The sequence below is a fragment of the Centropristis striata genome, chromosome 13 (genome assembly GCF_030273125.1).
Source record: "Centropristis striata isolate RG_2023a ecotype Rhode Island chromosome 13, C.striata_1.0, whole genome shotgun sequence".
Lineage (NCBI taxonomy): Eukaryota > Metazoa > Chordata > Actinopteri > Perciformes > Serranidae > Centropristis > Centropristis striata.
In genome coordinates, this window is record NC_081529.1 from 26,227,022 (window position 1) to 26,371,200 (window position 144,179).

At 38.2% G+C, this 144,179-nt stretch overlaps 1 protein-coding gene across 1 annotated transcript; it reads right to left on the minus strand.

The window, feature by feature from the left end:
- Nucleotides 1-8,806: 8,806 nt before the first annotated feature.
- On the minus strand, nucleotides 8,807-99,956 carry hs3st4 (heparan sulfate (glucosamine) 3-O-sulfotransferase 4). Its single transcript, XM_059348655.1, has 2 exons — nucleotides 98,492-99,956; nucleotides 8,807-9,596 (listed from the first exon to the last, which is right to left on the minus strand). The coding sequence occupies exons 1-2, from the start codon at nucleotides 99,085-99,087 to the stop codon at nucleotides 8,942-8,944; spliced, it is 1,251 nt and encodes a 416-aa protein (XP_059204638.1). The 5' UTR covers nucleotides 99,088-99,956; the 3' UTR covers nucleotides 8,807-8,941.
- Nucleotides 99,957-144,179: the final 44,223 nt, after the last annotated feature.

Here is a 144,179-nt window from a genome sequence, read left to right on the forward strand (position 1 = left end):
TCACTGCTTTCTATTCTGCAGTTTGAGGGCCTTCAATTCAAGGTGACAGAGGACCACCTTAGAAGAGCGTTTCTGCCAGTGGAGTGCTGGGCTTCATGACAAGCCCCTATTTTGGCCCGTAGCCAAAAACACTCAATCCCGCTCCTTCGAGGGCTTGTGTCCTCCAGGTTTTTGATCCTCCTTCTGATCCTCCTTGATAGGTAAATGTACCCCACTTGGGGCCAAGTACAGTAGATGCAGAGCAGGTGTGGCTTGTTAACTGTCAAGGTGGATCACACATTTGCAGGACACTGGCCCCTGGAGGACCACATTAAAGTCCAGAGCTGAAGAAAATGTTTTATCTCTCCCTGCAGAGTGTGCAGGGGATTAAACATCTTTTGGCAGTCTTACCAGATCACTGTTGTTTGCATGTCCAAGTCACATGCAGCTACATGCAAAGGCGTCAGTACCTCAAGGCTTCTTCAGGGGAAAAGACATGTAAATGTAATCTTCTTCCCATAGAGACGTCCAGCATTTCATTTCTGTGCAAAAAACAAGGTTGAATCCTAATCCATAGATTTAATAATGCGAGTCACACAATAGAATTACACATGTTGCTTCTTTCTCTGCACTGCACACTCAATCGCATTTGTTCTCTGCGTCTTTATTTTTCCTTACAAGTGTTAAACAAATAATGAGAAAACACTGGAGGACTGATCATCTCATCTTAACCTCCTGTGACCCTGCGTCCTCATATGTGGACATCTCATTTTAGGTTTTATGGACCTTATACTTAATTCTGCTTTACTGTAACATGTTGTCCTCAGTAGTACACTCTTGAAAAAGCACAATACATCAATTAGTGTCAAAACCAGATGGCAGCACCTTGCTAAAGTCAATCAACAGCTTATCCCTAGACAAAAGTGGACAAGGTACAAAATCTGATCACATTTATGGTTAAAACTTGTTCATTTGTGCTTAATAATGTTTGTAGTTTGATGTTCTGTGCAAGTTTGACTATTTTTAGCAATAGCAACAAGCTACGACTCTGCTAATCAGGAAGTACTCATTTGAGAACAAATAGACTTTTACTGTCGTTCTTCCAAAGAGAGGGAGTAAATGTAAGGAAATAAAAGTTTAATACACTGGTGAATTAATAATGTTATACAGTAAAATTAACCGATTTGGGTTTTTTTCAAAAACTACTTCCTGTTCAAAGACATTGCTTAGTTTTTGTACTTATCATGTCCTACAAATCCAATATATCAAATATCTAGGAGAAACTAACAATACATACCAAACAAAAGCTTGGCTCTCAGGAGGTTAAATAGTTTTAAAAAACATCATTTAGTGTGGCAGCACAGTTGGCAGAAAAATGTTTTGGCCTTGTACGTTTCTTTTTTTTTTTTGGCATTTCTGCTTTTTTCTTATTGAAAGTGACAGATAGAAAGGGGGAGACAGAGGGGAGGACATGCAGTAAAGGGACCTCAGGCCGGATGCGAACCCGGGTCCGCCGCAGGAAGGACTCAGCCTTAATGGTACAGTGTGAGCCACCGGGACGCCCTGCATTGTACGTTTCTGAAAGATACGTTGATATGAAATGTTTTTAAGCACCTGGTTAACAAGTGTCCGAGGCAGGAAGCAGCTGGGGGGTTAAACAGGTCAAACAAACACTGAACATTGACTCACGAGGCTGGTGTTTGTGTGTTTGCCTTTTCAATTCCTGTGTAAAGCCAAAAGTCAGTTTTTAGTTACTTCACTCTAACGTTACCTACGTAACAATCGACAAGCTTTAAATTTTGAGGGACATCTAGCCTGCAATGAACTTGCTGAGTAACTTGCTATTCTCTGTTAATATTGTGTCTATATATATATATATATATATATATATATGTATACATATGTATATATATATGTGTATATATATGTATATGTGTATATATATATATGTATATGTATATATATGTGTGTATATATATATGTATATGTATATATGTATGTATATATATATATATATATATATATATATATATATATATATATATATATATATATATATATATATATATATACGTATATATATATATGTATATGTATGTATATATATATATGTATATATATATATATATATATATATATATATACACACACACTACTGGTGTAAAATTGGGGTGTTCTAAAACTTTTGACCGGTAGTATATATATATAAATGTGATATTAACATATTATAGTGTAAGTATAGCAAATTATGGTATAGTGAAGCATATAACACAAAGTATATTGTGTTATATAGTAAAGAATTACGATATTTATAGGTACATATACTTATGTACCAAATGATCACAATATAATGGAGTATATAGTAGATAGAGTATAGAGTTTGAATACAATATATACATATATATATATATATATATATATATATATATATATATATATATATATATTTTACCTCTTTCCATGAAATGAATGTGACAATGATTTATTCTTGACAGATAAAGTGTATATTTTCTTAAAACTTTATTATTCAATCACTTGATTGTGATTATTGATACATTTTAATGTATGGGCATTAAACTTTATGGGCAACAGTGTATATCTTAATGATATAGCATTGATATAGATATAGTATTACTTAGTGTAAATTATGACAAAATATGTAGAATATTACAGGAATATAACTTAAATTATGGTATAACTTAGTGTAATATATAACAAAATATTCAGAAGATTACAGTAATATAAATTAAATTACGTTATATCTTAGTGAAATAAATAATGTGTATATTACAATGTGTATATACAATTAGACGTATATGTATTATTTTTTTTTTTTTGCATTTTTCATTGGTGTCAGATAAGTTATGACATAATGTTGATGAAGCCTGGTTAAATAGCCCCCTGTGGAATTGTATACTCTAGAATCACCATTATATACAACATTGACATATATATGGTTAAAAAAATCATTTAACACATCTGTGGACTGCAGAAACCTACAATGGCAACATTTATTCTGGTGACTGGGTTCAGTGTTGGGGGGCCTTTCAAGGAAAATGTTAAACCTTGATTTGCTTTTAAAGTATAAATGATTTCAATACATTTCACCTCTGGTCATGTGGAAGAGTTTAATAACATTTACGTATAACTGACTTTTTTCCCACCACTACCACTTTACACTCAAAAAAAGCAAACTGGTTGTCTGCTACCTTCTCCTTAGTCTAACATGTAGCTTCTACTAAGTAAAATTATGTTTTGTGGTTGAACAGTTTTAAAACATGCAGTTTTAGCATAAAATGCAACACTTTAACATTTAGTAGAATACTTATGTTAAAACAACCTAATTAAATTGCTGAATATAATACTCTGTCTAAAAATTCTTTATTTTCTGAATAATTACTATTATGTTCATTTTCATATGATAAAGGTAATCTTTTAGGCTAAACCACTTCAATCTAACTTTGTTTTGTTGGCTCAGCACAATTAATTCATGTCCTGCACTATTTTAAAAAGTAGTTGTAACAACCCTATTAAATAAAGTAACTCTTAATTATGTCATACACGTTTAAATGGCCCAAGAAAATTATGTTAGTATCTTACAATTACCCTTACAAATCTAGTTAGACTGACCTCTGGTAATTAATTAACAGTAACGCAAATACATCATGTTGACCCGACATATTTACATTTTGTTCACTCAACAAAATTGTTTCTCGCTAAATTAAAGCATTTTATTTAGGTGGAAATTATTTCCATAATTTTATTTTGTTCTGGGAAAGTTATTTTTTTGAGTGTAGTCATGATGATATCATGATGAAACGATGCCAAAATGGGACTGAACATGCCAGCTTTAGCTAGTCATGCATAAGAGTTGTCTTAAGAAGTGAACTCGAAGCTGTGTCTGCGTGTTTATGTGTGTTGTTGTTGTTATTGTGAGTATTAATAAAGGAGCAGGGGTGGGTGGGGGGACTACTGGGTTAATATTATTCAGTTGCAACTGGATTACTGCACATTATCATAGCACAGTTTGAGGAGCCAATGCGATTTTCTGCCTATTTCATTAAACATACATTCATTATGTATGCCTAATTTATTGGTCTACATTATCAACAGGTTTATCTTTCAGTGATTAGTGTTTAATTGGTGATTAGATGATAACTGTGACGCTGCGTGGCATTCTTTTTTTTTTTTTTTTGCTTCTGAAATCATCTTTGCTCAAGCGGACCTTTTTAAACATCTCACTACACTCCCCGTCCTGCACTGAACGCACAGCATCTCCCTAATTAACAAAGTAAAGAAAACTGAATTGATTGTAAACAACACAAGAAGGTAAAAATAGCTCGGTAGCAAAAACACTAAGTGAACTGGGCTTTTCTGCAGCCTGGATTTGTGCAAAAGTGCTGGTAATTAAATAGGTTTTCATAATTTTTTTCTCCTTATTTCCATCTTTCATCAGCATCTGTGGTTGTAATGATTCAAACGCAAAAGATGGCTCAAATTGTAGACGTTGTAAAGACTAAAGGCAGGCCTGTCTGTATACAGTGGGGGCAGAGAGGCTGGAAAATCAAGCCAACAGTGCTGAGGAGAGAACAGGTTTGGAATCAAGATTTATGAGAGGATGCTCTTCCTGTTCAGAGTTGGTTGAGGAGGACGGTCCTGATTCAGGAAGCAGCCGTTGCAGATAAAATGATTACTTCTGGTGCAGACTCCGGTCTGTGGAAATGGCTGGAGCTGTTGATGTGAGGATACAGGAACTGTGTGTGATTGAAGAGATTTTTAATAATAATTCCAGTGCTGTTGTTATGGACTTTGACATGGTTTTACAGAAACTTCACTCATCGTTGCAACATTGGTTTCAGCTCTGAAATAGCGTGGAATATCATTTATGCCCCGCAAAGAAGGGGAACACTTTCATTAATTAAATCTTTATGTGAAATTCAGCAGTACAGAAATGAGGATGAAGAAACAGGAGATAAATATTTAAGTTTGGGTTGTGAATAGGGGTGTGCCATATCGTATCGTTCACAATTATATCGGTATATTTTTTTATGGTTAAAAAAAATGCATATCATGATATTGGAAACATTCTTACTTCTTGATGTAGTGGTTAAAGTTGTTTTAATCACAAAAAGCTACTTACTCCATTTTGGTAAACACATGTAGCTTTCAAAATAAGAGCACAGTGTGTTAAGAGAATCCACCACAGAATTTACAAGAAGACTGTCAAAATAAGATGCCTTCAATAAAACATACAAGAACCTTTATTCTCCTTTACAAAATTTCATTAAATGTTTTTTTTATTAGTTGCTCATACTCAAGAGTCAAGAGTAAATGTTTTTGTATTTGGCAACTGTTGAGATTTGCACTTCAAACTACATTTTAGATTTAGATTAGATAGATCATTTAGATTTTTTTTTAGATTTTATTTATTTATTTGGACATATTTTCTATATCTTTTTAAGTATTTCCTTATATCGTCAAGAATATCGTTATCGCAAAAATAGCCATAGCAATATCATGATATTCTTTCAGGGCCATATCGCCCAGCCCTAGTTGTGAATCTCATTATGTTCAGCCACTAATGTACAGGTTGTCCTTGGCAAACAGTGGGTGCATTGTCCTCATTTCCTGACCCCCCCTTCACCTCTGAATACACATGAAGACAAAGATATGTTGAAAAATGGAGAAAAAATGAACGAGCGTAGAGAGCAAGGCAGGAATTGTGCCTCATCCTTAATTTGGTGATCAATAAGATTGTGGTGCATGGGTAGCAGCTAAATTCAATGAGTGACTAAGCCACCTTGGAGACATTTCCATGCAGATACAATTACAGTATGGATAAATGAGTGATTTTATTACGGCTGACAAAGACGAGCGCAGTGGGAGAATGTACAGTTGCATCTCATTTTCGGCTTATTCCATTTTGTGGATATTTGTTTTGCAGTGATTCGCAGCTTTTTGAAAAGCCTCAACTGCATGTTAACAATACAAAAACACTTTTTTCCTTTGTTTTTAAAAAGTGAATTTCAAAACTTTGCTTAAACAGCACATCTTTCTTTTTCATTTTTTTCTCTTTTCGATGTCACTGGGCATTAAAGAAGGCCATTAGAGGCTAATTCAGAGTGGATTAGTGGAAAGTTGGTTGTAGAAGTTGACACCATTGTGCCTCTTTACACAGCTGATAATCACTCACTCAAATGAAGTGAAAAACCAATTAGTTGGTAGTAATGAAGACTTTACATTTATTTCTACTGCCAAACTCTTCACTCTGGTTCAAACTGAGCTCATTTTTGCACTACCCTGTCATTATGCCCTCCAGCGCTATATAATTATAGATCATATAACAGAAAAGTGAAAAATTTAAAGCACCTCTCATACAGATTACAGCTGTTCAGTCAGAAATAAACACACAAGCTGCAAATCATTCCAAGGTGTATCCTTGGAATCCGTGAATTGCTGTTTCAGCTCTTTGCCAAATTGTCAGTAACGACAGACAAATATGAATTTGTACTTCATTTTTGAAATGATGACACTTAAGCAGTGACAGTTTGATGAGCAGGCGAGGCTCGTCTATCATCACAGTCTTCTTCTCTTGATGCTGTTGAACCGCGCGGCGCAGCGTGACCCCCACCGGGAGGAACACATGAAGGACAGCTTAGCATGCCTTTCATGCGTCGCAACTCTCGCAGGATGTATCGCAGTTCTCCGCCTGTACCTAAAACAAGCAAGAGGTACAAAAGGAAAAAGGTGTGTGTGTGTGTGTTTGTGTGTGCGTCTCTGGTAATGAGAGGTTGGATCCAAGTTTTAACTTCGGAGAGGAATTCCCTCATGTGTGTGATCCTGGAAATGCAAATGACAGCAGGAGTGCATATTCATGGCTGAGAAAATAGAGTCCTCATCTGTCCTAATAACACTGTAGGATGCGTTGTGTGGATTTTCTTTGAGTGTCTCTACACTGAGTAGGAGGTACTGTCTGCTTTGGAAGGTGGATTATACATGTTCTAAAGCTTGGGGAGAGAAAAAAATGAATAAATAAATAATGATAAAGGCTTTTCTTAAATGTATGATTAACATGTCTTGCTCGCAGTTATCTCTATTCAGAGCGTTGTGAAGTGGGTTCCCACCGTGCCGTATCGGCTCAGAGGATGACGTGCATGTGGAAAGAAAGAGAGGAGGTAAAAGTGCAGAGACGGAGAGATTGTCATGAAAACACCAAGGGATAGCTGCACAGAAAAGCCTCAAAGTGGAAGTTGTGACTCTGGGATAGTGAGACTCAGAGGTAAGTGTTCAGGCTTGGCGCTACAAAGGGCAGTATAGTGCTTACTTTGATTGAATCAATTGCTCTGTGTAAGTAGCTGCTGGTGCCGGCCTCCCCAGGGTGACAGAGAGGTCTGCAGAGAGTGAACCAATCCAGCCATCCATGGCCAGAGAACAGGGAGGATTAACAGAGCAATGCATCATAGCTGTAGCAACCAGTGATGTGTAGCAGACTGTATTTATTGACTCATTGGCTGTATTGATTGTCTCAATTGATGAAAAGTCCAGAGACAACAGATAGACGCACAGCGAGTTATGCAAAAGAATAAAAATAAAGGAATGGCTCATGTTGTTATTCCATTGCATGAGTAAAGGAGCATTTAACAGCAAAACCCTGTTATTTTTGACACAAGCATCCACCCAGTTAGTCCTGCTGATCACAAGTAAATCCTCTGATTACAGCACATTTCCCTGCCACACATCATCGCATTCAAGTTAAGTACATACAGTAATGGCTTGGTAATTTACCTGGGCATGTATGTAGCTCTTTCCTTGACAGCAAATTCTCTCTGACATTGACAATGTTCCAGCGGCAGCGGTTTATTTAACACGCCATTAATCTCTAACGACAGAAGACCGCGTCGCAGCAGATGTTTGTTAACAAACTTCTGCTCAGTCCTCCGGTGTTGTTCTTCACCCTCATTGACATGTATTACTGCGACAAGAAGAGGGTCATGAGGCAAACAGTCGAGGACTGTGCCAGTTAACTAGTATTTTGGGTGCGTTTTGGCGACAGGAAATTGTTTTTGTCAAGATGCAGAATTATTTGAGCCACAGCTCACCCTTGATATTTGCACTACATGGATTCATTTGTCAAATTATGCCAAAATCACTGATACTGCAGCACATCTGAGTGCATGGTCATCAGTATGCTAATGTTCAACTATGCAGTGAAGCAATCCAATTATTGAATGATGGCCACTGTACATCAGCTCTCTTATTGAATATGTGTGCAATTAATGAGTGCAGAGCAACCAGAACACTGACACTGAGTAAATTAACACTTTGGTAAACTTAGACTGACAAAAACAGGATTGTCTCCACTCAGAATATGGACTACTGAGAAAAGATGAGCACATGTCAGAGGATTATTGTATTATAAGTGTATCATTTTTCTCTTTTCTCTCTCTTCTAAAGCAGCAGGACAGTGTGAAAAGACATAATACAGAGCACTTCATGGCCTTAGCCATTGAAATAGAAAATCTTTTTGTACTGGATGCTGGTGAGTGGGAGTGAGGGCAACAAACTGCAGGAAAGTAAAGGGAGAAGAAACAGGCAGAGTTTAGCCTAAGGGCTCATGAGGTAAGGACACTTAACTTATCGCATGCATTGCCATAGTCAACATGATTTTTATATCGGCTCTATGCTTTAAAAACAAAAGGAATAAATCATCTCCTTTTCACAAATATAAATATATTTTATGTTTAGTATATACAATAATGATTTGCCATCATCAACAACATTAGTATTGAAGGGGAGAGAAAAAGCATGTCAGTAAACTCTTGCCTAATGGGTACAGACACTGCAAAGACAGCCATGATTGATTGGCGTGCTCAAGCACTCTCTCTGAAGATGAAGCGAGACAATAGTAGTTTTATTGTAGAAGGCTGGTGGTGTGGCTGCGCCGTGCCATGCCGCAGTCTACTTAGTCCTGAGAGCTATGAGATAAACTGTCCTCCTCCAGCTCCCATTCAAAGTTCTGGCCGGTCATTTGGTAGAACATCATGTTAAAGGGTTTGTAGAACTTGTGCAGCCGCCGAATCACGTCCGGGTCAATTTTAGGGTGAGTTCTCCCTTTAGACTTGCCGAGGCATCTGGGGGTGCTGCTGTCCTCGGGCTTCTTCAGACACGGAAATCCTTTAGTTTTATTGAAGTAAAAGTGTTTGTCTGTGACGATCCGTTTCAGTCCCAAGAAGTCCTGCACTTTGGCCATCTCGCCCGCGGGATCCACAATGAGTCTTTCCCCGCTGACAAAGTGCATTTGGGAGAGAGGGAAGTACTGCATCCAGCTCTCCAAGTGCAGCGCGTATATCCCAATACGCAATGCGCTCCATGAGGCATCTATAAGACCCAGCGTCCGGTTCTTAAAAGCCAGAACCTCAAAAGTGGGGATCTCAGGTTTCTTGGACAAAGTCTGCGTGTAGTCTGAAATGGCTCTAGTGACAGGATTACGCACCACTATAATCAGCTTGATGTCCCTGGCCATGGAGTGGATGCGCTTTGGGGCATGGTTAGTCACAAAGTAGCTGGGTGTCTTCTCCATGGTGATCTGCCCTTCCAGCGTTGAAGGCATCAGGTCTCTGAAACACAAACAGGGGAGGAGGAGAGAAAAAAAGAGCAGCTTAGCACTGTATTATCCTCAACACCTCTTGCAGTGCAAATGAAATACCCAAGGACACAGCGCAAGCAAATTTGGTACATTTATTAAGCAGCACATTATTTGAAATTACAAGTGAAAATAACCGTTATTATCACTGGACATTATGTTGTGAGAAGAAACATACAGCTAATTACATCCATGGAGTAATATGCAAGAGATAAAAGAAAGAAGATGAAACGGCAGGCAAGCAAGTATGCTCATTGCTTAATTGACTCCATCTGTGTTACTCCAGGAGCTGTTTTGGAACTTTAATAATGAGTTCGCTGCATATCATTAATACTGGGTTGCCTGGGGTATTGTTTTGTCATACATTTATTATGCATGCAAGGCTCACACTCTGTGCAGGCAGTTTTATTTCTTATGCACATGCACTTCCCCTGCAATGGGTGCATGCTTCTCTTCTCTTCTCTTCTCTTCTCTTCTCTTCTCTTCTCTTCTCTGTGCTATGCTTAAGGTTAGGGGCTGTTCATTGAAGGAAGCAGTGATTAATTATCAGATTCAAGGTGATAATTTGTAGTACAATAGAAATGTCCCCGACTTGAGAAATTTATCTGAGGAACCCCGAGAAGCCATTTGCCACCGCCACAAATATTACGTCCGACTTGGTTTGTGAGGATGAGTTGCAGGATAGCAGGCAGAGTATATCACAGAAGCTTGTTTCTACACTTTCTATTTTTGTATCAATAATAAAGCATAGCATTTGCCTCAAGCAAATCCTTATCAAATGTTTACACTGATGTTCATTCCAATCCTCGCTGTTTTCTTTGTTTGTAGGCTATGTGATTCAGTGCTAAATTGGTACATTAAATCCTCTGTGAGACACGCCGTTTATTTCACTACTAACAAATACGAGCTCCACAATATAATATAAAGTGAAACAAAATCCGAGCATGCAGACAGGGTTTTTTTTTTCCACCCCAAATTAAGTAATGTTTGCTTGGAAATTAATGTGTAAACAGCCAACCCAAAAATCCAAATTATTCCATCTGGAGACTCACAGAGTTACTGCAGAAATATTCTCCATAATTCTAGGATAAAAGCTATTTCCTTCTCCCTGCAATATTTTTTTCCATTAGGCTGCCCTGCACCCCAAACCTACAGTTGTAACGATATAGTCACATCAATCATTTGCATCTTGGACATATTCTAAATTAACTGTTCTCCAGCAAAGAATCCAATTTACTCTGCAAAACATAAGAGCTGTTATGCACATATCGACCACCCTCACACACACACACACACACACACACACACACATGCATGCACCCATGGATACTGGGCTGAAAGTCTCACAAGTGGCCTGGTAATTGCATCTCAGTAACAGTATTGCCTTCCTGATGGGTAATTTCCCTCTGGATTATGTTTGTCTCTTGACAGCATAGAACTGTGGTTACTACTGGGCCAGTAATGGGATATTAAACATATCTACTGATAGCATAGTGACTAGAAAGAGTATTAGTTTTCATTATATTCCATCACTTTCCACACTTCCTCCCTTTCAGTAATGAATGGCTAAAGATTTTTGTAACCTTTCAAGGACTTCAGCTCTGTCTAACTCAACTCCAAAGTACAGTAGGTGGTCTGAGGGTGCAACATCACCATGTACGGTAATAAAATAAAAAAATCTACACATCCACAGCAAATCACCTTGAAACAACCGAGATCCTACTGTATGGACCTGAGCTGCAGCGTCTCACTGGTAATGTGCCGTGCATCTTTGGAGCATATCCAATTGACAGGACAGATGTACAATGTTCAAGGTTACCCTTTTTGAAGGCGTGCACATAACAAGCTATTGTCCTCATGGGCTCAACGCTAATCATCATGCATATAATTATAAAACAATGGAAAATGCACAAGCAGAATACTTTGGTATGTAACCGAGGCTCCATTTTGATTGGGAATCAGTCATGGATCATGTACGTCTAAAATGTCAGCGGGACAACGAGGCGGGACGGAAATCAAAATGCTGATAAACAAGCTAATTTCTCCGTGCATGGCAAATGACTCCTCTGGCCTTGCTGTCTAGTGGAACTGGAGTAAACAAGAGCAAACTCTTAACTCTTGCTTCTTTTTTTTCCCTCCTCATCAGCTGCACAGCTCAACACAGGTCATTCAGGTGGGTAGTTAAATAAAATCCATAGCGCTAAAGAGGCCCTGCGTACCATCTGCTGTTTACTGCCTTAGACCGAGGACATAGCACATAACATTTACTTTCTTGCATTTCTACACATGTCCAAGGCTTTATTTACATAAGAAAGAGAAGTGTGAAGGTAGAGGCGCATCATACTTGCAGCATATAGTAATGTTTAATGATATCTATACTGTGAGATGAATGCAACAAAAATCCTTTGTTGCTTTGAGATGCAGAGTAAATGCAGATAAACAATATGAGCAGATTAATAGAAGCTTGTGCAGTATATGAATGTGTTGCAAGTAGTTGAGCCATTACATTTACTTGGAAAACAAACTGTTCTGTACAACATGATCTCACAGAAATCCGTGAAATAGCCACAGATTTCTCTTAACTCAAAATCCGTGGAATAGCCACGGATTCGCTCAAATTTCCGTAAAACTGACACGGATTTCGCTACAATGCAAGTTAATGACAGTCATATCCCGTGGCTATTCCAACACACAAAGTGATTATGTACATTCACTGAGTGAATATTTAGAAAATAAAACATATATTTCTCGCTACAAATGTGATCAAAATCCATTTTTATGCAGAAACAAAGTCAAAATATAAATTTTTTCACTAAAAATGAGAGAACTGTCCGCCATGTTTTTTTTTTCTGACCGCTGGGACCTTGAAAGTCACGTGACTTGGAACAAACCAATAGGAACAAATATCCATGGAATAGCCACAGGATATGACTGTCATTAACTTGCATTGTAGCGAAATCCGTGTCAGTTTCACGGAAATTTGAGCGATTCCGTGGCTATTTCACGGATTTCTGTGAGACCAAGTTGGTTCTGTAAGGTGTAAAAAAAAAAAAAAAAAAAAAAAAAAAAAATCCCTTGCAACCATAATGGATTATTGAACATGGCTACCAGGCACAGAACCATGGGCCAGGGGCCTCTGTGGCCTTAAATATGTGAGAAACATACCAACTAGGGAGGGACTCAAAAAATACCTCAAAGAAATAAAAAACTACTACAAAGAGACACAAAGCAACCACAGAGAAGCTCATAATGACTACAAAGTCACATAAAGCGTAAGTGTAATCCACCTACGCGTGCAACCAGATCCATGAAATGTTGCTGAAACAATATCCAAGTCAGACAAATAAATAATAAAGCATGAAATCAACCTTTTAATCTACATTTCCCCAGTTGTATTGACTTTGTGTACTATAACTTGGGAAGGAAATCCATTTCACACACATTCCACATGAAATTCAGATGGGGAGGACGCCCGGTCGTCTCTAAAGGTTGATTCATCATTCAGAAAGCGCAGTATACCAAATCAAAGCAGATCTTTGTGTTTGTTAAGACAGAGACTAATCTTCGCAGATAATCACAACTCTTCATGCCTTAACGCCCACCGCAAAAGTGCTCTGGAACATGGCCCGGCATTTAACTCAATGTTTCATTATGTTCTGTCAAACTAGTGTACCGGGAATATTTCAAGGCATGATGAGGTGAGGGATCACGCTAATTTACATTCCCAGATACTAATAGGTCCAAGCTGTTTCTGGAGGATGAACGTTTCTCCAGAGAAGCCGCGTTGTTTCTAATAAACTCTGGCAGAGAAATAAAAGCTCCCCCAGCCTCTCATTTGGATTGATCAGGGCTCTGCTGCAGAGTATCAATCCGCCGAGCTTCCTCCATGTCATGTCAAATACAATCAATTATTCTAAAGGAGTCCACTCATAATAAGCTCCTGAGTCCTCCGAGAGCAGATTTTTGGGGACGTTGCCAGCGATGTGGGCAGACTACTGTGATCCGATAAATAATTCCTAAAACAAAATATATCGAGGTGTGAATTGTACACTAGAAATTTCTCATTTTGTTATGTTTTCTGTCACTCCTGAAACAGAAAGTAATCCCTCTGTTAGGAAGGTGTAGGAATATTTGCTTTTTCTACATATTTCAGTCACACTATATAAGAGATAATAAAAACTACAGTCAGTTTTATGTACCTGGGGAAAAAAGAGGCCTTTTCTCATCAAACCTGCCCCTTAACTGTCAGTGCAGGCAGACAATAGAAGGGATAACCAAAGGCATTTATATTGAGGTGTTACTCTGAGTCCGATTTCAAATATCAATCGAGGGTGTAAGCGGCTATTCATCCACAGCAGTCACTCAGGACATTTGAAGTGAGAGATACTGTGGTCAGTTTGCAATGAATAATCCCATTATTACACCCTGAGTGACATGTTGGTGATTACAGCAGCACAATGAACAAAGACATTGGTTTACTGAGAGGTGGAGAGAAAGAGAAAGGGAAAAAAAAAAAAATGGTCGGTCAAATGAGTCATTCCTCACTCGGCTCTCAACAAGTGGATGTGAACATGTTTGGCACACATAAAAAACAAGCCTACAGGCCAGAGCGAGGGGTCTTGGTGGGTCTGTTATGGAGTGGGAGGCATTGTTTGTCACGGTTAAGGTGAAGCTTTAAGGAGGAAAACAAATACAGAGTATGCTGCCATTCCCAGTGATCAGATCAGGCTGAAATAATGGTGCTTTGTTTTTGTTTTTCTAAACCTTTATGTGACCTTTCCACCGGAGATCAATGGAAGGATCCTTTGCTTGCCTTGAAGGTACCTACTGGATCTAGTTATGTAATAAATATACCACAGGTTAAATTGTGATGTTTTAAAAATATGTTCTTCTGTTACTATAATGCATGTTGAGAAATGTGCACACAAGGAATTTGCAAAAACCATATGACTATAATATTAATAGTAGTAGACTCTCAAGGGCCATGACAGCATATTTCATCATATATATTCTTGTCTTTTCTCTAATTTATACCTAGACCTGTAATGAAGCTCTGGAGGAAACTCCTCCACTTGTAATTTCTTCTCCATGTTCTCCAGCCAATTAGAGCACTTCATATGCTTATTCCTGCTGAATCATTTACCCAGTTTATCTTTTTTTGGTTGCTGCCAAATCCAGCAACTCCTCCAAACTAAATGGACAAAATAAAACCAGTGCAGTGTAATACAACATCCTACAATGTTTTGGCAGTTTCAGAGAGGTGTTGCTTCGATGTTATTGTCATTGTGGAGGTTGTATTTTTTGGTGCTGTTGAATTTTATTTCATCATACTGAGAGGGGTTTTCGAATATTTTGCCTAACAGTTAAACATTTGTATCTCATGAAATGTTGAACTATAATTATATACAGCGCTTAACACATTTATTAGACCACAGATTTATGCCACAGCTGTCCTAATTTAACAGCATTAGTATTTTTGGTAACGCTTTATATTAAGGTCCTTGTAATAACCATTAATTAACAAGTAATAAGGCCCTTGTAAGTCCTTACAAGATGCTTATTAACATTATTGTGTGTTTATAAGCTTATATAAGTGTTAATAATGGCATTACAAACACCCATGACCCACCCATTATGTCTTTGCCATGCCTTTATTAATCTTATTTTGTTTGCTTATTGATATTAAAATATACTTTATTGCTCATCTATTATAAGTTAACTATAAGTTAACTATACGTTTTGCAACTGCCGGATCTAAAGCCAGAACAATACCTTATTACTTGTTAATTAATGGTTATTAAGGACCTTATTATAAAGCGTTACCGTATTTTTTTTAATCTTCCAAGTAATGGTTAATACAGCAGTATGTAGAAGCTCTTTAACCAAAATTATATTTTAATGCTATAATATAATTCTCATTGTTATCCATGAATTTTGAAATTAACTGTTTTGCAAAAAAAAATTAAATAGTAAATCACATTATTATTGCTTGATTAAGTTGTCATATTATATTTATTTACTTGCATTTTTTAACATAAAAATTAGTTTCAGTGGTTGAATGTTCTGCTCGATTCACTTCTGACTCCTCAGATAAGCCCAGTGAGCCGGCTCATATTTGGGTATAATATTCAGTTTATTTGCTAAATGAATAAAAATAACATTTTAAGTTTTAAACAAGCCTTTGAAAGATTTCTAAAATATTTCTGTCTTCTCGTTTTCGGTGGTCAAATAAATGTATTAAGCACTGTATATCATTATAATATTAACCTTGTGAAAAAGGAAGCTTTAAATATCGTCACCTTCCATAAAAATAAAGTCGTTTTTTAACAAAAATACTAATCGGACTAAATAATTTCCTCATGATGCTGGCCATCTCTGTTAAAGTTGCCAGAAAAACCTGAAAAATTACTTTATTTTAAACGGGGGTGTCAATATGTAAATTTAATTTTAAACACATGATTTGTGTGTGCATTTCGAACGTAACTGTGACAGTTACATATGGAAATTAACTTACAAGTTGTTGTACATAACTTAAAATAATTGAAGAACATTGACTTATGGTTTTATGAATGTCTTTTTGTCTTTAATGACCCATCCATCCACCCTGACCTTGTCACTATGCGGACTTTGTTGCTCTTTATACTACATAATCTGATTTCCTCCTTTGCTCCCAACATAAATACTACAGCCACTAGAGGTTGCCTAACAGCAAATTGGTCCTAAAACAAGCACCTCCTGCCTTATTATTAAGTGGCTTACAGTATATATGAATTATAGCGCATTTCATTTCAGTGTGTCGCAGTACTCTGCCTCATACCACCTCCAGTGTTCGGGACCTTGATGGATCACATATTACATCTATTCGAGTCCATCATCTCACCTACACAAACTCCCCTTCAGATTTCTCAGTAATTAAATAGAACATTTTTGTGCCTGGTGGTGGATTGAGGCCAAACTATCTTGTAATTTTTCAATAAATATACAGAAATAATGTTGGTGTCTCCTGAGTAAAGTTAGTTTCAGTGACAAGTACATCATGTCTGTTGAACAACAAGAACAATAAAATTGTGAGACTAATTAAAACACAACACAGCCTCCCTTCTCTAAATAAGCCCATTATACTTGAGCTTCTGCAGGACTGTGGGCTTCAACAGAATAGTGGAGGACAGAAGTGACAGCTGGTCCTGATCAAAACCTTATTCCCGGCTCTCTTCCTGAGATCCCCTAAAGACCGTCCCACTTCCAACAGTGGGCAAGCCAGGTACTTCTCTCCCCACATCACCATGCTGCAGCACTGAGATCTGAAGCTCTGTTCAGATGCCCTTTGGACATAAAACATCATGAAATAAAGCGTGGTGACGAGGGAAAATACAGGGATGTTTGGGATGCTGTAGTACACTGCATCATTAGTCCATAACAGTGTATATGAGCTAGAAAATTAGTCTATTTTTAGCTGTGTAAAAAATGGAAGCAATCTTATCTCACATCACAAACTCAGGGGATATTGCTTTTTTTCCCAACTTCAGCATCTAGTTTTAACATACTGGCTATAAAAAGGCACTCATGTTTACTCATAAGCCTCGAAATAAATTTAAAGTACAAACCCTAAACCAAAAATAAAAACCTTACATAATAGCTCAACTGCACTGTGATAAAATAACAGCAATGTGCCACTTCTCTAAAAGATGATTTTCTTCTTTTATTGTTGTTCTTCTTGTTTGTTTATTTTCCTTTGGATGAGCTGATGAGAGCTCATTCAATTTGATCACAATTGCCCTCAATATTCGATGTTATTGATGTTGCCACTACAGAAAAAACAAGCCGCCGTGATGTACTGGTACCATCTCTGCAGCAGCAGCAAACACAACCACAGAAGATGTCAGTGTCAGTTATTGATTTACTTTGAAAAGGAAACCATCACCCGAAACAAAACATGCCATCTAGTATGGCAAAGGCTTACTATGCAAGAATTGTCACACAACGTACAAACTTAATTTTGGGTTTCACTTTTGCGAAGCCGAAGAGAAGCAGTTAAGTCTCGCTTCCCAAAAACTCTGTCCACTTGGGGTTTCGCCATGCGATATTTGAGGTTTTTCTGCAGTGTGTCTGCTATTTCCTTAGCTTCATACCCAGAGGGAGATGCCCAGAAATGTCCAGAACACAGCAAAATGAGAAGAAAAGAGAAAATACAGACATAAGGCAAGTTTTCTGCAGATACAGACACCACCACACACTTTTTAGTGATGATTTAGAGGGAGTCTATGCATAATTTCTTCTAGGGAAATCCTGCATACTGTACCTTTAAGTATACGCATAGAATAACAATAACAACAAGCCGGGACGATGACATGGACTTTTTTTTAAATTAAAGTTGATTTAAATATTCCATCAGTTAAACTTGGAGCTGAATTAAACAAAAATATTTTCATTTATCCCTATATCCTCCTCTCATAATGTGTATGAGCTCCAAGAAAAACACAAAACGGTCAGCTGTAATTGGAAGTCACACCTGAATACGTCAGTCAAAGGCTAAAATTTACATCGCGGAAATGTTGCAGATCCGGCTCAGTTAAGCAGAACCAATTAATATGACAGTTTGAACATGATAGATTTCCTTGTCTGAGAAAAATGGCCGGTGCTTCAGGATCTAATCATTTCACTTGAAGCTGGCCGCAGAGGAAACTCTGCAACGCCTGACCGCAACATAGAAAGCAACATTTGACATGAATTCTGCTGTAAGACTCAGTGTGAAACATACTCCTGAGATTTTACAAGGTATATATATTTGTATTCAGTGTGTTTAGTATGTATAAAATGATCAAGTGTAATATCCAATTGAGAGTATTCCTGGTAATTTCCACTCACTCACTGTGCACCAAGCCTGCAGTGATACAGCATCTGACAAAATGACAAGATTGAAGGGCTGTGTAGATAAACAAGTGGCTACGGAAGATAAAAACTTTCCATCAGAGCAAAGCCATATGGCTGAAGCCATCATCAGAAACAAATAGAATGAAACCGGCCATTAAAGACACCAAATTAGACAGCATCTGTCTCTGATTTTACTTTGTGCAACAGAGGGCAGAAATTATTTCTGTTTTAATTTTGAATGTGATATATTATAGGCTGTTGGATACTTGACTCTGCCTTTATGTTGCCTGCAGATATGTTGCATTCACTGCAGAGAAAGCCTACGGGAAAGTATTTTTTTCCTTCCTCCTCTTATATCCAAGAGGTTATTTTTTGGCAGCACTATCAGTTAAACACCCGAACATGAACCTTTCCAGGAAATTACCTATCACAGTCACTTTTTTCTCCATTTTTTCCAATTCATTACGGAGCTGCGGGTCAGTGTGACACAAGGAAGGAGGAGGCTGCACAAACTCTCCCCTCTCTGCGCGAGACATTAGAGCATATATCCAGTAATACAGACAGGACTTGATTTCCTTTATAGAAAGTTAAAGTAACTCACAAAATGTCACTGTGAATATCAGGGAAAATTTACTGCAGGAAGACTTGTTTCATTTGCCATTTCTCATATTGCAAAAAAATTAGTAATGTGTGCCATAAAACTGTTGGGAAATGTCAGCGATGGTCTATGTCTGCCCAGAGAACACCAATACTACCACTGGGTCTACATATTTTATCAACCTTTGGGTATTTATACTTTCCACACAGAAAAGCTAGACTTTGAGTGGACTATTTGCTGGTCCTTTTTTTCTTTCTTAAATGCTTTTGTTAGCCTATCTACATTATTTAAATCTATAGCAAGAAGAACACGCATAAATCCACGATGCAACATGTAGCTGCTAAGCTGCCATAAATACAGTTCCACACAACAAATATCAAATGAGCACAAAATGCAACAATGCCACCGATATAAAACTTTACCAAATGGACTATAAATATTCCAGGATCTTTTTAAATAATAAATGATGCTTTTAGGGAGTTTATTAGCAAGATGGTAGCAGTGAGCTCAAGTCTACTCAGGGCAGCATTTCAACCTCAGTTCTCTCTGTCTACTCAGGTTTGTCTCAGTGTTTTCGTCAAAAGCTTAATAGTGCTGTTCAGTTAGTGCATGTTGGCATCCAATTCTGAGTAGCTATGAGCCACAAATGCAGGTTTGCATGGTTATTTTTGGGCACAACATCTGTTCTGTTAGCTATACTTTGAGTGACTTGTTTTCGGACCAATTGTATTTAGAGTGTAGAATCATGTACAGTTATTGTTCTGATGTGCATCATGAAAAATATTTAATCCAAAACCTGTTTTTAACTAAACTTAACCACTTAATTTTGCCAATGTCTAACTTATTTAAATATATATAATCCAAACCGTGATGTTTTTACTGAAATCTAACGACATACTATTGTATTTTTCTAAACCTAAACAGTCATTTGGGTGCCTAAACTTAACAAAAGTGAAATGTAAACAAGCACCATTGGGCATTTGGCTGATAACAACCTTCTGGACCTGCTAGTAGGTGGAGTAGCAGTAAACCACTTTCCATAAACTGTCAATTTGATTATTAATAAGCTGCATTTTTAATTGACAGGATGATGAAAAGGGGATTGAAAGGCCATATTGTCATCAGACTCTGAACAATGGGATTAAACAGAACAGATTATCAAATTCTAGTTGATAGTTAAGATAGAAAAGAGAAGTTCTTTCTGTATTTCACTCCCGAACAGACGAGAGCTTGCACTTCAAGCTCTTCAAGCTCAGCAGGAATCTCACAGGGATAAGTGGTGTGGGAGTCTTGTGCTTAGCCATGAATTAAAATGAGCAAAGAAATGAAGATGACAAAGACAAATTTCATGCACAGACTTGAAATATTTATATAATGATCAACAGGAAAGGGTTGGTGTGCTTAGCTAACTTGCCGATCCATAACTTTTGAATTCCAGCTGGTGGAATACATCAAGAATCAGACTGTGAAGAATCTCCAGCCTGAGGTTTTATGTTTGAATTCCTCAGCGGATGAATGTTCAACCTTAACAGTGATGAGAAGTGCCTCTAGCATGCAACTCTCTTTAGTCCTGAGCCAGTGGAGTCGAGGTCAGGTTTTGATCAGATGCACTAGATTGTGTGAGGTGCTAGTCTGGCAAAAAAGCCTAGGAAGAAAAATTAATAATTATGTTTCTTACCTCATTGTTAACACTACAGTGGAGACTTATAGCTCCCTATATGTGACCCTGCTCTCTTCCATTCCAAAAGTTTCTCCATTTTCTATTATAATTTCCTTTGTTCTATAAGAAGTGATTTAATGAAGAACAGTAATGGTCATCAGTGAAGAAAAATTGTAATTCCTCTGTGTTTCCACTGCAGTAGCAAAGCCTTGTGACTCACATTGACCTCCCTTATTATAATGGCCATATCTGCAGCTGAATGTGTATTGATTCCGTTATTTAAATTGTGCTTTAAAATGAGTTTTAAAGAAAAAATCTAAATGTATATGGCAAGTGTTGGGTCAGCAATTTCCAGCTGCAACTGGTCAGCAAGTAAATGTGACAAACGGAAATGATTTTCTCTGTGTGTGTGTGTGTGTGTGATTTTTAGATCGCCATAATATTTACGATCCTGTGCAGATAGCTCTTTGTAAACACTGTATATCATTTTCAAACATAGTGTGAATCATGTGTGATATGTGACTGTATAGCATGCTGATACTGTCAGTAAATTGTCAGACGTATTCCTGGTAATAACATCCTCATTGAGCACTCTGCGTATGTGTTAAGCCTTTTAAATATTATCTAAGCTCCAGATAGATAATATAGATATATATGCATACTGGGGATAATCTCCCACATATGTGTGCTTGAGAATATGAAGAACTTTGGTCTTTGCATTTGGAAAACCTCCAAGATGTGTTACTCCCAGCAGACTAAAGAACAGAAGAGCTATGAAGTAAATCTTTTGCATGAGAAATTTACAGTACCAGCTCCCTGTCTGTATTTCTTTGCTGAAAGATCTCTCACATATTTTTAATACACACACAATGCACAATGGTGTGTAGCGCCCCACAAAGGCACCTTAAATACCAATCAAACACTGTGGCACGAGTTAAATTCTTTTCAGCTGCTGTGGCAGGTCATCTGGGCGGGTTACTCGCTGTAAAATATTGATGCTGGCTGCAGCGATAGAGGAGAGAAAAAGGGATGGAAATGGGTCCTTTGTAGATATGGGGGAAGGCTAAAATATGGTGAAGCTGACATTGGGAATTGCCAGTCTTTAAATCTGCAGGAGCTTCTGGAATTTAGCTTTTGTTAATGTTTCTAAACACCAGGACAGATTGACTGATGATTTATCTTTGCCTTGTTTTTTATTCAAATGATGCTGAAAAACTGAAAAAAAAACCTGTCCTTCCCAAACAAATACAAAAAGAAAAACTGACTTGTGGAGGCCTGGGACACCTAAGGCAGTGTACTTCACATGCATATCTAATGCTATCAAAACAACATGTCTGTGAATACATAAAAATGACATGACATCATAATTGCCTCCAAGTGGCTGACTCCAGTATCGGTCATAAAACCTGCACCCTCAAACTAAAAGATCAAAGAAATTCAAATAAAAGACAAAGATGTTTTTCCTAAAGATGGCATCTTTGAATTTAGGTATAGTTCTTGATTGTTTTTAATTCATTATTTTATGCTATAAAAAGAGTCTAATGTCATGATTGACAGCTGTGTTGACTTGTGGGTGTACTGGCTCCACCAGCAGATAGCAGCGCCTGTATTTGGGATTTTTTTGGCCTCATTTCTCAGTGGGATGAAGTGGAGACATATCATCCATCTGTATATACAGTCTATGTTCTAACTGAAAATATTTACTGTCTTATTCCAAATCTCCTTACTGCTTTTATTCTGTTCGATTCCAATTGATTTCAAGTATGTCATGCTTAGAAATAGGCACTTCAGCCTAAGGTGTTATAATGTCTTCCTTACAAGGTCTAATAGAATTTATACTCATCATATAGTGGTAACATGGCTGAATACACATCCAATCAAATAATCTACCAATCAGACACCACAGTATGTCTACATTAGTACAACACCAACATTTTTAAAACAAGAGAAATGGATTTTCTTTGTTTGCACAAATATGACCCCAGATTATCCCCATTAACGTGTGCAGGATAACTCCAGTCTTTTGAGGCCAAACAATTACACCCTGCATCTAAAAGCACAATATTTATCTCATTGACTCCTACAGTATATGTTCTGCATTTATAAAGCTGTAAGTGCCCTGCAGCAATCTGCTTCCTGCATGTACTGTTTAAGATTTGACTTTAATGTTTGAAGCATGATTGTTTTGTTGGACTAATGTGAGGAGTGGTGCTGATGAAAATACTGTCTATCACAACCATAACACCTTTATGCCTTTATTTAGTAGTAATATTAACCGTTTTTGCATTGTAAGTGATAAGCTAAAAGTCCTGAAACATGTTTTTTAAGCACCTAACCACACAGCCTTTCACACACACACATTTGAAATTGTCATTTGCAAAAAAACCTATAGATTTTCTAGCAATCTTCTTCTGCAACTCATTTCCATCATTGACAACACCACTTATGAACCTATAAAACCTTTAACCTTGCCTTGGCTTGTTGTACCTGTTTATTGATTGTGCTGAGAATGCTGCAGAGCATCACTTTGTATTATTATTAACCATACACCCTTGAATCCTTTCTGTAGGTGAGTGCATTGAGATTTACACACACACATACACACGCGTTTCTGTGACATGAGGGATAATTCACTCGAGTGTTTCATCAGAACAGCTGGAACAGTCTAGAGGGAGCTCTTATTTAAAGCACAGCCACAAACTGAGCTGTTGGAAATAAATTAAGTGAGTGAAAGGTTCGAGAAATATAGTTTCTGAACGAGGATTTATGGCAGTTTAAAAGCAAAGTCACAAAATGACTGAGCTGCTAAATGTCAATTAGCTAACAGACATTCTTCATATGCCAGCATTTCTCAACAAAGTGCCACAGCTAAAATGTGTGGTGCATCAACAAAATGCTGCTACAGTTGACATTATAATTCTTTGATTCAGCAAAATCATGTCCAAGATAATAACTTATACAATAAATTAGATGTGGCAAATAAATAAATATTGTTTGAAATCTTTTTACAGCTACAAGAGATGATTCAGACATCCATTAGAAACAGCAGAATGGTTTTAATTAGGTCTCTTGTCAAAACGCATCACAGTATAGAAAAATTAAAAGTGCATTTTATGTCCCTGTTATCTAAATTTGTGTCAGCTTAAAGGGAGCAGAGATGTTTGTACTGTAACATCTGGATGCATGGAAATAGGCTGCTAAGAATCTTATAATCATGCAGACAAGGCCTAAGCTGCTCCATTACGGGCTAAGCTGACCTATCAGTGGGGCTTTTGCTAATCCAAATTGTGCTTTAGCTGGCAGAGATTGCTCAATTCAGACGGTCTACTGGGTGAAAAAAAAGCTAAAATAGTTCACCTGCCATGTGAGCTGCTATCATTTATAAGATATTTATCTCTCAGTATCATATGTGCATAAGCGCCAAGCTATTTTTTCAGTTAGAAAAGCTCATTTTCATGGTGGATTTTCTATTTGCTTAACATATAAATGCCAGCTATGACCAGTCCAAGTGCCTAAAGCGTGCTTTCATTTGACACAAGCTTAACAGCCCCAGCTGCCATATTTGCATCATACTCAAATGACTGAGTGACAGTTGTATTTATGACTGCAGACAGGGGCAAACACAGAAGAAGGTTCTTTTATGTAAGATTTACTGTGAAAGCAAACAAGTGTTTTCTCATATCTGACTATTTTAGGGTGTTTCTGTTTTTAGGGTCATTTTTGGCAATGCAGAATTCTTTAAATAATTTTTTCTACAGAGGCCACACACTAGATCTGCTGTTTTATTAAGAAGCTGGTGTGACTACAGCTAATATTAGCAGTTCACACTTGGCTCCATAGATACACTGTGTTAGCCAGGCTGACATGACACAGGGGAAATTAATTTGCTACAGCCATATAATGGTTGGTTATTTAATCACTGTAAGATTTAATCTGACACCTTAATCGCAACGGGCTGCTTCTCCTCCTGGAGTTTCTACCTGAAAAAGACTGAAGGGATTAGAGACACCATGAAAAAGAGCCCCACTGTCACGAAAAAACAAGAAAATGTGACTAAACAAGCTCTCAATTTAATGTCTCTCTTTCTGTCGTGTATATTTAATGGTTTGCAGGATCAAAGCGTAGCAAGTGTCTGCCCAATTCCACTAACTCAAAGACTTGCAACCATGGATCAATTACTGAGCAGCCTACCAGGCCCAGAGGCCCAAAGTGCCAGGCCTTCACCTACGAAATGTCACTCAAGAGACCAGGGTTCCAACACAAGATGACCACAAAGAAACATAAAAAGACTACAAAGAGAAAAAAAGACTGCAAAGATGTCAAAACAACTACACACGCAAAACAGCTGCATAGACACAGAAAGAGACACACAAACAGGCTCCTAATGACTGCAAGGAGATACAAAACAACTGCAGAACTTAGACTGTATATAAATAATGGACGTAGTCATTGTGACGTCACCCATTGGTTTGTGGACTGCCCGTTAGAAGCATCGAGTTCAGCGTTACACTCGTCTCCATCTTGCATTGCCATCTTGTTTCCGATACAGGAAGCAGACCATATTTGGACTGTGGAGCAGTGAGAGGGATCTGATCACTGACTACAGCCTCTCTACACCTCAACCTGACTGAGAGAAGCTGCTGCTAATTCATGTTAGTTTTAACTGGAGCATTAACTGTTTATTTTGGCTATAGCAACAAACAAAAACAAAATGTATGTTACTTACCTCAGAAAACTGAACAGCGACTCCTTGGAGTGTCTTAGTCCAACCAAACACTGAAGACATTTTAATGAATAACAAGTGAAAATACAGTGAAAGGGTCAAAGTTATGAGAAAACATCCTTTTTTTATATTTATATAACGTTATATACAACTTTCTTGACATGTTGCCGTGGATACACATTGTTCTGCTTCTCTCCTGATGACGGCTCACCTTGTTAGTGACCTGTCAATCAAAGATTGCCACGTCCCAAATTATACAATTCTTTATCTTCTATTGTCTTCTAAATGGGGCCATTATTTGAACTAATAACATCAAATTGTCTTGAAGATTTTTTAAATTTTTAAATTTTTTTTTAAATCTTTTTAAAAAAATTTAAAAAAAAAATTCTGAGGTAATAAATCAGGTGAGAAGTTTTCTAATTTTGCATTGAAATGAATGGACAGAAATCTTTCTGCAGCCAAACTTAGCACCCCCTACCGGAATTTTTGGTAGAATGCAGCTTAAGGCACTTTATGGTTTGCCTCCTTGCTCAGACCCGGAGGTTGCCGCCGGCTACAGAATGACACAAAACAACTGCAAAGCCTCACAAAACAACTACAACGAGACTCTTATGTAGACGAGGTGGACGGTCCTCTTGCTTGTCTGTGCCCAGGTCCCCGTTGTTTTATAATCTGCCCATGCTTGCAGCTATAAGACCGGGCGAACACCAACCAAACATCTCAAATGAGTGCACAGAAAGCCTCTGCAGGACCTCTAACCTGTTTATTATGTCTGTTCCGCATTATTTCTGCTGGTTGCAGCCCCAAACCCACAGAGAGATATCCTTTATCGTGGAAAAAATGGACAGACAAACACCTCAGCTGTGAAATGGCTGTTGCAAGTCATTGAACATCTTGCATGGTTTTCAATACTCTAGATGGGAGGAGATATGAGGATGTAATCCTTGAATGGATCTCGATGTAGCCCTCAGCCCTTTGAGCAGCTTCTTTGAGCACTTCTAGTAAACCCCCGTACACACCCTTAATCTCCCCAGCAGAGGTAGTTTGACATGTGAAGCGAATCTGCCGTAAACACACATCACAAATGCAGGATAATGTTTTAGAGATACACAGATTAACTTGTGTAATCCAGGCTGCCAAAGGGAGAGCTTAAAAAGAAATGTGTCAAATGTTTATAGATAGAATAAAACCAAATATTAACCTTAATCTCCAAAGGATTTTATCTATTGTTGTCCACACATGTTATGTTCTATTCTGGGAGTTTCAGAAAGACCGATCAGAACTCAATTAAATAGCAATGACATAAATAAATAACATAGTAAATATAACATATTTTGCAAAATGATGTGATGAAATAGTTTACTACTACTCTTAATTCATCTACTTTTTGCTGCAGAACAACATGTTCCTAATTCTAATTGTCATGAAAATGGTTTCGATTGTGTTGCTGGTTAAATCAGCATAAATACTTCTTTGAATAAATGTCAGTGTTAAAAGAAAAGCCAGGTACTAAACAAAAATCAGTGAATTAAGTTAAGTCATCTTTATACAAACAGTTTTTCCAAGTAATTTCATCGAATGACTGAGTGCTTCAGTCTCACATAGCAATTTGCAATTAATTTAAAAGACAAGGGTGTTGAACACAAAAAGATGTCCGCCGCTTTAAACACATAAACAGAAGTTATTCTGTTGGGAGATGTGCAGCTACTTCATTGCTGTGTGCAAAGTGCAAAGTGATAAAAACAAACAAAAAATGCAGTTTTAATTATCATGTAGTTTGTGACCTGTTGTTTAACACATTTTAAATATCCTCTGGTGCTGGTTTCATTTTCTGTCTTATTTTTGAACGGAAAACAATGTCCATTATTCAAATGTTGCTGGGATTTACATAATAACATGGTTTTGTGAGTATGACAGTTGTGTTTTAGTATTCTGCATGGACCATTTGGGAGAGGGCATGGAGGGGGAAAAGAATGAATTTCAAAATATATCCAGTAATTAACTCCTTAGTTGGAGCAGTCACACTTGATCGCTCCCAAAACTGCTTTGAGCATCATGAGGTCACATTTCCTCTGACAGCAAGTCGCAGAAATAAAACAACTGCTGTGCCTTTGTGAAATGTTTAGTCTGAATGCTGCACGAAAAGAGACCAGATGCAATTCTGGCTGAAATGACAGCATGTTGTGCCACAAAAGACAATTTCCTGGCTTAGAAATGACACAGTTTCATCACAATGTATGCTTCACCGTTCCTTTACAGTCAGGAACATTAAACAGCCTGGATAAGAGCTAACAGCTGAGGGCCATACAATATACAGTCTGCCTATAGCACCATGGAAACCATTTGCTTTCGGTTAATATATGGCTGATGCTTCAATGCAGCCTGCTGCAGCTGCACCACTTGTGGCAATCCATACTGCACCTCACCCTGCACACAACTTGCTTGCTTGCCTCCGTACATCACAGCATCTCCGACTAGTTCCCTCTGCTTGGAGGACGACATCTAATCCTGAACAAAGCCGAGACATAAGCACTTTCCCATCTTGTGGTAACGGCATGGCATGGTTTGACATCATTCCCCACCAAATCTGTGCCACAGCTTGGCTGTTGATTTGGCGCAACATCTCTGCCAAAGAAAACTTGCTGACTGGATAATGCAGTGAGAGACATACTGTTCACCACGCCGTCCCTGTGCACATACTTATTAACTGATAAATGCATATTTGCGAGGCAATGTGTAGACTCTATGGTCTGTTGAGCCCAAGTTCCTGTTGCCCTTGTCCCATATTTGTCAGTATTTATTGTGTTTAAATGTAAATTAGCAGTTTATTTCTGCACCAAACTCATTCCTGTACATTTATTGTATCTGATTACTTCCTGTAGCCAGAGGCAAATAGCTCTGATTTCATTTTCTGATGGAATAAATCTCAGAACTATACCTGGTTAAACCCTGCGAAATTATAAAGCTGGATGAACGCCACTACTACATACTGTACTCCTATATGTTCGCAGCTGTGCGTTCATTTTCTGCAAACATATTGCTGACCATAAAAACTACCTGATCAATAGCAACACCTAAAGCAGGTACGCCTTCACCAGAGGATAAATTAGTGAAATCAAATTATCCATATGGGCTGAGTAGCATGTTTTAATTACTCGTGGAACCTGCTCTGATTTTTCTAGCTGTCTGCATTTCACATCAGTATTCAATTAAGCACAGTGATCAGATGATTTGGGAGCAAACTGCATTGCGGCTTTTTTTAGTGCTTCACTTGCTGTAACGCAAGAGGATCTTACACTGAAGGTATAGTACTAAGACAGGCATTTTTTCTAACAGACGTGCTTGTATATTGTTACTTATACCCACATTCAAACATGCCATTTTTAATTACCGATGGCAAAAAAAGTGTTATTGTGTCATTCTATCTTTCAGTCAGAGAAACTGCACTTTAAACTGTTGTTGTTTCTCTGTCTGTGTCAGTGAAGCTCTGACTTCTGTGTAACTATGCATCATTAACTACTGTGAGCTCTTTACTGATTTATCAACCAAGAAAAACAAGTCTTGGTGTGAACTCCACTGATGTTGACCAAATCTTGAACTCACCATGTTACACTGCAGCGGATGTGAAAGAAATGCTCTGCTCATTTCAAGAATATAATTTCACTATCAATCTGCTTTGATGAATCAGATCTGACACCATGGTGTGTAAAGTTACACAATAAATGAATTGCCTAATGACTCTTTCACATACAAGTAATAACTCATGATAGCAATGATAGAATAGAGGCTTCTGAAAGGCTCATGCTTTAGTCAAGAGCTTACAAAGGCAGCGAACAAGTGCCCTTTGTAGCTCCCTTTTAGCAGATATGTCTTGTAATCTTGTAATAGAAGTTCAGCTCTCATTCACAACGCAGTGTGACTTCATTTTTTCTTCAATAAAGATGTGTTTAGGCAATAAATGTGCAAGGAAAGCTCAAAAACAACTTTGCCAAGGGCCCTCTCCAGTGACTTTTTCCAGCTCATTCAAATGCCAGAAATGTGTTAAAGGAAAACAGTGTCTCGCAGTGATCTATGATTATCTCCACCAGTCAGAAATGAAGTGTAAAGGTATATTTTTTTTGTTGTTGTTGAGGAAATTGTTGCCAGTAAAGCAGTTGTGAAAAGGCTGAATATGACAGTAATACCCTATATGTATGTTAGATTTACTGCAAAGAAAATCTGCTACAGGCGGTTGAGCACCATCCAACCTGTTTACTCTGTCTGCAGAGTTCAAACTCTAAACCTTCTGATTACTTACTTTGGTTTTTATATACTATGTAAATTTCTGCATACAAATGTTATTTACCCTCTATACACTTTTTAAATCCTTCTAAAATCATATTGTAAATGTGTGTATTTACACATGGTATGGTTTTGTGTACTGGTCTGCTGTGTTTTTTTAATGGATTGAGCTAGACTACTTTGTTCTAAAATAAATAAATAAATAAATAAATAAATAAATATAATAATAATAATAATAATAATAATAATAATAATAATGCATACAAATAACCATAATACAAAATGCTACTACTACTACAACTGTTGTATTTCTTCTAGTGCTACTACTTCTTATAATAATAATAATAATAATAATAATATCTTCATTTTTATGATGAATGATGAATAAAGAATGAATCATTAAAAACTATATAAATTAAACGAACATAGAAAAATGTATAAATACTAAAAATAAAAATATAGGAGCTGACAAAGTTGACAGAACAGTACTGTGCAAAAGTCTAAGGCAGGTGTGGAAAAAATACTGTAAAATAAGAATGCTTACAAAAAATAGAAATATTAATAATTCGTTTTTATCAATTAACAAAATCAACAAAAGAGTGAACCACCCTTTGACTTCAAACCAGCATAGATTCTTTTAGACTTTTTTTCACACCTGCCTAAGACTTTTGCAGAGTACTTTATATAAAAAAAACAAAGATAAAATCAAATATCTAAGTAATCAAGCAGTCCATGGTAACATTTATTAGAACAGGTCAAAGTCCCTGTGCAGAGTCCATGAGGAGAAATTCTTTCTCTTGGTGTGAAAGAACTCGACTGGCCCATCTAACACCTTTGGAATGAACTAGAACACAGACTGTGCATCAGACTTTATCACCCGACATGAGAGGTGAACCTCTCTAATGCTGTTGTGGCTGACTGGCACCAAATCCCTGAAGTCAGGTTCAGAAACCTTGTGGAAATCCTGCCCTGGGAAAAAAAACCCCAGCTCTTTAGCAGGAGATTATCACCCTGACATTTTGGAAGGAGCAGTTCCACAATCACATGTGGCTGAAATGTTCAAGTGTCCACATGCTTTTGGTCGTATATCCTTAAAAAAGGAGCTCCAGGTGGTATTTTGAAATTCAACTATGGTCTTCATGCTCCATTATGCAGAATATAATTGTTTTGGGTTTTTTTTCTGGTAGAATTGGATTCACAATTCATTCTTTTTCTTCAGTTCCTGCAGTTTCTCTGAGCAGATGTTTGTTATAATTAATATTACGCACCGCAGTCCTCTTTCACACAACAAGGATTTATGCTTCATGGTTTAAACCGGAAATATCAAACTGTTGCCCTCTCCCACCACTTGAATCTTGAAGAAATGATGAAACTAAGAGTGGTTTCAACAGGGATAATCTCAGATGAGCTGGAATGGGTATGGCGTTATTAATGTTTTTAATGGAGAGTTTTTATATCGGAGCATTGCGGTTAAAAGCCTGACGGAAAGAATTTTCTCCTCAATTAATCCTCTGCCTGGTTGTTCACATGATCACATTTCTAATGTACTTTTTCAAGTCAACAGGCACTACTAATCTTTAGAAATCCAGCTGAATGTCGTGTGCAAAACCTGTTCGGCAATTTGCATGATTCATGTTCATGTTCGTGCACACTGTGGAAGCATGTGAGGTGTTGTTGGTTTTTGCACTTGTAACAAGCTCAGGAATAGTTCTGCTGCATGTCTGAGGGGGGGGATGTCTGTGAGCCAGGAGAATTTCAGGGCACATTATGAGAAACAATATTATCACGAGGTCCACCTGATGATTGCCTCATTATAAATGGTCTCCACATTGACTTTTACCTCAGCGAGACAGAAGGCTATTAAAAGATGCTTTATTCTCCTTCTGGATGTTCATTATTTCTCACAGCTAAGGATGCTGACATCTCAAACAAAAACCCTGAAGACCAGCCTCAGGCCTGTCAGGGGGTGTGAAGATAAGCCTCATATGCATCCCTTCCCCCTCTTGTTTGTATTTTGTTAAAATGACAAAAAAAAAAAGAGGTACCAACATGATAATGCCATTTTTCATGTGCTTATTTTACACTTTACATCTGTTAAAATGATCTTTGTCTAACCTGGTAGCAAAGAAAAGGAAACAAAGGTCCCTACACAGCAGCTTCAGACATTTCTGGGACAGAATGATGGAGTCTGAGAAAAATACTTACATTATTGATAAAGATACGGTACAAGTCCCATTTAGACAGCCACGTATTCATGATGACTTAATGTGCAGCTTGTGACAAGCACAACCAATCTCATGACCACGTTGTCAGACATTCCCAATAAAGCCTGTAATTATTCATGTTGCTTAAGTGCTCCAAAGCAAAGAAAGTGTTCAGTTTGACTTATTTAGGAAGAGAGGCAGCTTGGTAGAATGAAATTGGGCTTGTTTTGTTTCTCAGTATACATGGAAACCGTGTAAATTCCAAAACTGAAAGTGCTTGCAAACCCAAGAGGTCTTTAAAGGGATGAGGTGTTGACTTGGGGGAAAGACTTTATGAAATTTATGACACCCTCTAATTGGTCGCAGGTAATTAAATGTCTAAGTAGTGTGTTTGTATACCTTAAAGGTTAATTTTGTAATCCTAGACTGTGTTTTTTTGATGTCCCTGTCTTGCCAGTAATCAAATCAGACACTTATTATGTTGATTCGATTAGTATTTAGCAACATAGTGCACCCATGATATTTCCCTGTTATTCTCAGAGCAGATGTTCGGTGCAATCTGATGGAGCACCACAGGCAAGTAAAAAAAAGCTGTAAAAACTAATATGAAGCAGCTATTCTATATACTGCACACTGCATATTTACAGATGTAACATTCAGATGCTTTGGGTATAATTAAAATGAATTAGTTAAAAAAAAAGTCCCTCTGTGAAGAAGTAATTATCATAATAGTCATTTTCTACACGGTGTGTTAATCTGCAGTGTCATTTTGAAGAATAGTGATGGGTGAAGTATTCGTCTCTATCCGCTTTAATGTTTGTATTTTAAAGACCACATATTGTAAAAAGTGAGATTTCCATTTTTTCTATCTTAGCAGGTCTAGGTGTTATATAAATACTGTGACATTATGGAGACAATCAATCCGCAGATAAATGAACACCGCTCGGGTAACACTTTACTTGAAGGTATCGTCATAATAGTGACATGATACTGTCATAACTGTGACATGACACAGTCATAAACGTGTCATAAACATTATGTCAATGTCATAAACGTTTATGACTGCTGTCATTAAGTGTCATTCGGTTTTTGTCATGACAAGTTGACATTCCTTGGGTTGTCTTGATTATGACAACTTGACTTTAATCAAAGTGACATTACCACAAAATGTCTTTGTCATGGCAACTTGACATAAACAAAATATGTTTCTATATTTGTGTTTATGGCAAGTTGGCATAATAATTATTTTAATTAGATGTGCAAGGTTACAGAACAATTCTAGCACTTGGTCATAGATGTTTGACAGAATACCGACAAGATACCCAAAACTGACTGTCATGACACCATTGTGACGCTGTAATGAAGATATTCTTTGACCTCAAGTAAAGTGGTAGCATTTTGATTTGTCATTAACATATCACGAAGTACAAACAAGGTTATTATAGTTAACGAAAACTAACGAAATAACGAAAACTAGAATTGAAAAAACATTTTTGTTAACTGAAATAAAAATAAAAACTAGAGTTTTTAAAAAAACGATAACTAACTGAAACTGTATTTTGTGGTAACAAAACTAACTAAAACTAACTAAAATTATAGTGGAAATGTCCTTAGTTTTTCGTTTTTGTCAACTTTTTTCATTCATAATTCAGTGTTTCTATTTGAACATGCAACACATGGTGAATATGTTTACTGAGACTGGGATGTCTACACTCCAACCAAAATTCAAAACAGTTAATAACCTTATTGGGGCTGAGATGGATAAACCAAAGGAAATAAAGGCAAAATTTATTATGACCACTTTGAATCTGGCACCCAACACATAGCCCATTACAAAAAACTAAAACTAACACTAAAACTAATAAAAACTAAACTAAAACTAAGCATTTTCAAAAAATAAAAACTAAACTAAAACTAGAAAACTCACTGTAAAAACTAACTAAAACTAACTGAATTTGAAAACAAAAATTCACAACGAAATTAAAACTAAAACTAATGAAAAATCCCAAACTATTATAACCTTGAGTACAAACTGACATACAATTACATATGACAATATTTTTTTTGTTTTCACTACTATTTACAGTACACTAAATTGGAGGAAGGGTTCAGGAGTAGCAATCCAGTACACAAGTTGTCATAATCAAGACAACCCAAGGAATGTCAACTTGTCATGACAAAAACCGAATGACACTTAATGACAGCAGTCATAAACGTTTATGACATTGACATAATGTTTATGACACGTTTATGACTGTGTCATGTCACAGTTATGACAGTATCATGTCACTATTATGGCGATACCTTCAAGTAAAGTGTTACCGACTAGTCCATGAAATTACACCATCTAATGCTACACTGTAAAACTTTTTACTGTAAAATTACAGTAAAATACTGTCAGCAGTTTCGCTAGTAAGTTACTGTAAAATTTACAGTACCTCTACTGTATTAAAGAAATACAGGTCCATTTACTGACAAACTCGTAACGAAGAAAAAAAATAGCGTGATTTAAATGTTTAACTCTAAATTATGTTACAACTAATCCATTTAAACTCTATATTAGTATTGCTTGAAAAACGACACATTGTGATTATTTCAGCCCAGACAAAAAAAAAATAAATTAAACTTTTCTGCTTTTTGAAAATAACAGCTTTATTTTCCCGACATGCTCAGCTGAAAACTCCTGTAAAAATATAATTTTGACCGTTGGAATGCCTGAGCAATCATGACAACTCCCACAATGCATTGCTTTCACAGTAATATACTGTACAATCATAATACAGCAAGTTACTGTTAGAATTTGACTGTAAATTTACAGCAAAGTCTTGCAGTGTAGGCTTGCACCAAAAGATTTTCACAGTCCCAGACTAAAAACTGAGAGTCTTCATAGTTATCTGCACTGTTTTACATCAGTCTTTTCCTAGTCTTGGGTTCGCAAGTCGCAGTGATGTAACACAATCAATGACCAATAGATGAGCGGGGGAAAGGTCCCCGGTTCCAGACCGGCCAGTAAAACCACTTCGACAGGAAAAAGTAACATCACAATAATGCTGGTAAGCTCAGTCCTTATTAAAAATATAGTGATGTCATATATTTACGGCCACAAGCGGGATTTTTGGAAGCACTGTTTCTTAGTAAAGAGAACAGTAAGGAGACCCAGTTAAAATTTATAAATAAATGTTTACATAAATAAGTCGTAAATAATTGATGATTAATGTGTGATTAACTAAACTAAAGTTGATAGAGATGATAAATTTAATTATTCAAATTATAATTATAATTAAATAGGACATAAATGAATTAATTTCTACATTTCCCTTTCCTTTATTCGTCCTTATATCTATTTTTACTGTAAAATAGTCAACTTTTGACGTCAGAAAAACAGAAACCCCTTTTCAGCTTTGTGAGGGGGCATTTTATGACGTCTTCTCCTCTTCTTTTTGTTGTTGTTGTTATTTTCAACACACACCACTGCACACACTAGCAGCTGGAGCCAAAAGCTGCTTCTCCTCCATTTAGTAAGTTTTTACTAAGAGCATGATGGTGAATTAATTGCATGCTAGGAAAAAAATGCTAAAAGAATCTAGTTGTAGTCTTGTAAATAGTTACCCTGCAGTATAGTTTTCCGGGAGTCTTTTCCAAGTCCTTTCAAAGTCTTCTGATGTATAGGTAGCATTAGTCCGTCATGTGATGCCACAGGACCCAAAAAGACCACTGGGTTTAAATTGGAAAATTGGAAAAAAGGTGTCTGAAGACATCTCTTTCCAGTCCTAGCTATGTCACATGCTCTGATTGGTTGGGGGTCACGTTTCATTGCAGAGGCATTATTGTAGTTGTAATTGTGACCTGAGTGAGGAAGTGAGCCAACGTAGAGTAAAGATTGAGAAGGGTCATTAAAGGTGAGTGGGAGAGGTAGTGGATGGGCCAAACAAACAGAACTTTGACAGGTTAATATGCTCTGTGAAACCCAAAAGTCAAATGTGTCAACCTATGTACGTAGATACTAGGGTTGTCAAAAGTATCGATACTCAAAAAAGTATTGATACTAAAACGTTGTATCCGGATACAATACTCATTTTCAAAAGTATCGAGTATCTGAAGCTTGTTATCATAGTTGCAGTTTCTTTCTGCACAACTCTTTTTTATTATAAATATTTAACCTGTGGTTCTGGTAATTTTTACATGTTGCATTTTTCTTGTTAAAAATATTTCTGTTAAATTTTGGGGTCTTTGTTTTTATCCTTGTGGTATCGAAAATTGTATCGAGTATCGAATATTTTCCTGAGTATCGGTATCGAGTTGAAAATTTTAGTATTGTGACAACCCTAGTAGATACATCTGCGTCCAGCAATTGTACGTGGAAGTAGTTGCCTAAACATAACCAGGTTTTATGATTAGAACATTCTATGATGTGAAATATGCTTATAACATTGATCTTGCAACCGTGTTACAATGAAGTGTCACAATAGAAGGGTAATATTCCATAAGATATCACACAAACATGTTGATGTCTTATCTCAGATATCTTAACTCCATTAGTTACCACAAGGCACCTCCTCTATCCCTCAGATATAGATGTTTCAAGTTCTCCAGAAGGCTTCTTTCACTTGCGGCGGGAGATGTTTTTCCGCTGTTTTGATGATATGACACCGTCTCTCGCCATGTTTTCAAGAGCAGACATCGTGGCCCCAGACAATCCTCCACATTGTGCTACGAGCTGATTGACAGAGTGTCCCGTCTGGCTGTCATTTGGCCTGACCATGACAGAGAAGCATATGGCTGCGGGCTGCATACACATTCCTCTGCGTCGAATCTGCCTATGCTTGACATTGACACTCTGTCTCAGCTGGAACGAGCCGTGTTTAGACCCCAGAAGCCAACGCTACTGTCTATAACAGAAGAATTTTTGAGGTGGCTCTGAATACCTGTCAAGACACATCATTGTTGTTCCCTTTGGCAAATTTAGCTAAAGCAGCAACACAAGAAACACAATGGAAGCTCATAAAGCCCAGCAACACCTCCCTGCCCCACTGCTGACAGACTCATCAGCTGGTAGTTTGTTGTATTATTTCATGAAGGAGAAACAATGCCCCTCATGCATACAAATCCATAGTAGAATAATGCAATCCCATTTTCAAAAGCATATTGTCTAAATCTCCTTTTTCTAAATAACTTTCTTTTACATGTACATGTTGCATCATATTTCATTGGACTACATTTTAAGTATAATAAACAATTTTCTTAAGTGTAACCAACCCAGACTTTGCCAAGTGTATGTTACCATTAATGAAGTTGTTTTAGTGACCTCTAAATTAGATTTGAATTCAAAACATCACTTGCCAAGACACTCAGAGTTGTTGGCAAGAAAGTAGCACTAGGCTAGTTGTCACTGTTTTGTTTCAATTAACATAAGCTGTCCTAAATATGCTGAACACTAGTCTTCTTCAATGCCACCCCAGGGGCAATGCCTTAGAGAACCAAATAATTAACAGCTGTGCTGACACTTAAATCTGTGGCGTTTTACTGTTTTCATTATATGTGTCAAAATCATTTAGCTGTGTCATCTCCTCTGAGAACAAACAGGAAATTGTAAACATTAAATCATTTGGAAATGGCATTCAGTTGCACTTAGAGAGAAATAAATTGATTGAACAATGACATCAGAGCACAGTTCTATGGTTGGACATGGGTTTTGTCTTGGAGTAGAAAATGATCTCACAACACCCATGAAGAAACATGAACTTGCTTAAACATGCAGTTTTTCTGTCACAATGATACCTCAATAATTAAAAGAATAATTTCACATTTTAGAGATGCACTTATTAGCATTCTTGTTGAGTGTTAGATTAGAGGATTGATACTTATCTGATGACTGACAATAAGAACCTGGTCTCACAGGAATCCTTGAAATAGCCACGGATTCGCTTAACTCAAAATCCGTGGAATAGCCACGGAATAACTCAAATTTTCGTGAAACTGACACGGATTTCACTACAATGCAAGTTATTGACAGTCATATCCCGTGGCTATTCCATGGATATTTTTTCCTATTGGTTTGTTCCAAGTCACGTGACTTTCAAGGTCCCGGCAGTCAGAACAAAAAACATGGCGGACAGTTCTCTCATTTTTAGTGAAAAAAATCAATATTTTGACTTAGTTTCTGCATAGAAATGGATTTTGATCACATTTCTAGCGAGAAATATATGTTTTATTTTCTAAATATTCACTCAGTGAATGTACATAATCACTTTGTATGTTGGAATAGCCACGGGTCAAAGCACGGACTTTGTCACTCTTACTACGTCACAACTTCCTCCTTTGCTCCCATCATAATTACTGCAGCAGCTAGAGGGTTGCTAACAATAAACATAAATATAGAAATGGTAGCAATAAGCTGCTTGCGCACAAAAGGAAGGATATTCTGTTGATTTACAACTCGACCCCAAGATAGTTGGGACGCTGCGTAAAACACAAATAAAAATGCATCGAATTCTGAATGAGTGACTATATTTACAACAAAACAAAAACATTAAATAGAATGTGAGATTTCTTGCCTGTGCAATATTCAATCAGATGCATGTTGAAAAGCAAATTGTTGCATTTTGTTTACATGTTTTTTGGAGTAAGGGCTGAGAAAATGATGGCCCAGAAAATAAAAACTCTTAAAACGTCTAAAAACAACGACAGTCAGTCTAGTGGGAACACACACTATGTTTAAGTGACAAAGCTACTGACTGTGGCTGTTATCCTTTGTCAAATGTGCATCTTTTGCCTATTTCCCTACAAAAACCACCTCCCAGACTGAGGCCATTGCTGTTGTACTAATCAACCGACTGCCGCTCGCAGTCTGAGTCATATCGTCTCCCGTTAACAGCGTAGGTGAAGCTTGCTGTGCCGAAACTAAAAGCTGTGCACAATACCTTTCTACATCTAGTTATTTCAGCGGATTGACTGCACATTTCACAGAGTCTCATAGTCATTAGAACAAGAGTCAGCAGGGACTGATCAGCTAACTCAGGTTTTCTATAGGGAATAGCACTCCTTCACATAAAGAGATTGTCTGAAATAGCCTTCTCGTTCAGCATAACAATTGCAAATCCAAGAGTATTTTTAAAGCTGTCAAGACATGGTAGGGGGAAAAAAAGGCAAATGCTTATGCTTTTGATTCATAACATTTTTTTTAGCATATTGTCATTCTGTCTCTCCTATATATCCGAGGGCCATAGAGGAAGTCTGACTTCTCTGTCTTTATTTTGTCGAAGGTTATCCTGTGTTTCTGTTCCTGTATGCACTTGCATCAAGTACTTGTTGTACTTTAACATTAGAATAAATCTTGTCTAAACGGCTGTCATTCCACCGGAGTGGAGCTATTTCAAAGGTTGCACAAAGGGAGAGAGAGGCTATTACCTTCATGGGCAGAAGTGTTTTGATAGCTGTCTTGATAGGGTGGACTTGTGAAATCTTGTGAATAAAAAATAGGAAGAAAATTGTCAGTCAAAGCGATTAAAATGGCATCTAAAATACGGGATGGATCAGGACCTAAAACTTCATTGCAGCCAATTAAAGATAAATATGCCACGGACTGTTTCGAGAGACGTTAGGTTATCAGGTCACATCCATTTCATAGCAATTAGTCTGCTGTAGAGTCAAAGTTCTTGTGAAGGCTGAGCTGCTCAGTACAGTGTGAGGAGCTCTGCAGACCTGGCACATGACATCAGTTAGCTCGCATCAAAGTCTCTGACCTTTGCTGCCTCAAAGATTGTCGAGTTTTCTGTAAAGTGCTTCCTACGATTCTAGCGTGTACATATCACAGCGAGGGCAGATCCTGTGACCCCCAGGCCCCTTTGTACCCCTCACTTGTTTCACTCTTCATGTTTACAACACTGGGTCTATATAAGGTTAGAAAATAAAGAATTACCTTCAATGACCTTTTGAATTTTCTCCCATTGCCATTAAAATTGACCTGTGGTTCCAATTATGTGCCTCCTTTGTTGTCCAAACAAGTGCAGTAAAAAAATAAAGGTCATAAAACAACAAACCTTGGGGATATTGTGTCAACTCATGCACAATAGCAGTGGCAATATTAGCAGCGATTCACTTATAAAAACAAAAGAAAGAAAAGATGATTAACCTTGTTATCAGGGATCAACATACAGCCAGGTGGTGCATTCAGTTTCACCTTGTGCGTGTTCTTTCCTCTGCACCTGAGTAACCTTTATTCGGGTTTAAAATATAATGCTAACATTGCTAATATAGATACAGCAACGGTGAATGAAATTTGAACAATTTGTACAGAGTGGAAAGGCCAGTGTAACGCGAACCTTCTGTTCCTGCTCTGCACAGCTCTGAGATAATGAATGCCATAGAAGTGATCACAGTGATCACATATTTACACTTCTCTGATATTATTACATTAGCGGCAAGAAGTCTAGTCTGCTAATTTCATCAGGAGCGACTAATTGAAAAAAGCTGTATCGAATCAAACTGTTTAAAACTTTGGCAATGAGAAGAGATTGCTTCTGGGGAGAAAAGAGCAACAACTGGAGAGACTGTAACAAACAGCTGATGGAAATAAAAATCTATCAGTTTGCCATTAATTCCTCAGCGGTGGTGAGAGAAGATAGGCGGACTGGATGGTTTAAACTGAGGGGAGGAAGCTTTTTTGAGATTTAAACTGATTAGATAGTAAGTAGCAAATACGCGGTGAATAAAAGAAGTAAACCTTGATTGATTGCATAGGAAGTGACGGATATTTAAATGAAGTGTTCTTATTGATTGAACCGGTGTTCAGATTCATTTGACAGTTCTGCTGAGTCGCACTGACCTACACACATTGGACACCGTTACTGTGCCTGATTGCTTTATTTTCCTAGCCTCTACTCTCTGCAAGTACTAAAATCTAACCGCTGTTGTTGGGAATTATATATGTTATGTTTGTCTGAATATTTTATTCATGATTGTCTTTGCACTGGCTCTTGCAAAAAAATATCCCACTGTTGTCATAAACCCTAATGTCCCCAGTGCAATATCAGAGTTTATGTACTGGAGTCGCTACAACTAAACAAAGAATGCAACATTAATCTCCTGCCTATAGCGTTCAGCACACCTGAATTATTGATGCCTTTTGTCAGTTTTGTGAGGCAGTTATTCAGCTCTTCTTGGAGTTTAACAGGTTAATCTCTCAGCCACATTAAAGCCCAGATTTCCACAGGTTGACACAATAAAAAAACACACTTGGATTTTTAAGATCTGGTGCTATACATACAGCACAGTAGCCGGGATGGCTCTCTGGAGGAAAAAGAGAGTTGGAAACAACAATGTCATTAAATATGGATGTTTGTCTTCTCTTCTAAAACAACGTATTTGACCAAGTAATGGATTGTTCACATAGCGATTGAGACACAAAGGCTATTCAAGCAAAACAATACGGCCCTCTGAGAGGATATGATCGCGGTGAAGAATAGTGCATATCTTAAACGTACCAGCTCCTCCTCAGCAGCGGGTTGATGTAGCACTATAGAGGAAGTGCTTGGGAAAAACTGCACTCGCAGGGTTTTTGGTAGTCTGACAAGGTTTGTCTACAGCTGTTACATTTTAACTTGTGATTTCTTTGATGTTTTATTCTGACGTCCAATGTTCATTAAGTCGGCTCCTTAAAACCATCTTTCAGAGTCCTTGAGCTGTACTCTGTTAGACATGTGCTTTTGTCTGAAGGGCCTCTTCCTTTTTCCACTAATTGGCATAAGTGAATTATCTGCGGCACCAATGACACTAATAGACGTGAATGTATTGATTTTTCACTTACTGTGATGACAGTGAAAGGTTTGAATATCTGAATATCGGAAAGATGGCGTGTTTCAGCTGTAAAATAAAACCTATTGAATATGTGCCTCTAACTAATAAGGTATCCTCTGCATCAGTGTCACATCGAGTCCTTTCTGCAGTTCACTTAAGGTAAGCCAGTCGAAGTGTGAGACCACCAGGGTCAAATTTCAGTGACAGCAATATGGATTTATCTGCTATCAGTTATTGCCACCATCTTTCTTGTTTATGAGGTGTGATATTTGTGTTCCATGTTGCAATTTAATATATAATAACAACTCACCCGAGGAGATCTATAAATATCCTTTCTTTTATTTAATCTCTTAACATCAAGGCAGAGAATCATTTTGTTGCATTTCTTAATTTTATGTGTAACAATAGTTTTTTTAGTGCAATATTTAACGATATAATGTGTTTCATCTCCGGTGGAGCCTCTGTTCAGTTTTACTCTGAGACCTTGTCTGAAGTGTGTAGCTGCGGGCCTTATTCACTCCTCTCGTCCATCATCTACATGTCAAAAACACTTTTAAACTCTTATCACTTCATCTGGGGAGGGAGAAATGAAATGGCAAGGCAAAATGAATGGCAAAATGAAATGTGTCTGATAATGACAGCCATGACAGCTGCGATAAAAGGCACAGAACTGACATGTCTACTGATGCAAAATCAGGCTAATGCTTTAAAAAAAAAAAAAGACCAATATATGTATGTATCTGCACACATGAACCTGGCCGGAACTCATATCTACCCAGACCTGGGCGAGGGACAAGTTTGAACCTGCACTGTGTTGTTACCATGGTAACAATAAGAAAAGATCATACCAGGACCATCTGTTTATTGATGAAAAAAAAATATAAGCAAAGAAAAAACATTTTTTTTTATAGCGATGGAAATTTCAACAGATGTTAGGCTCAAACATGAGTCGTTTCCTTCAAAATAAAATTAGCTATAAATAAAATATGTGCTAAAAGACAGTGTTAGTGTTAACTATTTGTAAGAAATGTGGATTAATAATTTTCAGCAATTAAGTCTTCATCTGTAGCTGCATACTAATTATGCAGAGTGAACAGGTACTTTGCAATATATGTAAATGCTATGAATAAATATGACGCTCATTCCACTTTCAGTGCACATATTTAAAAAGTTAACAAGAAAAAGTTATTGTAAAGGATTATTCTCCACCACTCTAAGCCAGTGGAACTGAAATCCCATCTTGGAGCTACAGTATAAGAAAATCACCTGTTGTGATCATAAGATGAAAACAACATGAGTTTACTCCAACATGATATTACTAAAACTTCCCGTCATGAATTTCAACAGCAGCAGGTTTTACTGAAGCATGTGTCACTTTGCAAACGTTCTCAGTTTAGTGCCGTGCTACTCAACACACAACAAATGCAAATTAGAGAGAAAAAAAACCAATGATTTAATTACTGATACAAATATACAACAAATTATCTCAGTGAAATAAGGGGATGTTACAGCTGTTTGGGGAAAATAAATGCCGTAATAAAGATGGCAGTAATGACCCACTGGACCTGAGCAACAGCAGAATCTCTTCAAGCTCAAGATTATTCTACCTGCAAGGAATTGCTTTTTTGTATTAAGTCATCTAAAGTCAACAGCTTTTGACACTTGTAATTCCTTTAAAACAACAATCTAATACCCAGTTATTTATGTAAATGAGAAGCCCTGGTCAGCATGAGAGATTATTTGTTTAAGTTTATTGGAACACAAACAGAATATTCATTGATTAGAAAAGCCACATATCACAGCATTCATAGCCTTGAGCTAATTTGCAGCGCCTGTCCCTACATTGCCCTTAATTGCCAACTGCTGCTTAAATGCTAACACTATGAATTTTTCAGCAACCGTTAATGAGCAATAGCTTAGAGAAGCCATTTAATGGATCGTTCTTGAATTATAAACCTTCATGAGTTTATTTATGAGCGCAGCTATGATGGATAATGTACATTTAGTAGTTTATGGAATTTATTTACATTTTCTCAGGGAATGATTTTATCTCAGTGGCCATGAGGGGAAACACTATATAATTATTATGGAAATACAGTTTTTCTCTATAAAAAGAAACAAGTGTTTCATGCAGCTGAGACATGAAATTATTGTTTTCAGACAATATCACCTACTGTGAGTATTTTATTAATCTTAGTTATTATTATTATTGCCCAGACAGATGGCAGACTAAACATTACTAAGACAGACTTTCTGTTCCCTTTTGCAACAAAATGTGTTGGACAATCACATGTTTTATTTTCAGGGCACTGCTCAACATGTTTGGGAGTGAGGCTTTGCCAATGATGCATAACCTGAATAGATTAACAGACATTAAAAAGCAGCCAGAGATTAAAAAAATAAAAAATAAAAAAAGGGCTGTAAATATCAACCATTACAAATGCAAAATCTGGAAATTGTAGAGCAGCACTGAGCTGTGTGCTCCCTGGTAATCCTTTAAAACCCAACAAATTCAGGGAATTTGGGAAACTAATGCCATGCTTGACCGCTCTGATATGCCTATGCTGCTTTAGCACGGCGGCGCAGTGAACAGAGCCGGTTTTGACGTCTAAATCTCAATGTGTGTGTGTGTGTGTGTGTGGAGGCACTCGGTTGTAATGTGCAGCTACGACAGCCTATTGAATATCACGCGGGATCATCTGTTGGCACGGTGTAAGCAGTGATTATTTTATCCAAAAATGAAGCAGACAATGATCATTATTACAGTGAATGACAGCAAAAACATCTAATTGAGCGTGTTAAGTGTCCTCAAACCAAATGAGGTATGACTAAATGCTTCCTTGGAAATATGAAGCTGCATTAGGTTTTGGAAAACAGAGTCAGTGCATTCTTTACCAAACACTGCAGCATGCAGAGGCATATGGTTTTGTGCCAGATACGTAAAATCAGCAATCAGCAGAAAACTGCGTGCCAGAGAACGACCCCATGATTTCTAAATGTGCTGTGACTATGATGGAAATCCTAAATAAGCTGTGTGCCTGTCTTTTTCATTCCGCTGTGATGTGCTGTCTGTTGAGCTTCCAAGAAGAGCTGAAAGCAGTCAGATGCAGAAATACAGATGAAAATACTATCACTAATTTACAGCACTGATGTCAAACATCTGAGCCTGAGATACACGTTTTCCCTCCACATTTCCATACCGCAAAAATACTGGTCTTAATATGTGTTCTATTAGTTTTACTGCTTGGTGACAATGAAAGACTGTAAAAATAGACACAGTGATCAAAGGCACATCTGGGACTGCTGAGAAGAAAAAGAATTCATCAGCAGTCGGAGAAAGTGGGTCTGCTGTTCACGTCTGTCTAAAAGCAAAATAGAAGGTACGAAGGCGCTCGGAGCACATCTCCTCTGAGAGCCAGGTGCTCAAAATCACCTGAGGTCACCAACTCTCCTCCCACGTGGGCTCCCATGCCCTCTGCAGGCTCTATCAATGTTTAAAAGCTTTATAAGCTGGGAGAGACTGAGAGGCAGAGAAGGGGGTTTGTCATATAAAACTAAAAGCAAGAGAAAAAACTATTAGAGAGGGGATCGGGGGGGAAAGAGCAGCAGAGTTTGAGGAGAAGAAACTGAATAGACAGAGTCATTTTTGTTTTCTTTCCCACCGACAGATCTCTTAAAAACCTCTTATTTCTGAAACCTTTAAACAGGTCTGACAGTTTGTGTGACGCTGATCTAACAAATTGGCTAATTCCCCTCCGTAGTTAAAAGCAGGCCAGGACACAAGTATGAACACAAAAGGGATTGATGAGCAACAAAAGACAGAAAAATAACACAAAGTGTTGCTAAACACTGGACAATACGGGCTAATTTTATTTAAACATCACAGCCAGAAGGAGCAGTGCCTCACAGTGTACAACTGATATAATTAAATACTCTGTCGCTACATACGCAGCGGGTTTAATTACTCCCCAAAGCTGTAGATGAAGAGAGCACCACTTTTTTTTTTTTTTTTTTTTTTTGGTGATGTAGCACTTTAGAGGATGATACTCAGTTTTGGTTTTGGGCCCAGCCACCATGTAACACAGTGCAGTGTTATGTGTTTGCTTCATACAGAGAGTCACTTTTAGCATAACTGAGATCCAGAAACCTGTGGTGTAAATTACAACAACCACAGCCATCAGCTAGAAGTTGGTCGGGTGAGAAAGCCATTACTGGAGATGTTACAAGTCATTACTAAGTGCCTGGTCCTTCTTGGATGTGAGCAGCATGTGTGTGTATATAAGTGCTTCAGATTTGGGAAAGCAATGTGGAGACATGCGAGGAGAGGGTCGAAGCTTCTTTGACAGAGTCTGAATCACAGCTGGGCCTTGAAGGAAGACCTTTCTGCCTCCGCTGTCCATCCCTCACATGGAAGTGTCAAGGAAATACTCGACAGTACTTTAAACCAGCGTGAAGTTGGAATGACAAACAGTCAGTGAAATCTGGTGCTGATGAACTTCTGTCCTGCCTTGTGATGTTACAGTATAAACTCCCCTGCACACTTGACACAGACTCCAGATCAGCGAACACTGTGTCAAGTGTGCGTTTGATTCTTCGAAGATGTCGTGCCCTCCTCAAATCTGTGTTACAAATAAGGATTGACTCACCCAAAATGCCCCAAAGCATATCTCTGAACTGAACTCCACAAGGACAATTTATTGAACAATATCTAAGGACACATTTTTAAGCACAGCCCATGTAAAAAGTCTATTTTGTTTTATTTTATTTATTTATTCTATTTTTATTTCCTATTTTTTTCCGTGTATGTATATATATATTTTGAGTTTCTTATTTTGAACCAATGGGAGTTGCACTCCAATTTTGTTGTATATATACAATGACAATAAAGGCTATTCTATTCTATTCTATTTTCCTACTTAGCACGGATAGTTTTAGTTAGATTCAGTTGTTGCTTTGAGATGTCTGTCTCTGAGATCGTTGCCTCAACCCAAATAAACTGAAGTGCCTCAATGTGAATGTTTTTTCTTCTTTAGAAGCCGTTTAAGTTTGAGTTTAAGAACAATTAAATTAGCTTTCAAGCCAAAACTGTTTCGTTTTACCAGGCTGTAAACATATTTGTTTCCAATGGTGGAATGTAACTAAGTACATTTATTCAAGTAATGTAACAACAGATTTGAGGTACTTTACTTGAGTATTTCCACACATTTTTTTTGTACTGGAGTATTTTCAGAGTAGCCTATTAGTATTAGTACTCATTCAAGGAATTGCAGTTTTGTTTAGCATTTCAGCGTTGGCATCGGAGGTTGCCATGGTAGCTTAGAAAATTCATTTCTGTTGTATGTTTTTTTTTTTTTCCAATGCTTTTCATACAAGAATGGGCCCATTATCCTAAACAGTTATGTTGTACAATAATCATACTGTCGTCATCCAAATCTGAAAATGACATTTCGAACTGAACTCACTCTTTGTTCAGCTACGCACATTTAGAAGCTTTGTATTGACTGGTTTTAAATGCACCTTTTTCATCCCCAGTTGCCAAACCACCTCTCTGCATGATGCTGTATGAGTTGTCTCTAGAGTGCTCGTATTCAGTGGATATTATAGCCTTTTCTCATTAACAGCAGCATCATTAGGCTGAAATCTTTGTGCGCTGTACTCAGCCATGTGTCAACACTGTCAGAAATGTGAGGTGTGACTGTGCTTAACAGGGAAAAAAATTTGCATCTCAAAACAAATCTTTTTTCCAGTGGGCGGGCCGGAGCTCTGGCTCTCGCTGCGTTTTATGTACATTTCAAGTTGTCAGAATTAGCCATGTCACATTCCTGAGCATAGCACTGTGAAAGCAACCCACTGTGCTGTAAACTAGATGAGATGAGTCCTGTTGAGAGGTTGCTGCACAATCTGTCTCTTTTTTTGTTCCTCTGACCTTCTAATGATCGAGTCACGGGCCCAGGATGGCAACCTTGTCTAAAACTGCAACTCAAGCCAGAGTCTGAGGAGGGAGATATGAACGGTTAAGACTATGGCGCGCTGAGACTCATTTCATAGCACCTTGCCAAGCTGATAACAAAATCCCTCTGACATTAGGGAGGTAGCTGCCCTCCCATTTTAATTACCAGGGAAACTGCAAACCAAACAGTCTTACTATAGCCTCCAGATTCTTTGATGGCATTTGTCATTTTAGACAGATAGGAAAAACTGTCAAGTAGGGCTAACCCCTCTCTAAACTGGCACATAGATTCCCAGCTAATCCGGGTGGGAGAGGCAGACAGAATGGATAAACACTGAATAGAACTGAGCAAGCAAACAACTTTAGCTGCTGCTCAAAGCATGTCTTAAAGTAAACAACCCTGTCGAAGGGATGTTCTTAAATTGTCATACCTCGAAACAGAGGATGTACTACAGTGGTTCTACTTCAGACCGGGGGGTAAACTGCAAACCAGTATGTGCTTTTATTTATTTATTGCGCTGTTTTAGTTGTTATAGGGCATTTTTAGAGAGGACTCTTCCTCTCCGAATGGCTGAAAATATCTCTTGAATAGGATGGGGACTTAAAAAAAAAAAAGGAAAAAAAAAAAAGAACTGTGTTCTGCCATTGTAGGCAATAAGCCTGGGGTGAAAAGGCGCTAAAAGCCAAGATCTGCTCAGAGCTCCAGTCTGATCCACAACTATGCTTAATGGCATGGAAACACTTAAGGTCAGGACTGGTTTTCTTTATGTTTGTGTTGGTAATGGTGCACCATCTCTACTCACATGTGCTCGAGTAATTAATGAGGTCACAGGATCAAAGTGTTTATTTTTTTTCACTTGTCTGAACAGTTACATATGTTGAGATCTCAAAGGAAAATAGCATCTTATCATATGTCTACTGATGGTTTACAGCTACATTTTTAGGAGCATGACTACACAAAAACACCTCCAACCCAAATTCATACTTGAATACAACAAGCTAATTGATATTACGTTGCTATAATTCTCTATAACAAGGTTGCTCATCTTCGTCCTTGTCTATGGATTGCAAAAAAATAACATAATTGAAATTAATAATAATTGTTAGTTTAAAAAAAACAACATAAACCTTAATTTGATTAGCACCACTGTAACATCACATCTACAATGCAATGGCTAAAGTAAAGTAAATGTATGTGTATATAAGATGTTTTGAAAAAGGATCTGGCTTATTATTTTTAGCAAATACCTTTAATTATTTAGTGTTTTTTCCCCGCCTACATTAATAAGACATCTTCAACCCACAGATCGTCACGTGTCCAATCATCTGAACAATTAAGCACACAATATTTTGTACTTGTTTTAGAGATTTCATCTTGACAACATAAAAGTCTCCATTTCTTCTTACAAAGACTTTTACCTGATAGACAGGAAACAGAGAAGGGGATTATATGACATGCAACAGAGAATTAAGACGGAAATCTAACGGGTCATAGTGTAGTTTAACAGCGTGCATGTTATTCACCAGGATACATGATGTTGTGATGCTGCATTCTTTATGGAAGATCAGCGTCTTGCTCAATGTGCACCAAGTGTGTTACCATTATTCTAGTTACTTCAGTAGTCGCAGTAATGGAGAAATTAAAAAGAGATTTTGCGATAACCAGATAAAATCATTTAATTATTCTGGTTTCATAGAGAAAGCAGGTTTCAAACACTACACAGTAATCAGTGTTATGTATCCTTCAGAGCTGTCTGGAGTTTAAGTAGCACAGCGAGGTGATGATGAACGACTCTGAACGAGGATCCCATTTTTCTCCTTGGTCAATGTTATCTCTCCTTTTTTGCCGATGTTTGCTGCTCTTTGTTCTTGTCCACTTGCAGTAAGTCTCACTTGAGATAGTGTCAGTGGAAGGGTACGCCGAGCTCTTTAACATCCCCTCTGTTCTTGAGACACTCTTTGTCTCTCATCAAGTATCCAACCAGACAGGGAGAAGCACGGCGAAAAGGTTATCGGTGGTCATCACGTACCACCATTAACGATCACACCGTGAGCGCACTGCACAAATCAAACTTCAGTCGCTGAGTGACATGGTGGCATTTTTTTTACGAAATACAAAGCAAAGTATGAACAAATTTAGTTTCAGAAATTCAGTTTGAACAGTGTTTATTTGTTTCATAACAGGCTTCCTCCCAAGCAGTGTTTCTACTGCAGTAAACAACACCCTCAAACCCTGACTAAACTGTGTGATTTTCAGAAAACTGAAACAAAATATGTCTCAGGAGAGGAGAAAAGAGAAGTGTGCTCATTTGATTTACTGCAGAGACTGCAAAGAAGAAAACTTGAAAGACACAGGTTTACTAGAGTGAAGCAAGGCTTCCCCCGGCACACACTAAATTATCTTTTTCACTTTGAAAGTTAGAAGCAGAACTAGAACTAGGAAAACAGCCTTTGGGGGGAAGGATGGACATCTGTTAAGAGTGATATATTTCCAGTAAAAAAATATTGTATATGTTTACATGTGAAATTTGTCAGCATTTCATCATTGCTTGTCTCGCAGTTGACCTTGATATTCTTAATTTATTCGGTTTGTCACGACACTGCAATTTGAGCTGCAACTCTGATATCTTGTCGGTATTTTTAACTACATCTTCCAAGGACTGTTGCTTATTTGTTGTGACATTTAGCGAGCTTAAAAGCTCATTGCTACATCCCACAGGTCTGTCATTAGACGCAATGAGAAATCCTTGAGTAAGGGGTCTGTAACTGAAGTGTGCACTTGGATGCCATTTGTGTACAAATGATAGTACTACCAATTTCCTGGTGGAGTATTTAAACTGCCTTTCTAATTAGACCATGAACAAATGTAGGGGACAGTGAGCGACGTTGAAGTCTTTATCTTGTCCAAATGATCCGAACATAAAAGTAACATTTACCATGAAAGAAATGATTTATATTCTCCCTCAATTTCTTGTCATAAAGTAGTGGTTGTGTAATATCCCTCCAGTGGCTGATAAAGAGGTGAAAAGGCCTCTCTTGTGATAAATTAAGATTCCTCTCTCTGCTCCTGACATGTGGCGATATGGCAAACGTTCTCTATATTTAACACTTTGCACGGACTGTGGTTTCCAATAGGTTCACCAGGAGTAAGAGGCATTTAAAAAAGGGGAAACCAGCCGAGCATTTACTAGGTAGAGCAAATGTCTCTATCCCTTACGACAGCAGTGAATGTATATACAAGGAGAGCAGCAGGATAAGGATGTGAATGCTCCTGTTCTGTTCCATTGGAGACGCATTCAAACTGAATCAATGTAAACTGGTAAAGAAAATAATCTAATCGCCTGTTTAATGTCAGTTAAATTTCTCTGAACAGGACACTGAACTCACGAATATGGTAACTATAAATCTTTAATTGTGTTATTATCATCAATAATCACTTGTAGGCCAATTGGGCAGTCCTGCTCCTTGCATGGTGTGTTCACTTTTGTGTAAAAAAGGATTTTACATGCAGAGGTTGAATTTCCCCATTGTGGGATTAATTAAGTAATTAATCTTAATCTAATTTTAAATCTTAGTTTTACTTAGATCTTTTTCCACTGATAGAATGTAACTAAGTAATTATACTCTACAGTTCTTTTTGTGATACGTACACTTTACATTTTATATTCTATAGTTCTACTTTCAAAGAGGAATGTTGTACATTTTACTCCACTGAATTCATTTGATGGTTAGACTTATAAGTTACTGCAAAGATTAATATTTTACATAAAAATAGCAATAAAAAAACATGATACGTTTATAAATATATCGTTGAAGAATAAATCAGTGGTTCCCAGTGTTTTTGACTTGTGACCTCTTGCAATAAAGCAATGTCTAATGCAGGCCCCTTGTTACTGTATGTTTAAGATATTGTTAGCAGTTTCAGTAAAGAGTGAATTTGCCTCTTAAAAAACAGTAGAAAAAACAAGAAGGAAAAAAATAAATAAAAGATAAACCAGGCGGCAACCTCCGGGTCTGAGCAGGGAGGCACACCAGGAAGTGCCTTAAACTGCAACTGTCCATTCATTTCAATTCGTTTTGTGTATTAACGGTGACTACGTCCATCATTTATACAGTCTAAGATTTAAAAAAAAAAAAAAATGTTTTATTTTTCCAAAAAATTATCTCACGACCCTTTGGAGGGGCCCTGATCCCTAGGTTGGGTGCCACTGCACTTAACTGCTGAACTGTATGTAAAAAAGTTAAAACTACATTAAGCTCCACCTCGACCAGATCCAGCTTCATGCTTGAGGGGACACTTTACTGCAAACTAGGGACGTAATGATTGACGATAACCGTTATATTTAAAAAATGAGAGCCTGATATCACGTTAATAATAGATTTATGATAATATTGGAAAAATAATTCACTCTCTCGAATAATTTCCATTTCTCTGCATGTCTTGCTTCATCTCACTCACTGTATTGACGGCAGATGTTTCTGGTTGCCTTTTCACTATGCAATAATTGTTCCACTTGTACACTTTTGTACAGTTATGGTTATAAACTCTCTAACTCCCGACACTTGTAGTTAAAATACCATTTATTTGCCAAAAAATTAGTCAAAAGCACAATACACAAAGTTGAAGATGCATTTGAATGGCATTCCCCCCCAAATGTTTAAAGAATATTGCTATAATTTCATTTCAGTATAGTGTTTCATTATATGTATTTCATTTACATTAAATTGATCTTCTCCAGTTTTTTCTGACATATTCATACTGTGTTTCAGTTATGCCTTACAGTTTACTTGATTTAATGAGCAGCATGTACAAATGATAATTAGTCGAATTGATAAGACATTTTCAGGAAGTCTAATAGGATCCAATTCAATATAAATATTCAGCAAATGTAAATGGGCTTCCTCAGACTAATTAAGTGACTGCAGTGGGTTATACAGGGTACAAATTGGGGTTCACTGCCTGGACTTTAAAAATCCAGCACACACAGATGCTGAACAGAGAAATAATGCTGCTCGGAGTCCACTTTTACAGAGAACAGTCATTTATTTTTGACCATAAAGTATTCAGATTTTTCACCTCAGTGTATTTGCAGTCATTACGGTCGGCTGAGAGCAAGTGAGGCTCAAGTAAACGATGATCCCGAGCACCGGCCTACTTCACCCGAAAGCTTTAGTGCAGGGTTAAGGCACTTGGTCATTCAGGGAGGGAAAGCAGAGATAGTTAATTTTTAACATATCTCTTATTTTATTTATCTTCTGCATGCGCGGTCCCCTTTGTGTCGTCCATCCCGAGCTTGAATGGAGCTTTCTTGTGCACTGCCATAGGGAGCCAGTCATGCAGTGTAATATTGGAGCATGTTCAGGCGTATAGACTACACAGTATCCACAGTAAGACACAGGATTTCTGGTTTAACACGTTGAGAAAAAAATTCTCCTCTTTTATTTTTTTCTCCACACAACAGATGCCCACAACAATTAAACAATTAGTGAAATTAAGCTAAAAGCCCATGTTTAGCTGTATCCATCCATATTGCATGTGTATGAAATGTATCTGGTTAGTAAATCAGAATCTATCTTAATGACTGCATGTGGCAGCAAGGAAAAGAGATAATTGCAATTGTGATTTTGGAACTTGTCACATAATAATGACAAGATAATATATAATACATGCAAGCCAGCAGGATAATTGTGAGGTACAGAAATAACCAGTCTCACCTTACACTGTGATCACTGTGTGTTCATGATTATTATTTTTTTCCCCTCATTAGTCACCTTTACCTATTTGCCATTTCATCTAACTTATTCAAATCTGACATCTGAATAAATCTTGTCATTTTAGGTTAGAGAAATTGCAACATCAATGCGGCTATTCAAAGTCGGAAATGGATCAAAACCAGCTCATCTTGTGTTATGGGGACATATATAAGGCTGCGCGTTGTGTAAGGCTGTAATGAATTGTCACAGAATAGCAACTTGTGTGCCTTCCACGCAGAATGAGAACAAAAGACAAAGGGATAACAGAGCTAGTTGTCTCCGATATTGGATATTACACACTATGCCTGCAGAATCGCTAATGAACTTCATCCAGTTTCATGCTAATGGTTATCAGGGTGATTTCATTCCCCCGGCCTTTGTGTGTAATTATTGATTGTCCCAAGAAAGGTGAGGTGTACAAAGCCCAGTAAACAGCAGGTAATTAGTATTTCTGGACCTTTGGCTGGATAATGTTCTGTGTTGCTTTTATTTGTATGCATGAAGGGAGAGAATGTAGAATTCCTTTCACACACTAAGATAACTGGGACTAGACTCACAAGCTGCTACCTGAAGCTTTGTTTTATCTTCCCTCTTAAACATAGCAGCAATTAGAAATTACAATTAGAAAATGCTCAAGTTTTCAATTAAAACCAGCAAGATAAATAATCAGTTTTCCTTGATAACAGGGGAGGAAACATTGAAAATCTTCCTTTAAGCCTTATTGTGCCTGAATGCCTGAAAAAGGAATACTATAACATGTTATTCCAATATGCCGACATTATTCTCATTATCATGATTTATCTGAGCTCTTGAACCAAATACAATGTGTGAATCCTTCTTCTCCCAGAGGATAAATGGCACAAATTAAGTATAATCTAGAAGGTAGGCTTTCATATGCATGGGGTGTCTCAGCTTGAGGACCCAGTGGTGGTTCACGGTATAAGCGATGCAGGCAATTGCCTAGGGCACCAGTGCGTAGGGGGGGCACATGGGGAGGGTGAAAAAATAGCTTGCTGTTCCCTTGGCACCTCTTCTTCTCAGAGTCATAACTCAGTCAAATGTGAACACCCAGACATGATACACACTCTCCTGGAATCAGAGATAGAGGCATAATCATCCATTAATCCACTGAGACATCATAGAACAAAGAATCGTCTGAAAACTTCAGATTATGCCTCTTAATGGTCATGATTAGATGTTTTCTTCAGTCCAGTGCACTGCTGATAATTACCACCAAGGTGGTTGTCTCTTAGAAGCATTACGGTAAAACTATTGGCCTGATTTTCGTGAAACTTGGCAAAAGGGTGGAAGAAAGAACCCGTTATGTATTGAAGTGGATCCAAAAGGATACTGGGCATGAAATATGAAATATGAAATATAATTCATATTATCCCGATAAAATATGCACCCGATTTAGATTTTATCACATGATTGAATAGGTGTTATCAGCAGTTATCATAAGTAGGGGCCTCCTTCACCTCCTAGCAGGTTGAGAAAATGGTGTATTCCTGGTGGTACACAAATTATTTTTCACTTTTGTTAACATTGCGAGATGTGCAGCAAAAATGCCCCTATTCATGTTGTCAGAATATATATAAAAAAAGTTTCCTGATCATATTTTATGGCTCACCCGCTCTGTTTTTTCCCTCTGAAATAGCTTATAACAAAAACTCTCTGCATAATAAAATTCAACACATTTTCCTTGTAGCGTCTTTGTTGTTTCTGCATTATCACTCAAGCTCATGAAATGGGATCATTTCCATTTGGACTGAAACAATTAACCAAATATCAGAATAGGTTATGTTGTTTTTCTTTATCACAGAACAAATTGAAAGCTCTAGTTGTCTGTATAATCAGTAACAGTCCAAACATGAACGGCTAATTGACTTTAGAAACTAAACGAATAAGGCTGAAAAAACGTAACCAACACTGTTAAGACCATGCTTAAAAGACACATACACTGTAAAAAATGTTTGTAGAAATTACAGTTAATCACTGTCAAATTGCGTCAAAAAAGGGCGTACAATAAAAAATTGAATATCACCTTAGTAGATGCTTTTAATTACAATAAATCAAGGAATAGAACAAAAATTCTAAACTGTAGAAAACAGTTTTTTTCAAGTAAAATTAAAGGAGAAATACCGTAATGTCACAAGGATACAATTACCCTAAAAGTCAGTCTAAATTAGAAATTTTTAAATTTACAGTAGAAAACCCACTTACTGTATTTGTTGTGGTGAATTTCTGGCAACCACAGCTGACAGTATTTTACCGTAAATTAAACTGATTTTTTTTTACAGTGTATACAAAGGCTCTATAAACATTTTGCAATAACGACAAACTTGCAAGTTCATTGCATGTCACATGAGAAATTGGACCCATCTTTTGTATGCCTTAAAACAATCAATATGTTTGGGTACACTGTAAGACTTTGCTGTAAATTTACAGTCAAATTCTAACAGTAACTTGCTGTATTATGATTGTACAGTATATTGCTGTGAAAACAATGCATTGTGGGAGTTATCATGATTGCTCTGGCATTCAAACAATCAAAATTATATATTTTTTTCAGGTTTTTAGCTGAGCATGTCAGAAAAATAAAGTCATTATTTTCGAAAAGAAGACAAGTTTTATTTTATTTATTTTTTGTCTGGGCTGAAATAATCACAATGTGTTGTTTTTCCAGCACTCCTAATATAGAGTTTAAATGGATTAGTTGTAACATAATTTAGAGTTAAACATTTAAATGTCATGCTAAATGTCAGTAAACGGACCTGTATTTCTATAATACAGTAGAGGTACTGTAAATTTTACAGTAACTTACTGGCGAAACTGCTGACAGTAATTTACTGTAATTTTACAGTAAATAGTTTTACAGTGTAGAGTAAATTTTCTGTAAGCAGAAGTGAGTAATTGTTAAAAAAAAAAACAAATTCCTGAGGTTATATCCACATTAACTTTTCTTGAGGGACAGAGGCAGCAGAATAATGTCTGGTTTCATATCTATTAAACTCAATTTAATAGCTCCCTTTCCTCCAGTCCTAAGCACTGATTACCAAACACTCTGCAGGTGGGATACACAGTGTAGACTTTGCACCAGCAGAGCATTAATTCACCATCATGGCATTGTGAGACTATAACCATGTGGGCTCTGTTGCTCATGGAAGTGGAAATATTCCTTGTATATTTCCATCATGGGAAGCTGCCACTTATCAACCAGAAACCATTTTTTAAACATCTTTCATGCAGAGTGAAATGGAAAGCTGATTTGTGCAGCTTGGTGAAGCATCACCTCTGCTGGCATGGCTGGGCTGACCTGCGATGGGCTGGAAGAATACAACAGACTCGCATGAAATGCAACACACCATTAATGGACATTTGTTGTGGATCACTCACTCCAAAATGTCAACACGGTTACAGGCTGCCACTTTTCTTCTCTTTGCAGTCCTGGGAGCGAGGCGACGCGCGGTCACTATTAGAAAGCCCCTGCAGCTCCACATGCGCATGTATCATTCATGGGCTGGCAACAATATACACACACCTCATATGGTTCCAAGAAAACAGGAACATTATAGGAGACGGTCTGCGGACTGATGACTGTGTGTCTGAAATTAAAGGAACTCTTTCAACCATATACGTTTTCAAAAGAATTCTCATATTATTTTGATCCCTCGGCCTTGTGTTATACTCTGTCCTGCAGCTTTAAGGTAAGCACAGTTTCTGAATCCAAGAAAACTTTTGCTGTCTAAAGTTTGTGCCAGGTTTCACAAGAAATTTGCAAAAAACACCCACGCAAGTCAAACCTGTTTTTGCCAACCCAGGTGGTAGAAATTCATACAGGATTCATTCAAGTTTCAAAGGAATTTCTGATTTAAAGAAAGAGTTAATCCCAAACTCAAAAATACCCTCTCTCACCTTTAGTACTATTTATCCGTCTCAATTGTTCATTGTGTAAAATAATCTACATATCTTGTTGTGATCATTTTAATGTAGGAACAAAACAAGAAAGTTCCTGCATGAAACTGCCACTAAAGGAATTGATGGATTATCTTTTGTAACCAGGTCATGATTTCCGGGCAAGGGGTATTGCTGTTGAGTTGTTGAGTCAAAAAAAAACACCACAAGAAAAGTGGTACATAGTTCTATTACATTGGGGAAAAGGCAGACACAATGGTGCACAAGTTACAAATGTTATCAGCACATTAAATGACTGTTATCAGTTGTTATTAGCCTCATATATTTATGGGTTAGAAGGTGCCTGCTCCACCTACTGCATGTGCAGAAAGTCTTTGCACTAATTGTACTATTAAATGGTGGGTGCAGTTTTGTTTCCCACCAAAACTACATGGTCAAGTTTATGAAATGGAAACTACATGGTTAGATTTAGGGGGAAAACAAAAAACACATGGTAAGGTTTAGTAAAAAGGGTCATGGTTTGGATCAAATTCCTTATATAGTAGTAAGGAGACCCAGTTAAAATTAATGAATACATGTATACATACATGAGTAATAAATAATTGATGATTAATGTATGATTAACTAAATGAAAGTTGATCAAGCTGATAAATCTAATTATTAAATTAAACAAATTATAATTAAATCGGACATAAATGAATATCATGAATTCATTTCTTAATTTTAATTTCCTTTATTCTTCCTTATATCTATTTTTACTGTAAAATAGTCAACCTTTCATGTCAGAAAAACAGAAGCCCTTTTTCAGCTTTGTGAGGGGCATACTGTGGCGTCTTCTTCTCTTCTTTTTTTTTTCTTTCAACACAAACCACAGCACACACTAGAGCAGCTGTAGCCAATAGCTGCTTCTCCTCCATTTTGTAAGTTTTTACTAAGAGCATGGTGGGGGGAAAATGCTTAAAGAATCTAGTTGTAGTCTTGTAAATAGTGACCCTGCAAGATTCACAGTCTGTCTACTATCTCAGTGTGAGACTAGGCTGGGACTAAAAACTCTAAACACTTGTCTTCAGATGTGAGCAGGTGTGAGCTGATAGTTTTCCAGGAGTCTTTTCCAAATCTTCTCATGGGTGTTTTATGGTCTGCTTTTATTTGTTTTGTTTTTTTGTTTTTGTTTTTTTATATTGTTTTAAAAGCAATGAATCTATGTGTTTTAGTGTTTATTCCTGTTTTATTTATTTTATTGTCTCTTGTTCTGTTTGTTTATGTACAGCACTTTGTTACGGCTGTGGTTGTTTTAAAGTGCTTTACAAATAGAGTTGAGTTGAGTTGAGTTCTGATGTATAGGTAGCATTAGGCTGATAACGCCTGTTCAATTGCATGATAACATTTTAACTGGGTCTGGCAAATAACACGAAAACAATCTAGATAAATATAAAAAAATATTTTAGTTTTTTGGGTGTACTGTCCTGTTAAGACCTTATCCCTAAATGCATGATGATAAGCACTGGTGGGTTGCTAGTCAAGGTATTTAGTAATTGTCTATTTACTAATTAGTTTACAAATATTATGATCACATGCATTGACTTTAAAAACAGTTAAAACTCTGACTATTAATGGATTTTAGTTGTCAGTGTATGTGAAGAAATAAACCTAACAAGAAAAATTGAATAAATCAGGGTTTTTTTCAGCTTTGGAAAATGTTATTTCTTGAATGTATTCTAATTTGACAGGGGAGCATAAAAAACAAATATGTATATTGCTAGTGTTTACTTTCACAGCTGCATCTACAAGATGTCTGTATGTGTGCTTATTCAGTACCGACCAAATCAAGTGGAAATTTTAATGGATTTAGTTTTATGGACTTGCTGTTGGAGTAGGTTCATAACAAACACCACCTGCAACGACATATGTTGCCTCCGTCCTCCTGCTAGAATAAATCAAGTGCAATGATCTCAAAATAAATCCAAAATGAGTACACAACTTTTACTGCACATTCTCTGCACTGTAAAAATGCCTCTGACAAAAAAAAGAAAAGAAAAAGAGCTGGATGATTATAGCTGTGTGGCACTTTAGATGACTCACTGTTGGACATTTTTTGTCATTGTTAGTTTGACTTTTTCAACTCAATTCCGCCCTTGTGAGGCTCTTTAATGGCACCCCGACTAAGCAGAACCCCCTTTATGAACTGTGGTCGACTAAAAACTGGTGTCGGCATGAGTTTCCTGTGAAGTAGGATGAAGCCAACCTGATGTAAAAGCTTCAGAGCAAACTGTTCAATCTTTCAGAGATATTTGCAAATCCTCTGAGTGTGAACACAAAAACCTACTCTTCTCTGCGTACCTGATGCATTATTTAACTACCTCCTAATGACACTAAACGGTCTGAAAATTGAATAAACTTCAAGGAGGCACCAACTAATTAAAACAACCTTTGTTTGGGAGCACTGCAGGTTTAGTCCTTTGGCCTGGGACGCCTGCCATGCTCCCTGATGGACAGACGGCCCCTGGGCTCGGCTGTCTCCCCCTGGCACCAAATGACCTGATTGATTACGGCTACTGCCAGTCTTCCTGAGAACTGCCAATATCCGATGTCTTGCCAAAATAAAGGCATCAACGGCGTATCTGGAATTACAAAGCTGCGACGCTCTGCAACTGGACTGCAGACTCGTCCCCATCTGATGCCTCAAATTTCATATGCTCCAGGCTGCATTTTTCTCTTGAATTCGGGCCTCATTTTAGGGAAGATTAAAGTCATCAACAGCTTGATGCTGCTTTTGGTGAAGTTAAAAGAAAGCAAGATAAGCTGGAAACATGATGATAAGGAGCTATCCATCCATTAATGCGACATGAAAAAAGAGTCTTTTCAGCTCTACAAGGTATAGGATAATTACTCCAAATTCTTTTTTTCTCCTCCTTTTATCCACTGTGGTGTTAGATGTTGTCTCTGACAGGATGGAGCCCAATACATCATAAAGGGAAAGCTGGAAGTCCTACCTGTGCCCCTAAATACCTTTCTGAGTCTTATGTAAAGGTGAAAAACACAATTCATTAAAAAAGACAAATGTGAGGAGTGGTGAGATGTGAACAAAGAACAGGGTGTGTATCGAGACAACACACCTCTTTCTTTAATTAATTCTGCCACACAGCTCTCACCATAGCATCTCAGATTACAGAAAGCAAATTGCTATGTAATTACATGCTAAAAGTAAGACAATTACAGCTATCCTCTCTTTTCTACAGTAACAGCTGCATAATCACATGTAAATTAGTTTTGGGGGCTGATATCACTTACCTATGTGAATGGCATGCTGAAATCACGGAGGGACAATTTGACTCTCAAATCACTTATTCCGCCATTAGGAATAACAGACTGTCATGTTCGGAGAATGATAAAGAGTTGGGTTTTTTAATGCACCAAACACTTCTTAAGGTTAAAGCACATCTGGGGTGTGATTATACCCATGGTAACATCCTGTTCTCTAAATAATGCAAATGTAATATTAGCAGTGATTTGGTTATTTGCTTAGTTTTGTTCCCCAGATGCTTCACGGTTAAGAGAGTGGAACGAGGTGGGGGTTCATATTTTTTTAGGCAGAAAGCTGTTCTGGCAAATGCAGAAGCCTTCTTTTCAGTTTCGACACTGCAGTAGCTCCTGGCGGTCACTTATCAGCAGGCAAATCAGCCCAGTCATTGACCTTGTGCCCTCTGGCACTCATTAGTGCAGCGTGTGACAGTGATGGAAGGGTGGGCTTGTCCTGGAGTATGCTGCTCACACAGGGAATACATGGGTCACAACTAGTGGGTGGCCAGATTAGTGTGTACCGCAGAGAGCTTTCTGGTGTGCGTTGCCTTGGGCGCGTTTTTGCCTGCCCTCCCCCCCACACCCGCCAAAAAGCCTTATTCTACCTTTTTCCCATCCAGTTATTCTCTTCTTGTTACTGTGGATATCGGAGGAGGAACTAGAATTGGAGAGTGGCCGAGCTGAGTGATGTCGTGTTGCTCGGGCAAGCACTCAAGGCATTATGCGCCCAACGTGCTGAGTGCACCGAAATGAGAAAGGATCAGCTGCGGCTTTCTAGCTCTTTCTATAGCATCATGGTCCATGCATGGTGTGGCATCTTTGGAGAACCCTTGGGCTCACTGTGGCTGAGCATATACTGTGTGGTGTGGTTGTTATTGGCTGGAGCGAGCCAAATAGTAGAGTCTAGTGCAGGAGTGTCAAACTCAAATACACAATGGGCCAAAATGTAAAACTTGAATAATATCGCGGGCCAACATTGAACAAATAAACCTTTTAATATATACCAAACATGTTTTGCTTTAACATTATATATGGAACCAGCAACGCTTATAAACATACAATATGTAACTAAATAGTACAGACATGCAAAATCTAATTTCAAATAAAAAACACATCAATGTCATTAATTTATTAAATAAAAATTAAATAAAAATTGTATGCCCCTTTTCTATTTGCATCCTTCTGATTTAAATATCAAAATACACTTTTTCAACAGGTTAATAAATTCTGCCTTTCTTTTCGCCATTTTTGGGAAGGGGTAGCTGGGAGACAGCTCTAGCTTGAGGTTGCTATGACGACTGTCACAGAGGAGCGTTTCTGGGTCCTGTCCTGATTGACGCGCCAAAACAACAGCAGGGCATTGTGGGATTTGTAGTATTAGCTGTAAATGCGTCGTATAATACCGGCGGGTCAGCTTTTATAGTACAATAATAATATAATAATTTGGTATTACCTCGCGGGCCAAATAAAATTACACTGCGGGCCAAATTTTGTTTGAGTTTGACACCCCTGGTCTAGTGAATAATGAAACCCAATACAGCAGGCCATTTGTGAAGCTTCTAATCTCCCACTTTGTCTTAAATTGATATAAAATATGTTCTTTTAGTAAAAATAAAATAGTACACGTCCGCTCATAAAGTTGGTAAGGTCCTTAATAACCATTAATTAACAAGTAATAAGGCATTGTTCTCGCTTTAGATCCGGTAGTTGCAAAAAGCATAGTTAACTTATAGTTAACTTATAATAGATGAGCAATAAAGTATATTTTAATATCAATAAGCAAACAAAATAAGATTAATAAAGGCATGGCAAAGACATAATGGGTGGGTTATGGGTGTTTGTAATGCTATTATGAACAATTATAAGATACTCATGAGGCTTTTATTAATGTTCTTAAGCATTTGCAAACTGTTAACAAGTTTTTTATTAGTGCTTATAAATCTCTTATAGCCTGCTATTAGCTGTATTATAATGCCATTATTAACACTTATATAAGCTTATAAACACACAATGTTAATAAGCATCTTGTAAGGACTTACAAGGATCTTATTACTTGTTAATTAATGGTTATTACAAGGACCTTAATATAAAGCGTTACCAATATTTCACCATGAAATGATGGTGAAGATGTGATTTATTCTCGACAGATAAAGTGTATATCTTCTCAAAACTTTATTAATCAATCTCTTCCAAACATATCACAATGAAGATGAAACCACAATTATGATAGGATTGTGTCTGAATACAAAATCATTCCAACTTTATGGGCGACCATGTAATAACTGCAAGGTTATTGTATTGGATTACAAGCAATTATCTAATAGAAAGCAAATAGCATGTTTTAGTGCTATGATGAAATGTATTCGTTATGCTGCAGCCGTTCAGCCACTGAAACACAGATGAATAAATAAAGACAAATATGTCACACACATTGTCACAATAAAAGGCATTGAATGAGCCCTTCACATGTCTGTTTTTTATTTAGTCATCAAGGAGTTAATGTTCAGATCCACACATCCCTTTCCACTTTCTAACAGTTCCACCTGGAGACAGGATTTCTGGTGCAGGCGCTGACACATTGGAAAGATATGTACTGTAGCTTAAAGTGTCTGTTGGCTGTGCTTCCTCAAATAAAACAAACAGCGACATTACCACTTAAAGCTTCCCGGAATTGATGTAATTACTGCGTGTGACAGAAAATACGTAAAGAAATTGCAGAGAAAGAAAAGACTTGAATGTGTGGGATGTGTGGCTGATTTCATTCTTTAGGATAGGCGGGTGTGAACACTATGGAATAGTGCTCACCCACATACTGTATTGTCCAGATTAAGCTGGTTGGACAGAAGCTCCCATGGTATTTAATCAGCTTCCCCAGACCATTACCCCAGTATGGGGGAGTGCAAACACCCAGTATTGTCTTTTCTCTAATTCTATGCTATCTCTTATTAAACCAGCATGACAAGAGCAGACGTGGGAGCGGAAGCGGTGGCGGTGTGTGTAATGTGTGTGTGTGTACGTGCATGGAGGGGTGTACTCTTGCAAAGCTTTAAGAAATGACAAGAGCAAAGAAGGTCCACAGAGAGAAGGTAAATAAAGGAATATCTCAACCTCTAACAAGGATTTTAATTGGCTATTCAACAATATAATTACACAGACTTTCAGTAACAATTACTCCAAATATATGACCTTCAATGCTGTTAACAGTAACCAAATTGGCATTGCGACTCTATAGCTGTGGTGCCCTTAGAAAGAAATTATTCATTAATGAAATTACACTCCATTAAAAATGATAAGGGAGAAGATGAAGGAAAAGGGCTTTTTTTTTTTTTTTGCACCCCTTTGCTCCCATTTGATGGTCAAACATCAAGGATTTGATGAATTGGTTAACTCATAGAATTTTTTTTTTTGAAAAATGTAGAGGTATAGTGAATGAGGCCCATTGATTTATTTTACAGAGTCAAAAAAGCGAGAGAAATATCCAATGTTTTTGGAAGTTTCAGTGCTGGGTGAGCCGGCCTCTCTGAAATGGAGATGACTAAGCTCAGTACTTGGCACAGACTCTAACTGAAAAAGCATTAACATCATTATGTGCCACTTTAAGCACAGATGTAAATTGAGGTGCACAATTGTGTACAAAAGTTCAAGTGTTAAAATTGTACTTTTAAGTACGGCTGAAAGTGACAACATGGTAGGGATGAAGTGTGTACTGTACCACCAAAAACTTAACACTACCAATCAAATATCCCACTGAGCTAATAAATGTTTGTTTTTTAGCTTCACTAATGAATCTGATAGCAGATGTTAATCTAAGCATGACATGATTGAATTTACATCAATTACAATAGTGATGAACGCTAGCTGTTTTTTTCTCACAGTAGCAGTCGAACATATTGAAACCCAAGTCTTTTATTTTCAAAACAAGCACACATCTGAGCTACAGAGAGGAGTCAGAGGCAGTTAAGACGTTCTGGCAGAACTTACTCTACAGATCAAAATATGAGGCTTTGTCCGGTGGAAGATCAGCCTGTGAAAATGGGACTGGGGGACTGGCAGACTCAGCTCTTTCCCTCCGGTTTGGGTTAATGCAGTTGTGGCACTAAACCTGTCAGAGCCTGTAACAGCAGGGCAGATGTACAGCTGCAAGCTTTAAAATGCTATTACTGGAGCTACAGTCAACAGCTATACACAGATAGTTACGTATGCAGAGTCATAAACCTGGTGTTTAAGAGGAATTCAATCAGCATTAAGCTATTTTTTATTGTGGGCTATGTCACCAGCTTTGCTAACAGAAAATGTTAAATTCTGTCAATGTTTACTTCATAAATTACAATAAATTATGTCATGATTTAGAACCTTGACTTCAGAATAATGGCATGATAATGGTATGTATAAAGTTTGGACAGCTCAAGCTGCTGTTACATATAAAGACTGTCTGATTTACCACAGACTGAAGACTTCTGTGTTGCGGTATGATGAGTCTTTGTTCTGAAGATGAGACGATTTGAAAGCTATGTCACGCTTTCATCTCAGACTGACTGACTTCACAGGCTGGTCCCCATGAATACAGCTACAATTTAAATGAAGTGTTTTAGTGTGTAGATCCATCCCCAAGTCCAAAACAAGGACACACTAAGATATCATTATAATGCAGACAGAAGCTACAGCAAGAGGACACCATACCCAAGAGCATTTTTCCCTCCAAAACCATTTCTTTTTGTATCCATTATGTTTCTGATTCAGAGGCCCTCAGAGGGGAAGACAAAGAAGATTTACTTTGTGCGATACAATGTAGGCCATAAGCCTTAAAGCAAGGGTCAAGCCCCACAGGATATTCTCTGACCAACTCTGGAAGCGAATCAGAGAAAACCACCAAACCCAGACTTGTCTGGTGGGTTTTTTTATTTCATGCTCTGCTTAGGGTAGTACATACAGTGGTATAAACAAATCAATGAGTAAACACAAATAATTACATTTACTTTTAGGTAAGACATGATTTCCCTTTTTGTTGCCTCTCCTCTATAATGTGGAATTACCATTCGTATATCTTTAAATAAAAATATTCTTTTTAGTTAGTGCTATTTAGCTTTTTCCTGTCAGTAGCCCTGGGCTGTAACGGATGTGTGCAACTAATTGTAAAGCTTTTTTTTATTTATTTATTTATATACTTTATTTAGACATACACATAGACAATGACAATTAAATAAAAAGAACAACCTAGGCATACTTCAAACAATAAAATATAAAAAATACAATAAAAATACAATAAAATATAAAGTGTCTAAAGAAGGAGTATGTATTAAGGAGTAGAATAGAATTCCAGTGCAGAATAAATATGAATATACAGTATAAAAATGTTGGTGCTATGAAACAAATAAAGTGCAATTGATTAACTCATTCAACTTGATTAAATCATCTAAACCAAAACTGCATTTTGTAATACATTAGAAGCTAGTGATGTTCCCACATTTTTTACAGGGTTTTAGGGCTTTTGAAACACTGAGAATAATACATTCTATAATAAACTACAGGTTCATGACATGTGTCAGCACCTGCTCCTACAGTATCAGCAGTGGAAATCCAGTCTCCAGGTGGAGCTGTAAGAAAGTGGGAGGGTGTGTGTGCTGTTTCTCTAAAAAAAAAAAACATCAAACAGGAGATACTGCAACAGCATTCTCCTAAAAATCTCTCAATCTCTTTTCTTTCTTTTTTTCTCCAGATGCACCAAATGATCTTAACCATCCAAATCAGGTATTACACCCAGGTGTACTGTCTGATGAATCCCACTTGATTATAATTGTTTATTAGCATATGTAATTCCCACTTAACGCTATATAAGGACAAGCAGTGGCGGGCGGTGCATTTCACACTTAGGCCTTCAGTGATGTCCAACTTGGTCAATAAATACCTTTCATTATGCCAGCATTTATAACACCAGGACTGGAGAGTAGTTAGAAACACACTTAAGCACTACTAGGCATTGCATCACCTCAGTTGTTTACAAAATGGGCTATTATCCGGCGCATCAGCAATTAAAACATATCTGGTATGCTACTGTCAAAACTTAAAAATAAAAGGGTCTTTAAAATTATCTTTCCAAAAAGTTTTATTAAATGAGTCCACAAAGAATATGCAAGCTTTAACAAGATTGTACAATACATTGCAAAATCGCAGTTTAATATCAGAAAGACACTAACAAGACGGCCATACTTTGGCGACAGTGACACAATAAACAAGTCTCTTTGTGAAAAAACTTTTTCATGTCAAAACGTGACGTATCACGACTTTCTGTGATCTGTTGCTTTAAGTACAACCACACAGCTGCGCCAATGCGCCAGATTATTTACATACCGTTAACAGTCCCGGGTGTGACTCTGTTGACCTGCATAGCACTGCCGTGGCTCAAACTAGTAAGTATCCATATCCAATCACAGGACGCGTAAATGTCACGTTCAACGTGAGGCCAGCTAGAGGGCCTTACTGACACAACTCGTGATCTGATTGGCTATCGCAACTATCTATCAACTGTATTTGCCCGTTCACTTACAGTGCACAGACGCCCGCATTGTTGATTCTGAAGGCCCGGGCAGATTTCATACAGCCTGGCAACATAAGATAGCTGAATTCTGATTGGAAAAAAACTCTAACCTAAAAACAACAGCACTGGAAGGAGCATAATATGACATGAGGAGAATATGAATACTTTTAGATATTTAGGGAAAGTAAATTAAAAACACTTTAAGCCTTGCTGGCCCTGACGGCCCACCACTGAGGACAAGTGTAGTGTCCTGTGCAAACACTCTAGCCCATGTCCAAAAACTGGAGAGATGCCACCATTTTTCTAATTTTCTTATTTTAATTTCTTATTTAATTTCTTAATTTAACGTTCCCTTGCATTGGACAAACATTTTGTGGACTGTGAAAACAAGATGTTTGCATTGGGCCCATTATACATCCTACTACATGTCAATCCTACAAAGACTAATATTTGAATGACAAATTTGTCAGCTAGTATTTACTCTTGCATATTACTGGAAACATTGTTTGAAACTAGCTCAAGAATGTGAGAGCCACATTAACTAAATTGAGCATGACCTGGGAATTAATCCAGTCAGTTACTGTAGAAAGTGAACAGTCTTGCAGTTTTGTTTCAATTCCTCCTAATGTTGGGAATGAGAAGCATTTAATTTTATGTTGCTGTAAAACTAAAAAGTGAATGTAATGTAAGCCATTTAAATACAACTGTCTGTGAGATACCTGATTAGGCGAAAGTCACTGTACTGTGCTGTACATCTGTAAACTAACACCTTGTCAACACAATTAGCAGCACTCACAGCCTTAAACAAAGAAGATGTATCTACACGATTTAAATCTGTTGGATCAGTTTAGTTGTTGCTATAAAGTACATCCACAACAGATTATTCTTCGTGCTGATTCCCTGTCAGTATATCAGTTAAAAATACAATAAAAGAGGTTCCTGGGATTTAGTATTCAGATGCAGCTCTATTTACCTGCTATCACGGAGTGGCAAATTACATGAACGTTCTTCAGCTGAATAATGTTGAAGGCAGCGAGACTCATTACTTTCCTTGATTCAAGAGTAGTTCTTTGGCTAATCTGTTGTGCAGTGTCAAGAGCTGATTTTTGATTAGCTGGCAAGCTGAGCGAAAAAAGTCAGTTTACTGTTGCCATGGAAAACATTGATCATCTCACCATTTCAAAAGAGGATTCTGCTATGGTAAACTTCTAACAATACCGAATCAAAGCAAGCATGATGATCAAAATGTTCATAAAACAGATGCCCTGTGCAAAAAAGGAACACGTGTGCGAACACTTGCCTTTGTTACTGGTGTTGCTACTGTGCTCATTAAGATTTAACAGTCAAACAGGACATAATATTTCAGAATCATCTCACGAAGAGCTGTTATCCAAGTGCTCTTCATAATCCAAAGTAATATATTTTTTAAAAAGTATAGAAAACCATAATTTTTCTTCAATCACATCTAACTGTGACTCCAACAGGAACAGAAACAACACCTCTTTGTAAATAAAAAAATAAAAAAAAATATGAAAACATTTTTCAGAACATAATGTGTCTTTCATGCACTTTTCTATTTTTAAATTTAATTTTAGACCATTTCTTACCCCCAAAAATGGCCGTATAGGTCACATGTGAAAGCCGCTTATATATTACAACCCATAAACATTGTGGTTGGATGGCGACCTCTAGTGGCCATCGTTATTATGACGGGATCAAAGGAGGAAGTCAGGCAACACAGTACACTGTAAAGAGTGACAAAGTTCACATCAGCAATCAACACTGAAAAGTTTGGTAACGCTTTATATTAAGGTCCCTGTAATAACCATTAATTAACAAGTAATAAGGCCCTTGTAAGTCCTTACAAGATGCTTATTAACATTATTGTGTGTTTATAAGCGTATATAAGTGTTAATAATGGCATTACAAACACCCATGACCCACCCATTATGTCTTTGCCATGCCTTTATTAATCTTATTTTGTTTGCTTATTGATATTAAAATATACTTTATTGCTCATCTATTATAAGTTAACTATAAGTTAACTATGCTTTTTGCAACTACCGGATCTAAAGCGAGAACAATGCCTTATTACTTGTTAATTAATGGTTATTAAGTACCTTATTATAAAGCGTTACCAAAAGTTTTTTACTTTGGTACATAACTACGTTGGTATCACTTACTACACACACTTCTAGGTCGTGATGATTCAGAGGGTTTTTGTCGATATATAGTTTTTTTTTAAGGAAAATCCTGCATAGTCACATACGGTAGTCATGGTCGTGGCCATTTTGCAACATTCAATAGATGGGTCATGTATTTGGTTTTAGGAGTCACTGGCAAACAACCCATTTTTTCATTTAGGTACGACGACTTGTTGCTTAATTTTCATGAATATGACTGTTCCACTGCAGCTGTACTTCACCATTTCAGAGAAGTTTTTCTAGGTCATATGTTACTGACTTATTGACAAGATATTTTCTAGTACCATCGTGCATTAATGAATGATTGTGTGCTTATATAGGGTATTGCACTCTATCAGTGCCAGAGGCCAGTCAGGTGTATGAAAGGTTTAGGGCACCCCGCCTGTGGCTCTGCCCTGACAGCGTTACTGTTAACAGGGACCCGGCAGGTCTGGCCTCTTTCAGGAGGGATGCAGCGGGCATTAGCACGGACAGGTATCACTACAGCCACGATGAATGAGGACACGAGTGAAGGTGGATATTAACATATCCCCTCATTACCATATTAACAGTTTGCATAAAAACGTGGCCCAAGCACTTACCTCAATTAAACTATAGTTGAATTCCAAGGTCACTGCCACATCAACTCTGATCCTAGAAAAAGTCTAAATAAATCTGCTTTCAAAGCACAATATGTGATATATATTCACTCTGAAAAAAGCAGGGTCAACAGTGTGCGGGTGTTTTTGTCAGTAAGTAAGTGTTTTGTATGAGTGCGAGGGTGTTTGTTGTATTGTATAATTATTTTCTCATGCTTTTTGCTCGTGCTTCGGGCACTTTGCTCAGATGGTGGTTATCATAGACTAAAACTCTTCTCAAATCTTCTCCAAAATGACACAATTTCATAGACATTTTTAAGGTGTCATTACATGCTTCATGTTGAAAGCAGAGGGAGGATGCCATGTTATTAAGGACTAAGAGTGAGACAGCTGAAGTTTCTGTTTTGGTCCACAGTCGGTGTTACAGCCAGATTTGTCCCCTTCACTGTTTTGACAGATGGGGAGGACTGAGCCGAGCGTAGGTTAACCTACGCTAAGGCAGGATGGTTATTCCCACATTGGTACAGAGGCACACTGTTTACATAATATTCTAAGGGGAGTTGTGAACCACATACAGCATGGAGTGTATAATATTCAGTAATATTATACACTCCATAATTTCCATATAACTGGGCATATAAACAGCTCGTTTCAATCAGTGAGTCACACAGTTTAAATAAAGCATGTGTGTAAAACATACAGGCAGGGTTAAAAGGTTCACTTACTCTCGCTCGAGTTAGCAGGATGTGTGATTGCAACTTTTAACGTGTCATGTCGGTACCACACTCTCAGAAACAACGGATCATGAGGGATTTTGGCAAGCTGTGGTGTCTTACTGAGAATGGCGTGATGAACTAAAATAAACGTGCAAGTTAGGGCAGCATGAGGGATTTAATGGCTGCAGGGAATGCTTTCGTTACACAGGTTAGGCTCCCTGGTATCAGTTCAACCATATGAACACCACAGCTTACATAAGCACTGTCCTATATGCATCACTTCAAGGCCAAAGTGTACTGACTGGAATGGTACTTAAAGAAGAATGTGCAGATGTCACCGTTCATGGGATATGTCATAATTGTCTGTCGGCAAACTTCTGGCGAACATTCCATCAAAATTTCACATTAACTCCTAGTATTAATGATCATGTTATGTTCACAATTATTTAAGTGGTGTGAAACTTTAGTCTGACTTCTTATCTTTCAAACCGTATATCTATTTAACCATGAACATTAGCCTTGGGTTGAAGAGAGTAGGCAAAAGGACGCTAACGGCGTTGAAATAGCAGTGTGATGTCTTTGTTACGGATCAGTCGCTTCCCTCTCTTCCCTGTAAAACAATGGGCACTGCAGTTTTTTTCGGGGGGAATTGGATGTTTCTGGGTAAGTCCAATAAATTTCACCGTTATCAACAGACCACACTTGCGTCCTACACAATAGAATACAGCGGTGGTGGCGATCTTATTCAAAATTTCTTGAAACACTGGAAAGTGCGACATTCTGGATGTGACCGGATCAGGAAAATAGTATCGAACAGATGCCGAGCGGTGAAATACTTTCTATAAAGATCTTTTGCTTGGTGTTGCTACTACTCTTGATATCCCAATGTATATGAAAGTTCTGAAAGTCATGTTCAGCCCCCCTTTTGAAGAGGAAAGAAAGCAATTGTAGACCCCAATTCTAATTGTTGTATACACTATGCAAATCCCGCTTGCAACACATCTTATTTGTCTTAAATATTCAGTGGAATCACACATTGGTCGACCTGTTCAACGTCAGGCTGTCAGTTTGAGGAACGGCTCGTCATGCCCATGGGCAGTGTGAATTGAGTTGCACAGCTGGAGTTATGTTGAACGTAAGGCGAAGTGACAGAAATGCTAATCAAGTATCAAAACTGACACCGCATTCCCATCGATGCACATCAGACCTTCAATGATTTATTAGTCAAAGTGAAAGCATGTGTCACTGTGTTGAGTGCTCATGGGTAAACACGGCTCTCGCCAAGGTGCACCACTTAGCGGCTCCCCCCTCCGCTTCCCCTCGAGCATGAACAGCACTCTCCATGAGGGCTGCTGATAGCGCATTTGAAGAGTAACTTTCAAAACAGGTAAGCCACACGCAATATATCTAAGCAAGTCACTTAAGAGTGTACTAAAGGGCTATTAAAAGAGCAGAAAGTAAAAGGAGAGATGTGTGTCCCTACTTCAAATGGGTTCTTCTGCTGAGTAAGCCCTGCCGCCCCCCCTCTTCCCGACTCCCATTCCCTTCGTGTCCCCAGATCAGAGAGAGGACGGAGAGCTGCAGCAGACCCCAATTATCAGACCGTCATTCACAATCCTTCATTTACCTTCTCAATCGCTGCTCACTACTGCATTCATTTTAGGCAGGATGTTCCTGCCAGAGCCTCAGGGAACCAGGGGTGGAGAGGTTAAAGACTCCACAGAGCAACTGAGTTTTGGCATAAGAACCAAAAGGGACAAGACATAAAAGAGCCGGAGCTCTGCTTTTTCCCCATACTGGATAATATTTGCATTATGGACAGAGGAAGAAAGTTGTCTGTTTGCTGTGTCTTCACTTTGGTGTTGCCAATTAATTCTGGATTTCTTTGTGAGTGGATCGCTGGAACAGGGCCTGGTTTGATGGATAAACAATGCTCCAGTGCATAATTTAGTTGAGCATGGAAGTGAAAACACAAGATCCATTCACTCTCACTCTCCCAGTTGTATTCTTAGCATCCACTTAAGCTGAATGTAGAGTTGTAATGAGATTATTGTGATTGAACAACTGAAAAAACGATAATTGGACACTTTTCTTTTGTCACTCAAATTCTTGCAACATCAGCTGTGAGTAATTGGGAAACACAAATACGACATGTAACCACGTGTGCCTTCTCCTATGGAATAAAAAATCTCACAGATAGTGATAAATATTGGAATAGCTTCCTTCTGCATAATTTATGCTTCTTAACATCTGAGAGAATGCCCGCCCCCGCCAACACATTTCATTGGCTGTCTTGCAAATCAAGATGAAGTCCCTGCTGCCTAGTTTTGATGCTATAGTGGCTTTGTTTATGTTTAATAGCAAGGAGAGAAAAAATAGAATGGCTAATGATGTTGATTATTCAGTTGGGCAGACCAACATGTTTGGTTTTCCTTGAGAAAAACATGGATCATCACAGAAATATGGCCTTCCCATATAGAAAGATGCTTTCATGCCAGCACACACACACACACACACACACACATTGATTGCCCAAGGATCCTATTTGCATTAAGTTCCTTCAATAACTTTGTTGCTGTTTATCACAATTAACAAGATCCTTTTCTTCATGTATGTAATTAATGCAGATTTTTTGATTACCTCAGAAGAGAAGGGGACAAAATTAATATTCTACTCTAGGCAACATTTATTTCCACAACAGCATAAATATGTATAATGAAATCTCTCCAACCATGAGCAGCGCTGTCCCATGAATTTTTCCCCCTCTTTTACTCTTGGGGAGCCGTTATGTGAATATGGTGGCTGCTTCCCTCAGTTACAGTACAATGTGAGCCGTTGTTGCATGAGAGTAGCCTGCAGCAGTTTATGCTTTCATGTGAAAAGTGAAGGGTGAGAATGCTCTGGGAGATTAATGGTACACAAACAATATAGATGACTGTGTAAGCTTGGAACCGGTGTCCTGTGTATGTTTTTATTTTATTTTTATCTTTATGCATTTATTTATTTATTTAGTGTCAGGCAATTCTGTAAAGCACACGTCCAGATGAGAGGTTAACATCCCCAATGTAACTGTAATATGCAACTGTCCTGCACATGCAGACTTTCAACTCAGTGATTTAACATTTGCTATAAATTTCTCACAAAAAAAAACTCCCTTCTTGGCCGACATGTTTGGTTTTATGACCACAGCTACTAGTGCAAACGCTGTTTTTCCGGCCAAATATGAGTCACTCATATATAAGTTTGGAAAATGAACATCTTGCGTCATTAGTTGTCTCGTGGCCCATTTTCAGTAATTTCATTCATTTAAAGACACAGCAGGACACTGTTTCTTTCACAGTTTGCATCTGTGCTGCAAACAATCACACTGTTACGGGCAACACAAGAAGACATTTTGCGTTATTTAAAATGTAATCTCAGAAGACACACAAGGGTTTTGATAACGCATGTGTACTTGAATAAAACAAGAAGGTGCTTGCTAAGTAATTATACCGGGCTAAATCATGATAAACACACGCTGACAACAATAATAATTCCTTTGTCCGACCACATTCACATCATTGATTGATGAAACGAAATCTGATATGCATGTGCAGAAAACAGGCCGCTGCAAAGGCAAATCTCTGGCATCGTACGGCACGCTGAGAATGACTCATTTTAGCCTTTATTTCAATTTAAGCAGGTTAGTTACACATACTGGGATAGAAAGGAAAACATTTACTTATATCATGCTATGCTACAAACTATTCATCAGAGCAGGGATATGGTGCCTGTGCTTGCCTACATATTTTCATGAAATCACCTAAAACAAAGAAAAGCTGTTTTTTTTCTTTTCTTTTTTTACAGGAGACAGTAATTTGTTGAAGAGTATGTGAACATTACATGGTCTTATGAATCTTCCACAAATCAATTTGAGGCCCTCTGAGGGCTTCTAATGGAATGCAAATGTAAGCATCCCACAGGGACTAGTACCTTTAATTAATTTGGACATGGACCACACGTTTTGGACTTGGGATTGAGGTGTAAACAGATGAGTGTTTGGCAATATACCTCCTCTATGCAATAAAGATGTCCCCATAGCACTCTCAAATCGCTCCAATATGCAAGTGAGGAAATTCACAGTGTGCCCTGATTTATTTGCTGTTATTAATGGGGCGGTGTTGAAGGAAGTGGTCTGTGGCTGCCAGCACAATATCTGACCTCTGAGAGTGCATTAAATCAAGGCATTAGGGAATGCAGTAATAAAGAGGCCAGCTAAGGCACTGAACCTGCTCCAAAACAAACAAACCACAACACTAGCATAGAGGAGGATGAAATCACACCCAGAGGCTTCTCTCACACAGAGAAAGCCAACATGGAAGTCCAGCATCATGTGTCAGTACAACAGCAGCAGCTGGTAACTGTTCGTTTTCAAATGTTGTTCGGTTCGGCATCGTTTAACACAAACTCTTTTCTATTCATCTTCTGGTGGTTAAGATAATATAAAACTGCTTCGATAAGAAAACTTGTTCTGTTTATTGTAGCAGTGGAACTGCATCATGTGGTCTTTTATCAAACAATTCTTGCAATGTCAGTAGTGTTTGTTTTAACGAGACTATGAGTCGACAGCTATGTTCTGTGAAGTTGTTCTTAGACAAAGAGCTTTGAACTAAACATAATCATCAGCATGCTTAGAAAGGACAGGCTAACAAGCCACAACACAACATGCAGCTGAGGCTGATGGGAATGCTATTATTCTGGAAGGTATTTAGTCATAAATAAATAAAGTCAAAAAAGTATTGGAAGATTTGAGATTTTAATCTGATGATGGTACTAGACCAAAAGTCAGGAGATCTTTAAGGTTATTATAGGTCATCTTGAGGAGAACATGACAATGGCAATCCATCCAGTCATAAAAAACCTTTTGCCGTAATATTACTATGATTATTATCATAATTCATCCTCCAACCATGAATGTCTGGACAAATGAAGATTTGTCCATCAAGAAAGATGTTGTAATATTTCACTGGATAGATTAAAGTTATGACCTGCTAGTGGTACTAGGAGATCAGGTTAAAGATCACCAAACTTGTTGCAATTCAACCTTTTTCAGACCATCAATGTTAAAACTTTACATGGCGATCAAATCAATTGAGAGTGACAGACCAGCATTGCAATCTCTGTAGCTATGCTGCTAGCATGGTGAGAAAATCTCACACAAACCTTAAACTCAGCTAACTGTATTTGGTTATATTTAACAACTAACATATTCTCTTAAACCTGTTTAAATATGATATATTGCACAGCATTTCATATATTTTTAAAAATATGACCTATTTAACTCTGAAATGGTCACATGGTCACTGTTTTCAACACATGGTTAATGTTATGGACCGCTTGGTTAAGGTTACGAAAAGGTCCGGGATTGGGTTAAAATAAATAAATCTGTAGGTTATTACTGGACACAGTTATGTACGTGATGCAGAACATGATGTACAGTGAGATTTATCTACGTTGAAAAGATAATTTATAGATTAACTTTAAATAACAACATTGACTTTATGTTTCACAGGAGAAACAAACTTTAAAGTCCTCTGTTTTTGCATCCATCCTCATAATAATCTCTATTATCTGTGAATTAGAATGCTTTACTTTTTTTTTAGGTATAAATACAAACAGTGAATATAATCAGCCCAAACTGGGTATGTATTATTTATGTTATTTGACATTAAAACCAATTCAGCCAAATGTATTGATCCACTCTCTCCTACTTTTGTCACAGTGGTGTAAAGCAGCAGTTGAACACAGCAGGTATGAGCAGAACCTCAGCTGCAGAATTTTAATAGCTATGTGGGAACAATATTGTCCACAAGAAGTTGGACTGCTGCTTATTCAAACACTGAATATGGATCCGAGCCACTGTGTAGAGCATCTAATCCGTCTGAAATACGGCGCTTGTTAAGCCTGTTGAACAAGTTCTACACTGGAACCAGAGGCATTTCTCAGAGGTAAAACCACAACAATCATAGTTAAGAAAGAAAACTCTTCCGGCTCCATAATTGTTTCTATTTGCTAACATTTCAACCCACAGGCCTGAAATTGCGGCACAGACACTGGGACATAGAGACCACACCCTCATCACACGTGTGGCGGTGATAATCATGGTGAGAGGGAGACAATCAGGAGGCCTTCAAGTGAATTGCTAAATTGATACAGCTGAAACCATGAGTGGAAAGAGTCCATTATGTCTCTTATAATATACATAAATATAAATTCTATATGCAATTAAAACACCAGCTCTAAATGAACATCATAAACAACTTCATCTAAATATAGAATAGATAAAGGAATATCGATTTAGGTCAAAATCTCAACATGGTCTCACAGGAATCCTTGAAATAGCCACAGATTCGCTTAATTCAAAATCCGTGGAATAGCCACGGAATCACTCAAATTTCTGTGAAACTGACACGGATTTCGCTACAATGCAAGTTAATGACAGTCATATCCCGTGGTTATTCCAACATACAAAGTGATTATGTACATTCACTGAGTGAATATTTAGAAAATAAAACATATATTTCTCGCTAGAAATGTGATCAAAATCCATTTTTATGCAGAAACTAAGTCAAAATATTGATTTTTTCACTAAAAATGAGAGAACTGTCCGCCATGTTTTTTGTTCTGACTGCCGGAACCTTGAAAGTCACGTGACTTGCAACAAACCAATAGGAAAAAATATCCATGGAATAGCCACGGGATATGACTGTCATTAACTTGCATTGTAGCCAAATCCGTGTCAGTTTCACGGAAATTTGAGTTATTCCGTGGCTATTCCACGGATTTTGAGTTAAGCAAATCCGTGGCTATTTCACGGATTCCTGTGAGACCAGGTTCCAAAATCTATATTAAAGCCATCTGGTGACGATGACAAAAGAGTGAAACATCTACATTATTCCCACTGTCACAAGAGGAGGTGATCTGGGTGTTATACTCTCCAGGAGGTAACACTATTAGATCAAATCAGAATAGAAATGCATATGGAGCTAGAGAGTGCAAAACCTTTTTTTTTTTTTTTACTTTCAACCCCATGGAGTAAACATAATACTCCTTTCAAGACGAATTTCCCCAAAGATCCTGAAAAAAATGCCTCAGAATTATTATTTTTTTGAGTTGTCAAGACTTTTCAGTTCGGTCAAATGTCAAACAGCAGAACGCACATACCCGGCAACCATCTGCTCCACAAAGTTTCTTCTCACAGACTTAATAGCCATTATAGCCAAGAAGACGATATGTCAGCGCACTTGCTTCCCCCGGGGTTATGGCTATATGCAAACAGCAGTGTTTAGATGCAGCCTCCGCATTGCCACACGACCTCTTGTATCCTGCTCATATCGTCTTGATCTGCCTGTCAACTGACAATGTTTGCACAAGCTTTTAACTCACACACTCTGCCATTGCTCTGCTGTGCTCAGTATATTTGAGTTGATATGCGTCAACAGTTGTTGTATAATTATGCAAAGTTCATTTTCACAGTGATTGGCTTTTTTTTTCTTTTCTGGAATTATACCATTCTCCTGATTACCCATCAGCAATCTTGAACCATTATCATCCCCAAAAATGTACATGCTTCAATTTAAACTGTGTCTGAAGCACGTTGTAGGGAATTCAGATATTTATTATACAATTCAATGAAGATCAGAAATCAGTTTTCTAGTAGAACAATTAAATGCAACTTTGGCTTCAAGGAAAAGTGATGCAACATGACGATATGTGTGCTAATTATGCACGTGAAATTGTACTACCCTTTGTGAAAATATATATTATACCTTAGATGTTTCAAGGATGTCTTTGCCCAGTTTGTAGTAGTGCATTATGGTCAAACACTTCACAATGACAAGTGTGCCGTGTTCAGTATTTCATAAAGATTCAATCAACTTTAGGAGAAAAATGGTGAGAAACTTGCTTTACGTACACACTAAATATAATTAATACCATCCCAAGACAATAATTCTGCTTCTGTTAAAACAATACTTCTTATTCTATTAACTTCAGTCGCAGAATTCTATGATCCGACACTTTTTTTTTTCTTTCTTGAAATTCTATCAAAACAATGGGGGGCTGCATGATTACATTAATTTTCACCCCACGATTCTTCTGGCATCTTTCAAAAATTGATGGAACGTGTGGTGGACATTGTTGTACTTTCAGATTTTGAGCTTTCACAAGTCACAAAAAATGACTCCGGAAACAAAAAGTAATGGAGTCAAAGAGAAATGGAGCCATGTCTGACTCTGCGGGTTAGCACTTATTGAGGGCAGGGGGCACAGCCTCTCTCATGTCAAAATGTCTGTACTACCCACTGTCTCATTATAAGTCGGAATAATTTGCCAGCGCACCTCTACAGACATTTTGCTGTGAAATAAAGAGTAGCAAAGCTTCAGATGATTCAAAAAAATATTTTGTTGGCATTGTTCTGGCTGCATTCATAAAGAAATCTGCACTTTCTCTAAAGCAATTAGACTGGATGGGTTTGGAAGTAGATGAGTGTTTAAGACGGTACTTTCAAATCCAAGCCCTCTGGACCTAAAGGCCTGCTGGTTTTCACTCTTACCATGTAATCAGGAGGCGTTTTACACCTGGGATGCCAGGTGAAGGCAATTACCTGCAATCAACTACCTGGCAGGATAGAGGGAAGTAGTGCTTGTGTCCTCAAGACCCGAATAGCAAATGGAAAACAGTTGTGCATTGAATATCTCGCTACAAGGTCTTTGCTATTTAGGTGACTTTGAATGCTGTGTTTTTTTTATTATGAGCATTAATAGACTGGTATGCTGCTGCTTGTTTGAAATCAACCAAGGCGTTTCTCCTTTTGTTAACGAAAGTCTACACTCTTCATACAAGAAAAGTCTGAAAGTGCAAACTGTGATGAGTGCAAACAAACTGTAAAACGCTTAAATTGAGATCTAACAATGATGTTATACACAGGAAATGTATCCAAGCTTGTTGCAGGTAGACTAAAATATCCTCACACATAAGGATGTTTTGAAATAGCTGCCATTGTGCCAGTATTTGAAGATCCATCTGTTCACATGTGACAATACAGCACCAGGACCATGGAATAACATGAAGCAACATATGCACATTAGAACCGAGGCAAATTACGCTATATATTATTAAACTCAAGGTGTGAAATTCCTTCCTCCGGCATTGCTCCATTGCTTAACTAATTATCATGGCACATTAATTTTCTAAACCCTGAAGCCTTTGTTGAGTTTACCCAATGTGCAGAGCGTACGTGTTTATTCCTGTAAAAATGAGGTGTATAACAAAACAAATTTAAGAGAAAGCAGTTCGCTCTGAGCTGAGACAACAGAGCCAGCAGCTGCTGGGACGCCTTCATTTGTATTCTGAAGATTGCATCAGAAATTTGGAAAATGTTAATTGGAGACTATGTGTTAAGAGGCAGATATGGTCTGACATGAAGCCAACATAATGGTATTAAGGGTGAATTAATTATTACAATATGCTGAGGGTGAAAACAGAATGCCATCCTCAATCCATAGAAATACATAATAGATGATAAAGATAGCACTGAATGCTAATTATTTGCTTGGGCAAATATGTTGGAGTGTCACATTGAAATCGAAAGACACTAGTTCCCATCATCCAACAGTGGACATGTTGACAAAGCCCTCATTTATTACAGATTCTGAGCCTGGAGAGCACAGCGGCAGCATGACGCTGATTAGAAGGCTTGTACGAAATAAGCTTGAGAGCCCCATTTCACCACAAACCTATATTCATTTAGTTCTGCAGATTTATACATCCAGCTATCTAGGCTCCAAAATCCAGCATGACATGAGAGTGTATATTCTGCCCTTTTGAAAAGGGGGTTAATCTCTCTTTCTTTCATGAAGAAACCTCAATCTTACAGTGACCAGCATGTCTCATATGATGCAGCGGCTGAAGCAATAAATTGAATTAAATAAACCCATTAGTTACAGCAGCTACCTTCTCACCTCGGCCCAGATACACTTTCATGGTGAGTTGGTCCTTTATAAAGACCAGAGGACACAGCTTAAGACTGTGATGGCAAAGTGACCTTGAGTCAAAAGACAGAAAGCATGTCCTTGTTCATTACTCAAATCAATTAAGACAGCCTGTTTGCGGCGCAGCATAGCCTCAGTGTGTTCTCCAGGTGTTTAAAAGTAAATGTATGCTCATTCAGAAATCAATTCATACTTAGGATTCTGCCTCCTCCCGTCTTGTAGACATGAAACAAACCAGAGGTCGATTAGAGTAGAAAGCGACTATTGGGAGATTCTCCATGGGCGTACTTAAAATGCACAGAATGAATAACCGAGCACAGCTCACATACCGTATGAAAAAAGACCCATATAAAAGTCAAGGATCTTAATCCTGCAGAAGCCTGAAAGCAGACTGGTGTGTTTTAACAGTTCGGTCCCTGACAGACTCCTCAAATAAAGCACATACTGTATTTTGCCTTAACGATTTATTTTTAGATATGTTCTATAGTAATCATAATATAAAAATATGATAATTTGACTGTCTGGTTTTCTGCATACAGAAATGTATTGCCATGTATGTTACCTACAGTAATATAATGATATGCATAAATAATTCCTCTTCTTCTTCTCTTCTATTATCTGAATATACGAAGATAAAGATTCATAGCACCTGAAATACCTTAACTTAAGTTTATGTGTGTACATTTATTAACATGATCTAAATAGTGAATTTGTCTATGTTGCAACCATATATGTTAATGGTATTATCATTAACATATATGGTATACATATATTATATACATATATACATACATTAAACATATATTAAATGTTTAATGTATGTATCGAAAATATGAAAATTTCTGAGGCGTATGTATTTTTTTCTTATTAATTCGAAATATGAATGTGTTTTTAAATATTTACATGTATAATATCAACATATTTTGGCTGGCTTTGTATGGATATATATTTACAATATAAGAAGAAGATATTATATATGGTGAATTTTCATGCATGATATCTATTTTGTTTAAGTGTATGAAAGTGTATTATTCAAATGTGTATTATATTCTAAACAATATATATGAATATTCTGTATTGTATTTGTACAGATTCATATAAATTATGTCTACAGTATAGCATATATTATCTACATATGCATATACAACGTACATGGGAGATTTTTATAGGTCTATGATAAATGGATCCATTCATAAAGTACATGTTGTGATTTCAATTAGTTACACACTCTGTATGAAGGAATATGTTTTAAAAAATTACACAAAAGAAATATTTTTGCATGTGTAACACGATTTTCGGTGGCTAAGAAATGAATTAATTAAATTCAAACTCCTATTCCAACTTCCTAAGACTTCTTACTCCTCAGTCACTCAATCAAGCAGATATCTCTGGTACTGCTGCATCAATTGTGATACTTTTGTTTTAACTGTACATCATGGATCTGACAAATCAAAACACAATGCCTAATCCGTGTCATGCTCTATTTTGAAAAGCTATGTTTACAAGGTATATTGGCGTTCTATCGAACCCTAACCAGGTATGATTCACAATAACTTTGGCCCCTCAAAATATAAACATTTTAAGCATTGACAAAACAACCAATGCTGTTGTTTCTGTGCTGATTCCTTTCTATCCAGGGGGCTTTGGATTTTTTTGTTATCCAGTTTTCCTTTATTTTCTGGCTTATGGCACAGTCACTTCATCTGTTACCTAAGCACGTCACACATTGTTATCATCAGAATAAGTTAACTACTCAGAAATGCCCCTATGCCAAAATTCTGCATAACCAGCCAATAAGCTGTGGGCTTCAGAGCCCTGGTTTTTTTTGTCTCCTAAACTTCTTTTTTGCATTTAAGTGGATATAAAGTCTTCAGTAGAAGGTAACTGGCCATGGATTTACAGACAATAGTCAAGTACCAGCTAAATGCTGATGCCACTGAGTGTTAGAAATGTCTGAGATTTCTAGAAATTTACTTTAACCATTGGCGACATTCTGTAGCTATTACTGTAACTAGACAACACGTCTGCTTCTGCCAGTTTGTTAACATTTAGAAGAAGGTTTTGATTTCTGATGTTAAATGAGTCCATTGGGTGCTACAGTAACAATTAAAAAGTCCCTTTGTTGGCAGCAAATAAGGCTGCTATTATAAAATGAAAAAAAAAACATAAAAGGCTGTACATAACATTCAGTACATTAATATAGCAGTAAGCAAATACTTACAATGTAATGACATAGAGGCGTTATGAGGTCACCCTGTCTCCATGTGTGTTTTTATTCCAGCTTCTCTGTTCTTTTTTTTTTTTTTTTTTACAACAAATTGTTGTTGTAGCTGGTTCGGCCATGTCTGCATACAAGTGCATTTAAGTCCCAGTGTGTGTCCCGACACTTTCCGATAACTGCCATATGAGATCGGTGCAAACACCTTCTCCACTCTTGGAGTTTTCATGGAGGCGTAACGGCAACCTGCTGGTTCCCTCTAAGATGACACCGTCAGCTCTGTCCCCACTGGTGCCGTTTTTAGGACTGTTTGCATCGCCGATAACACGGTTAGCTGCCACCATGTTGAGAGCCATGTGCAGGTGATTGAAATGCTGTGAATTGTGCCCCACCACTTTATTGTATGTATATACACTATATAGTTAAAAAATACTGCAGAGCTGCAAGTTATTTATTTGAGCAAATGTACGTTTGGTAATCATGGTTTGTTGGTTTTTACAGCAGCAGAGTGAAGAAGCTGTGAAGGCAAACTAAAGCCTCCCCATTAGCCCTCAGGCAGCACTAACGCTGTATTATGAGCACTATTTCACCTAAAAGTGTTCTTTTTGTCTGAATCACAATTCACTGCTGATGTTATTGTGCATGGTTGTGTGGTGTGTGCAGAATAGGCTACAATATATCACACATATCAAAGGCCCCACAAGGGAAGAGCTGGCTTTATGGTTGCAAGCAGGTTACAGTCTTATTAGAATTGCAGAACACGTCAACACTCTCCTAAATCTCTAATGCCAATAATCCAAATTATCCAGGAAAAACAATCACTTCCTGATACAGCCATTAGCAATTAGCATAATCCCTAAAAGCGTCCTTTTGCATTTCATTGTCTTAATCCAACTCTCAGGGGAGTTTGGCAAATGCCACAGCTTGTGTTAATGACTTCCAGCGTACCAAACGCACTCAGAGTGCTGGTGGCGGACACGTCTGCAGTATGTTTCATCGCTGAGTGATGGAATCAGGATTTTACTGATCGAAGCGTCTGTCAATCCAGCATCTCCACTGTACGTAAGAAGTGTGTAGAGTGCAGTTTACACATCTAATACTCGGCTCATACATTGTTTCACACTGTGCTAAAATTATTCTAACGGAATACCCCATGGTGATTTGAGGGAAAGAAAGAGCATGAATAAGTAAACAACATAAAGCGATGAGAAGCTTCAAAGGCGATGGGACAATCACAGCAAACAAGATCCTGGAAGCCAATGAATGTGTTTGTCTTTGTTTGTGACAGTGACTCAGGGGTGTAAACAGAGGAATTAGCTCACACCTCCGGAGTCTCAACACATCACACAGCCATAATTGAATTAAGTCTGTCAGGTTGTTGCCGAACTGTGGATGCTAAGAAGAGCATAAGATGCATTTGGCCCCAAAGATCAACTCTATAAATGCTCCCTAACTTTTAATTTAATCAAATCCTTGACAAAAAAAAAAAAAAAAAAATGATGAAAAATGAAATGATGACATGGCATCTATGTTTAGCAGCCAGCATTTGATGCTAATGCTTTCTCAAAAAGGCCAAGGGTTTCTTGATGGAGAAAAACAGCCATATGCTGCGCGTTTCTACTGCATAATGGTCATATGATAATGCTGCCTATGCTGGTGGGAGAAGCCAACATTTTTCTCCTCCCCACCCATCTACCCACCCATCCCCTAGCATAACACACTACAGAGGCACCTATCAGCTCATGGACACACATTTGAAACACACTCCCAGCAGTCCCGGTATCTTGGCTCCATGACCATTCCTGTCAGGGTTTTCCCTTTGACTGAACAAATGCATCAGCTTGTGTCATGAGACCACATCCCTCGCAGCCAATAAGAAGCACGAGCAGTGCAAGTGCTCCAGGAGATGTGGAAGGAAAATTGGAATCTTGACAAGTGTGATTGACACGCGTATTTGTCCCAGGGTAGTCTTATTTGCAGAGATTTAAAGACGTCTGTAAACCAGCATTCTGCCGAACTGAATCATTGTTGCTGCAGACTAGGAGCACATCACGGCAATTCTATTGCATGCAAATAATCTTTTGGGAGAGACGAATCCCTTTGAGCATAAAATGACTTGAGCTTATACTTTATTTTAGGTCCAAAATAAATAATTTAACAGATGAAGCTATGTCTTTCATTTTCAGACAATCTGTCCATGTCGTGGAACAGAAACACATGCCTAAGTCCACCCTTCTATCCCTGTGACAACGGAGGAGAATGCTGCTCTGAATTTTATGCGGCTCTTTTGATGGACACAAAAATAAAGTGGATATGAGCCTTGATGGTGAACCATAACCCACGGCCACTTCATAGCAATGGAAGGGGAAAAAATGGTGAATTAAATTCTAACCATAAGTAAAATAGACTTCCACTTGAAAGCATCGGAGTGTAGCTACAGCAGGGCAGGAGAAAGAGATGAATGTGTGTGAGAGAGGAGGAATGCACATGAATTTTGAACAGGACCAAAGGCAGGATGAAATTGGCTATACCCATTAACTTCTCAAGAGGTTTTTTTTTCTCTCCATATGCAAAAAGGATGGAGGGGTATTACTTCTTCTATAATTCCCATGTTACAATACAGATCACTACAATAAGATCAACCCAATCTGTAATCCTGGAATGGAAAGAAAAAAGGAGTGTCTATTCAGCCAAAACAAAACCACTGAAAGGAAAAACCTCCTGAAAGGTAATTCAGCACTGTGCTCAGTACAGTATGTGTTTATCCACCATATTAGGATATTTGCTGCAGAAAATATGAAACCTGTGTTTGGAGAATAGTAGAGAATAGTGCTGTAAAGGCTGCACTAATTAGTTAGTGAATAGCGAAATATTTTTTAGCTTCGTGGCTCTACTTGTTGAAAGTCGTATCTAGAGTGTATTACATGAAGGGAAGTTTTCACCTGAGATTTCAATCTTTTAAAACCATATGATGTTGATACATTCTATAAAGTCTCTGATGGTCCATCTGTAGAAAATGGAATTCCACTGGAATATCCTTCTTGTGCAACCATATATTTTGCCACTTGAATTATATATTAAGGTTCATATGGGGAATGCTTTTAATACTGCAAATATCTGCAAGACATTGAGTTACGATGTATGTCATATATTTTCCTCCAGTATCCACTCATTGCAACTATAAAACATTTTCTGACCTTGATTAGATATTGGGGAAAAAAGGCAACACTAAATCATGGGATGCAACATGTTTACTTCTGCATTATTTAGCCAAGCAGCAACCTCTGGGCCGGAATAATGAAGCCCAGGCAGAACTGCCAATAACAGCAGTTCCTTGAATGGCTGCTTGATAGGGATGCACGATATTATCAGCACATTATCGGTATCGGACGATATTGGCTTGAAAATGACGGACATCGGCCAACACGCCGATATCAGACGATATAATAAACTGGTTTAATAATGGGGCGCACATCACCTCTCTGTTGCACCTTGTTTATAGCTCATAGAATTGTGCAGTGTAGTCTGAGCCCACCTATTTATTTATGTTCTGATTAGGAACTGAAACTGCTTATATTTTTTGTACTTTTTGTGATTTTGTTTGCACAGTGCAGATTGAGTCGTCACATATTGGGCTCCTGTTTTAAATTAAATTTAAATTTAAGTAGCAGTCAGTAAGGTACATGTAGTTTTATTCAATTTGGGTTTAATTGCTGCACAGTTGCACTTTTCACATGTTCCCAGTGAACACAGGTTATGTTTACTTATTATGTCAATTGGGAAATTGGCCAAATTTGCCCTGATTGTGGGTATTAATAAATATATATATATATATATATACCGGTATCGGCAATCGATAAATAAGTTGTAAAAAATCGGCATATCGGCAAAAAATCCAATATCATGCAGCCCTACCGCTTGAGGCTGGCTTCAAATTGCGAGTCAATCCCCATAGATACCCATGCTAAAATACCCAATGCCCTACTAATTAGGCTTGAAATAATGCATAATTAAGAGCATGGCCAGTTTGAATGACAGGTGGGTATCATCACATTTGGCGTTTGTTTCAGCAACTATCCTTAAATCAGCTCCACCCATGCTCCACCTCTTTGCACATTATTGAAACTGGAAGCAAGGGATATCTTGGATATCTTGACATTTGGGGAACTATATGCATTGTTGATAAAAGTTAAGTAGGAAATGAAAAAAATTTGCCTAACTAATTTGGCCTAAAATTCTGCATAATTAAGGGCATAGCCAGTTTGAGTGACTAACAAGCCCACTACTTGGGCGTGTTTCAGCAGCTATCCTTAAATCAGGCCACCTTAGCTCCACCCATGCTCCACCTCCTTGCACATTATTGAAACTGGAAGTATTGCTACCAATACATCAGAAGACTTTGAAAAGATTTGGAGAAGACTCCCAGAAAACTATCAGCTCACACCTGCTCACATCTAAAGACAAGTGTTTAGAGTTTTTAGTCCCAGCCTAGTCTCACACTGAGATTTTAGACAGACTGTGAATTTTGCAGGATAACTATTTACAAGACTACAACTAGATTCTTTAGCATTTCTTCTTACCATGCAATTTTTTCCTCATCATGCTCTTAGTAACCTACTAAATGGAGGAGAAGCAGCTTTTGGCTTCAGCTGCTCTAGTGTGTGCAGTGGTGTGTGTTGGAAAAAACAACAACAAAAAGAGGAGAAGACGCCACAAAATGCCACCTCACAAAGCTGAAAAAGGGTTTCTGTTTTTCTGACATATATCTATTTTTTACAGTAAAAATAGATATAAGGAAGAATAAAGGAAAGGAACATTCAGAAATGAATTCATGATATACATTCATGTCCTATTTAATTATAATTTGTTTAATTGAATAATTATATTTATCATCTCTATCAACTTTGATTTAGTTAATCATACATTAATCATTGATTATTTATTACTTATTTATATATACATTTATTTATACATTCTAACTGGGTCTCCTTACTGTTGTCTTTACTAAGAAACAGCTCCCCTAAACGTGACGGCTCGCCTTGTCAGTGACCTGTCAATCAAAGCTAGAAACGCCCCAAATCATATGATTCTTTATCTTCTATTTTCTTCTAAATGGGGCCATTATTAGAACTATTGACATCAAATTGTCTTGAAGAAGATTTTTTGCTAGCGATTGAGACCATAATGTTGTCCCTGAAAATTTTTTCTGTGGTAATAAATCAAGTGAGAAGTTTTCAAATTTAGCACTGAAATGAATGGGCAGATTTCTTTTGCAGCCAAACTTAGCACCCCCTACTGGAATTTTCGGTGAATTGCAGGCTTTATGCACTTCCTGGTGGCTTCCATGCTCAGGCACGGAGATTGCCGCCTGGTTACGTCACTGCGACTTGCGATAATATCAAACACGTTTGATATGAAGACTGATATGAAACAGTGCAGATTACTACCTTAAACTTAACGATTGAGATGACGGGAGCGCGCCGTGACTCCAGTGAAACTCCTAGATTTACTAAAGACTTTCAGATTTTAGTCTGGGACTGTGGAAATCTGTTCAGCATAAGGGATTGTTTTTGGACATTTGGGGAAATATTGATCTACATTGTTGATGAAAGTTAAGAAGGAAAAACAATAATGCTGTCCAATCTGTGTGCTAAATAAGTAGCTGGAGCCCAATGACAGTTATCTTAGCTTAACAAAGCAAAGAAATAGTCTGACACATGATCTCCTGTTAAAGGTGATTTGTTTTGTTTACACAAGGCCAAGAGGCTAATTCTATAGACAGAAACGGACTAGCTGTTTCTCTCCATGTCCAGCCTTTTTGCTGTGACAATCTGGGCCAAGACTTCCTCTTCTGTTCATCGTTTACATCCTGATGAGCAACTAAAGACGAGTTGGAGTTGTGAGTCGATGTACATGACTAGATTGCTTCTCTGCATCTATATGCAGATACATTTTTAAAAAGCTAATACAATTAATAATTGTCAGATGATAGCCAATGGGTTCCATGGTTGGTCCCATGCATTCTACCTATTTTGCTCCCCACATGGACTGATTGCCTGCATGAAACCCAAGTCTGCTCAAAAACTACTCGAAACCACAGAAACCAGAACACTTTTGATACCAAAATCTTGTCCCATTGCCTACAGGTTCATATTTAGATATATGTTTATATAGATTATATAATTATTGGATCATAAAATATGATGGACAGCCATAAGACAAGATCTGTACATGAATAACAGAGACTGTCTGAGATCTAGAGCAGTCAAACACACTCCTGCAGAGACCTTCAGAAGCCAGAATAACACACAGGGATATTAATAACCAGGTTTCTTATGTTACATATACTATCCCAAATATGACTGAAACTAGGATAAGACATGATCGGAACGCAAGTACATGGAAAAATATTACTTGATAGCCTATATGGGATAGCATGACAATGACATTTAAAATAAAATATTCAAAAAGATGAATCTCCTCAGGGTCTCCAGTGGATGTCTCACTTAGGGGGCCAACATATCCAAAAAATGGCTTTGCACATGTTGAACAGATTTCCACTGAATAAATAATCACACATATACATAAAGCATGCACCATACATACAGTGTATACCATTAATGATTTACATTACCAGATACAATTTTGTATCAGGAGAGCTTCAATAATCTAACTAGAAATACATCAAGTGGAATATATGTAGATCTGCAATTTTATTTTTCAGGCACTCACTGGTACTCCACCATTACCCCTCACAATCAGCTGCATGGTTGACAATCAGGAACAAGTGCCTATTTGAAATAAGAAGTCACTTCTTTGCTCATAAAGAAGATGATGTCATCACATTGCTGATACAATTAAGTAGACAGGAATAACACCAAGGTGTAGGCTTTACTGCTGAATATATTGATTTATTTATTGGTACTGTGTGTGATACAGAGCTGCTCTTTGACGCTGCAGGATATAATGAGTAATTTTCTTGTGCTATGCTGCATCGAAAGAGATCCTCAAACAAGAAATAAACATGATTGCTCCTGTGGTATCTGGAACCTCAGAGCTCTGTGATGCTTGGGAGTTTAATCAAGTGGAAAGAGGGTGGGCAATGAGAAAGCCTGTACTGACGCGGTCCACTCTCTTGACAGTGCAGGGGTATGCTGCTAATTAAAAAGTTTAATTCCACAACTGCAGCACTGGCATCAGAGCACTCAGAGGTGCGTCCTTGTGAGTCTTGGCGCCGTCTTATCAGGCGTAGGCAGATTCTGCCATGTTGGGAAGGCGCGGGACAGGGAGGCACTGCAGCAGCACACAGGCCCAGCTGGAAGGGATGGCATGTTGCCTACTCTGGGATCTGGCCCACCTTGCTCTTTCCACATCTCCCCACTGAGTGGAGTCACGGGCTCCCAGTCAGGTGGCAAGAGTCAGGGGCTAAGCTGCCCGTGGAGCAGCTGAGAGAAGGGAAAGCAGGGCTAAACAAGGGATAAACGCTGGATTTAGACTTTCTGCTGCTGGGCTCGGCAGTGGATCCATGTCTCCATTACACCCCCTCTGTCACCGGGTCCTTTCTTAGGACCGGAGGTTGCAGGTACATTAAAGCCTGTGCTGCAGTACACACTGTTCCCTCAAAGTCCCACTGCAACTGAATCAAACATGATACACTGACACCGCCTCCATGAATAGACTGTAATATTTACAAAAAAAGATGTGAGTTTTTCACATTGCAAAGAAAGGATCCGTTTCTTTGATAAGGTGAGGAGTGAATGCACTCTATTGTATGACCTTGGTTGAAGGAAAAGTTTCCCAGCAGTGTAGGATCTATTGATTAGAAAACCTTACAACTCGCACAATGAGAAAAGTCCTTGGAAATGGCAAAGCTAATTCTGTGACATGCTTTTAAAAGGCCACATCTTACGAAGCATCGAGAAAAGATGATTGAAACAAGGCGGCAACAACAGTAAAATAATTTGAGAGTATGCCAGAATAAAAACAATATCTAGTGGGACTAATCACCACCGAGGTGGAAGCTACAGCCGCCTCGTTTCTCAGCACAGGGACGCAGCCCTGAAAGGATAAGAACACGGCTCTAAAGATTTATAGGCACATCCTCTCAGCTTTTATTGCGTAGGGGGTTAAAGTGTCATTTTAATAACACGGAGATATTAGAGCTTGCAAACCTTAGTAAAACTTCGCTCTGGTTCACACTTAGCTGATTTACCTTGTGTATAAATACTTTGTAGAGGAGACAAAGGATACACAGGAAATGCTATGCAGATCTTTGCAGTGATTTTCTCACATGTCGACCAAAGATATTTAAATTTCAAATCATCATTATGCATTAATGCTGGTACATCAGGTTCAGGATTTTGAGATGAAAGTCACGAAACTACTTCAAAGTTGTTTAGACGATGACCTGCTGTTGCTTCGTCTTTTTCTCCTCAAAATATGCTCTTAATTTAGCGCTGCCAAGTCCCGACTGTGAGGCTATGATTTTGATAAATGATGCATTCACCCCATAAACAGGTGAGCTTTGCAATAAATCCTTTTACACTGGGTCAGTCTGCGGTGAGACGTCGTGTTACAGAAGGTGGCAGCTGTAGTGTGTTTGCAGCAGGCGGACTGAGCGATAAGTTATTCAGGATGGCTATGCAGGATCTACACTCCTGCTACAAAGAGGGACAAATGTTCTTCTTCCTGGCTGCTGCTACCTCACAATATATACTCATAGTGGCAGTTATTTGATGAAGTACAGTATATGAATCAAGTTTATATCCTTTTAAATCTTATATTGGGAAACTTTATTAGAGAAGTATAATTTATGGCTTTTGTGGGACTCTTGAATTTGATCAGATTAAATGGATGGATGGCTCGGTTTTACTGGATTGTATTTTGAGTCATTTTAGTGGATTTGAAAAGGCTTTAAAAGAACAAAATCTGTGTTTTATGTTGAGAAAATGTGAAGGGTGTGTATCTGGCCCTCTCGGAGGATTTAATGTGATTAGCTACAACCTGATATAACAATACTGATACATTTCATTATGATTCAAAGCTGATTCAACAGGATTTCATATTTCTGTCAGAGTCTATATTATGCCACCTTCTCAAATTAGGGACTGCGAAAGAAATATATTAAATATGAAGGTATGTGAGTGTGCTTTGGTTAGATATTTTCAGAAGCTTCACTGTCTGCATGTGTGCATGTGAGGCCCTGGGTGTCTGGAGGTTAAGATAAGATGAGGACCTTGAAAATATTCCAAGCTCCAGTCTGATCCAAGGGTTACACACAGGACTGTATTATTCCCTCCAAGGTAGAGTGGTCGTATGTGATTCGGTATGATGTTGTATTTTTATCCATTCAAGCTGTACCAAGGTCTTGTGCTCTATTCAACTTATATAACCAAGTAAGGAAAAATTAGGTTCTTTGTGTTTTTTTATTTTCTTCTTCTTATGTGAAGATTGAGCTGAAGTTCAAGGTTTCCAAATTAGTGACAAAGTCGATGCCACTTGTAATTCAATGTGACTTTCATGGTACCCTCTCTTTTTCTTTTTGAGATATTCAGCTCTGTGTTTCTGTTGTTAGGTGAGGTTACCGCTAGGTGAGGTTACCACTAGGTGAGGTTATCACTTGGTGAAGTTACCGCTGGGTGAGGTTACCACTAGGTGAGGTTACCGCTAGGTGAGGTTACCGCTAGTTGAGGTTACCATTTGGTGAGGTTACCACTTGGTGAGGTTACCACTAGGTGAGGCTACCGCTAGGTGAGGTTACCGCTAGGTGAGGTTACCTGTGTATACTGCAGGAGGGATGTTACACATGTCCTTATTCTCGCGATATAGCCTTTATTTTTAAACTTTTCTGTGATTTTTCTATTTAAATAAATAAATAAACGTTCAATGTAGCCCTTATTTTGTTGTTTTTGTCGCACTAAGGAATTAAATGCTGACTCATCTATATTTAACACATTCGATTTATTACATCCCTTAAAATCAAGAGGGCTTCGCGACCCCCCGTGGATCTTTGGCGCCCCCCTGGGGGGGTCGGGCCCCCCCTGTTGGGAATCACTGATTTAGACTATTGTTTCCCACTTTGCACAGCACAGTTCTTTCTTGCTAGTGTTGTAGATTATGGACTTTTTTAGGAAGTGGATGTCTTATAGCTACTGTATGTTACTGTAGGATGAGAAGGGTGCACACACAAAAACCAAAAGCACAAGGACACAGAGACAGAGTTACTTGATTTTTTAAGATCTTTGTTTCACAGACATATTGATTTTTGATAAATTTCACACAGAGTTTGTTTTAGATCTGTGGTTCTTTGTCGATGTAGCTGTGTTTCCCACTCTCGTATTGATTTTTTGATAGGTATCAGTTCAACTTTTGCACCTCTGGCAGATACAGATACTGATTAAGCCTAAAGTTAGAATGCCAACACATAGAGAATCGAATGCACTTTTCATTATCCTGAATCTTAGCTTTCTCTCATAAATTACAGGAATGTTTGAGGACATATTCATGCACCAATATTCAACATTACTTAATTACATATTTATAAAATAATTTCATTGTATATTTCGCAGCACAATTACTCCATGCCAGGTTCTTTGAGTGCAAAGGAAGCCATTCTTACTCCTTGTGAAAAGGCTGATATAACTGCTCCCACTTTGCTGACCGTCCAGTTCACATATCAATGCAGAGCTGGTTTCCATTGAGCCTCACTAGATGAGAAACCGCATTCCTACTGCTGAAGTATTTGATCTGTTCACACACACGTCTCAACTGGAATTAATCTAAATCGGACAATTTGACGCCTTTCAAAATTGTGTTTTTAATTAATGCCGGTTCGTAACAATGTGGTCGAGTGATACTTCTGTTGCTAATCTGCCAGTTAACTCAAAGTGCTTTTTATTTTTCTGTTTTGTAATTTATTAATAGCTTGACAAATTTTAAATCAGAAAAAGAGCTGCTCTGTCAACAAGATTTAAGTGCAATTGATCATGTTTTTCTACCTTTCTCGAATAATTACAGCAAACTTTTTCAGACAGCAGTTCAACATTGTTATGATTATTTTTCTGTTCTTTGCAGCTTCTTGCTCTGGCAGTTGCTCCTTTCAAACCCTATTTGTAAGCACTAATGCAAACACTATCTGTTTGGCCTTTTGCAAAAATGCTGAAAATACCAAACAGTCAACCTCACTAATAAGCCCTCATTAGGCCGGCCCCTAACTAGTGTGAATTCCTGCTGAGACTGCTCACCCACGGCAGTCATGAATCTTCATGTATGATCGATAATCAATGACATTGTTTAGCACAATTTATGAGGCACATTATCTTTCCACTAAACTATATGAATGCTGGCACAGAGCTGGAGTAACATTTGCTGTATTGGTCATCATGCATCAAACATTTCCTCTTCCAGGATGGGCATTTGCACCAGGTTGGGGCATGCTCAAGAGAACAGAGAAGTTAAATCTTTGCGGTGGTGGCTCATCCTCTTTATTCAGAAATAGAGGCAACATTAGAAGCGCCAATTGGCTGATGAAAGTCCTCAGTGTACAGTAATGATGGCACTACATTGCTAATTGCTTGTTCAAGTAAGCCCAAAACACACTGGAGAAACTGTCCAAGAGTGCTAAAAACAGGAAAGCAGCACCAATCACCAATCTGGGCTTGTCTATGGAGGCTCATAGCAGACCTACGCTAAACCCAGAGTCCTGATGTGAATATGAGATGTCTGCTGGATTTGTGCAAATATTTTTTTATGGTCTGTGTTTAACAGAATCGTTCCACATCCATAAATCCTCGCTGCATGAAATACTTTACGGACTGGATTTAAACTTTGAAAATGTTTGCAAAATGTTTTGAAAGCATTCAGTCTCATTCTCACTTACATCTTTGTTCTGCAGGAACTGAATGCCAATGGAGCTGTCATATATAGTAGCTCCAGGAATGGATATAAAGTAACACACACAAAAACAGATTTTTGGGGTTCCATGCTAGCTCACATAGTCGAGCCCGTACCATCTAATAAAGGCAAAACAACACCCAAAATATGTATATAAAAATAGATAGAAATATAATCTATCTATCTATCTATCTATATATACATATATACATATATATATATATATATATATATATATATATATAAATTGTGTGATCAATCACTAAATATTTGACTGCATCGTTCACAATTAACATACTTGATGTAAATGTGTTAGTGGATTGACTATTAAAATAATAATTGAAAAATAAAATCTTCTAATAGCACTGTATAGTTGTAGTTATCACCACTCATTAATATCCATAATGGATTAAAACAATAATAACAGAACATTTTAAAGCCAATATAACGAATCATATGGTATCATTTGATCAGTTCTGCTCACTCACTGACATTGTTAATGCAAGTCCATGTCTATAATGCATTATACAGCACGCTTATAATGCAATAAAGAGTTATAATTAGCTTCTGTTATCAAAAAAATGAAAGGCCAATGACCTATTTCCTTATTTAATGTTGCTTTTTAAAAACTTGAAAACTATATGCAGTGCAGGATTACTCTCACTGTATTGAAATAAATAAATAAATAAATAAACAAATAAAACTTTACAGCCTTTATGGATCATAAAGTGGAAAGATGCTGCCTGTATTTAATTCAGCGAGAGCATGGTGGTTTCTTTACCTCCCAACACGGCAGTTGTGGAATAAGAGGGGGCGTACGCTGCTGCCTACATATATTTCCTTTTTTCTTCTTTAGCTGTCACTGATGTTTGACCATGTCAGACATTTGCCACGATACTCATAACATCCTTGGATGACTCTTTGCCTAACATATAGAAAAGTGACAACCAAAAGAGAGGTAAGATGTGACAGAGATGTGGCAACTACATGTGGAAGATTCAGCTGAAAAATGGCATTGACATGTTTATGTTTACTGAACACTTCTACCCACGAGCTCCAGTGAACCATACAGTAGTTCAAGTTGCAAAGGCTTCAGGTAAGCATGAATGAATCCACACTGTAAATGTTCACTTCATGGCTTCAAGTTCTTTCATTCAAAGCAAAATATTCATGGAGCTTTGCTACATACTTCTTTCCTCCAGAGCATTACATAAAGTAAAAAAGTAACAGAAAAGTAATCCCCTAAACACACACATAGAACAACAGCCCAAACACAGACACACACCCTCTCTAAAGATCACTAAACCTGAATATGTGAAAGGAAAAATCTCACCAGTCAACAGGAGCTTTCAGTGCAATAACACAGAGACATCACTGGATTCAAACAGACTGTATCTGAGTACATGTAAGCGCTTACAAGATGCCTTTGGGTTACATTCCCTATCGTCATATCATATCCATCAAAATGTGGAGCAGGTGTTACTGCGACAGGCCCAAATTTATGAATCACATTTTATGAGATTACTGGTCTCATTCAACTACACCAATGTCAAATGGTTGCAAACATCTGTAACTGATCATAATTTCACTTCCATTAAGTCCACATTAGCCAGAGCATCACAGACACAGAAGAGAGATGCAGTATAATGCTTCATTTAGAAGCAAACAAACAAACGTGGTCGGAATGAATTTTTATAACAGTGTCTGCTATCTGAAAAAGTGGCTCAACTCTTGATTAGCCATTAAACTATGACTTCTTTTACAACAGGCAGTGTGTGTGTGCTTGTTTCCCTCCTGACCTGAACACATCATTATGAGCTATAGTCTGCACGGGACAATGGCAGGTATAAAATGAAAGCTCCTTTCCGGGTTTGTTAGGCTCAGGGGCCCTAAAACACACGAGCACACTTATTATTATTTATGTAAGCATGTCATCCTCCTGTCTAATGAGCCTTTCACCGTGAGCGTAATGAAACAGCTTGCATTAACACAGGCTAAATGAACAGCCGAGAGCTCCTATGTCTTTGCAGCAAGATGAAAGCAGATGCTCAGCAACCCAAACACCAGCGTAACAGAAGTACGGAGGAACAGAGGGGACTTTGAGTCAGCGTCATTCTCATCAGCTCATTGACTCCATTAGAAAAATCTAGAAATCCCTTTGGTCAAACATCATTATGCGAGAACAACCCAACTGAGCCATGACCAACTGACCATGAATGAACACTCAAATTGATTTTTTTTCCTTCCAGTAATAAACATGTTCTTCTATGGCTAATAAACCTGGACTCAAAGTGAATGTCAGCTATCGCACATTAAAGATGGTGCAAACAAATTCATGCTCCTTTGAGAACCAGCTGCAAAGCGAAGACCAAATGTCTTGCAAAAATTACATTTACAGCATTTATTATTGCGTGTTAGATTATATGCAATTTGCTCTGGTAAATGACAGGTTGAATAGAGAGGAAAAAGAGGATACTGTCTGACTTGTAGGATAAAAACAGAGTAAAAAAATTCTAGGTCTCCTTTAAAAACGTATTAAATATGTTATATGTAGTCAAATGCAAATCAAAGATATGTACTCGTATAGCATAACTCATTCTCTCTGTTTTAATCTGAGAGCATGACTGTGCATGTGTGCATGTGTATAAACTCAAAAATAAATATTAATTACCTGTAAAAATGACAAACAGGATATTAATTATTTAATATGAACACCATATGATTGTTATCTCACTGCTTATTGTGTATTTTACTTTAACTGGTGGACACAGGGCCAACCCGGAGCACACAAAATAATCATGTAACATGTAATTAAAATGTGATTTCAGTTTAAACAGCTTAAAATCAGATATTTAAAATAAAGAAATAAATACAAATCTTTTTTTAATACAGTGGCACTGCTGTGTGTTTGTGTGCCACTATATGTGTGAAAATATTGCATAAAGCTGTTAAAGGTCTTAACTTCAGCTACTAGATGTATGACAGCCATACCTGTTCAGTATATATTAATAAACGCATTATGATTCATAAACAAGATAAAAACTCCTTGGTAATATGCATTTATATAGTTCCACACTCTTAAACAAGATTATAGAACTCACTTCCTCACTTTCTTATTGTGTCTCTTAAAGGACCATTTCAAACTTTTACCAATTTATAAAACATAAATTAATAAAAACCCACTGTTTTACCCTGCTGTTGAAGATTTTTTAAATGGATTTTCATACACTCCCAGGCAACCATCATTCATGCCACTATATGCTAAATAAAATGAACTTGCAGAGAGTTGTTGGAGTGAGAAAATCCATCACATAATGCAATGCACAAAAAGGGATTGAGTTTATTTTCATCAGAGCTAAACTTAGCTTATCATAACATGATGTTGCTGAAAGCAGAGAGTGTATAAAAGTTTGCATTATTGCAACAACACATTAAGTTTGAAGCACTTGTGGGAAAAAAAAGAAATTATAATCACTTTGATAGATTATCTGAGTTTCTTGCAAATTTATATTCTTACCTCCAGTAAACTATGTGTAAAGAGCATTCAGAAATGCATAGACACACTTTTATAAACAGCAGCTCTGAGTTTAATCCCCAATAAATGAGGCTAAAAGAAACTAGATAAGGCTGAGATGGGAACTCACCGGTACCAGTCCAGCCCCTTCTCGTAGTTCCTGTCAAAGAAATGTGGCTCATTCCCAACGGCTCTGACGTCCGGGTGCACCCTGAGAGCCTCCAGCAGGGCTCTGGTCCCCCCTTTCTTCACCCCGATGATGATGGCTTGGGGAAGTTTCTTCTCTCCATAATCCATGGTGCAGTTCACCCTGAGTTCGCTGTCCGTGGTGCTGAATTCCTGGTGCTCCCTCTCCAGCGCGGTGGTGTGATACGCCGCCGCGGATTTAGTCGGAGACGCCTGAGTCCTAATCCACTCCACTGTCCTTTGTTCGGCCTCAACATGATCCTTTACGGTGGAGACCGCGGTGGTTCGCTCGGCCTCGGTGAATTCAGTAAAGCCCTGGGAAGCGGAGTAAAGTTTCTCCCTCAATGTCACAAAAGTTGTCTCCTCCGTCACCAGCCTCCCTTGATACGCGTAGTTCTCTTGCAGGGGGAACTGCAGCGAGTTGTAGCAGCTCATCAAGCTATAGAACAAGTAGGTGACAGAGAGGGAGAGGGTGAACATGAATAAGATTTTCCGGGGCACTTTAGAGGTGAAAACCGAAGTGTTGGACCAAAATGCCATCTCTGATAGCAGTGATCCTCTCAAAGAAGTGGCCAGACATGTTTCCACCCCGAGTCTTGCATGGACAAAATCAACAGCAATAATCAGTCACTATCAGCGCTGCTTCAGCTAAAAAAGCGTGAAGCTGGACCAAACCAACCTAATCCAACCAAATCGCATATTAAGAAGGATAGCGGGGGAAATGGATCGTTAAAATTCCGGAAGAATATCGCGTCCCTTTTCTTGAGTATCGATTTCTTATTCCAAGGCTGACAGACAATGTCACAATTTATTGGACTGAACTTGCAGATTTGAGAGGCTGGAGGTCTGGCGTCCTTCCAAATGAGCAGCCTGGCTTGAACTGGTATGATGGACGAAATCCTGGCATTTTATAACAAGGGGGTGAAAGAAAAAAGAAAAAGAAAATGAAGAGCAGAGTGTTTAAAGTCTTCTCATTAGCCGCTCAGCCCGAAGTCCAGTCCAGTCTGCGATGCAAGAGTAGATTCACATCCATCCAGGCAACCTAAAATCCATTGTATCTTCCCAACAGGAGCTGAATCCTTCCTCTATTCTCTGACTTTGTGTGGCAGAAAGTCCGCAGCCTTTGCACAAAAGCATCCACTCTTCCCACTGACTACCAGGCGGCTGCTTGTCGTCCTTGCGCCTTCTCACATTGGTAGGATCCTACGATGTGCGCATCGGCTGAGTGAGCTCATCTGAACTGAAGCTCTGGTAGAGCCACACAGCACAACTAGTGTGTGTACACCCACTTTTTCCTCTATCCGTGCACAAGTAGGGCTATAAACGTCAGATTTTCCTCATCTGAAATAGTTGCGTGGAAAAGCTTCCCCTCATCATTCACGTGGCTGCTTGCAGAGACAGGAATTATACTGCCGGAATATGCGAGGGCATATTAGATTGTGAATTGTTTCATACTGTCTAAAGTTCGCTATAAAACTCCATCTCAGAATGATTATTTTGACAGATTGCATTTTACAGAAAGCTCATGTCTGCACCCTGCTGGTTTTCTGTGGAGCAATGCATAAGTTAATTTGCAAAAACAGAAAAATAAGTTTATGCTCATAAATATAAAAGCATTTTTTATGAATCAAGATGAGCAACAGTGTGCTTTATATTAAAACCATGACTTCTCCTCTACATATTACTATATGCATGAGAGCACATGCAGAGAACAACCCTATGTTCTGCATTATACTGGAGACCGGGATGCTGCTTAGGCGTATTATAGACTGAATTTATTATACATGGGTGCAGACTATAATTACTGATGAGAATATTCACTAGACCTTAACTTGTACACTTTGTTGCCGCAATATGAGGATTTAAAATTGCATGCCACTGAAATGTCTCCCTGTATTAGAGAATCTCATTCATCACACACCTCCAACACACCAGGCGAGCCAGCGTCACACTAAGCACTGACTCTCACATAATTTGCGATGCCTGCATCTCAGAGCAGCGCACCACTGTTATATTTTAAGTTCAGTGTGTGAAATGTGGGAAATGTTTATATGTATATGTTGCGTGATCAAATGTGTCTCTTCTTAAATGCCTGTAGCGGAGCAGCATGCAAACCAGACGTGACACAAAGTCATTTCATTACATAGTCTTGTGGTGTTACCAAGGGACAACTCTCCGACTCAGACAATCTGTGTTATCCAATGGAGAGCGACCGGAAACAGATATGAAATATGTACTTGTCGAGATTTTTGAACCCAATAGAAATATAGTAATTACGGGAGCTGTTTAAACTTAAAGCAGCATTCAAAGGGGTCACTCGTAGTGACATTGAGCACTCAAACCTGCAGCTCTCTTCTGCACTACAGAGATAAAACTCATCGTTTGGCTTTCTGGACAGCAACTTTACTGTTTTGGTCCACTGTGACCGCTCTCATAGTGTCAGCTGTTTTCAGCAAAAACAGCTCTAAAAACCAACTGTGCACTACCTACTCAGCACCAAATGGCAAACAGACACAGTTAGTGACTATCTGGTGAACTAAGTGGAGCATTTAGCAGCTAAAGAGCCAGATATTTCCCTCGGGAGTTGGTAGAGACCAAACACAGAGCTAAAAAGGGATGGATTTTGGACTTAAATTGTCCAGAAAGGGATGATGTACAGACAAAATATTGATTTAAAAATAATTTAGTTTATCTTAATATTATTTTATTGCTTCAGCTTGAAAGAAATAGGCTGTTACATTGTGCAGTTGGATACTTAAATTGTATTGCTAGCCTCCTAATTTTGAAATAATTAGTTGGGTTTTTTTTTTTTAAATGTTTCTTTTCAAGCTTACTGATAATATGGTTGAGATTTTTACCTACCCTAAGCATATGTCAAATTGACCAATCAGAAACAAGCATTAAACAAAGCAATTGTTTGGCCAACACGTATGTAATTTCATCTTGATGATGTTGATATGCTGTCCCAAAATGGGGGGAAAGTATTAAAGGTTAGATTAAATACTTTTTTTTTAATAACCTGCTGTTATGGCCCGTATATCCGTGGTTATTTTATATGGGGTGCTTTTGTCTTAGTCACTAAATAAACAAAACAATTTATATTTTAGTGTGGCGCTGAGATGCAGATGTCTGATAAACATTCTTATTAGTTGCCCTGTTGTATATCTTCCTTGTCATAAACACTACTGAATGATCAAATTAATCATATTTTCCAAGGATTTTTCAATTCTGATTTTATTTTCAATCTTATGCTCCAACCAATATGGAATATCATGCCATTGGCAAACTCGACCTGAACATAAGCAATGCAGGTGATTGGGTGAGGGGGAGGAAAGCATGGACAAGTGTTTGGAGCACAATGGTTTCTGGGTGTTTGGCAGTCAAGAGAGCGTAGGAGAGCTCAATGGGTTTGTTGAAATTGTTGTATTCGTAAATTGCCACTCGGAGAAGCAGAGAGCTCTCTACCAGCAAACTGCTCGGTTTGTAAATTCTCACTGTTATCAGACTTCCTACCTGTCTCAAATCATCCTGTCAGAGATTTCTGAGCATGCTCAGACACTGTCTGCTGTGGAGCAGTTGCAGCAGAACGTGTCAGTGTTAACAACACAAGTGAAGTGGTATTAAGATGGCTGCCGCTACTCAGCGCTGATGATAAATTATTATCAGAGCACAAGAGAAAATATATTGACCCGTTTTATCTTGCCTTTGTTGTGTCTGTTATCTGAGTCATTCATAAATCGCTCAGACACTGTCTGTCCCCGCGGAAGCTGAGTGCTCAGATTGTGTCTATTTGCATTTACAAACAAGCTGTCACTCAGGAAGAATGGAGTTTATTGAAGTTTAGTTTAAGTCCTTGCAGCTGCTTTGTGAAGAAGAGAATTTACTGGTTGTGTCAAAAGGCCGATATCAAATGAACATTTCATACTTTATACGAGCAACAGGTCTTAAAGGGATAGTACAGATTTTTTAAAGTGGCATTATATGAGGTACTTATCCATAGTCTACAGAAAATTTTAATTGGTGAGACCCCAGCTTGGAGAAGCAGACAGGAGTACCAGCACGAATGCGAAGCAATGTCCTGCTGTGGACCAGTGGAGCAGCAAAACATATTTAAGCCACCTAAAGAAAGGCCCAATTAAAAAAATCAGTTTATCTGTGCTCTATATTTGGGATATTTTGACCACTTTACCTTGCTGTGAGACAGTCTTGTGTACGTTAACTGTACCTGGAAGCAATTGAAGCCTGTATTTACACTCTCAAATAAAAACTAATAGTAATAAACTAATAATAAACTTTCAAATAAACCAAACTTCTTTGACAAAAACAGTAATTTTACTTCGCAGAGGACCAGAGATGCTCGTCTACTGCTGGCTTCATCAGTTAGTTGACTTTGGTGTTTTAAAGTCTTAGTTCAGCTTAACCAAAATCACACAATGACACAAACATACTAAACAATTGAGACAAAAGTAGACCAACAACTCAGTGTCATGTGAGGTAAAATGACTGTTTTTGTCAAAGGAGTCTGGTGGCTTTAAAGAGATAGATCGATAATAAAGCTTAAGTTCCCCCTCAAGAAAGGCTGTCTGACGTCAGGTTTGGCAGTGGAAATATTATATACATAGCACACACTTGTTTTCTGCCCCCATCCTCACAGGTACATTTCTTTGTTCTGTGATGGTACTCCTGCCTGTTTTCCACACTGGTGACATACCAACCACCATCTTCTGTAGGTAATACACTGATGATGAATAAGTACTAGGGGTGTGCCATATCGTATCGTTCACAATAATATTGGTATATTTTTTTTATGGTTAAAAAAAATGCATATCATGATATTGGTAACATTCCTACTTATGTAGTGGTGTAAGGCTAACAATTAAAGTTGTTTTAATCACAAAAAGCTACTTACTCTCTGTCGCTAAACACATGTAGCTTTCAAAATAAGAGCACGGTGTGTTAACAGAATCCACCACAGAACTTACAAGAAGACTGTCAAAATAAGATGCCTTAAATAAAACATACAAGAACCTTTATTCTCCTTTACAAAATGTCATTAAAATATGCCCCCGAAACCCCTAAATGGTTATTTTTATTATTTGCTCATACTCAAGAGTCAAGAGTACATTTTTTTGTATTTGGCAACTTTTGAGATTTGCACTTCACACTACATTTTAGATTTTTATTTATTTATACAGACTAAAAAAAATGTTATTTTCTATATCTTTTTAAGTATTTCGTAATATCGTGAAGAATAATCGTTATCGCAAAAATAGCCTGAAATATCGTAATATTATTTTAGGGCCATATCGCCACGCCCTAATAAGTACCTCATATAACCCACTTCTACAAAACTGAACTATCCCTTTAACAGAATTTAAGTGAAGCTAGAGGTCTTAGCACATCACAGGAGGTTAGAAGCGACTCTCTTATCTCCTAGTGTCAGTAAATGTGGCACCAGCTAACTACTGCAGTCACAATCTAGCAGCACACACTCACTGTTCATCACGATGAGGCTGTGAGCCGCAAGAAGCACAGTGGCCCTCTTTGCTGCTTGCATTAATATTCGAGTCATGTCCAGATTGTATTCAGATATGAATTATCCATATTACATTTATACCTGGAATTAAAAATGTGTCTCAGCTACAGAACGTGTCTGCGGTTCCACCGCAATTATGATTTTCAATCTGAACAATATCCACTCACAGTTAAGGCAGAATTATTCATCTAATTCGTTATAAATATAATCTCACGGGTTTAAGAGGAGACTGCAGCACTGAGTCTACTTTATTCTTGTGCAGTACATGTGTCTTTTATGCACATGTGACACATCTGGTACATATTTTTTTTACTGCATTCAATGCTGTTGTTTTTTGTCGGTCTGAATATTTCTACATTTTAAAGAGAAGACAAATTCAGTACACGGTGTCCTGTGGTAATACAGCTGGATACACAATATATTTATTTTTTAATAACAATATAAGAAATAGCGGTAACGCTTTATATTAAGGTCCTTGTAATAACCATTATTTAACAAGTAATAAGGCATTCTTCTCGCTTTAGATCCCTTTAGCTGCAAAAAGCATAGTTAACTGTTAACAACTGCATAGTTAAAGTATAATAGATGAGCAATAAAGTATATTTTAATATCAATAAGCAAACAAAAGATTAATAAAGGCATGGCAAAGACATAATGGGTGGGTTAAGGGTGTTTGTAATGCTATTATGAAGAATTATAAGATACTCATGAGGCTTTTATTAATGTTCTTATTAAACATCTCTTATAGCCTGCTATTAGCTGTATTATAATGCCATTATTAACACTTATATAGGCTTATAAACACACAGTAATGTTAATAAGCATGTTGTAAGGACTTACAAGGGCCTTATTACTTGTTAATTAATGGTTATTACAAGGACCTTAATATAAAGCGTTACCGAAATAGCTAACATAACTTGTTCTGTTTATCATCAGTAGCAGATCAAATCTAAAGCAGACAGCTCCACAGCAGTTATTGGTTGTCAGTGCATTGTTCCTTTTGGGGGCTGTGCTGGGGATGCAGCCTGGACAGCCTGGAGGCAGTAAGCACAGACGAGGTTAACGACTAAACTGCATCTTATCCAACACCTGCCACTGCTTTTGTAGTGAACTAATGTGGCGACAGAGCACCTTGAGTCTCTGATTCATCATCACAAGGTGCGACACACTTTAGAGACTGTTTTATGCTTAACAGAAGTCCAAAGACTTAAAAATAATTCCTGTCCAAGATTTCCAAGACGCACCACATGTGAAGTTCCTTCGCCGAACAAAATATTTCAGGCCCCCGGCACTTTCTCGATATAGTTACAGCTCAGGAGCTGCTGCACCACCTTGAGATTTGGGTCGTCTAATATGAAATGACCTGATTCTGAACCCTGCCACAGTCTGAGACTGTCTGGTGGAGCCGAGATGAACGGGGCCATTGTGGGAAGGTTTTGGCAGGTACAGCCATCCGGACTGTTACAGTGCTCAGTGTAATTTAAGTCAGAGCACTTTGGCCAGTAGCACACCCTCCCCACTGGGGCTGAAAGCACAGATAGTTTATCAGTCTGCAACTAGACAGATGATGTAACTGTCCCTCTGTCAGTTTAAACTCACATTGAGGGACACCAAAAAATGACAATAAAGACTGTAAAAATATTATAAAGGAGGAAATTTCTATTGAAATGTCCACACTAAGTTACTGTGCACTAGATGTTCCTGTCATGAAAATAACAACATGGTCTCACAGGAATCCGTGAAATAGCCACAGATTTGCTTAACTCAAAATCCGTGGAATAGCCACGGAATCACTCAAATTTCCGTGAAACTGACACAGATTTCGCTCCAATGCAAGTTAATGACAGTCATATCCCGTGGCTAATCCAACATACAAAGTGATTATGTACATTCACTGAGTGAATATTTAGAAAATAAAACATATATTTCTCACTAGGAATGTGATCAAAATCCATTTTTATGCAGAAACTAAGTCAAAATATAGATTTTTTTCACTAAAAATGAGAGAACTGTCCGCCATGTTTTTTGTTCTGACCGCCGGAACCTTGAAAGTCACGTGACTTGGAACAAACCAATGGGAACAAATATCCATGGAATAGCGACTGTCATTAACTTGCATTGTAGCGAAATCTGTGTCAGTTTCACGGAAATTTGAGTGATTCTGTGGCTATTCCACAGATTTTGAGTTAAGCGAATCCGTGGCTATTTCACAGATTCCTGTGAGACCAGGTTCCTAAATAATGATTTACTAATTTCCCTCTCTGAAGGAGTCATGTCCAACAAAGTCACAATAAATGACCTTAGACATGATATATTCTAATAAAGATATAACATATTAAAAGCCAAACTAGGTTCTCGACACTGTTAGTGCAGCCTCAGGTTCAGTAGAGTCTACAGCCTTGTTGTCTGCATTTAATGAAGATAACAAAATTCATGAGGAAAATGCCTTGAGTGATACTTGAAGGCATTTTCCTCATGAATGTCTTTGAAGAATATCTCTGCAGGAAGATTGGAAAAACAAAGATTTCTCATACAGTATTGGGCCATTGGAAGATTTTTTACATTTTAATGTAGAACAGTTTAGGGCGCATAATTTCCATTGACAAAGAAAAGAAAGAAACTCTGGAATATCACTTTTATTATAAGAAACCACCTTTACATTCAGCTGCCCAATGATTGACTCCCATGCTTTATTTCCAGGCCTGGAAAATGTGTTTGGATCAGAATCACACAAACGTCTCAGGAAAACATTTGGTCTCCATTAGGATTCCGGAATATAATCAGAAATGTTGTTCACACATGTGAAGGTGAGGTGAAAAACAAAAGAAAAGACATGCACAGAGACTCCTGTTGCCTGGGGCCATGCATAAACAAAGCCTGGTATAAACACAAACACAATGCGCAAATATGTGTGCCACCTTCCAGCTGTGCACCCCTGGGTGCTCTACTGTAAATTCTTGATTGGGTGTGCTGGATGACAACAATGAAAGACAGGGTTTTCTTTACCTTGAGATATACAATAGTTATTGCAGTCACTTGGCACTGCACATACAAACAATCCTTATAAACTTATAAACAATCCCAAACAGCCATACATTATACTACTGTCCAAACTGTCCTATTGATTATTCATATACCGCAATCTATCAAAAATATTTATTCTGCATACAATAGTCTAGTGTTAGTATTATAATTGTATTCTGAACTACATTGTTTTATAATTATCCTGATAGCTGCACTGCTTATTATCTTTACACACCCTGTGCTGTTCATACTGTATATCTTAGTGTATTCATCAAGCTGCTTATTCTGTGCATATATATTGTATGCATACCCCTTAGTTTACTCCACATTATTCTATAATTTTATTCAGTATATATTACTCTGCACTTCTTACATGCTAAACTTCCTTTTGTTGTCTCTGTATCTGCACTTTGCGTGATGATATAAAGTTGAATCTAATCCCAAATTTCTACAGATTTACCTTTAACCCTTTGATGCACAACATATTGACTCCCCTTCTAATGCACAACATGGGTGAAACTGACCCGCATTCATTCCCCATGTTATTTAATGCTGCTGTGTGTTTCTGTGCTCTATCTTTTTGATATCAATCTTATGATTGAATATTCCAAGTATTCTTGTTTTTTATAACAACAGATCATTATTTCCATTTTGCCTTTCATACTTTATGAAGAAAAAAAGTTTTTGTATTATTATTTTATTATTATTATTACATAGCTAACTACTTGGCCAAGTAGCTTGCTAAGCTAACTACTTAGCCAAGAAGTAAGCTAAGTAGTTAGCTTAGCAAGCTACTTAGCTAAAAAAAAATGCATACGGGTCATTTTTTACCCATGTTGTGCATTAGAAAAATGAATAAAGGAAAACATAAAATTAGAATGTATGATGATCAAAAACAAACCAATTGAGGAAAATCTGAAATACTGAATGATGAAAATAATTTATTTGCAAAGATATAGAACATAACTCATACATATCTGGTCACTTTAGACCCATGCTGTGCATCAAAGGGTTAAAAAGTAGAAAAAGTAGAGTTTGGAATGCAAAGCAGGATGACTTTCACCAATAAAATATAGTGATTACCAATTTTGACTTCCAATAATTTTCATGTGATATTGAAAGTGCTGATGGTAGACTATCACACTGAATACTGAATATCAGCCTATATTACCCCACATTTAGCACATTATTACCACATTTTAAAAACAAAAACAAAACCCTATTGTATTTATTTATATGACATTTACATATGTTAAAGTACATATTCACTTTACTGCCTTTTTGCACTTCTGGTTAGATGCTAAACTGCATTTCGTTGTATAAGTACCTGTTCTCCGTACAATACAGTTGAATCTAATCTAATCTAATCTAATTAATGTCTCCATCTCATCATTGTGTCATCCAAATTATTACCCAGATATTTCTTATTTCTTACTCTTATAATTACATGGTTTTACTTAACTATTACCTCTTTTTCTACATTTTTAACCAGACCTTTACTCCAATAATACATAACCCTTTTCCTTTACAGACTCCTACAGGTGTGTATTCTCTGAATAGATTTTTAACAGTTTTTTAGTAAAGGTTTGGATATGATGGTGAAGTCAGTTATTGTTCATTTATTGCTGTAAACAATATAGTGAGTGATGGCAGTGAGGGAATGGGGATAAAATTGAGACGACTACTAGAGTTACACTGTTTTGAGCTCATAACTCCAGGCTACAGCCCTGGATTTACAGTATGCTGAGGTCATCACGCTGTTGGAGGACAAAACGATCTCAAAGGTTCTGACACGTGAAGTGGTCTTCTCCTTTTTTTATCTGGCATGTCCCATAGGGCATTAAGGGATTTGGATGCACCTTAATCCAATTAAGAGTCAAGTACAAAAACCCTCCTGACACATTTTTTTGATGCAGTGATAAAAAAATCCTCAATAAAAATCAAGGGACACTAAAATGAATACATTCTGACTAACTGGCTATTTAATATTTGTTCCTGCACTGAAATAACTGTCATCATTTTATGTTTAAGAAGTAAAACAATGCATTCAGTGCGCCGGCAATCTTAAACAATGACAGAGTTTGGCAGTTTGGGAGCGGATTTAGACATAATGCGGATTGTTTGTTTTTAAAGAAAAGATAAGATTTACGTCTCCAGCCTTTGACAAAAATACTTTGCTTTGAGACACATTTAAGCAAATTAATATGTTGAGTTGTCTTTGTGAGGACCCAAATTTAACCCACTTTTGATCTGTTTCAAAGAAAGCAAAGGTTTGAATATTGACGAATGTCGTCTTATGCACATTTTGTTGACAGAACAGAGTGTTGTGACAGAGAAACTGAAAGGCAAACAGGGAGAAAGTGGAGCATTTAAAGTAATAACTAATTACGGCTAATTGTAGAAGCCGACAGCTATTGATTTAGTTCGCAATTAAGCTTGTTCCTATGCAATGTACAATTTCACATGATTGTGATTTATAGCGACAATCATTTGCACTGATGTGATCATTTTGTAAATGGAAAAAGACTGTGTGGTTGTTAGCCCCTGATGTGAACTGGTCTTTCTGATGAATCCTCTGATCCTACACTAAATACAAACAGTTTTGGAGCACAGTTTTGCAGGACATGCACATATTCCAGCTCTCACACTGTCCTCTTATTGTAGTTCCTGCAAAGCTGCAAAAACTTTCCTTTGAATTCCTGAGTGGGCTGTTTGAACCCAGATAAGCTATCTGTCACTGTAGCTTATTATTGTTGCTAAAAAGCTGTTTTTGAATTGCTGAACTTGCCAGTACGACTCAGCAGGGTCAACTGTCAGGATGACTAATTGATGCAGGGATTGACAGTATTGATTTGTTTGTTCTAACATTACAAATCTCAGTGGAGATGATTGTAGCCGTGTCCCAATTCAGGAGCTGCTTCCTTAGGGATTTGCATTTCCAAAACCAAATACATCATAACGGGTCGACAAGGCCGGTCCCATTCTAAAGGGTACTCCAAAGGTGGCTAAGAAAGGCAGCTTTGTTTGTCTGAATTTGGAGGACACATCATTTAAGCTCTCAGTATGCAGCAATCCATTACATACAGGTTTATAAACCTTATGTCGTCTAAAGGATTCACCTTTGTTGGGTTTACGGATTGGGACACAGCTTGCTTGGATTATAATGTCACATTCTGAATTGCGAAGGCAGATATAGAATTGGTTGTTAAGGTGGTATTGGCCTTGTCTTTTGGAAAATATGTATGATACCACTCATTCATCTCCTATTATATCCCAGCTTTTGTTTTCTGAGCATCCCCCTAGATGTAGGAAAATGCACACTTACCATAAATCCTATTTTACAAATAAATTTCTCTCCAGTGACGAATAATAAGAATAAAAAATATGATAAAAATGAAATGATACGTCTTTAATCAGAGGGACTTTGCTTTGCTTGTATATGCATATACACTGTAAAAAATAATCTGTTAAATTTACGGTAAAATACCGGCAGCTGTGGTTGCCAGAATTTCACTGTAAAAATTACAGTGAGTGGGTTTTCTACTGTAAATTTTTATGTAAATATCAGCAAAAACTGTAATTTAGACTGAGTAGTCCTTTAATTTAAAGGTAATTGTGTCCTTGAGACAATATGCTATTTCTCCATTCATTTAACATGATTTAAAAAAATATTTTTACAGTAAAACTCTGTGTTTTTCAAAAGTTTTGTTCTATTCTGTGACTTACAGTAATTAAAAGTGTCTATTATGGTGATATGCAATTTTTTTATTTTAGGCCGTATTTGTCATGCAATTTGACAGCATTTTACTGTAATTTCTACAAACACTTTACAGTGTATGCTGTATATCCCAGATGTTATTTATCATAAAATTCAATAATTTTACACTCATACTCGCAAAACAATAAAACATAATTTTGGTCTCATTGGATCACTACTATAAATATAAGTATCTATATCCCCTTAAAACAAAAGTAGTTATGAATATCAACAAGACTTAATGTTTAACTGTGATTCATATACATTATTATTTGGCCCATAAAGGCATTTAAAAAGCATATATTTTTCTGTATATACGTACAGGTCTTTTAGGCATACTGTGATTATCAAAATCTTCAGTATTATATTTCTGATTATGATTCTAAATACACACTGCTACTTTTCCTCTAGTTGTGGCGTTTATTGTCACAGAAGTTGTCCCACTGCAAAGTCCGAACAACAAGTCTATCAGTCGATGGCCCAACCGAGGAGAACAAACAAATGGCCTCTGTTTTGAATGGCAATCATGATTCTCATCGCACTTTGCTGCGGCTGTATTGTCTTCCCTGTTTCCAAATGGCTCGAGTGTCGATGCTGAGGTGAAATGATAGATACTATCCTTTACTTGATCAATAATACTGCTTCCCTCCAATGTTGACCAGGCTGCCACACAGCGGACTAATTAGATGATAAAAAGTGATGGATGTGTATTAAATTCAGCTGGCCCTTAAGAGAACTCCTCTGGGCTTTGTCCCATTTTCAGCTGACCTTTTGGATCCTAACTTTATTGTAGGTGGATGCAGTTATATCAATTTGTTGGATGTTTGTGATGCAGAAATTGGTCTGTGTTGGATTGATTCACAAAAAAAAAAAAAGTACATATGCATAAACCGGATATAGATAGATTGATGACGAAATTTTTAAAAAGGACAATAGGTCTATTTTCATTCCACCTTTATGAATAAAAAAAGAATAAATAGCTATCGATCCTCACTTCAAAACACAAGATAATGAGATTTCACAAATTTGCTCCCAGATAAGTCACAGTGGCTTTGCTGCAAGAAAAGGGGCAAATTATCCCTTCTGGAGATTGTTGTGCTGAAGAATTCAATAACCTCTATGAATGGGTCGCATGTTCAATAGCATCCTATGAGGACTCGGCGACCAGTCGACCATTACTGGAGGGAAAATGAAGAAGGTGTAAATCAAGGCGGCTTGGAATTCACACGGATCGCGTATTCCCAACTCGATCAGTGAGAGGCCACTACAATGCCCTCACACAGTGACTGCAGAATATTTGAATATGGCCTATTTTAGGTGCTGCAAATTTAGAATACTTTAAGTATATTTAGAGTCGTTAAAAATGGATGTATTGAAGCAAAATATCACCCAGGGGGAAAGAAAAAGCAAGATTTTCTTCTAACAGCACAAAATGACGAATACTCTGTTTTGGAGCAAAAACTCATTTCAAGACTCTCCCAATCTCCTCCTCTCATCTGCTCCCCACACTTTCTCAGCTGCTCTGTGACAGCAACTAAAACACCTTGTTCTCAAGGCAAAAAGGTAAACCCAAAACAATTTTATTACTGTACAGCCTTTTACATTATCTAAAATGTAATGCACTCTGTCAGGTTTTTGACTCTTGAATATGAAGATACCAGCTATTTTGATACGACCTTGCATGCTCCCTGGAAGATAAAGAATGCTGTAGATGTGGATGTCACTGTTGTGGAGGATGGCATTTCTCTTTGTAGCATCTAATCAAACAGTTTGCAGAGGATTTGGTGTTTTTCTCTCTTTTCCTCATATTGTTTACTCATGCATTTTGATCCCATTTTCTTTTTTTATTCATCCTCCCATTGTGCCAGTGTTCTATCTTTAGGGTGTTGATGTTAGACTGATGCAACACTTTGCCTGCTGTGCTTTTTTTTCTTCCTTTAAACATGTCAGAGCACAGCCGAGTAATGGGGTACAATTAGAGAGGGTGAAATTGTTCTGTTGCAAGCATCATCACAGAAAAAAGCAACATCTTGAAATTAGTTTCTTTTGAAGCTGTCCTAAAAATCACTTTCCTCTAATGACCTATTAGTGGAAAATGTCTTGAATTGATGACAACCATTTGCCCTTTCCATAACTTGCGCTTTGGAAGTCAGTCCTGGCTATAACGTCCTCCATGGAGTTGCTGCAAAGGCTCACTTCTCCCAAGGTGTTACAGTGACGCCTGGACCGGAGTGAGCTGCCTGTGGACCGCAGGCCATCTCCTGAGTCGTTGTTCCTGAGTTAGCAAGACGTCCCCCGGTGCCTCCCAGGTGTGGCTCCCTCAGCATAATTAAGGTGGGATCTGCCAGGGCTTCTGGGCCAGGGTCATTCATCAACTGGATCACCCGCAAGATTAATGTGCACTTGCTGCAGCGCTCCAATGGATTGCTGCCACTTGCTGAGATCATTAGCGTTGGCCTCCGTATGACTGCAGAGGGCTCCGCTCAGTGGATGGGGAGATTTGCAGCTTTGCATACTAAATGAATAGTCCATCATTGCCTAATTAAGGGATTATTGGAGACACTTGTGTCCAGTCCCCCGGACAGTAAACCATAACTGAAGGGCAAGCTAGATAGATTAGCTCCACCTGCTAAGTAGCAAAGTGCAAAGTAATGAAACTGCTGACAAAAGTAAGCTAAAAGGAGAACGAGGGGGGAGTGCGTCATTACACAGCATGTAAATCCCAAAGGGACTTAGATTCACGCTTTAATAACTCAGTTTTACAGCGTAAGGAGTCGAGATTGCAACATTTCACCACACAGGCTAAGTTTAGCTACCGCTGATAAGCATGCGTGCCGCCTCTTTGAAAAGACAGATGTCTGAAGTGTTACCTATCAACACACAGACTATTATAACCATGCTAATCTGATGATTGCAAAGCAAAAATATTAACACTTTATTAGCTTAAAGATCACTCAGACTGCATTAGCAGGTACATTTTTAAGTTCTAATCAAATACTTTTGCTAACAGATCGCAGCAAATAGTTGCTTATGTACATTATAATTTCAGTTTTAGGCCACCAGATGAATGTAAGTTCAATATTCACTCTCTTTTACCTTTGTCTTTTGGATGCTTTTCTTCACTACTTGTGTGGTCTTCAAAGTTGTGTATCTTCAATATGGCGGTGGCTTCAGAATGCAATTCGTAAGTGTGGTAGCTGGATGTAATCTGAATTATTTCACATGGACCTGTCCTGTTGCAAGCTAGATGTTTCTGGCTTTATTGGACTGTCTCGATCGTGAGCAGCATGCTTGGCTAGCAAATGTGATTTAAGAAGATGTACTCTGGTGGTATTTCGAGTTCACATTGATAGTAACTGCAAATAACTTATGGTGTTGTTGAAATCTGGCAGTGGTTTGTAGCTGGACTTGCCATTTAAATCCTTTTTTAAAAATCCATTGCTGACTAGTTGTCAAATGTATTCTCATTTATTTGAATACTTTAACAGCAACATTCAAGCACCAAAACCTCTTTCCTAAGTGTTGGGGAAAAAAAATAAAAAAACAACAACACCATTTCCGGACATAACTTTCAACAACAGAACATCTCCTAGTTGAGTTTTGTCCATCCACCACCCCTCACATCTGCCCAGTAGGCAGTTGGCATTGAAGTTGCTTTTTCAGTGGACAACACATAACAATATGAACAGCCTGAGTTGCCATCTGACTTTGGGCAAAGTGTTATCATGACATAACCTGTGTTAATGTGCCAAAGCAATTATTATAGTTTAAATGAATTTGCCTTTTATGTATTATCGTCATGTTAAGCCCTCATCTGAATATTTAGCTTGCTAAATGTTCACATGTTCATCAGCCATTTATTTACCTCCTACCATATTTACCTTTTGTCTGTAACACCTGCTGGCTAAATTTGTTTGGTTTGTAACTTGTTTGGAGATAACTGCCTACGGCTTTGTATTGGTGGCAGTTAATGAGACCAATAAGACTCAACCATATTGTCAGTGTGCAGCCTGGGAAAACAAAACAAAAGAAGCTACAACCTGCTTTGTATTGCAGAGTTGGGTTTTTGTTGCTTAAAGATGAAAATTACTTTACATTATGTATATTTGGCCCTGTCGACCTGTCCAGGGTGTACTGCGCCTTTCGTCCAATGTCATCTGGGATTGGCTCCAGCGACCCGAGTTCAGATAAGCTGTTAAGGGTAATGACTGAACGAAATATTTATTTGGGCATGCATTCACCCCTCAGAAATAACAGCTAGATACAATCAAAAAATGACTATTTCCTGCAGCAACACCCTTGCATACAAAATCCAACACAAATTTGAATATGTGAATATGACCAGAAAAGAAAGGAGCCTCCACTTGTTGTATAAAAACCATTATACTGTTTCACATCGAGAGGAGAGGGGAGGGCTGAGCACGGCTTTCCTGGCTGTAAGCCTCCCTGTATATGAGGCTTGTTTTTCATTGACTGTGTCAGGAATCAAGAGGGCTAATCCCTCAGAGACTTCAGATGAAAGTTTCAAAAGAAATAATGAAAGGCATACTGCCTGAGGGTGCATATCGGGGTGAACGTACAGCAAGCTGGAGAGAACAGCAGCGGCGCACGACAAGCAGCAAAGGAAGAACATAACAGCTTTCCTTGCTGCCACCCCCACCAGTCTAACTATAAATCACATATTCTGTCTCCAAGATATAAACAAATACACAGCAGAGCATATCAAAAACTTGGCACAGCATGAATACTTATAAAACGTAACATTTTACAGCTTGTACTTTTAGAATATCTGAATGATCCGTAAAAATGACTAGAGACTTTAATAAAAGGGAACAAGAGGCCACAGTTTCTTTTTTTCTCTTGGCTTTGTATCAAAATGTCTTCCTCCACTATTAAAAAAGCTTCCAACATGAAGCATTTGCATATTTTGTGACTAAGATATGTGTAATTACAAGGATGTGCTCTATATGATTCAAAGCCATTGCATCTGATCTGGCGGCAGTGTTTGGAAAAGGTCCTCTCTGTGTGGCTGTGTGTGTGTGTTTGCGTTTGTTCCTCTGTGCCTGTGTGGGTGCATGGGTGAGTGCCATGTGGAATCTGTCCACATTGTTAGGTAGGTAGGTAGGTAGATTTTAAATTTTGGCTTCACACTCTGGGAAAAACAAAACAATGTACAAAATGTAACCTGATATATAATTTTCCCTGTTAAAACAATAATCTTTCTGTTGAATAAATAGTTTGTTTTATTCAATTTTTTGGTAACACTTTACAATAACCATCTAAGTGATGTTTATAGATGGTTTATAGACCAATAATTAATCATTTACAAAATTCTATACATATTTAATCTTTAAATGTTTTCAAACAATTTCTTAAAGGTATAAGAATAATTTTGAAATCATTTACATACTTAATATTGTGTTAAAAATGTTATAATGAGTGCAAAACTATTAATAAACTAAGAATTATAATGTAATTGTTTGTTTATGGTAAAGAAACTATCAACTTACATTAATATCCCTTCTATTTGGCATTTATAAATTATAGTTCAACATTAATACATTTTCTATTTACCATTCTAAATGGCCTATATACGGTTTATAAATGATGATTAAACATTAATAAACTATCAGTTTACCATTTATAAATGATGGTTATTGTAAAGTGTTACCAATTTTTTTTTTTAAAAGCAGGGGAAATATAGGTGGATCTGGAAAAATCTAATTTTCCTCCTTTCACACCTCACCACAGTATGGCGGTGTCACTGTTACACCTTTTAGCTGGCTCTTTGGGGTCTGTTAAAGTCTGCAGATGGTGTGTATTAACAGAGTCAATAGGCTGCAGGATGACTGCATGTGATTCTTCATTAAACTGACCCTTGCTTCATTTTAAGGTTGACAATCCAGCGATTGGGAGTGGCATCATTCCTTTGAGCTGAAAGATAAAATGACCCACCAAGGGATGACTCAGTGTCAGAGGTTACCAATTTCCTCCTCACCATTACCTCCAGTTGTCTTTATGATGTGTTTCACAAACAAATCATCCTTGTGCCCTCAACTCCTTCAGCAGATGAGACAAGTAGACTCTGACCCAGGGGCTTGAGCTGCACAGAGTGTGCTCCATACCTCTGAAATGACCAAATTAGAATGCCATACTGTTCACGAACCATGTGCAGTGAATGGAGAACACCCTTAATAGTGCTGGCAGAGAAATGCATCTGCATTCTGCTGGTCATGCATATGTAAATCTCTTTTCCCCCCTCCACATAGTGATGATTTGTAGGTAGGGCCAGGCAACTTGGCCAATAACCCTTGCAATTATTAATGTGCAAATAAGATTTTTTGAAAGATGCTGTTAAGTCAAATTTCTTCACACGGTGAGTCTTTCAGTCTGGCTGTTCATAATGGTTGGTATCACTGCTGCCAGCCCCAGGCAGAGCAGGAAAGCTGTAGTTTTATAGAAGCTTAAAGCTCATAATTGACCTTCTTATAACACATGCATTGAGCTTGGTTTAGATTACCGTGTCCACAGTAATTATAACTTAATTAAATGAGGGGTAAAACCGAGTCATACGGTTGTTCCTACCTTGTTCCAACCGATTTCAACTTATATTCCTTTTTTTAATATAGCAACAGCAATGAACACTGTGCATTCTGCTCACTCCATATAATTTACCCTCTAGGCCAGTTTTAGCACCGAGCCAGCTTGTAAAGTACAATAGTTATATGCTTTCTGCTGGGAACAGGTGCAGTGTGACTGGTCAAATCAGCTGCTTCCAATCAAATGCTCCTATTATAGCATACTGTGTAACTTTATGAATACTCATTTGCTGAAAATGGTTTTGGTATAAGGACTCTTAACCTTAAGATAATAACCCCCCCAACATCCTACTGTCATAGTTTAGCACGCAGCAGGCAAGAATGCACATGAGACATACAATGAGGTGTTTTCAGAGAGCGTGCAGGTGTTTCTGGCACTTCCAATGCAATGAGCTAAAGATGCTGTGAAGATATTTTTAGCTGGATCTAGGTGTGTTGATGATTTCTTCCACCTTGCACTTTAGTGTTACAAGGTGTTGATGTGGCATATGTTTGCTCAAGAGACTACATATACAGGCAGCTTTGTCATATGTTGCACTTAATTATGTGTAGTGTATGTTACTGTCAAGCTCCCTGTCATGTGTGCGTTTCCATTGTGAGTCTATGTTAATTACTGGCATGAATTTACAGGTTTGGTCAGATCTCAAACATTTTGTGACTCAAACACATAAAACCCTTTATATAATCACTGAAGTTACATGCGTGAAATGTAGGAACTACTTTGTATAATTTTTTCATCTGTCTATCACAAGCCGTTATGTGTAAGCTTTACAAATTAAAATTAGATCATGTCTATTCCATCGTGTTTGTGAGACAGATGGCTGAAATGCAGCTGATGCACAACTAGTGAAGTAACAAGCAGTAATAATAATATTAAAGTGATAATCCACTGTTTATCGTCTGTTTACTTATTTCAGTGGAAAAATCCTGGTGCAACTGTCACAGAAATGACACATCTCCTGACTGAATCTGTCCAAAAGTCGGCATGACAGAGCTTTTCAAAAGACGGAGGCCCACATCAGCTGTGAGGAGTGCTGCACATTTTCATGCACAGAAAGAAAAGTGGAGGCAGCTGTCTCTGATTCTCCACCTGATTTACCAATAACTGACATGCAGAGCGGGTTTCCACAATTGTTCTGCTCTGCTGGGCTGGGATTTCGTTTCACACATTGCATCAGATGTCAGAAAAACAAGAGGGTCAATGTTTATTGCCAGCATCAGAAAGAATTCAAATTCAAGTCTCCCCCTGTGTGCCTCCATACCCGACCTGAATCTTTTCTTCCTCAACACCCCCTATTCCTTTTCACAGCTGTTCCTCCATGTGATACAGTGTTGCTGAGCATGAAATGCACAAAGTTAAGCCTGACTGTCTCTGGGTAGACTCCACTCTATGTTCAGATTTTAAAACTACATCTTAATTAGGGTGGAAAGTGCAAACCTCTGTGCTCTGTTTTCTGGTAAAGACTGATGGTTGATGAAGCTTTAACTGTGGCAGCCCAGAGACTGTGTAATAGAAAAGCCGTCCCTAAAGTATCAGATCAGCCAATGGTTAAACTGTTCTTAAACCCTATTCTAATTAATTAGCTTTTCACAGTGTCTGACATGTTCTTTTTTTTCCCTTAGGTACCTTTTTAAGCTTTTAACCACCTGAGTTTTAACCCTCATGTCTTCATTACGCTGGCATTTTAAATCCTGTCCTTTCTTTCATATAGTGCAGTGACTTTAAAGTAGGCTTCTTGAATTGGATGCCTCATTAGAAGTTGCAGAACAAAAATACACATGGCTGTTTTGTTTGCACCACATTTTGTTTCATATAAGTCATATTTCTTTTACTATGTGCTGGGAGAAAGACTGCCATGTTTCTTCCTGTGAACAAGCATAGAGTAATTTAAAAGATTTATCATAGGCAAGACATGCTGGGTGCAAAGGAAACATTTGTCCAAACGTGTGATTCGGAATATACAGTAGCCCTCCTTTCAGAGAAGACCAGAGGGTAAATGTTCACATGGACAAGAAATATGGTCCTGCTCACTGGAGTTTGATAACACCCAGACAGAGGTTAAGTTTATCCACTATGTCGAGAGATAAAGATTCTGGTTTGGTTTTTCCATTTCTTCTAGGATATACTGAGTTCTTATCTCTAAAGTGTGACATGGTGGAAAAGCAGAAAGCCTGAAGTTGTCGGAAACGCACTCTAAAGACAGCTGTGATTGTATTGGTTATTATTAGACACTGGAGGTGTATTTTTTAAGAATAATGCAGATGCATGTTATTTAAACTGTTGCCAAAATTAGTCATTTTTTGCTACTGTTATGACCTGGCTCTAGTGGCCATAACAAAAGGGAGAGACGAGAGAAGCTTTTATTACAAATCTATTTAAATGCAATGAAACAAATTAGGCCAAGTAAGGGTGCCTAAAATAAATATTAAGCATATGGAGTGTAGAGTTCAGTGGTATCAATAGTAGGGTTGTCACAATACTAAAATTTTCAACTCGATACCGATACTCAGGAAAATATTCGATACTCGATACCATTTTCGATACCACAAGGATAAAAACAAAGACCCCAAAATTTAACAGAAATATTTTTATTAACAAGAAAAATGCAACATGTAAAAATGAACAGAACCACAGGTTGAATATTTATAATAAAAAAAGAGTTGTGCAAAAAGAAACTGCAACTATGATAACAAGCTTCAGATACTCGATACTTTTGAAAATGAGTATTGTATCCGGATACAACGTTTTAGTATCGATACTTTTTTGAGTATCGATACTTTTGACAACCATAGTGTGTGTGATGCATGAGTGCAAACTGTGTGTGTTGTAAGCTGTCGGCCCAGGTGTTCCAGATCACACCAATCAGCTGCAGTGGAGGCCACAGGTGAGCAGCAGGTCTAAATTACAGATGACATCACAGGGGTCATCACACGACACAGCGACCGCCATTTAACATTTTATTTCATTATCTCTTTTATTGCAGTATGACCAAGGGACTACTGTAACTTACACAAGCATCTAGAAACCCCATTCTTTATTAATACTGCTGCTGATTTATTTACTAAACTCTGCAATATTTCCAAGGGTTGGCACTCACATTTTCTTTTTATTTAAACGTAAAGAAACATGTAAGAGTGATAGATTTTCCTAACACGTTCAGAAATATTGTGCAGTGCTCATGCATTTTTTTTTCTTCTTTTTGGCAGGCTGAGCCTCAAAAGCTCCCTGTAAGATACCAACTGTCATACTGGTGCCTGTTTTTTGTTTTTTCCTCCAAAATGTTAGATTTGGAAATCTGTTCATTTTAATCATCACACATGGTTGTAGAAATGCAAAGGAAGGAACAACTCTTACTCGGCCAGTATTAAGGCTCATCTAAATATGAAAATAATACACTCTTATATCTTAAGGTTAAACTAATAATTCAGGCATAATTTTGGTCCCAATTTTGACAACTTTCAATATATTGCCTGATGTTGATAAGCAGAATGATGAATAGGATATTCAACCAAGCACTACTGAATTTCTCTCTATAAAAACAGCCACAGCTACAGTCACCACCTTGAAGTATTGACAGGATATACAACGCAATCACTTGATTTATAATAATGTCATAGAAAATGAAATGTACTATACATTTTCACCTTGCATGTTTTAGTGGAGTGAAGTGTACTAAGGACTTTCTGAATGGCTCACAAATTAAAAAAGGAACTCAAAGTAGCAAAACAAAAACATTAGTCAGAAGCTCGCTGAAGGTCACAGGGACCTCACACAAGCTGCAGAGGCATCTTTATCAATTCACGCCACGTTTTAAATGAAAAGCAACTCACGCCATACCATCAATTCATGAGACTCTCCTACTGTCTAATTAGTCTTATCTGTGCTTTGCAAGAACAAAAATGTGTCATTTAATAGAAAAATGTGATAGAAATGTGTGAATGTAACCATCCAAAGAATCAGGAAGAGAATATATCACCAATTTATGACCTAATTATATAATAATTTCAAAGCCCTGCTTGTGTCGGTGCCTGTTTTATGGGAATGCCGTGGCCGATTGTACCCAAAATGACAAACGAAGATTCCAATTAAAGATGGCTTTCAAGAGGGGGAATGATACTGGTCTGTCTTATAGACAGTGTTACACAGCTAGTAGGTGTGTTATTCAATCCTTAATGGCGCATCACACTGTGGGAGAAAGTCATACGAGTGAAACACTGAGATGAATCAACCTCCTAATGGGCAGCACAACAATTTAGAGAGGAGGATTTATGAGGAAGGTGTTTTAGTTTGAGTGATTTCACTTGAGTTTAACAAAAAAACGTACAACACTGTGCTCACATATTCAATACACCCTCATCGCTGTATCAAGGTCCATCTGAATGATTAGAAATATTCAGTTGGCAGTCACGTAAAGGTAAATGTTTTCATGAAAGTGATGGCACTGTAAGTGTAATAGAAAGTGACTGGCTTGTACAGATGCTTTGTCAGATGATAGACATGTCTGAAACGCGTCCCCGACAAATGTTTGCACAATATTCCAGCAGTTGAATTTCAGACATCAAACAGTGTCATTACGTCTGCTGGCATCAAGGACACCTCTCGCTTGAAACAATTCTACACTCCTCCGCAGGCAAGTTGTTACTTCTCGGCAGGTGCCTGTTGCGACTGGAAGTGTATAAATCATAGAGCGGCAAGGCTGTCAGCCGTGATGACACTCCTCATAAACACTGCTGACCGCTGGCCATGGCATTGTACTTCTTCATCAGCTTTCCCCATCACAGACGAGTGCTGAGGGCACCATCCGCATCCTCACTAGAGGCTGCAGCCCAACTCCCCGGCTGACAGAAAACAGCTCTATACTCTGGAGTGCAAAGCTTTGAATTGTAGTGATGTTTCCTTGGCAAAATTAAGGCCCAAGTGCCCACGGCATTGATATAGAAAAACTAAATTGTATTGCAACAAGTTTACATCACACTGTAATGCGGCACAGGCTTTTATCAACATAGGCAAGCTGGGACACTATGATTGGATGTTTGGTTCACATTAATATTTCTCTCAAGGCTATTATATTAATGAATATGGAAGAAAAACACAGACCATTGTAGGTCTTCACAGTTAATGCAGGGTGATGATAATTCAGCAAGACAGCAGCAATTTGATTTAATGGTTTTCAGAGATGTTTTGCTGCACTCTGTGATGCAGTGAAGGTTTACTCACATGCTTTGGGGTTGTGCATTTAGATTAAGTGCAGTAATATCAGCAACAGTAAAAACATTATTGAAGAGAGATTTTTTTAACACCTGTATGATCAGAAGCAGATGCTGCTTTGAAAGAAGGAATATGAGCTCACCTGTGTTATTATGCTGTTTCTATTCAAGTTACATTTAATTTACATTCTCTTAATCCAAGTTGGTGTTGGCCACCCGATCTGGACGATATCACACTTTTGAATGGGCATTTATCAGCTGATATCATGCCATTAGTATGGGCAAGTAAGCCACCTTCTAGTAGGTCCAGTAGGTTGTTGTCAGTCAATGATCGGTCGCTGTTTTGTTAGATTTCACTTTCAGTTTAATTTTCGGCTTAGGCACCGTAAAAAGGCCACATTGTCCTCAGGTTTAGGCTGCAAAACTACTTCTCTAAGGTTAGGGGTAAAAAGTTAATGGTTATACAATATAAAATATAGTGTGATCAGAAGCAGATGCTGCTTTCAGAGAAAGAATATGAGATTACCTGTCATCATGTTGTTTCTATTTAATTTTCATTCTCTCAATAAAAAGCTGGTGTTGGACACCCGATATCACACTTTTGAATGGGCATTTATCAGCTGTTCATCCATATCATATATATCATTCCAAAAGTATGGGCAGGTATGGGCCTAATATACTACACCTTGTAGTAGGTCCAGTAGGTTGTATCAGCCCATGTAATGGTCGGTCGCTGTTTTGTTTGACTTCACTTTCAGTTTAGTTTCAGGATTCATCAGGGGGATGAGGTATGGGACACAGTTGCGGACTAAGGGGCTTCTTTAAGTTATCCCCGAGGGATAACCACAAAAATCGTACATGATTCAATGAAAAAAGGGGGATATAAGAAATAACAAGCTCCTTTAAATAAAAAAGCTTGAATAAGGAGAAACAAAATCACCACTGCCAAGCAGCTGACTTAAGAAGCAAACTTCCTTATAAACAAAAACACAAACATGGCTGTCAAGGAACCCTTAAAATAACACAAAGAGCTGGGTTTGATTACTAGCCAGGGCAAAGAACCAGCACACTAGAAGACACAAGTAAACTCTACGAATAATCTCTAAATGCATGAATGGAGAAGAGGAGATGCCCTCACTGCCTCTGAAGACGAGGCAATGGCTGTATCCCAATGTCAAGGAAGGATCTTCAAACGGCTGAAATTGAAGGATACTACGTCATCGACACCCACCGAAGGACTGTCCCAATGTCCAGAATCCTTCGAGGGACAGAGTCCTTCTTTTGCCCAAATTCCGAGGATGCTTGTGTGTTTCCTCCGCGTGCCCTGCGTACCCATCAAGCCTTGCGCACACCGATCTACCGGCAGAAACAGTAACTAGAAGTATTTTCTGTTTACACTGAATATTTGTTATCACATAATTTACAAAACTGTTCAAAGTCAAGCAAAAACATGCATAAACAAATGCCAGAATATTTAGCTTAAGAATAATGAACATCATCTTGATATATTGCTAATTAAGTTAATTGATGCCATCTCAGTCGACTGGAGTTATTACTTGTTGCTCAATCTGCTCAATCTGTTGATGTGTAAAGTAAATACGCTATAGCTATACCATTCAGAAAGTTATACATTTGTTTATTGTGTTAACAGGGACCGAGAGTCCACTATTATCCTCTATTGTTATTAATTTATGAATTATTGTACTGTGCTGTAATATTAAAAGAACATCACAGAACACATCTCCATGGTCTCCATGGAGAGTTATGCGTGGCTGAGTAGCGGCCAAATGCAGCTAGGATAAGACATATTCAGGCTTGATCCACTTTGTGGTTTTACTTACTAAATCGGGGAGATTCAACTTCTTCTTCCATTTCCACAAATATGTGGAAGAGTGCTGATTCCAAGGCCACATCCATGTTGTGAACCGATTTTGATATTGCGGCGCTGAATTTAAGCAGGACGTCCAATGATGCAATGACGCACAGCTGCACACTGAAGGCTGTTCCATATGTGCATTATACCAGTGATAGGAAGGAGTCTGGCCTCGCCTCTGGAGAACCCGACTCAGAAGGAAGGATCCTTGACTTTGGGAAAGGGCGATTGACTCAGTACGGAGCACTGGGACCCAACTAGCCCTACCACACCTGGTCCAAATCAGGGGCAATCAGAGACACACACACACACACACACACACACACACACACACACACACACACACACACCTGACACTGCACTGAGCTGATCACTGATCACACTCAATGGCCCTCATTTATCAAACGAGCGTAGATCTGAGTGTATATTTCGTCTTACGATGATTCGGTTCACTTGGGATTTATCGAATGATTGTATCTCGCCAATCACAGTGTAAGAATAATCAGTTGTTGAGAAATGTGGTGGCTCGAAACAAGCGCAATTTAAATACTGTGCCCTAATATATACCCGATTCTGAAGGCTCACTTTGAGAGTTTACTACACCGAAGGGTGCATTACGGCCAAAAAGAGGCTTTTTTCCCCCCTAAAGTCAGCTTTATTAGCAAAGTGTACCGTTACAAATAACAACAGGAGCGAAATACACAAATTACAGAAATATGCAGAGACGAAGGTTTATGAAATAAAATTACTTATAGTTATAAAGTCAAACATGTTCGGTGAATATTTTACATTTGGAGCACAGACTTAAAAGTTTTTGGTTGAAGGAGGTAAACAATGTTTTAAAGTAAGTTTTAATTCCAAAAGAAGAGGAATTTCTTAGAGGCAGAAAGTGAAACGCTGACGTCCAACAGCTGCAACAACAAACTGGTTTTGTTTGGCAGCATAAAAAGTGAAAGAAGGAAATCAGTGGTGCTGTCAGCAGAGTAGCAGTGGACCATTCAACTCCTGGTGAGGTTTGAATATTTCATTTATACATCGTGATATATATATATATATAGCCTAATAGCATATATGCAAATATTATTATTATTATGATGGAGAGATATTATTAACTTCTTTACATTTAGTAAGAATTCTTTCCCAGTCAGAGGAGCGCGTGGCAGCGCTGATTGGGGATGTTTCTATTCGGGCACCACCGCTGGTGAAGGAGACGCTGATGCTCCAGTGTCGGAGCTGGATGACAGTAAATAACAGAAGACAACAACATGTAATAGCCTCGGCTAGTAGCCTGTTTAAAGAATTTCACGGCCGCAAGGTGTTTTTATTTTAAACAATGTTTTAATGATAATTTATGTAATCTAAACATGTTTTGGTTTGTCACCATTAAAAAACAAAACACAGCGAGTTTTACAGAGTTTTATCAGCTCCAGGCATCGATACAATAGTCTTAAGATCATTTCTCTGACTCAGACGTGTGGACTTCACGCTGATTAAAATACACGAACTGAGACCTGATATGAGATCTGATCGTATCCTACGCTCATGTCCAAATAGATAAATGCAGAGCCTTGCGTGGAAATGATCGTGCGCCCTCTTTACGCTCACTTTCTGTCGTATGTGCGTTTGATAAATGAGAGCCAAAAGTGGCAGAAAGGTGTGAGAACACCTTACAGGATTAGCATTTTAAAATGTAGGGCGACCAGAAGCAGATGCTGCTTAGAGAGATAATATCTTATAATATGAGGTTACCTGTGTCATCATCTTGTTTCTATTGAAGTTATATTCAATTTACATTCTCTTAATCCAAGCTGGTGTTGGGCACCTAATCTGGATAATAAAACACTTTTGAATGAGCTGATATCATCCCATAAGTATGGGCAAGTAGGGGCCTACTCCACCTCCTAGTAGGTCAAGTAGGTTGTTTTCAGCCCATTTAATGGTCGGTTGCTGTTTTGTTAGTTTTTCAGTTTCACTTCCATTTTAGGTTTAGTCACCATAAAAAGACACATTTTCATTAGGTTTAGACTACAAAACTACTTCTCTAAGATAAGGGGGAAAGATGGTGGTTATGCATTATAAAATATAGTGCAATCAGGAGCAGATGTTGCTTTGAGAGAAAGAATATGAGATTACCTGTGTCATCATGTTGTTTCTATTCAAGGTACATTTAATTTTCATTCTCTTAATAAAAAGCTGGTGTTGCACACACAATCTGGATGATATCACACTTTTCAATGGGTGTTTATCAGTTGATATCATCACATAAGTATAGGCAAGTAGGGGCCTACTCCACCTTCTAGGGGGTCCAGTAGATTGTTATCAGCCAATTTAATGGTCAGTCTATTTTGTTAGATAACAGTTTTAGGGGGTTTTTTCAGGCTCAGGTTGGTTACATATAAACATGAAACAGTGAAAGTAAGTGATGTTATTTTGGTTCCACATGGGACTTGAAAGACGATCATCTGGGTGAAAGTGTGTTTGTTGGTTAGCTTTACATTTCTTGTTGCAAATGCTTAGTCATTCATGTCAATAACAGAGCCCACAAAGTCCTCCTGAAAAACTGAAGAAATAGCTTGAAAATTTACTTTGAAGACGCCACAAGAAAGAAACCATCATGATAGGTTTTAAGTGAGGCTTTCTCCTTTCAGTGTATCTGAAGGACTTCAGAGGGGCTTTGCAAAAATATGTGCCCTTCAACTCTGTGGGGACAAATCCAAAAAGTAAGAGCACAACAACAGCATTTTGGCTTAAAATAAAACTCTCTTATGTGTGGTTAAGAGTGGAGTATTTTGTTGAAGTGGGACTTATGCATATAAATAAAGGTCTTTTATATTAAAACCCATGCCAAAAAGGTTCACACAATGCTGATTAAGCATATCACTACCAGGGAAAGCTTAGAGTATTTAGCTTAAATCTGCTGTGCTCCGTATATTAAGCTGTTAGCATGGCTGTATAGACTTGTTCTATAATAGCATCAGTGACAACATATTCATATTTAACATAGAAATTTGAGTGCTTTGTTTGTGTCTGCTGCCTGTGGTGTATTTTAATAAAAGTCCTCATATGAACTTCCTGTAAGGATAGAACAGTTTTCTGTGCTGAGTGAGTAAAATATTTGAACAAATGCTCTCTTTTTTATTTTGGCCATAGGTTAGCAGTAAATCTGTTTTCTGATTGAAAGCTATATTCTCTGATACCAGGGCAATGACATTCATTATTTTCATGTTTCCTTCACCGCACCAACAGTTTGATTTTAAGCATATACTTTAATAACTTTCCATAAAATAAATGAGATGTGGATTGTGTTAGCAGTAGCCACTTTTTCCTCAGGGTATCGGGGACAAAAATGCTTGTGATTAATAATTCATGTGATCTGTTTGATCCCCATCATCATAGAAATACTTTCCTCGAGCTTAATACCCCCAGTCAAAAATTAAATAATTTTATAAATCAAATAGCTGCTGTCTCCGGAGGACGGTACACCTCTCGTCTAATGTCTCTATTGCTCTCTACTTTGATATGTGCTACATTTTTAAGACCATGTGTTGTTAGGTGGAGGAGGGAATATCATTTCAGAGCTGGCAGAGTTGTTAACAGAAGCACCCGTCTTGTGAAAGGGAACTGACTGCAAAATGAAGGTCTAACCAGGTTTCTGCACGACATTTATTCACTCTGGGGGGACATTTCATCCAGCGCACCTCAAGGACCTGGGACATGGTAGAGGGGTGAAGATGAAATGGACTGTAGAATGAAAAGTAAAGTTTCATTATGAGGTTTGAACATCATTTTGCAGCTGGCCTTTATTCCAGATACTGTTGTTCCTTTGAAATATTAGACCATAGTTGTATTCTTGTGCCTGTGCTTCTGCAGGAGAATCAATTTCTTTAGCTTGCTGCTCACAAAGCTTGATTGTTTCATGTTAATCAATTTAGTGCTATTTATTTATGCTTGTATGTAATGGCGTGACACATGTCCATTCCTGCAAGCTTAATGTTCTCAGCCCTAATGGAAAGACATTACGCCCAGTGACGGAGGATTCAAACAAATAGGTACATTTGTAAAACAGTCTGAATAAGCTCTGCAGCATATTGGTCATCAGGCAATAATTTAATGCAAAGATCTATAAACAACAGAGGAAATTATGTGTCAGATTGGGTGATCTCAATTTTTATAAACAGCAAAGCGTGACAGTATTGATTGTTGTTGCATGCACTTAATCAAAGCACAAAGGAATTTAAAGTGCTGGGTAAAATGTGTGTAACAGCAGTACATCTTATAAGTGCGACTGGTACTGGGTGGGGAGCTATCTGCTAATCAATGGCTATTAATATTGTTGTGGGTGAATATTACACAGCTGTTTATGTTATATATTCCAATTTATCATGATATTTTTTATGGGTTTAATGCAGCTCCAAAGATATATATGTTTACAGTTATCTTATTGATACACATGTGTGTGTTTATTTGCACAATGAAGACTTTCCAGACATTTTTAAAAAGTATTCGGGGCAATTGTCCAATAATTGTTGCACTCCTATTGCAGATTCTAGGATATTGTATCCTAGAAAAAAATAAACAAATTCGAAGAAATCTCTTAGATAGAACATTCTATTGTGCATACTCACTGAAGCTATATCTCAGTAACTGATATAAGGGTAAATAATTGAATAGTACAAACATAACTAGTGCTGAAATGATACATGTATCTTGCCAGTAATTCTTTTTTTTATTTTATTTTTTTACTATTTTAGATTGGATGTTTTGTTATGAAATGTTATGTGTGATTCTTATTTCAACTCATCATCTAGAGCTACTTCAATAAGACTTACATTAAAATGGCACTCTCCAAAGGTATTTATAGATTTAAAATGAAGAAAAATGAAATATGAATACCTGAAATGCAACACAAAACTTTCATTTTGGACACACACATTTTGGAATATTGTTGTTGAGTTAAATGTCAAACAGAGTCTAATATTATCAGAGTAACATTGTGAGTTTTAGAAATGATGATCAAAGAAACAGTCACATAATGAACAAGGTTTTCATGTTTTCTCAGTATTATCACTCTCTGCTAAATATTCAAAACACCCTGAACTCTCTGATTAATGTCAAGACCTTTACAAATTAGAGCGCGTGAAATTATAAAACAGTTGTAAGCACCAGGATTGTACAGGGCTTTTTATACCTCCATCAGTGGTTCTCATCAGTGAATACCCTGAACTTTCCGACTGACCTGATGCTTGTTCAGTGACTAAACGTCCACAGAAGCCCTCCTCTCTGTTCCACCTGTGGAACATGATTTTGTGTGATATCCTGAAACTTGATAATGATTGCTGCTTGAATGCAACAAGCAGAAGTGCTCATAAGAGATCATAGGGAGGTCATGCTGCACATAGTGACATCGACATATTAATCTATAAGGATTTATGTTGAGCTAAAGCTGGTTTGTATTAAAGTTACTGATTTGCTGAAGGGTGTGTTGTATTTCCATGATGCACATTTGTTTTGTTGTTGAAAGGGGTGACTCAGTCTGTTAAAGAATGTTGAGTCTGTGATTTCCTTTTTTCTTAATTTGTGTAAATGCGACTCTTATACTGAAAAGTGGTGCGATTGAATGGCTTATCCTTCATAAAATGACTCAACCAACAGCCACCTACACATCCAATCGAGAGCAAACATAAGCCTGTGTCACTAATGGGGGAAAAATATCCCCTGATGTTGTAATCTAGGTCAACAGAAATGACTTCCAAGTGGTTGTTAGCCTGAATGAAGTTATCGTTCTGGTTTTAATGCCATAAGAAAACCACAGAGTAAGACAGTGTCTGTCTATTTCAGGCGAGATTAATACCAGCGTCCCCTGAGCAGTCAAGCTGATTGGGGATTTTCTATACTTTATACTCAGGCATATATAATCGCCTATAGTATAATAAAGATTGCTGAGTTACACAGTGGGTACTGTATAAATAAGTCTGCAGATTTGCTGCAACTTCAAGGTATTTATATAAGTACTTTTAGAGTTAAAATCCCATGTATTTGAAGCAGTCCCGTTCCACATGCATTACATTAGCAGGCAGGCAGTGATGTTAGTATTGCTATGGCTACAGTGTCAAACTGTGGAGGCACCTGATCGTCTGTGTGTGGATTCTGCAGGGACTGGATGCAGTTGAGCAGCAGAGAGGAGCTGACATGCACCTTTATCACATGGCTTAAGGAGACTGAGGCTGAGGAGAAGACAGGGCTGGTGATGAATGGGCTGCAGGCCTTGCCTCCCGTCTTCTTTTGACAGAGCTGCTGTAATCTGTTACAGAGCCACCGTTGCCTCTATTAACTTCTGACACATGCACACCTGCACACTCACTACCACTGACCTTCCACTCCTCCGCATTCATTCTGTCTCCGAGGCGAGGGGACGAGATGGAGCGAAGCTAAATATTTGAATGCGTTTACCGTGGGTGCTCTTTTCACGCCGTGCAGAATCAGATTTTTCTCTCAAACTAAATCGTTCCATTGTTTCTGGCAGAGCTCTTTAAAGTGCACTTCCACTGCAGAGCGATGTTTATTTGTAAATTTCAGAAACTCAAACATCTTTTCAGTAAATACGCTGATTAAACCGCGGGGTTAGAAACTTGATTCATCCCAACACTGCAAGATATTCCCACAATCAAGGTTATACACTGACTGGAGACTCAGGGGAGCCTCGCGTTGTTTTTCCTTGTTTTTTTCCTCAAGTTTTTGGTGCCAAGTAAACAAAAATTATTGTTATGTTGACATCCTCATCAGTAAATGCATCACTGCAGTGTTAAATCTTAGGTTAAACCAAAGAATGACTGTAATGGCATGTATTGAGAGAAATTAACAAACTCAAAGCAACATTAAAAATGTACCTTTTAATGGAATTTTGACAATTCAATAAAGCGGAGGCCAGTGTGTATTTTCTCATTGTTAACTGAGTCTATTTAAGGTTCTAAGGTTCTAAGGTTTCAAACAGAAAAATAAACAATGACCCTAGCTGGCTCTGTTTTCTTCTGAGGATTCATAAAAAAAGGCTTTTTCTGTGCCTCCTACTTACATTTTGACTTCTATAATAAGATGAGACAAAACTAAGTTATTCTTCTTTTTTAGGGCCACGGGGCAATCGCACCGAGCACTATTGTTATACTGTGGATATTTTCTTCTTCCTCTTCCGGATGCAATTTCATCGTGCTACTAGTCCTACCACTCGAAGAGTTGCAGGACAAATTATATATATCAAAACGAGCAGTTTGATAGGGATTGGTGTGCTATTACTTTTCTCTATGAAATACAAATTTTTCGTGTCGTAAGTCGCGAAAAACTGCCCAAAATTTTACATTGAAGTGAATGGGACGGCCGGTAAAAAATGAGCGAAAGAGAACAATAATTGGAGATTTTCAAACGTCTACTTCTCCGGCATAATTTCAGACTCCATTTAAACTTCAAACAGTAGACACAAGTCATGTGTATCGGTGTATTAATCCACGTTTCGATAGGTCATATAGTTTTTTATCAATCCCTGTTCAATGACCATGATCATTTTTGAAAGAAAATTGAAAGAAATTCTGAGATTATAATGGGTGTGTATTGCATGGAATGTTCGCGTCACAGTGTGTGACATCATCGCTAGAGTGCAGAAGGAGAGAAAAAAATATCACAAAATAAATTTGAAAACTGTGCTCCAGGCTGCAAATTCCACTCTACAGAAATAATTTATACATAGAAACGTAGGAAAATTTGTCTTCTCACTCACAATCCTCTGGTAAAGCTGTCAGAGTTATAGTTTGGTCGTAGGACATACAGATGCGCCACCAACACCACCAACAGCCTCATTGACAGCCATATTAAAAACGCAGGAAGATTTCTGTAGAAAAGCATCCATCCATCCATCCATTTTCTTCCGCTTATCCGGGGCCGGGTCGCGGGGGCAGCAGGCTAAGCAGGGCATTCCAGATGTCCCTCTCCCCAGCCACAACGTCCAGCTCCTCCTGGGGGACCCCGAGGCGTTCCCAGGCCAGGAGAGAGATATAATCCCTCCACCGTGTTCTGGGTCTTCCCCGGGGCCTCCTACCAGTTGGACGTGCCCGGAACACCTCTAACGGGAGGCGCCCGGGAGGCATCCTTACCAGATGCCCAAACCACCTCAGCTGACTCCTTTCGACGCGAAGGAGCAGCGACTCTACTCCGAGCTCCCTCCGGATGTCTGAGCTCCTCACCCTATCTCTAAGGCTGAGCCCAGCCACCCTACGGAGGAAGCTCATTTCAGCCGCTTGTATCCGCGATCTTGCTCTTTCGGTCACTACCCAAAGTTCGTGACCATAGGTGAGGGTTGGAACGTAGATGGACCGGTAAATCGAGAGCTTTGCCTTCCGGCTCAGCTCCTTCTTCACCACGACGGTCCGGTACAACGCCCGCATCACTGCTGACGCTGCACCAAACCGACTGTCCATCTCACGCTCCGTTCTACCCTCACTCGTGAACAAGACCCCGAGATACTTGAACTCCTTCGCTTGAGGCAGTACCTCTCTCCCCACCCAGAGGGGGCAGTCCACCGTTTTCCGGCAGAGAACCATGGCCTCAGACTTGGAGGTGCTAACTCTCATCCCAACCGCTTCGCACTCGGCTGCAAACCGCCCCAATGAATGCTGGAGGTCCCGGCTTGATGAAGCCAAAAGAACCACATCATCTGCAAAAAGCAGAGAGGCAATTCTTAGGTCACCAAACCGAATCCCTTCCTCCCCCCGGCTGCGCCTTGAGATCCTGTCCATGAAAACCACAAACAGAATCGGAGACAAGGGGCAACCCTGGCGGAGGCCAACACCCACTGGGAACGTGTTTGACATTGTGCCGAGTAGCGCGGACACAGCTCTCACTTTGGTTATATAGGGACCGGATAGCTCGTAGCAACGAGCCCGGTGCCCCATATTCCCGCAGTACCCCCCACAAGACTCCCCGAGGGACACGGTCGTAGGCCTTCTCCAAGTCCACAAAACACATGTAGACTGGATGGGCAAACTCCCATGCCCCCTCCAGAAGTCTCGCAAGGGTAAAGAGCTGGTCCGTTGTTCCACGGCCAGGACGGAAGCCGCATTGTTCCTCCTGAATCCGAGGTTCGACAATCGGCCAGAGCCTCCTTTCCAGCACCCTGGAGTAGACCCCAGTCTGCCACTCCACTGGCACTGTCCCAGACCTCCACGCGACAATGAAGTGTCACGTGGCGCACACTCCTCAAGATACACATGCTTCACACACAAACACACACACATGCGTGCATAAGCGCGCACACTCCTCCAGATACACATCCTTCACATGCTTCACACACACACACACACACACACACACACACACACGCACACCACTTTATGTGATTTTAGTTACACACACACACACAAATGCACGCATAAGCGCACACACTCCTCCACATCCACATGCTTCACACACACACACACACACACACACGTTGAGGTTAAAGGTCATAGTTTGCTGTATAAATAAATACTTGAAAAGGAATGCTTGTTGTAGGTGTGCTCCTTGTATATTATATAGTATTATAACATTACTAGTGTTAATTGTTTGAAATCTCTGAAGAATCTCATCATAGTGTACACACACCGGCAATAGCCCCCGTGGCCCTTTCAGAATTTCCCCAGAGGAAATTTTCTAGTTTCATATATCAGTCAGGCATTTCTCTGAACCTCTTACACTGATGCAAAAACCTATTCTCTTAGTGAATCATCTGTTCCTTAATTTTAAAATCTATAATCTAAAGTCTACGAAAAACAAAAGAAATAAACTACAGTTTAGGACAGTAAAACAATCAATACATTTGTTCAAATTAAATTGTTTTGTTGTAAAAGAAAAAATATATTGGAGATTCAAATTATGAAGCACTCGCTGTCTATTTAGACTCTTTTAATCTTTCCTCTCCTCTTAGTAAGCCAGGCGTGTAGCTACCTTACAATAAGCGGAGGAGAGGATTAAAATCTGATAGCAGTCGACACTCAGTGGCCTTTAAGTACCTTATCTACCGTCTTAATGGGATTGAGAGCATATCCATTACTCATATAGAATTGCGAAAGGGTCAAGGAGACAGCTATCTGAAAGATCTATGTAATGAATCTACAGAAACCACAAAATTATTTTTGCTGTGGTGCACTTTTAGTCAGAACTTCACCTTCAGTGTATTCACAATGAAATACAAGGTAATCTTGATTTATTATGAAGCCAGTTTAGGTTATATTTTATCTCTTTGTAGCGACTTTGATCACTTGAAAAGCCGGCAGATTTATAATCTGTTACAGGGTAGTTAACATATCCACTATAATGCAGTGTGTATAGTATATTGACACAACCTTTGATGGCTTGTAATGAATAGGAATTATAAGACCATGGCTGTGGTTGGAGGGTAGAAAATAGCAATGACACTGCAATTTGGTAGCACAAAACAGTATTTGATGGTAAGGCTGCTGAAAAGAAGTCACGCCTTTTAATTGCTGCATAAAATTATGACGGCACTGAGGTATTCAATAAATTCAGCCGAGATGTTCTACCCGTAATTACACCCCTGAAGTACACAAAACAGCTGATCTACTTGTCTACAGGGTCAACCTAATCCCCAAAGCCTACAGAGGAAGTCAATCATGTTGAGTAGGTGCAGCAGCTGCGGGTTACAGAGGCTACTACCTGCATTTATTTACACAAGCAGAAATAATTAACCTGAGTATGACGTGGGGTTATTGAACTCATTCAGATTCAGTCATTACTGACACCAGCTTCTCAGTGAGCTGATAGAAATCTGTCACGAAATGTAATCTAAAATCTGGATGGAAATACTGACACACTTAGCCTCGCATTGGCCTTTCATTAACTTCAAATTTGTTGACTATTTAATAAAAGAAACACATTAGTTTGTGCATCCGGCTTAGTTGAACATGCAACCATTGGCCAATTATAGGACAATTGGCCCCTGGACGCAGAAGCTTTCCCACATAGGAGCTAGACACACGGACTTTATAGTTTTTGATACTGAGGCCAATATGTGTACAACGCTACAACAGTCTGAAATGTGATGCCGCTTTAGAAACAATGCCAATTCAAAAAGTCTGATTGAAAATCCAAAACAAATACAGCAACAGAGCTGAAATGAAGCTGCTCTCATGACTCCAGCCATCACCACCATGGCACTGCCGGAGTCCTCCTAACTCCCAGCTAATCCAAAAAAGGGGCACAGAGGTGGAGTGTGGGTGAGCTGAGGTGGGCTGAATGAAGCAGCGAGCCACCTGTGAGGGCAACCACCAGTCACTTAAAACGCCCATGCTCCTAATCATGCATAACTTTAAGCCCTAATGTTCAGTAAATCAGTGAGTTACATAAAAATTAACTATAGAGACCAAAAACCAGTCTATAAACATGTTTATTTCTGCTATAATATTGGAGTCAACAAGGATGTGAATCACCTTTGCAGACAGCCTCAAGTGATCAGTCAGAAGATACATTCTTCAACTTAGCGTCCCCCTCTAGAGCCCAGGAGAACTTTCATTGTGCTGACAGGATATACAGCATTTTATGTTGCATTTGCTTTCAGTGTTTTAGGGTTTTCCCATTGTTTCTCTATTTGCAGCATGCTTGTTGTTAATATATTTGTTTTGGATTTCTGAGGCACATTTTCATTATTTTTTGTGAACCTGTAGCGCATTTCTACTAATGGAAATGTTTGGCGCAGATGTGACATTTGCCTTTGTCAGCCACCATATTTGTAGCCTCTTTTTGTTGTTGTTTTGTGTCTCTTCAGAGTTCTTATGCATCTCACTGTAGTTTTATGTTATTGTGTTGGCCTTTTTGTAGTGTTGTCAAAAGTATCGATACCCAAAAAAGTATCGATACCAAAATGTTGTATCAATACAATACTCATTTTCAAAAGTATCGAGTACCTGAAGCTTGTTGCCATAGTTGCAGTTTCTTTCTGCACAACTGTTTTTTATTATACATATTTAACCTGTGGTTCTGTTCATTTTTACATGTTGCATTTTTCTTGTTGATAAAAATATTTCTGTTAAATTTTGGGGTCTTTGTTTTAATCCTTGTGGTGTCGAAAATGGTATCGAGTATCGAATATTTTCCTGAGTATCGGTATCGAGTTGAACATTTTAGTATCGTGACAACCCTACCTTTTTGTAGTTGTTTGAAATTGTTTATGTCTTTTTGCGGATTGTGGGTCTCTTTGCAGCTGTTTCTCATTTCTCTGCAGTTCTCTTTGTGGTCATTTTACCATAGGCATCTTCCTGGTTGGTACGTGTCAATTTGAGTGCCATTTTGTAGGTGGGGCTCTGACACTTTGGGGTCCTGCCCATAGACTGTATATAAATAATGGACGTAGTGACCATGACGTCACCCATTGGTTTGTGGACTGCCCGTTGGAAGCATCGAATTCAGCGTTACAGTCGTCGCCATCTTGCGTCGCCATCTTGTTTCCGATACGGGGAGCAGACCATATTTAGACTGTCGAGGAGCGAGAGGGATCTGTCGACACTGACCTGACTGAGAGAAGCCGCTGCTAATTCATGTTAGCATCAACTGTGGCATTAAATGGGATGTTAGTTTTGGCTAGCAAAAAAAACAAAACAAATTGTAGGTTACTTACCTCAGAAAAATGAACAGCGACTCTTTGGAGTGTCTGTTAGTCCAACCAAACACTGAACAAGACATTTTTACTGAACAAAACGTTCAAATAAACTGTCATTAAGTGAAAATACAGTGAAAGGGTCAAAGTTATGAGACCATGCCGCTAAACGTCCATTTTTAATATGTATATAACGTTATATATGACTTTGCCGTGGATACTCATTGTTCTGCTTCTCTCCTGATGACGGCTCACCTCATTAGTGACCTGTCAATCAAAGGTAGCCCCGCCCCAAATCATACAATTCTTTTTCTTCTACTTTCTTCTAAATGGGGCCATCATTTGAACTATTTACATCAAATTGTCTTGAAGAAGTTTTTTTTTACTAGCGAGTAAGACCATAGTGCTGTCCGAAAAAAAATTCTGAGGTAATAAATCAAGTGAGAAATTTTCTCATTTTGCATTGAAATGAATGGACAGGAATTTTATGCAGCCACACTGCACCCCCTGCTGGAATTTTTGGTAGAATGCAGGCTTAAGGCATTTCCTGGTTTGCCTCCCTGCTCAGACCCGGAGGTTGCCCCCTGGTCCTGCCCTGTGCCTTGTAGGCCCATCCAGTAATATATTATTGAAAAAAAATATTTGAAAACGATGTACAACAACGAAGAGTTCTTGAAACACAGCCTTGTGCAGGATTTTAATGGAAAGATGGCCAAAATAAAATCAGGTTGACAGAATGCAGTTGGACAGCCCACTCTAGTCTCTTGTCCTGCTTATTTTATATTGTAAGGTTCATGCAAATTTAATTCTCTTGTGATCCTTCTTTTGTTTTTGCCAGAAAACTTTTGGGAATTTAGGGAATAACCTGATTCATTTTCATGCGTCACCAAACCTTATCAACTCATTATCTGAGTAACACCCTGAATGTTCACAAATCTTGCCACGACACCATCCATGCATATAACAGATCAATTCAGAAACAGAATTATGGTACAACTTGAATCTTTTTTTCATAGGTTTTACCAGCAATCACTTTGTTGAGTACAATATTATCATAAGTGACGGAAAAGATGGCCACAGCTACGGTAATAAGACCCAAGTAGTAATAAACTAGAATTATCCCTTAAAAGCTTTTGTAGCATTACTCATGCTTTGTTTTCATGTACGGTATGCTGGAAATTGATTTTGAGCAATTCAACCACAGTATATTGATTCCACTATATTGTGCTGCCGGTGAACACGGAGAGAAAGCTCTTCTAAATCACTGTTGTAAATGAGGAAAACACAAGCAAAAATGACACACTTTTACTCTGTTGACAGAAATAGATAGATGAGGCTCCAACACTCATTGTTTCTCTTGGGCACAGTACATGCACACATAAAGATGACGGACATGTCCATCCCACAGTGTTTCGGCCACCAGCCACATGGAAACACTGATAAAGGCCCTGAAATCAATAGGCCACCCAGTGCTTTATGATCTTTGTGTAGCAGGAGTGCTTATGCAGCATCTGGCCTCCGACCCTCAAGTGAATTTCCAACACTTGCTTTCTGTTACTGTCTTTTATGTAGCCCACAAACCCTGAAGGCCTAACATCACTGGACGTCAGAGGTCACTAAATATCGTCCTTTTTTTACCTCAGCCAATTTTCGTGGAATCCAATCACGACTGTACGGCCAAGATCCGCCCCCCTAAGGGAGCGGTGCTCAAGAACCCATAACAACCCGGCATCCTACAATGAATTGTTGCCTCTAACAGTGTTGCGTGCTTCCTGGCTGTAGCAACAAAGGTGAGAGTTCATTTGTTTTCATGAGGTGTGTCCAGAGGAGGAGGAAGACAAATTGCAGCGCTGTGTGTGAGTCGCTATTTGGCTGAATGCCTCGTCCTACTGAAGCCTCCCCAGAGTGCCCTGCTGCTGGCGTCAGGTTCCACCATGGGGAGGGCAGAGGGGGTATCAGCTCCTGCCCACACAATCAAAATATAACATGCAGCATGCCTTTCAGTGGCTGGCTCAAGTAACTTGGTAATCCAACACTCAATGTTGCACAGATCATTAAGGTCATGCTCTGATCTTCGAGACGCAACAAACAATTGGACTTGGCAGTATGATATGGCGATGTTTCATTGTGACAGATTTAGCTGTGCTGCATTTGACAGGATGGACAAACTTTGAGGCGAGACAGGACTGTAAATCCTCGTCCCTCATATAAATCTTTCATGCTCCGTCTTCCCTTTTAAGAACGTGTCTTTTTATTTAGGTTGACCCCTCATTTGTGGCCGCCGTTGACTCAGCTGATTGGCTCCTCATTTCTTCCTCCGAAATCCACACTTAATTGGCTTTGCCTCGCGCTGCAGCCGCGCTGTGATTTACTGCATGCGGTTGGATGTTTTATGGAACTGTCCTTATACAGCACATTAATGCGTGAATGGATATGTCATGTGTAACCACATAGGAGTGTCTGCAGGATAAGAGCATGATGCAATATTCTTCATGCTTTGTGTTCTCTTGAAGCAGCAGCAAGTGTGTTTTTTTCCCCTCTTGTCAGATGAAGGCCTAGACTTTTATGGAAATGAGGAAGCCAGCCACAGGGTGTACATGTTGAATGAGGCACTAGATAGAGTCAATCTATATTGGCTGTTCATCATCTTTTTTTTTTTTTTTTTTTGCCCTGTTTTAAGTTCCAATTTGAACTTTCTTCAGCTCTGCCTTTCATCTCTCCTGGAGTTGCTGCAATTTACACTTTGTCTTTCAATTCATTCCTGTCTGATGTAGAGCTTGGTTATCAGTTCACCTCATGCCTTTCCTCAGTCAGACTTCTAAAAGGTTGTGGGATGAATCACGCAGGGCAGTCACTTCAGTGAATATGAGGCAAACCCTCTTTTTTTTCTATCACTCGCCAAAACACCCCCCTCTTTATTTAATGTCTGCGCACACATTCCATTTCATCTCAGACAAGAAGCAAGGGAGAATTTTCCTGCTGTTGACATCATAAATCTGAACTAGATTAAAAGTACTACTACACTGTTGGGGAACCTCTATGTTCTCATCTGTCACCTGTGGAGGAGTTAACATTGGAGAGAAAAAGCAGAACACAGTTCACCTGCGTATGCCTGTTCAACTACTGCCATCTGCAGTACGTTACGGTCACAGCCGGCTCTCTGCTTCTCCCTTTCACTATTCAATTACAGCTCCAGGAAATGTGCAGTGGCTCAGTGATCAGCTTTTATTGTATGCAGAACCAACAAGCATGAAATATAGAACAGAGTAATTACAGCCCAAACTAAGCAGACCTCAGGCATAGTCTGCAGAGAAATACCTTATAGCTACAACAAACATTTAGCAGCCGTGACTTTGTCTGGAGGAGGTCGCTGAAAAACAAACAACCCTTATTATGTCTATTTACTGTGTCAGGCCAGTGCAATTTGTTAGTGTGAACAGAATGAGAAGAGACGTGACCTGTAATGGTATAAGAAGGGCAGCTCATTTGGCTTTGACTTTGCTGCCTCACACCTGCTAAAACCCTTGAATAAATGCTGAGCAGCGGGGACTAAAGATGTTTATTCAGGGGGAAAAATTCAAAAACTCGTACGGCAAATGACACCAGCACATTGTCTGCTTTTTTTTTTTTCAAGAGTCACAAGAAATGTCTCTTTTCACAAATCAGGATCTAAAGGAGAAGACAATATAAATTTTCAATTTATATTCTGTCTATCACAGAAATGGGACCATAGTGGCAATGCTGTGAGGACACATGAATCAGAATATCCGGCTGCATAAAACTAAAAGTGTCTAAAAATATTCATTGTATTTGTCGGCGAGCGTGTGTGTCTCGCTTTAAACGGAACGCTATCTTCCTAACTAATGAGCAAATTCTCTTCTCATTGCCAAATCTCCCACTTGAAACGCCAACTATTTAGTGACCTTGATGCCTCAGCTTGATGTTGTTAATACAATAGTAGAACCTTTAGCCTTGTTGCTCTTAGAATATGAATTAGTTCAGGAAATAAATAGCACACTGGCTTTTTTGGGTGGACTAGTGGTTGTTAAAATATTTAATAGTTGTTTGCCTTGTAGTATCACTTGAATCAGTGGATAACCTCCCCTGCTGTACAGAATGTAAGCCGGTGTGGATTTAGTCTTTGTGTGTACGCGTCAGCATGACCACAATCCCATTTAATCTGTAGTGCAGCCCGCTGTCTGACTCCAACGTGCCATTTCTGGCACCTCTTTTTGTTGGGATTTAAACCTTCTAGGCTGGATGTGCTTCCCCTTATCCTCCAATCCCAGACTGCACACACAGCTTACTGACCTCTGACCTGCCATACATGCTGTACATGCGCTTTCTGACATCTCTCACATTTTACACTTGTTTAAATCTGAAAATAAAAATGCCACTTGTATCCGCAAGGTGAACGGTCAGATGTGACTGCTGGATTGCAAAGATAAGATCTATGTTATTCATTGGCAGTGGAGGCCTGTCAACACTGGAATACATATTTCTGGCATCTGCACGACTTGATAGGGAGAGGAGGCGCAGGGGGATAAATAAAGAAAAAGGGGGAAAAATAAGATGAATTGTGAGTGTGTCTTTTTCTTTCCGCCTTGCCTGAAACAAAGATTAACCTCAAATATTCCCAGGCTAAAGCTTTACACCTTTTTACCACAAATTTCTACACATACCGTATAATTTATGCAGCACATCAGAGAACCAAAATACTGATTACACAGTACTTGTGCAGATAGGCATCAGTTTGAACTTTGCTCCTTGCCAGGTTTTTCAGGCGTCCAGATATAATCAAATTCCCCGACTCATGCCAGCCCCTACAGATTGAATGAACAAGCACCTGCTGTGCCAGTCTGGGAAGGGGACAGAGCTGGCAGCTTGTAGATTAAATAAAGCTGTCTAGTCGGTGCCAAGGTAATGGCTTCTCAAACCAGAGTTAAATGTAATACTGATTCCGTGTCAGTGTTGCTTTGTTGGATAACTCTGTCTGGGGTGTTGAAGGAAGACACCGTTGTGCATGTTGCATATCGAGCTCCAGCTGTGATCGCCTCCATTCTGCGTCCACAGGAGCCCCAAAAGTGATTTTTTTTACTGTCAGTCATGAACCCCACCACAGCAGAAAGGTGGAAGGCATAACCTAATAAACTGGAAGAAATAAAAAATAGATTTGCAGAATCTTCTGTTCAATGCATGTTTTTAGCATTTTGCACGTTTTTATGAAATGCAAAATTGCTTCACACAACCATAGTCGCACACTACTTTACATCATAGAATTTTCAGTTTATTCATAACGAATACAGCACTTTAAAGACATATGTGGCCATGCTTACTATTGCTTATATTAAGGGATTCTATACATGACTTTCTGAGACGTTTGTATCATCAACAAGACACATAATTACCTGCAAACTCTATTGTAAACAATCAGGCTTATCTTTACAGCTGGTTTTATGTGCATTAGTGTAATATTTTCCAAAAAAACAGATTTTATGTAATTGTGCAGTTTCCCCATGTAGTAAAGGAGGATAGTGATGCATAATATAGCACATAAACAATATAGTAATATGCAGGAGTGAAATACACTGTAAGGATGAAAATGAATACATAATAAAATAAAAATTATAAATTAATAGGCCTAGATAAACATGCAATTTAAGTTTAATATGCATGTGTGTATTACCATGAATGTTGAATGCATTTCATATGAAAAAAAATCATAAATGTGAATTTACTTTGCATCATTAAACACCTAAAAAAAAACTTGATTTAGAAATGATATTTATTATTATTTAATGTATTATTGAATGTGTCAGACAGTTTAGCAATGCTCAGTTCCAGTCTGATTATAACATGAAATACAAATTTATAGATAGAAGAAGAAAAAAAGACAGTCAGAGGGGAGGCTGTTTATATTTAGACTTGTGCTTTGTAGGGATTATGTTTTTGGCATTTTGTTATAAATACAGTAACACCTCTTCTCCAGTATCCTCTCTTGATGGGTTGCACAGGTTTTGTCTTTGGAAATGCTGGGGAACAACCCACTACATCCCACGCACCCCCTCTAAAAACAGCACTCACCCTTATTACTACAATTTAACATGGATTTAGACTCCTTGTGTTTGGTCTGTTCCAGTGCGATGGCAATTGGGCCGGGAACATCTGTTTTTTGTCACAGCTTCCATGAAAACATCAAACACTACATGCATATTTATGTATTTACAGCTGCAGTGGGTTCTATTAATGCATTCATGTATGAATATTGTGATATGATAGAACTATTTTAATCTGCCACTGAGCACTCTGTCACATTGAAATGTGCTTTTTTTTTTTAGCAGAAATTGGCTTGAAAACGTACTTTATATACCTACAGTACCTTATTTATTAACATATACCTTTTAAATCCTCTCACCATGCAGCTATGGGTGATAGTAGCGGATTTGTAGTCTTTAAGACAATCTGTACTTTTTTACATTTAATTTGCCTGATAGAACTGATTTCTGAAACATTTTTGCAGGAATATCAGAATTGAACAAATTTGGTTCAGTAGAATAATAGTGGGTTTACTTTACTCGGTGTGCATGGGTAGGGTATGTTTTATTGCCATTATGTATATATTACTATTGAGTAGTTCACCCAAAGTCAATAAGGTATGTATGTGAGCTGTTATAATAGAATGTGGCTCTTTTTAAACTCATGTGTCACCCCTTGTTGTTGTTGTTTTTTATAATATATATGTTTTTTGCGATTTTGAATGACACATGCACATCATTTTGTGAAACTAAACTGCTGTTTTCTGTCATTGAGCCTTACAATAGTCCAAAAATATGCAATTTTCAGTGGGATGAATACAATGAACAATATATGTCAGAAGAAGTGAAATAACTGGAAGAGCACAGCAGGTCCAGGACAGATGATGAAACCTCTGAAATGCATTGAGTGATGATGTCAACGTTAACTCATCTTTTGACACACAGACACGTACCTTCATGTATTCT

Excerpts from the sequence above, each read along its gene's own strand:
- hs3st4 (XM_059348655.1), bottom strand. The coding sequence starts at position 99,087 with ATGGCATTTTGGTCCAACACTTCGGTTTTCACCTCTAAAGTGCCCCGG. Across the intron at positions 9,597-98,491 it reads AAGGGGCTGGACTGGTACCG|AGACCTGATGCCTTCAACGC; the intron begins GTGAGTTCCCAT and ends TTTGTGTTTCAG.